The following is a 144,179-nucleotide window of genomic DNA, read 5'->3' on the forward strand; positions in this document are numbered from 1 at the left end:
ACTTACGGATGGCCAAATGGTCTCGGAATACGACGATTCCAGCCACGAATGAAAGAACACTATAGTACCCTTCAAATGACCAAAAATTGACCCAATCCATCATCAAAGAAGGAAGTTATGAGCATCCCCATTGGATCGCGTGATCTAGAAAGATTAACAATCCAAATTGTAAAATGATGATTGAAGAGTTCCAACGTGCTTTTAAGATATTGAACGGTATCAGAATTAGCCAATTCTTGTCCCATTTGAAAGCTTGTCAAGTACCATTCCAATGAGCTCAAAATAGTCTGAATTCAAGCACTGAAGAGAGAGTTATGAAGGTTACTATTGGACAAGGAGATGAAGGAAAAATTTAGGACTGGCGATAGCGATCTCATGTACAGATGCCCAAATAGTGTCGAAATACAACGATTCCAGCCACGAATGAAAGAACACTAAAATACCTTTAAATGACCAAAAATTGACTCAATCCATCTTCAAACAAGGGAGTTAATAGCATCTTTGTGGGATCACGTGATTTGGAAAGATTAACAATCCAAATTGCAAAATGACTTTTGAAGAGTTCCAACGTGCTTTTAAGATATCGAACGGTCTCAGAATTAGCCAATTCTTGTCCCATTTGAAAGCTTGTCAAGTTACCCTTCCAATGAGCTCAAAATAGTCTAAATTCGACCACTGAAGAGAGAGTTATGAGGTTACTATTTGGCAAGGAGGTGAAGGAAACATTCAGGACCGACGACTGAAATCCCACTTACGGATGCCCAAATGGTAATGGAATATGACGATTCGAGTCAAGAATTAAAGAGCACTAAAGTACCTTTCAGATGATCAAAAATCGACCCAATCCGACATCAAACGAGGGATTATGACCGTCTCCGTTGGATCACGCGATTTAAATAGATTAACAATCTAAATTGCAAAATGACAATCGAAGAGTTCCAACATGCTTTTGGGATATCGAACGGTCTCAGAATTAGCCAATTTTGGTCCCATTTGGAAGCTTGTCAAGTTACCATTCCAATGAGCTCAAAATAGTCCAAATTCGACCACTGAAGATAGAGTTATGAAGGTTACTATTGGACAAGGAGATGAGGGAAAAATTTAGGACCGACGACTGCAATTCCACTTATGGATGCCCAAATGGTCTCGGAATATGACAATTCCAGCAACAAATGAAAGAACACTATGGTACCTTTCAAATGACCAAAAATTGACCCAATCCATCATCAAACAAGGGAGTTATGAGCATCTCCATTGGATCACGCGATTTGGAAAGTTTAAAAATCCAAATTGCAAAATGACGATCGAAGTGTTCTAACATGCTTTTGGGATTCGAACGATCTCAGAAATAGCCAATTCTGGTCCCATTTGGAAGCTTGTCAATTTACCATAGCAGTTAGCTCAAAATAATCCATATTCGACAACTGAAGAGAGAGTTATGAAGGTTACTATTTGACAAGGAGATGATGGAAAAATTTAGTACCGACGACTGCGATCCCACTTACGGATGCCCAAATGGTCTCGGAATACAACGATTCCAGCCACGAATAAAATAACACTATAGTACCTTTCAAATGACCAAAAATTGACCCAATCCATCATCAAACAAGGGAGTTATGAGCATCCCCGTTGGATCGCGCGATTTAGAAAGATTAACAATCCAAATTGTAAAATGATGATCGAAGAGTTCCAACGTGCTTTTGAGATATCGAACGGTCTTAGAATTAGCCAATTCTTGTCCCATTTGAAAGCTTGCCAAGTTACCATTCCAATGAGCTCAAAATAGTCTGAATTCAACCACTAAAAAGATAGTTATGAAGGTAACTATTGGACAAGGAGATGAAGGAAAAATTTAGGACCGGCGACAACGATCCCATTTACGGATGCCAAAATGGTGTCGAAATACAACGATTCCAGCCACGAGTGAAAGAACACTAAAGTACCTTTCAAATGACCAAAAATTGACCCAATCCTTCTTCAAACAAGGGAGTCATGAGCATCTTCGTTGGATCTCGTGATTTGGAAACATTAACAGTTCAAATTGTAAAATGACTGTCGAAGAGTTCCAACATGCTTTTGAGATATCGAACGGTCTTAGAATTAGCCAATTCTTGTCCCATTTGGAAGCTTGTCAAGTTACCATTCCAATGTTCTCAAAATAGTCTAAATTCAACCCCTAACGGGAGAGCTATGAAGGTTATTATTGGACAAGGAAATGAAGGAAAATTTAGGACCGATGATTGCAATCTCACTTACGGACCCCGAAATGGTCTCGGAATAGGACAATTCCAGTTAGGAATGATAGAGCACTAAAGTACCTTTCAGATGATAAAAAGTTGACCCAATCCGACATCAAACGAGGGATTTATGAGCGTCTCCATGTACCGCATGATTTAAAAAGATTAATAATCTAAATTGTAAAATGACAATCGAAGAGTTCCAACGTGCTTTTGGGTTATTGAACGGTCTTAGAATTAGCCAATTCCGGTCCCATTTGGAAGCTTGTCAAGTTACCATTCCAATGAGCTCAAAATAGTCCAAATTCGACCATTGAAGATAGAGTTATGAGGGTTACTATTGGACAAGGAGATGAGGGAGAAATTTAGGTCCGACGACTGCGATTCCACTTACGGATGCCCAAATGGTGTCAGAATACGATGATTCCGGCCACGAATGAAAGAACACTAAAGTACCTTTCAAATGACCAAAAATTGACCCAATCCATCATCAAACAAGGGAGTTATGAGCATCTCCGTTGGATCGTGCAATTTGGAAAGTTTAAAAATCCAAATTGCAAAATGACAATCGAAGAGTTCTAACATGCTTTTGGGATATCGAACGGTCTCAGAAATAGCCAATTCTGGTCCCATTTGAAAGCTTGTCAAGTTACCATTCCAATGAGCTCAAAATAATCTAAATTCGACCACTGAAGAGAGTATTTTAAAGGTTACTTTTGGACAAGGAGATGAAGGAAACATTTAGGACCGGTGAGTGCGATCCCACTTACGGATGCCCAAATGGTCACTGAATACAACGATTCCAGTCATGAATGAAAGAGCACTAAAGTACCTTTCAGATGAACAAAAATCTGTCCAATCCAACATCAAACAAGGGAGTTATGAGCGTCTCCATTGGATTGCATGATTTGGAAAGATTACCAATCCAAATTGCAAAATGACGATTGAAGAGTTCCAACGTGCTTTTGGGATATCAAACGGTCTTAGAATTTGACAATTCTGGTCTTACTTGAAAGCTTGTCAAGTTACCATTCCAATGAGCTCAAAATAGTCTAAATTCAACCACTAAAGAGAGAGTTATGAAGGTTACTATTGGACAAGGAGATGAAGGAAAAATTTAGGACCGACGACAGTGATCCCATTTACGGATGCCCAAATGGTGTCGAAATACAACGATTCCACGTACGAATGACAGAACACTAAAGTACCTTTCAGATGACCAAAAATTGACCCAATCCGACGTCAAACGAGGGAGTTATGAGCGTGTTCGTTGGATCACGTGATTTGGAATGATTAACAATCCAAATTGCAAAATGACGATCGAAGGGTTCCAATGTGCTTTTGAGATATCGAACGGTCTCAGAATTAGCCAATTCTTGTCCCATTTGGAAGCTTGTCAAATTAGCATTCCAATGAGCTCAAAATAGTCTAAATTCAACCACTAAAGAGAGAGTTATGAAGGTTACTACTGGACAAGGAGATGAAGGAAAAAGTCAGGACTGGTGACTGTGATCCCACTTACGGATGCCCAAATGGTCTTGAAATATGACGATTATAGTCAGGAATGAAAGATCACTAAAGTACCTTTCAGATGACCAAAAATCGACCCAATCCGACATCAAACGAGGGATTTATGAGCATCTCCGTTGGATTGCATACTTTAGAAAGATTAGTAATCCAAAATGCAAAATGGCGATCGAAGAGTTCCAACGTGCTTTTAGAACATCGAACGGTCTCAAAATTAGCCAAACTGGTCCCATTTGGAAGCTTGTCAAGTTACCATTCTAATGAGCTCAAAATAGTCTAAATTTGACCACTGAAGAGAGAGTTATGTGGTTACTATTAGACAAGGAGATGAGGGAAAAATTTAGGACCGACGACTGCGATTCCACTTACGGATGCCCAAATGGTGTCAGAATACGACGATTCCGGCTATGAATGAAAGAACACTAAAGTAACTTTCAAATGACCAAAAATTGACCCAATCCATCATCAAACAAGGGAGTTATGAGCATCTCTGTTGGATCGTGCAATTTGGAAAGTTTAAAAATCCAAATTGCAAAATGACGATCGAAGAGTTCTAACATGCTTTTGGGATATCGAACGGTCTCAGAAATAGCCAATTTTGGTCCAATTTGAAAGCTTGTCAAGTTACCATTCCAATGAGCTCAAAAAATCTAAATTAGACCACTGAAGAGAGTTTTGAAGGTTAATTTTGGACAAGGAGATGAAGGAAACATTTAGGACCAGTGAATGCGATCCCACTTACAGATGCCCAAATGGTCACTGAATACAACGATTCCAGTCATGAATGAAAGAGCACTAAAGTACCTTTCAGATGACCAAAAATCTTACCAATCCGTCATCAAACAATGGAGTTATGAGCATCTCCATTGGATTGCATGATTTGGAAAGATTACCAATCCAAATTGCAAAATGACGATTGAAGAGTTCCAATGTGCTCTTGGGATATCGAACGGTCTAGAAATTAATTATATCCAGTCCCATTAGGAAGCTTATCAAGTTACCATTCCAATGAGCTCTAAATAGTCTAAATTTGACCACTATAGAGAGAGTTATGAAGGTTACTGTTGGACAAGGAGATCAGGTAAAAATTCAGGACCGACGACTACGATCCCACTTACGGATGCGCAAATGGTCTCAGAATACGACAATTTAACTTAGGAATGAAAGAGCACTAAAGTTATGAGCATCTCCGTTGGATCGCGCGATTTGGAAAAGTTAACAATCCAAATTGCAAAATGACGAACGAAAAGTTCCTACGGGCTTTTGGGATACCGAACGATCTCAGAATTAGGCAATTCTGGTCACATTTGGAAGCTTTTCGAGTTACCAATCTAATGGGCTCAAAATAGTCCAAATTCGACCACTGAAGAGAGAGTAATGAAGCTTACTATTCGACAAGGAGATGAAGGAAAAATACAGGACTGATGACTGCAATCCAACTTACGGATGCATAAATGGTCTCACAATAAGACAATTTTGGAATGAAAGAGCACTAAAGCACCTTTCAGATGACCAAAAATTGATGGAATCAGTCATCAAAGAAGGGAGTTATGAGTGCCTCTGTTGAATCGCGCGATTTGGAAAGATTAACAATCCAAATTGCAAAATGACAATCGAAGAGTTCCAACGTGCTTTTGGGATATCAAACGATCTTAGAATTAGCCAATTCTTGTCCCATTTGAAATCTTTTCAAGTTACCATTCCAATGAGCTCAAAATAGTATAAATTTGACCACTAAAGAGAGAGTTATGAAGGTTACTAATGGACAAGGAGGTGAAGGAAACATTCAGGACCGACGACTGCGATCCCACTTACGGATGCCCAAATGGTCATGGAATACGATGATTCCAATCAGGAATTAAAGAGCACTAAAGCATCTTTCAGATGACCAAAATTTGACCCAATCCGACATCAAACGAGGGAGTTATGAGCGTCTCTATTGGATCATGCAATTTGGAAAGATTAACAATCCAAATTGCATAATGATGATCGAAGTGTTCCAACGTGCTTTTGAGATATCGAACGGTCTCAGAATTAGCCAATTCTTGTCCCATTTGGAAGCTTGTCAAGTTACCATTCCAATAAGCTCAAAATAGTCCAAATTCGACCATTGAAGAGAGAGTTATGAAGGTTACATTGGACAAGAAGATGAAGGAAAAATTCAGGACTGATGACTGCGATCTCACTTACGGATGCCCAAATGGTTCAGAATACGACGATTCCAGTATGGAATGAAAGAGCACTAAAGTACCTTTTGGATGACAAAAGTCGATCCAATCCGACATCAAACGAGGGAGTTATGAGCGTCTCTGTTGGATCGCATGATTTGGAAAGATTAACAATCCAAATTGCAAAATGACGATCGAAGAGTCCCATTGTACTTTTGGGATATTGAACGGTCTCACAATTAGCCAATTCTTGTCCCATTTGAAAGCTTGTCAAGTTAACATTCCAATGAGCTCAAAATAGTCCAATTTCGACCACTAAAGAGAGTTATGAAGGTTACTATTCGACAAGGAGATGGAGGAAAAATTTAGGACCGATGACTGCGATCCCACTTATTGATGCCCAAATGGTCTCGGAATACGACAATTCCAGCCACGAATGAAAGAGCACTAAAGTAACTTTTAAATGACTAAAAATTGACACAATCCATCATCAAATAAGGGAGTTATGAGCGTCTCCATTGGATCGCATGATTTACAAAGATCAATAATCCAAATTGCAAAACGACGATCGAAGATCAGTTCCAACGTGCTTTTAGGATATCAAACAGTCTCAGAATTAGCTAATTTTGGTCCGATTTGAAAGCTTGTCAAGTTACCATTCCAATGAGCTCAATATAGTTTAAATTCAACCACTAAAGAGAGAGTTATAAAGAATTCTATTGAACAAGGTGATGAAGGAAAAATTCCAGATCTACGACTACGATCTAACTTACGGATGCCCAAATGGTCTCGGAATGCGACGATTCCAGCCACGAATGAAAGAGCACTAAAGTAACTTTCAATTGACCAAAAATTGACCAATCTGTTATCAAATAAGGAAGTTATGAGCATCTCCATTGGATCGTGCGATTTGAAAAGATTAACAATCCAAATTGCAAAATGACGATCGAAGAGTTCAAATGTACTTTTGGGATATCGAACGGTCTTAGAATTAGCCAATTCTGGTCCCATTTCAAAGCTTGTCAAGTTACCATTCAAATGAGCTCAAAATATTTCAAATTCAACCGCTGAAGAGAGAGTTATGAAGGTTACTTTTGGACAAGGAGATGAAGGAAAAATTTAGGACTGGTGACTGCGATCCCACTTACGGATGCCCAAATAGTGTCGAAATACAACGATTCTAGCCACGAATGAAAGAACACTAAAATACCCTTCAAATGACCTAATCCATCGTGAAACAAGGGAGTTATGAATGTCTCCGTTGGATCACGCGATTCGGAAAGATTAACAATCCAAATTGCAAAATGACGATCGAAGAGTTCCAACGTGCTTTTGGGAGATCAAACGGTCTTAGAATTAGCCAATTCGTGTTCCATTTGAAAGCTTGTCAAGTTACCATTCCAATGAGCTCAAAATAGTCTAAATTCGACCACTGATGAGAGAGTTATGAAGGTTACTATTGGACAAGGAGGTGAAGGAAACATTCGGGACCGACAACTGCAATCCCACTTGTGGATGCCCAAATGGTCATGAAATATGACGATTCCAGTGAGGAATTAAAGAGCACTAAAGTACCTTTCAGATGACCAAAAATTGACCCAATCCGACATTAAATGAGGGAGTTATGAGCGTCTTCGTTGGATCACATGATTTGAAAAGATTAACAATCCAAATTGCAAAATGACAATCGAAGAGTTCCAACGTGCTTTTGGGATATCGAACGGTCTCAGAATTAGCCAATTCTGGTCCCATATGGAAGCTTGTCATGTTACCATTCCAATGAGCTCTAAATAGTCCAAATTCGACAATTGAAGAGAGAGTTATGAAGGTTACTATTGGACAAGGAGATGAAGGAAAAATTTAGGACCGACGACTGCGATCCCACTTACGGATGCTCAAATGGTCTCGGAATAAGACGATTCTAGCCATGAATGAAAGAACACTATAGTTCCTTTCAAATGACCAAAAATTAACCCAATCCATCATCAAACAAGGGAGTTAGGAGCGTCTACATTGGATCCGCGATTTGGAAAGATTAAGGATACAAATTGCAAAATTACGATCGAAGAGTTCCAACGTGCTTTTGGGATATTGAACGGTCTCAGAAATAGCCAAGTCTGGTCCCATTTGAAAGCTTGTCAAGTAACCATTCCAATGAGCTCAAAATAGTCTAAATTTGACCACCGAAGAGAGAGTTATGAAGGTTACATTCGACAAGGAGATGAAGGAAAAGTTTAGGACCGACAACTGCGATCTCACTTACGGATGCCCAAATGGTTCAGAATACGACGATTCCAGTCAGGAATGAAAGAGCACTAAAGTACCTTTTGGATGACTAAAAATCAACCCAATCAGATATCAAATGAGGGAGTTATGAGCGTCTCCTTTGGATCATGCGATTTGAAAAGATTAACAATCCAAATTGCAAAATGACGATCGAAGAGTTCCAATGTACTTTTGGGATATCGAACGGTCTCAGAATTAGGCAATTCTGGTCCCATTTGAAAGCTTGTCAAGTAACCATTCCAATGAGCTCAAGATAGTCTAAATTCGACCACTGAAGAGAGAGTTATGAATTTTACTATTCGACTAGGAGATGAAGGAAGCATTCAGGACCGACGAATGCGATACCACTTACGGATGCCCAAATGGTCACAGAATACAAGGATTCCACTCAGGAATGAAAGAGCACTAAAGTACCTTTCAGATGACCAAAAATCTACCTAATCTGACATCAAACGAGGGAGTTATGAGCATGCATCTCCATTGGATCGCGTGATTTGGAAACTTTAACAATCCAAATTGTAAAATGACGATCGAAGCGTTCCAACGTGCTTTTGGGATATCGAACGGTCTCAAAATTAACCAATTCTGGTCCCATTTGGAAGCTTGTCAACTTACCATTATAATGAGCTCATGATAGTCTAAATTCCACCACTGAAGGGAGGGTTATGTGGGTTACTGTTGGTCAAGGATATGAAGGAAAAATTTAGGACCAATGATTGCGATCCCCCTTACGGATGCCCAAATGGACTCAGAATACGACAATTCCAGTCAGGAATGAAAGAACACTAAAGTTCCTTTCAGATGACCAAAAATTGACCCAATCCGACGGCAAATGAGGGAGTTATGAGCGTCTCTGTTGGATCGCGCGATGTGGAAAGATTTACAATCCATATTGCAATCCAACGTGCTTTTAGGATATCAAACGGTCTCAAAATTAGCCAATTCCGGTCCCACTTTGAGAGCTTGTCAAGTTACCATTCTAATGAGCTCAAAATAGTCTAAATTTGACTACTAAAGAGAGAGTTATGAAGGTGACCCTGGAGATAGGAGAGCTGACTACTGATATTGTATGCCACATTATAAACGTAGTGATGACATACAATCTTCTCATAGGAAGGCCATGGATACATGAGTACAACATTGTACCCTGTACTCTGCATCAATGCTTCAAATACTGTAAAGGTGGGATAAAGTATAAAGTAATGGCTGATGCGAAGCCCTATACAGAGGTCGAGTCCTTCTTCGCAGACGTCAGTTATTATAAAGGATTAGCTAAAGAAGAAAGAAAGAATGATGAAAGCAAAGTCCTAAAGGGCATTCAAGTAAAAGTGATGAAAGGAGAATAAAAAAGGGAGAATCATCCGGGACTACAGAAGTAAAGAAGAAATTCTATATTGTGCCAAAGCATCTGAGATAACCGGGGCAACCGCTACTAACCCTATTATCATCTAAACAATTGAAAATTTTGCAGTCCCAGTGTCATTACCGTATGTTGAAAGAAATAAGCCATTTTCGGCCGCTCCAGGAAGATTTCAGGTCAGGGCTAGCGCAAAATACCCGGAACCAATAGAATTTTATGCCTCAGTGGAAGCAAAGGTAGGAGAAGAGACTAAGAATAATGTATACCGCGGTAGGCTGAGACCGCAAGATCTCAAAAAATATAGCCCGACAAGCAAGAAAATCATGAGAAACATGAGTTTTGATTACGAAGAACCCACCGGCTTGAATCATGGGAGAGGAATTCAAATTCCTATTGGAGTTAGTCAGGAAAAGCGAGGAAAATTTCAAGGATTGGGGGTAGAATCATCAGTGAACATGGTTACAAACGAACAGTTATCAGAAGAGGATCCTAAAACAATCGAATATCCTAAAATGGCTCCAAAGCAAATGGAAGATGGGGGCAGTTAACGATAGACAGTTTGCGAGAGATAAACCTGGGTACAGAGGAAGAGCTGAGGAACACATTCGTTAGCACCGGTCTTTCTAAACAGGAGTCTGAGAAATACGTTCAACTTCTCAAAGAAAATAAAGACGTCTTCGCTTGGACATATGTAGAGATGCCGGGTTTGGAGCCTTCCGTAGCAATGCACCGATTAAATATCTCTAAAGAGAAAAGGCCGGTTAAGTAAGCGCAAAGGCGATTTCATCCGGACTTTGTTCCCCTGATAGAAGAAGAAGTGAATAAGTTGATAAAAGTTGGGTTTATCAGGGAGGTCAAATATCTAAAGTGGATATCAAACATTGTCCCCGTGAAGAAGAAAAACGGACAACTTAGGGTGTGCATTGATTTCAAAGATCTGAACGAAGCCTGTCCGAAAGATGATTTTCCTCTCCTAATAACTGAATTGTTGATTGATAGTACGACTCAGTATGCTATCATGTCCTTCATGGATGGTTATGTAGGGTATAATCAGATTAGAATGACACCTGAAGATGAAGAAGCAACAGCGTTCAGAACTTCACTGGGTATTTATTATTATAAAGTTATGCCATTTGGTCTCAAAAATGTGGGGCGACATATCAGAGGGCAATGCAAAATATCTTTCAAGACATGATGCACAAGCATGTTGAGTGTTATGTCGACGACTTGGTAGTCAGGTTAAGAGATCATTAGGAGCATCGCGAACATTTGGCATCGGTTTTTCGTCGACTCAGAAAGAAACAGCTAAAGATGAATCCAGCTAAATGAGCATTCGTGGTGTCTTCAGGTAAATTTCTCAATTTTGTTGTCTGACATAGGGGCATTGAGATCAATCTAGGAAAAGTTAGAGCCATTCAAAATATGCTGCCACCAAAGACATTAAAAGAATTGAAAAGTTTACAAGGAAAGTTGGCGTACATTCGCCGTTTCATTTCAAATATGGCAGGGAGATGTCAACCATTTTTCCATTTGATGAAGAAAGGCATAGAGTTTGTATGGGATCAAGGCTATTAGAATGCGTTTGATTCGATAAAGGAATTACTGAAACAGCCCCCAGTACTGACATCTCCGATAAAAGGGAAGCCGCTTATTTTGTATATATCTGCAGCCAAGAATTCTTTAGGAACTTTATTGGCACAGGTAAATGAATCCGGGAAAGAAACCGCTCCTTATTATTTAAGCAGAACTCTGATGGGCGCGGAATGCAACTACTCTCCAATCGAGAAAGAATGTCTGGCGCTGATATTCACGGTTCAGAAATTGAGATATTATTGTCTCTCCCATGATATCACTTTGATCTCAAGAGTAGATCCAATAAATTTTTTGATGACAAGACCGATGTTGTCTAGGAGATTGGCCATATGGATGCTTCTACTTTCGGAATATACTATTACGTATGAGCCGGCAAAAGCGGTAAAAGGACAAGCAGTGGCAGACTTCCTTACAACGCACCCTATAGCAGAATGTAAAACCGTCAGTGATGATTTTCTAGATGAGTAAGTTATGTTGGCTGAGTCACAGAGCCCATGGCAGATGTATTTTGACGGTACTTCTAGAGCATTAGGAGCAGGGGCAGGAGTGATATTCATTACTCCTCAAGGTGACTTGTTACCTTACTTCTTCACATTAGGTACTACATGCATAAACAATGAGGCCGAATACAGAGCCCTCATCATCGAAATGGAAATAGTTTAAGAAATGAAGATAAAAATGCTGCATATCTTCGGGGATTCTAACTTGATCATAAATCAATTGACGACTGAATTTGAGATAAGAAAGCAAGAACTTTTGCCATACTGCCGAAAAGCATAGCAGTTGTTAGAGCAGTTCTGTCATGTCGAAATCAAGCACATACCACGATCTGAAAACGTGAGAGCAGATGCTTTGGCCAACCTGGCAGCGACTCTGTCCTGCCCAAATCGAAGCCCTCTCCCAGTAACTATAGAAGAAAGAAGATTTTTGCCATCTTCAGAGGTCATCGATGAAATTGTGGAGACACTTCCTATATCGTGTTTAGAGGTAACGACAGATGATTGGCGTTAGCCTTTCATAGATTATCTCAAATATGATATCTTACCAGAAGATCCAGTGCAGAGACAGCAATCAAGCAAAGGTCAAGCAGATTAATCATATGCAACGAAGTGTTGTATAGAAAATCTTACAATTGAATGCTGCTACGTTGTTTAGACGAACAAGAAGCAGGCCAGACATTGAGAGAAGCACACTTTGGAGAATGTGGGGCACATCAAGCTGGCTGAAATTTATTCCATAGAATACATCGAATGAGGTATTATTGGCCTACCATGTTCAAAGACGCAATAGATTATGCGAAGCGATGTCACGAATGCCAGATTCATGGAGATGTTATACACATTACTCCAGAAGACTTGCATCAGTCAGTCGCCTCTTGGCCCTTCTCTGCTAGGGGACTTGACGTCATTGGTTTTATAAATCCGCCTTCTTCCAAAGGAAAGCAGTATATCTTGGCAGCAATAGATTATTTCTCCAAATGGGCAAAGCAATTGCACTGTGTAGTGTCAAAAAGAAAGATGTGGTTAATTTCATCCGGCACGCAATAATATAACACCATGGTATTCCTAAGAAAATTGTTACAGATAATGGCACTCCCTTCAAAAATAGAGGCATGGAAAAGCTATGTCAGAAATTCAGCATTCGTCATTCATTTTCTACACCTTACTATCCATCGGCCAATGGATTAGCAGAGGCGTTTAATAAAATGATAGTCAAGATATTGAAGAAAACAGTGACAAGAAACAAGCGTGATTGGGATGTGAGGTTACAAGAAGCATTGTGGGCATACAGAACTACCCACCGGACAGCAACAAAAGCAACACCATACTCGCTGGTCTATAGTGTAGAAGCAGTGATCCCTATTAAAATACAAGTAGCGTCACTTAGAGTGGTAGTACATCAGTCCATTACAGATGATGAAAATGCAAAAATAAGACTGAAGGAGCTGGATTTGCTTGATGAGAAACCCCTGGCAACCTAACAGAGATTGTAATAGTATCAGGCAAGGATATCGGCCACCTTTTATAAACAAGTCAAATATCGCTCTTTCAAAAAAGGGGATATGGTGCTGATGTTGAAAAGACCTATAGTGTCACCCATCGAACAGGGGACAAATTCAAGCTTAAATGGGACGGGTCGTATATAATAAAAGAAGTGTACTCCAATGGAGCATACAGAGTCGTGGATCAAGATGGACAAGGTATCAGTATACCGGTCAATGCTCGCTTCATCAAAAGATATCATCCCTGAAGATACTACTGATTTTAATCCAGAATATTATCAGAATAATGATTCTATATAAAAAGGGGGCAAGAATAAACAAGACCATGGCTATGTACTGTCAGATGAATGAATAAAGAAGAAATTTATGAGCACATCAGGACTATGTACCAACAAGTGTTACGAAAAGAAAGTTACCATCATTATCATCATCAAGCGAGCTCGCTACAAAATTTTGTTAAAATTGATATCGTCACAGAAGTGGTGACATATCAATCTTAGGCAGAGATGTCCATCATCCTCGCGACAACGATGACCACCTACTATAATCTTTTAAGGCCGCCTAGCCAAGCCCTAAAATGGCCAACTACGATTAAGGCCTATCAATTTCGCCATTCGGGCAGCAGTGAGAAGCCAGTGGCCCTAAAAAGCCCGTGAATGCCATCATATGCATACCCATGTGGGCAGCGGACGGAGCCAATGACTAAAAGCCTAAAAGGCCAAAAAGTCCTCAACGACCAGTCACGTGTGAGACGAATGCCGTCTATATAGCTTTTCGACAATGTCACGGGGAATGGAGGAAATGCCCTCCCTTAAATGGGTCCGACCTTGCAAACAAAGAAAACGCAGGCTGCAGTGTGAGCTCTTTCGCCATGTCCATAGATAGGCCAACCATGCGTAAGATCCCTCAGATCTCTGGCTTGATTTTAGTATTAATTCATGAGGAAGGGCTTAAACTTACTCATTGATGGACTAGCGGCCGTAGATTTGGTATCCCAAAGGTCACCTTGTGAGCCCGTGAACTCTAGAGAGTTACTGTGGCCAACCCTGTGCGTAAATCCAACCGAGTTCACGGCCCCGGTAGCTTCACTGGGCCCCTTTGATGGATCGTGGTTTGTAAACTCACTAGGCTGTGAAAAGTCCAGTGAACTCTTAAGAGTTACAGAGACTATCACGTGAGACCCGACTCTATTACTCAAGAGTCTAAAAAACTGCATGGGCTCCACTACTTAAGAGCTTAAACTGTGTGTGTTTATCTGACTAAACTAAAACTTAGCACAACCAATTAAGACAAGAATCATATAGGAAATCTATTACTAACAAGTCATAAAAGGATATTAAAAAATAAAAAAAGGGAGAAGAAGCATAATACATCAATCATAACGCATCAATCAAAACATCACGTAAATAAGACAAGAGCATCATTATCAAGAATATCATGAGATATTTGTATAACTTGCAATTCTGAAAGCATTTATAGTAGCAAAAAGAGAAAATATCAAAGTTATACATCTCATAGTTCTCCTGTAATGTCTAACGCTACTAAGTATTGTTGTAAATTTTCTTGAAGATTAACTTGAGCAGCTGCATGTTCCAGTCTGGCATTCGAAATAATTCTTCAGAATAGGCAATTAGTTCTCCATTCATAGGCAGTTCAGATCTTTCAGAGTCCATAGAATGAAGGCTACACTGCATCTTTTCTTGTACTATTTCAATGTTCAGAACTTCCTCTAGACTTTTCTTCTCTAACTGAGCGATTTCTTGCTTCAAAAGAGTAATACGATCCTGAATAGTTGTCTTGTTATCAGCAAAAGTCTTCAATTTCTCTCGCAAAGATAATTGTTCTTGATCGTGGCGAGAGACAATGAGAGCAATCTGAGAAACTTTCTCCTTAGAGTACGCAAGCTGCTTCCTGTACTCCAAAATTTCAGGCGAGACAATCCCAGTTTAACTGATGATAGAACGGTTATCGAATTATGGAATCTTATAAGAGCATCGCGTACGGAAGAAACATCAGCCATCCGTGCAGCACTGTCCAGGACATCTAAAGCGACAACCAGATCTAACCATTGACCAGGATCTTTGAACATCTCAACGATAGCTAATATGGAATTCCTAATCAGTGCCAATTTGTACGCAGAAACCTTCTTAAAGGACAACACATTTGATGAAGTCCCAATAGAGCCAGAATTTGCTGTACCACTTTGAGGTAAGTTCCCTATTAAGAACTAAGAAATATAAAGTTATCGTAAAACTGTATGTGCAGGCAATATAGAAAGTGTAAATGAGGAAAAGGATATACCTTCTGCTGGTACTGAAACAACGAGTAGTTGCGTCTCTCTAGCAAGAGAAGGATCAGGTTCTACCGTCTCAGCAAAAGATGGAGCCTTAGCTTCAGTACTTGAAGTGACAGTGGTGGGAGTTGGTAAATCAATTGACTCCACTGAAAAAGCAATTTCGCATACCACCACTCGTGGAGGCATCGAGAATCTTGGTGAAGCTGTCGATGCAACAGGAGGTAAATCTAGGGGAGAAGTATTATCTACCTCTGTATTTGCAACATGATTGCCTGAAATAGAATATGCAAGACAAGAAAGAAGAAAAGAAAAAAAAGTAAACAAAGACAATAAGATTTTCTTATATGGCGAATAACCATATTCCCCATAGTCTAGGGTTCATCTTCTTCCCCTGCAATGGGTGAAGTTTTTACAGGAACAGCCTCAAAGGTTGGGAGGATATGTCCTTCATCGGCAGGAACATCTTCTGCAATTATATCATCTTCACCGCTAATATCGACTTCTCCCTCCTCATAATCATCATCTTGATTTTCTCCTTCTGTCTTGTTCTCATCAGAAATATTATGTCCAGACGAAGAAGTTGAACTTTCACCGTCCGAATCTCCTTCGCTAAACTCTTCAACAACAACTTGTTTCCCTTTAAAAGGAAGAGACTAGTGGCTCTCCGGTTGAGGATCTGCAGTAGCCAAAACCGGAGAAGCAGTAGTAGTGGTCCCTTCTTGGGAAGAAGCTTGGGCGCGCGCTCGACACCTTGTCATTGGAGAAGAAGTCGGCTGTTGTTGAGGATGGACAGTCCTAGAGGCAGGAGAAGAAGTGGGCTGTTGTTGAGGATGAACAGTCCTGGAGGCAGGAGAAGAAGTCGGTTGTTGTTGAGGATGGATAGTCTTAGGGACAGGAGAAGAAGTCGGCTGTTGTTGAGGATGGGTAGAAGAGGTTGGATAATCTTGAAGATTGGTGATATTCTCTGGCAGAGGCGAAGCATCTTCTGTAATTTCTTCTCTTCGTGGATGATGGAGAGGAATTTGTTCAAACTTATGAATGTCATCATAGGTTATCCATCCTTCGAACAAGAAATAAATGCATTTGATTTGGGGAAATTATCTTATTCGAACATAACAAAGAGAATAAATATAGAACAATCATCATATTATTAATACTGAGTTCTTTTACATCCCTTAATATCCCTTGATTTTAAGATAGATAATTTGAAATACATAAATTGAAATTAACAAAATCCAAATGTCGAATCTCGAATTCGGCAGCATTTCGACATGCACTTCAGTCATTAGTCATCTCCTTAGGAGGAATGTTGTGTTGATTAACTTCTCCCCTTTTGAGCTTGTCCTTTATGTAAAGGAGGGCTTGAAGCAATGAAGGCCGAACTGGACAATTTTAATAGCATCTTGACTCCTTTTATGACTGACCACATAGTGACCTGGTTGCGTGACCCGCGCACCAGTTTGTTGGTTGCGCGGTCCACGCAACCAATTAGTGGGTTGCATGGCCCGCCAACCGATCCCCTTCTTTACTCCTCACTTCAATCTTCTCTCAGAGCTCTGCTCCTCTTCCAGAATTCTTCTCTCTTTCAAATGAGAGGGGGAGTGGGGTATTTATAGGCCTTCACACGTGCGAACCCTCGATCTTTGTGCCATGTGACCCACCTTATACCAGATCTGGCCATTCAAAATAAACCCTCTGATCTTGGTTGCGTGACCTGCGAAATGGATGAAATCAGTTACGCGACCCACACAACAGAGGAATCATTTGCGCGACCCGCGCAATAGAGGAATCAGTTGGGTGATCCGCACAACAAACTTATTGGTTGCGCGACCCACGCAACAATTGACTAAAACACTTGATCTTCTCTTTTGCTTTCTCATTTCTTCATTTCATGTTTAATTTCTAATCTTTGATCTTTCATGATTTTTATGCTCCAACAATGACCGTTAATCTGACGCGGGTCTTTCACGGCTGATTGGCCTATCCAATCGCGCCAAAATCACAATCCTGGCATAGATCCATTGTCAGGGAACTTCCCCTACAACTTAAGTGAATAGTGGGCCTTCCTACGAGCCCGGTTTGTCAAAAAACAGGCACCCTTAGGTTATAAATTAAGTATACCATGGCCCTGGGGCATTTGCATCAGTTCTGGGCCTATATAAAGCCCTTAAACCACCCCATTTCTATTCCATACAAATTTGCTCCAAACCCTAGGAGAGAGAAGAGAGAAAAGAAGAGAAAAGAGGAAGGAGAGGAGAGAGACTTTGGGAGATCGTTGCTGGGATTCTCTCCCACTACTCCACGCACTGAATCGCCTTTCCATTTAGCTAACCGATCTATTTCGGTTATGATTTGGGTAAGAAATCCTAACCCTACTCTTGATTTAGGGATCCAAATAGAGTAATCGATGAAATAGCTAACCTATTTCATTGCTTAGGTGTTCGACGTTCTATTTTCGGGAACGTAGGATTCGAACCGAGTCCAAATCGAGTATTCCGGCGAAAAGGTGCGGACTATAAACATTTAGGTTATGGTTTTCAATGCTTTCAATGTCAGTTAATGATTTATGTCTGACTTGATTACTACCATATGATCTTAGTTACGACTTTTCGATGTATTATACATGTGTGAATTATGTTGAATACTAGTTGCATTCCATGTGTTTGTTGAAATGTTTGAATGAACATGAAATTGAGATTTGCACTTGTCATGACTGTAAATCTAGGATTCATGTTTGTCGTATGTATGATGATCTATTTGTGTAAGGATTCGCCATAATATATGGGCCATTTCAATGGATCGAAACCTTTGATGTGCTTGGGCCATTTCGACATATTTGAGCTTCTTATATGATTTGGCCCATTCAGCGATCCAAATGCATCATATGATTAGTGCCACTGTTAGTGATCTAAACTGATCATATGATTAAAGCCTCTTTCCATGACCCATTCCAATGGATATGTTAAGTTCGATCCATCTATTCGTAATATTTGATGTTGCTTCTCAGTGATCCACATTGTTAATTTTGTAAGACCCTCTTCAGCTCTACACACAATTCAAACAATCATGTTTCTTTTTATAACGATCCAAATTCATATGATTTGCCCCATTTCTAGTGATCTAAACCTTTGACATGGGCCATTTCGATGAATAAAATATATTGACATTTTTAGGTTGTTCAGTGGATATAAATTATTCATATGATTCGGCTCATTCGGTGATCCAAACTCATCATACGATAAAGCTCCTATTCATGATCCAAACTTATCATATGATTAAAGTTGCTTTTCATGATACATGGTAATGGATGTGTAATGTTGATCCATGTGCTATATTTTGCAAGACCCTCTTTAGCTTTACAAATGATCTAAACTGTTCATATGATTTGACCCATTTCAATTGATCAAAACCTTTAACATGCTTAGGCCATTTCAGCTGATTTGAACTTCTTATATGATTCGATCCATTCAGTGATCCAAATGCATCATATGCTTAGTGCCGCTGTTAGTGATCTAAACTCATCAAATGATTGAAGCCTCTTTGCATGATCCATCCCAATGGATATGTTCAGTTAGATCCACCTATTCATATTATTGACGTTGGTTCTTAGTGATCCAAACCATTAATTTTTTACGACCCTCTTCTATTTTACAAACGATTCAAATGATATGGTTTCATTTTACAATGATCCAAACTGTTCATATGGTTTGGCGCATTTCTAGTGATGCAAACCTTTAACATGCTTGCGCCATTTCAATGGATCAAAACCTTTGACGTGTTTGGGTCATTTCGGTGGATCCGAACTATTCATATGATTCAGCTCATTCGGTGACCCAAATACCTCATATGAGTCGTGCTACTTTTTGTGATCTAAACTCATCATATGATTGAAGCTGCTTTCCATGGCACATGTTACTGGATATGCTAAGTTGATCCATCTTATTTATATTGCTGAGGTTGTATCTTAATGATCCATACTATTAATTTTATAGGACTTCTTCAGTTTACAAACCATTCAAGGATTGGGCCTATTTTCACGGACCCAAACCACTCATACTAATGCTACGCTAATATTGTTGAGTTTGTTTATAGTGATCCAAGCTTTTCACATGATTTGGCCTGTTCTGGAGATCCAAACCTTTGACATGCTTGGGCCATTTCATTGGATCTGGGCTGTTCATATGATTAGGCTTATTTGACAATTGAAATGCTTCAAATGATTGGAGTTGCTTTTAATGATCCGAAGTAGTTTACATGATGATGCCAGTTTTAGTGACCCAAGCCAATTGATATTCTAAGTTGATCCATATCATTCATATGATTGAGCCGTCTTTTAGTGATCCATTTAATTATTATTGTGTGGCCCTATGGCGACTCCCGAAGCCTAGGAGCTACTCCTAGACCAGCAGAATTACATGAATGACTTAGCATTTCCAGTCAAAACCTTCAGCCCGAACTTTAATTTATAGATCTCTTTTTTCTTCAAAGTGGATCTATTAGGGGCCAGACCAGCCCAAACCCCCGAAGGAGCTTATCATCTGGTGTTGGTTGACTAACTCTGATTGCCTATAAGTTGTTCGCTACACCAAAAAGTACATCTACATCCCCTATTTGAATTAGAAATCCTGCCTTGCCTCCTATCACTTCACTCCTTCCCGTGATCATTTTCAAGTTTTGGTTTGTCCTAGAAGATGGGGTTAGGTCCCATGAATGTGCACACGACTTACTTTTTATTGGACTATCTTCAATAGGCAAAATCACACACCACTTTAGACAAGGGTTGATTAGCCATGGAATCAAAGTAATAACCGTTGATCTTTAATTAGGATCAAGACAAATAAGAACAGTCAAACTCTTACCTACAGATGAAGTTAGGCTTGGATAAGGACACTAGTTGGATTAGGAAATCACTCATAACAAAATGTTTTTTTTAGCTGAAAATGCTTGGGCATCATTTAAAATAGACAAATTTTTTGCATCGTATTCAAAAGGATTCAGCAGCAAAATAAAAAAACTAGGAAAATTTTAATGATTAAGAAATAAATTGATAGGAAGAATACCAAAGGAAGATCTACTCTAAAATAACGTAGGCAATTTTATTTTTCTCTCCTTCATTTGTAGTGTATTTTGCATGGATGACTCTTCTAACTTGTTTATATGTTGATTATTTTCAGAAAAGTAAGCCTTCATCGAAAATAAGCGATCATGATATAAATTGTAAGGAAACTTTTACTTAGCGGGGATGTGGGCAATTGATGATGTTGGTTCTTTATTATTATTATTTTTTTCTATGGAAATACTTGGGGATGCAATGGCATTACGCTATTAAAGCCATTGAGATATACCGGAAATCAGGGCAACAGGTAGTTGTTCTCCTTATCCAATTTGTCCATATGCCCTTTATCACTCACTACATGCTGATTTAAGTTGAAAATTTTTGCCTATTCGCCATGCCTCAAGCTACTTCCCTGTTGCAGGCTGAAACATTGTCTAAGTTTTATAAAGTATGTAAAATCTTTGATCGGGGGTGTGTAGAAAAGTTTATCAAGATTGAGCAGGTTTCAATTTTTATAATGATGCCTCTTATAATAAATATTTCTTTCTTTGTATTCTGAAACACTTCTTACCAAGACTATGATAACACTTGTAACTTCATTGGATTATCACCGTGTCTCAACCTTAAGATCATGGGCTGGATCCTAGCTTATCTACTGAAGCACACGATTGCACGAAATTGGTAAAGAAAACTGACAAGTGAGGTGTCTTTATTTGTTTTTTTTTTCTTTTCTTTTTAAATGACTGGTTCTCTTGGTCTTAATTTTGCCTAGATTTACATTACAAAATCCATAAGGGCTCTTCCATTTACCATAAACCTTTGGAACCTCATTGCCATATATTGAAACCTCCCAAATCTTTGACTGAATTATGAATGGAGCATAACCCAAAAGTAAAAGTAAGCAGATATTGGAACCATCTAATTTTTTTAGTTGGAACTAGGGCCACTCACTGTTTTATTCTTAACCATACATTTTTGAAGTACCATTAATTGGATGGTTTGGATTGCTTGATCAATACTTACTGTTTTATTCTTAACCATACATTTTTGAAGTACCATTAATTGGATGGTTTGGATTGCTTGATCAGTATGGTATTTGAGATATGCTCCATCCATAATGTGCCCCACAATTTGGATGATTGGATGGTCTGGATGGTCTGGGTAGTACATGGGCACCACATTTGAGGAGGATGAGTCACCACCATTATCAAAGTGTTGGTGAACTATCATATGGGTGTAACCATCTGATTTTTTTTCCTCCTATTTGGAAGGGATTCTTGGATGATCAATACATTACACACAACTGCAGCAGCTGCAAGATGAGAGCAACCTAGATTTTGTTTTTGAAGTGGTGTCTCTCTTCTTTGATGATTCTGAGAAGCTTCGTAATGATTTGAGCAGAGCTCTGTGAGGAATCTGCTTCTCTCTCTCTCTCTTGTTGGATATTGAATAACTCACTTTTTCTATGTTTTTCTTTTCTTGAAGAGATCAGTAGCCTGTAGATTTCAAAAAGGTTGATGCCCATGTTCATTAGTTGAAGGGCAGCAGCTCCAGGTATTTCACTCCATCCAAATATCCAATACATCATTCTTTTGTTTCCATCTCTCTCAAGAAACCCAACTTCCCAATTCTATGACAAACCTACTTCTTTGATTATTATTATTATTATTATTATTATTATTATTTCTGCTTGTTACAGTGTTTTTTTATTTTCTTCATAGGAAGCTATTGTTTTTGTTAGGATAAATACCTGGTTCATGAACTGTGTGATGTTAAATTTTAATCTGGAGTGTAGATTAGGAAAATAGAGAAAGATCTGTTGTTTTTTAGGAGCATGCACTTCCTGCATCCCACTCCCTCTACTAGCAGAAACCGATCCTCATTGGAGATGGATGTGATTCATCTTCAATTCGGAGATTTTTACATTTAGTAGGGGTTATGGATAGCTAGCTATAGCATGACAGGAGTGGTCTATTTTTAATTAACCTTGTAGATCTTAGATTTATCTGGCTTCCCAGCTATTTTTTTCCTAATTTTCTTCCTAGAGTTGTGCCAACTTTCTAGTTGTTGTGTTGCTCTACAAATTTAAATCTTCCATTTCCTTACTGTTTTGACTCTGTTATCTACGTCAAATTCTTTCTAGAATATGATAAGCAGATGAGCTCTTGTTGCAAATTGTACTGTATAGGAGAAGGAGCGCTTGTGCTTCTTGTCAAGTTTCAGATACATTTTGTAATTGTATGAGTTCATCATCGTTCATTTCAATATGAATTTGATACATTCCGATGTTATTAACATTGAAATGATGTTGAATTCAATTAATATTATCTAGGACTTCATTTCTATGGAACGTATCAACGATACAAACCGATACAAATGATCCAAACCTTTGACATGCTTGGGCCATTTCAGTTGATTTGAATTTCTTATATGTATTGGACCATTCAGCGATCCAAATGCATCTTATGATTCATGCTAATATTAGTGATCTAAACTCATCATATGATTGAAACCTCTTTCCTTGACCCATCCCAATGAATATGTTACGTTGATCCATCTATTTGTAATATTTGAGGTTGGTTCTCAATGATCCACATCGTTAATTTTCTAGGACCCTCTTCATTTCTATACACAATTCAGGCAATTAGGTTTCTTTTTATAACAATCCAAATTCATATCATTTGGCCCATTTCTAGTGATCCAAACCTTTGAAATGGGCCATTTCGATGGATAAAAAACATTGAGATGCTTGGGCCATTCAGTGGATCCGAATTGTTGATATGATTCGGCTTATTCGGCGATCTAATCTCATTATACAATTGATGCTACTTATAATGATCCAAACTCATCAAATGATTGAAGCTGCTTTTCATGATCCATGGCAATGGATATGCTAAGTGGATCCATTTGCTAAATTTTGTAGGACCCTCTTAAGCTTTACAAACAATCCAAACTGTTCATATGATTTGGCCCATTTGTAGTGATCCAAACCTTTGACATGCTTGGGCCATTTCAATTGATTTGAATTTCTCATATGTTTTGGACCATTCAGCGATCCAAATGCATCTTATGATTCGCACTAATATTAGTGATCTAAACTCATCATATGATTGAAACCTCTTTCCTTGACCCATCCCAATGGATATGTTAAGTTGATCCATCTATTCATAATATTTGAGGTTCGTTCTCAGTGATACAAATCATTAATTTTGTAGGACCCTCTTCAGTTCTTTAAACAATTCAAACTATCAGGTTTCTTTTTACAACGATCTAAGTTCATATGATTTGGCACATTTCTAATTATCCAAACCTTTGAAGTGGGCCACTTCGATGGATAAAAAACATTGAAATTCTTGGGCCATTTAGTGGATCAAAATTGTTTATACGATTTGGCTCATTCGCGATCCAAACTAATCATACGATTGAAGCTACTTTTCATGATCCAAACTCATTATTTGATTGAAGCCGCTTTTCATTATCCATGTCAATGCTTAGTTTAAGTTGATCCTTGCCCTAAATTTTGGTAGGACCCGCTTCAACTTTACATCTGATCCAAACTGTTCATATGATTTGGTCAATTTCTAGTGGTCGAAACCTTTTACATGCGTGGGCCATTTTAATGGATCAAAACCTTTGACGTACTTGGGCAATTTCAGTAGATTTGAACTTCTCGTATGATTCGTCCCATTCAACGTTCCAAACGCATCATATGATTTGGGTTACTATTAGTGATCTAAACTCATCATATGATTGAAGCCTCTTTCCATGACCCATCCCAATGTTTATGTTAAGTTGATCCATCTATTCGTAATGTTTGAGGTTGGTTCTCAGTGATCCACATCATTAATTTTGTAGGACCCTCTTCAGTTCTATACACAATTCAAACAATCAATTTTCTTTTTACAACGATCCAAATTCATATGATTTGGCCCATTTCTAGTCATCCAAACCTTTGAAATGGGCCATTTTGATGGATAGAAACATTGATATGCTTTGTCCATTTAGTGGATCCAAATTGTTCATATGATTCGGCTCATTCGCTATCCAAACTCATCATACGATTGGAGTTGCTTTTCATGATCCAAACTGATCATATGATTGAAACTACTTTTCATGATCCATGGCAATTGATATGCTAAGTTGATCCATTCCCTAAATTTTGTAGGACCCTCTTCAACTTTTCAAAAGATCGAAACTGTCCATATGATTTCGCCCATTTCTAATGATCCAAACCTTTGACATGCTTAGGCCTTTTTAACGGATTTGAACTTCTTCTATGATTCACCCCATTCAGTGATCCAAATGCATCATATGATTCGTGTTGGTGTTAGTGATCTAAAGTCATCATATGATTGAACCTCTTTCCATGACCCATCCCAATGGATATGTTAAGTTGATCCATCTATTCATAATATTTGAGGTTGTTTCTCAATGATCCACATCGTTAATTTTATAGGAACCTCTTCAGTTCTAAACACAATTCAATTTCGTAGGACCCTTAACGTAATTTGGCCCATTTTAGTGATCCACACCCTTTATATAATTTGGGCCTTTTTAGTGATCCACACCCTTTATATAATTTGGCCCATTTTAGTGATCCACACCCTTTATATAATTTGGGCCATTTTAGTGATCCACACCCTTTATATAATTTGGCCCATTTTAGTGATCCATACGCTTCATATTATTGAGGTTGTTTTCAGTGATCCAAATCAATTGATATGCAAAGGCCCATGTTTAAACAACCAAGCATAGTGATTGAGGTTGTTTTCAGTGATCCAAATCAATTGATATGCAAAGGCCCATGTTTAAACAACCACGCATAGTGATGCAAACCTTTCATGTAATTTGGGCCATTTTAGTAATCCACACCCTTTATATAATTTGGTCCATTTTAGTAATCCACCTGCTTCATATTATTGAGGTTGTTTTCAGTGATCCAAATCATTTGATATGCAAAGGCCCATGTTTAAACAACCAAGCAAAGTGATCCAAACGCTTCACGTAATTTGGGCTATTTTACTGATACAAACCCTCTCGTATTATTGAGGTTGTTTTTAGCTTGTGTTTGTAGGATTGATATGCCACTACTGTCAAACCATGAATATACTAAGGCCCTTGTTAGTGATCCAAATAGTCGGTGTGATACAACCCTTAGTGGAACTGTGACTGTATTTTCACCCATTTGTGATAATTAAGTACATAGGTCAGTACATTGGTCACCCATATCTCTTCGTATGGTCATATAGAGCTCCACAAAGGGTGGTAGCATTCACTTGACTTGTGAGAAGAAAGAGGGTGTGACAATCAATAATTTGCAAATAAGATCCCTTATCCTTCCTAACATACGTATAATGTGTATGGGAGATGCGAAGTCAATTGATCACCTCTTCATTGACTGCATAATTGCTTGAAAGGTGTGGAACTACTTTCTCAATGCTCTCCATACAAGCTTAGGTGAAGAAGAACAAAAGAAAAAGAAGAAGAAGAAAAGTAAAAAAAGAAAGAAGAATCTAAACAAAAGATGGTTCTTGAGCAAGATTTCCAAGTAGGTGAAAACCAAATAATGCCTCAAATTTTTGGTTGGAATGACCTTTTATCAATCAATGAAAGTCCATATATAGATTTACTTATGATCTCTTAAAAATAGATTATTTGAAAATACCACTTATGAATGGTATTTTTGTTCGAGGCAAACTAATCTTCATGCTAAGGGTCTTTCTTATTTTAGGAAACTCTTAATCTTAGTAAGGTTTGACAGTTTACACATATAGCTAATTACACCCTAAACACACAATACACAACTTCACTAAATGCAATATCATTCGCCTCCAATAGAAGGATAGTCAAACTATACTCGAGGATGAGCATATCCTAATCCTTTTTTTTTCACCTTTTACTTAGATCTAAGGATACAAAAGATGTGAGGTTTTACTTCCCAAAACCCGTCACAAGTTTGGGCGAATGACTTTGGTAGTGGGTTTGTTCCCCATAAACACGAGTTCGATTTTCTCCTCCCCCGGTGGATTACCTGTCATGAGTTTGGGCAAATGACTTTGGTCATAAGTTTGCTCTCCACAGACACCAGTTCGATTCCGCTCCCTGTGGGGATTACCTATCACGAGTTTGGGCAAACGGCTTTGATCATGGGTTTGCTCCCCACAGACACTAGTTCAATTCCCCTCGTTGTGTGGATTACCTGTCAAGATTTTGGGCAAACAACTTTGGTTGTGGGTTTGCTCCTCAAACTTGAGTTCGATTCCCCTCCCATGGATTACTTGTCACAAATTTGGGTGAACAACTTTGGTCGTGTGTTTGCTCCCCACAGACACGAGTTCGATTCCCCTCCTCATGGATTACCCATCATGAGTTTTGGTGAACGAATTTGGTCGTGGGTTTTCTCCCCATCGACATGAGTTTGATTCTCCTCCTCGTGGATTATCTGTCACGAGTTTTGGCTAACTGTCATGGGTTTGCTCTCCACAGATACGAGTTCGATTCCCCTCCTCGTGGATTACCCGTCAGGGCGAACGACTTTGGTCATGGGTTTGCCCCCCACAGACATGAGTTTGATTCCCCTCCCCGTGGATTACCCAATGCACGTAGTTGGCGGGTGATTGCGTGCATCTGCAAGGAATAGTCTTGCCTTAAAGAAAGTTTTATTCTTTTATATATATATATATATATATATATATATATATATATATATATATATATGTATGTATAAATATATATATATATATATATATATATATATATATATATATATATATATATATATATATATATATATATATATATATATATATATATATATATATATATCCTCACATCTAGAGACTCTTGAAATCTTAACACTTGATTTCATTATCTATCTTCATTGACGAAAGGATCAGGATAAGTTCCCATAAGTGTGCACACGACTTCCCTTTTATTAGACTATCTTCAATAAGCAAAATCACATACCACTTTGCACAAGGGTTGATTAGCCATGAAATCAAAGTAATAATGGTCGATCCTTAATTAGGATTAAGACAAATAAGAGCGGTCAGACTCTTATCCGAAGATGAAGTTAGGCTTAGATAAGGACACTACTTAGATTAGGAAGTTACTTATAACAAAATGTTTCTCTAGCTGAAAATATTGAGGCATCATTTAAAGTAGACAAATTTTATGCATCATCGACAAAAGGATTCTGCACTAGAATCAAACACTAGAAAATTTTGAACAATTAAGAAATAAATTGATAAGAAGAATACCATAAGACTATATGCTCTAAAATAAAATCAATACATCAAAGTCTTTGCTCCTTAAATTCCAATCTAAACTTGTATTCTCAAAGTGACTGGCTAACACACACACACACACACACACACACACACACACACACACACATATATATATATATATATATATATATATTGTTTGGGTCTAGTTGTTAAACAACAACGGGATTCTTAAATGGGTCTAGTATGGGTGCCCCTAAACCTAACCCAACCTAACCATATGCACTCCTTATTTCATTAATAGGCGATTGTCTCACTGTACTGATCTGAAGAGTTCAGGAATGTTTAAACCTTTTTCAAAATAGCACATTTTGGTAATGTTTCAATTCCTAAATGGATTTGAAAGGAATCCCAAGTTCCGAAAATGTGAGACGTGAACCTAACCTGATTTAGTAATCTGCCCAATAAACAAGACCTATACCCATTAAAATCGGGTCAGATTTACTAGGTAAACCCAAATACCCTGGGGGAACCTACTATTTAAAATTTAGTGAGAGTATCTTGACAATTGGACATAAATGATGGACAACTTTTATATCCCATTGGTCTACACATGTGATACCTAGTAGACAACATTGCCTTACACATGCTTGGCCTTAACAAACCTCTTGGAAAAGTTAGTTGATATGGCTGCAGATGGGTTGGGTTTGGGTCAGTTCCTAGTCCCCATACCTGGGCTTAGCTAACCGGGTTTGGTTCTCCCAGAGCTGCTATAGCATTGAAGACTTGGATCCACTCGAGTTTTGGTACCCATTAAGTCTTTGGATCTAGTTATTGAGTTGAGTACAGGATTGGACAATGGCTGAACAATGAGTCAGTTGAGTTTTCAGATTTCTGAACTATGCTACAACATAAGAAGTTTTCTAATAGTTGTTGCAAGGTTTTTAGGATGAGGTGGTGTCGGAAAATAAGGCGGTTGGTGGGATTCTCGAGGAAAAGGTGAAATTGGTGTGGGTGCTGCCTTTAAACCATGCTTGTTTGTATCGCTGAATCCAAATGCTTCCAAGTCTTGCCATAAATCCTCTGTTTCTCTGTGCATAATAATATGGTGCACATACGATAAGGGGAATTTTGTATTGCCATAAAGGTTTTATCTCATAAGGATGATGTATCTGATACTAGGAATTTGTTTTGCCTCAATCGGAATTGCATAATGAAATTTATTATAGTAGTATGAATTGTTTAAGCTCTTAGCTGTATGAATTGTGGTGATCTAATATACTGATTCTGTTCTCACACAATGATGGTAACTAATGTATATTCTGTTTTAGGTAAATTGATTTTATTTTCAGTTTATGGTCGGTCTACTTAAATTGAAACTTTTAAGATTAACCTAAGTAGTGGATTTTTATGCAACTTTTATGATCTTGCCCTACTGAGTAGTTTATTTTGTCCAAAATGTACAAGGACAGTGAAGATGTTCTCTGTCAAGTAGACATGGATAGATTTTCTTTTCACAAGTCTTGTTGACTACCTCGAACTTGCAAATACTAGTGGAGGATTATGTTTTCAGATCTTAGCTAATAAGTTTGCCAAATCTAAATTTTAGACCTAATTTTATTAGACCTGATTTCAGATTACCCAAATCTAAATTTCAAAATTCAGATTTTAAGCCTAATAGCAAGTTCCTGAAATCCATGTAGGACATGGATTTTGCCAAATCCCAACTTACACTGCTAAGCCACAAAATATCTTGCCAATCATTAGATACTGTTTTCATAAAAGCATAAATGGCAATGCATATTCTACTCTTTTCATGGGCTTGGTTGGCTACTCAAATTTAGTACAATTTGTGTGGAAAAATCTGTCTTACATCCGATCTGAATATTCTGTTAGTTGTGCCTATGACAATCGGTTTTCTGTAGGATTCTGAAGAATTTGAATTTTAATAGTCCCGATTTCAATGTAATCTTATTCAGATTCCCCAAATCTAAATTTCAAAACTCAGATTTTAAGCCTAAAAGCAGGTTCCAGAAATCCCTGTAGGACTTGGATTTCACCAAAATCCAACTTACACTGCTAAGCCAGCCAATGTGGCTTTGATGCATAAAAACACTTTATACGTTCTGTTCTTTCATCTTCCATTTTTGTTGATATTTTAGTCTTGATCATCAATCTTGGACCAGTTGTATCCTATCACAAATCCCAATTGCTTCTAAGCTTTAGCTAGGTGGGTGTTCACATCCTAAGTATAGGGTTGTGATGTAGTACTAAACTCGGTGAGACTGAGGTCGAATCCCAAGGGACAGAAACCTGTACGTAATCTGAAACTAAGTAGTACTAGAACTAGACTAAGATGAAATTTAAATCAATTGTGATTTAAGGAATAATGGTGAAATATTAATCTAAATCTTAAGGAATTCAGAGAAAGGAAACTAGGGATTCAGAGGATCCACTTGTAGAGACCAGGGAGATCTTATGTCTACTTCAAGAACTCAATTGGACTTAGAGTCCCATCTTCATCCAGTTGAAGAGTGTAACCATGGAAATCAAGACTAACTTCCTTTGATATAGTTTTTAAGAGATGAAAGGTATATGAATTAGAATGGATTCCATCACCAAACCATGCCCAGGAGACAAAGAAAACAACAGAATTAAACTAATTAACAACTAATCATAAGATGTATGAAGGTTAGGAAGGGTACCGTCATCCGACCATGCCCAGGAGATGATGGTGAACAACAGGGCTTCCTGATGTCATAAACATAAAAAGGAAATGAACATGCTCAAAGCTATCGCAGACCCATTGTAATTTTAGTCACAATAGACCATTAAAAACTAAAAACATTCCCTTAATTAAACTAAAATCAACATCAGTTCAGTCTAAACAAAAGGCACAAGCAAAAAGTTTCCCATCACACTACAAGCTTCACCCCTTAGCCCTAGCTAAGAGGTTTAGCCTAGAATAGACATTATTAGGCTAAAAATAAAAAGAAACAACAAACAAAATAAATATTACTCATATTACTCTCTATCTCTCTCTCTCTCTGCTCCACGTCCTCCCTCCTGTCTAGCTTCCTGGATGCCCCTCCTCTCTCTCACGTCTCTTTCTTTTATAGCTGATGGAGGTCAGTGGCTGCATGTAAAGCAGAGTCATTGGAGAATTTTCGCACAAGAGACGTGCGTAGACAGCTGGAGTCGGTGGAGAAAACCGTGGTGACTTCCTTACGCAGCAACTATCAAAAACAAGAAACCGGAAGTCCTTTCCGAAATCTGATCCGGACAGGCATCTTGGGAGTGGTTGGTCGTCCCATGGGCATAATTTAGATGGTCCGGATTCCCAGGACGATTCTGACCATGCTCCTCAAACGGCCCACAATACAGATCAGCATCCGCAACTCCCTGTTGCGAAACAGAGTCACCCCTGTTGCAAAACAGAGTCGACTTGCTGCAAGTCGACTTTGTTTCGTGCGTTGGCCTATTTATTGAAGCTGAGTGGAAAATCCACTCCTTCGATTGGTTTCAGGATGAAAAACCATCCAGAATTGGAGTATTTTAGCTTGGATTAGGTGTGGCCCACCGCATTTTTCATTTCACCGTCAATCTTTTGTTCGGCTGAGATCTTTCCACGTTTGCTTGCATGAAATTATACAGACACCTAGGCGAAGGTCTTGGCCACCTCCTGCGACAAGTGAACAGTTCGGATCATCGAACCGGGCAATAAGTGAGGCCCACTATTCAAATCAGCATCCAGTTCTTACGGACGCTGTTTCTTCTGCGGAGATGAGGCGTAGAGTCAGTCAACCTTCGCTGACCGACTTTGGCTGACATAGTGCACGGCCGATGCATTATAATTTGTGCACATGCCGATCCAATGTGGGGTCCAATTTGTTGTATATGAGGAATCCTCTCCGTCCATCCATTTTTTCAAGTCATTTAAGGCGTTGAGAACAAAATTGAAGTATATCCAGATACCAGGTGGGCCCCAATTCGCTGATTTATGGGATGATCTGTCTGTTGGGCCTCTTCTAGAGAGATCCAATGGCTGAAAATTAATGTGTATGGTTAATTTATGGTCCTCAGGCCATGCATGAAGTTTCAAGCCGAATGGATGGTGGAAACCCTGTGATCTTGCATTCTGGACCAATCTCGGGCCCGTTTAACGTGAATGGCATGATTTTCTTAGATCTCTGGCATGTAAATTCTTTGATCTCAGTCTCCTGGAATCCGTCCCTTGCCTTGGTGATTTTAGAGCATCAATTCCATGCATTTAACATCTTTTTCAGTCCATGCTTATAAATCCACCTTGCAACATAAACATGATTAAAACAGGCCGTTAAACAGTATCATATTCATAAACTCAGGTACTTATTGGGGTCTAATATGCAATATTTGACCCTCAATAGAAGGCTGGTGTGGTGATAGGCCAAACTAGGGCCATGCTCTATTGGCCCTAGCCCTGCCTTGATTCCCTGAGCCTTGGTGCTGGTTTGGCACTATCCTTAACTAGGCAGGCTGAAAAATGTGAGAAATTATATCTACAATGGATAAGCAACTTGATTGATCTGCGTACACCCACTTTCCATTTTGGGAATTGAAATAGCACATTTTGGTAATGTTTCAATTCCTAAATGGATTTGAAAGTAATCCCAGGTTCCGAAAATGTTAGACTTGAACCTGACCTGATTTAGTAATCTGCCCAATAAACGAGACCTATACCCATTAAAATCTGGTCAGATTTACTAGGTAAACCCAAATACCCTGGGGGAACCTACTATTTAAATTGTAGTGAGAGTATCATGACAATCAGATATAAATGATGGACAACTTTTATATCCCATTGGTCTACACATGCGATGCCCAGTAGACAACATTGCCTCACTACGCCAAAACTGTGAAAAAAGGACGGTCCAAAACCGTCTCAAATGACCAAAAAGGACGGTCCTGGACCGTCGCAAGGGCCGTCAAATTTTGACGTGTCGTATTACTTAAAGGACGGTTGAAAACCGTCATTTTTATTGACGAAAAAAGGACGATCATGGACCGTCCCAAAAAAGGACGGTCGTGAACCATCCTTAAAAAGGACGGTCTGGGACAGTCTCTTATGAGCCTTTAAAGGACGGCCACAGACCGTCCTTTAAAAGGACTGTCATGGTCCGTCTCTTATGGGCCTTCAAAGGACGGCTACAGACCGTCCTTTAAAAGGACGGTTATGGACCGTCCTTAAAAAGGACTGTCATGGTCCGTCTCTTATGGGCCTTCAAAGGACGGCTACAGACCGTCCTTTAAAAGGACTGTCATGGTCCGTCTCTTATGGGCCTTCAATGGACAGCCACAAACCGTCCTTTAAAAGGACGGTCATGGACCATCCTTAAAAAGGCCTGTCATGGACCGTCCCTTATAAGAGGGTCAATATACACCTGTTACATCATCATATTTTTCCTGATATACACCTGTTATATAATATATTTCATCATATTCACATTCACATCCATCTAAAACCTAAACTACGTAAATCCAGCATAAACTACATTCATCCAAACATAAACTACATCCATCTAAACCCAAACTATGTAAATCCAACATAAACTACATTCATCCAAACATAAACTACATCCATCCAAACACAAGCAATCTTATCCACATTACATTCATCCACACATAAATACATATAAGTTTAACATCATAAATTAAAAAAGAAAAAATCAGCAACAATTTTCTTTTTGTCTTTCACCTGAAAAAAAAAATTTAAACCAACAAAACATTATAATTCAGAATCATGAAGAATTGCATAAACTCCTTCCAAAAAAATGAGCACTTATTAAAAATAAAACTGATCATTAAAATAGGTTTAGGTTTAGGTTTTAGGTTTTAGGTGTTAGGTTTTAGGTTTAGGTTTAGGTTTAGGTTTAGGATTAGGTTTTAGGTCATAGGTTATAAATTTAGGTTATAGGTTATAGGTTAAGGTTTAGGTTATAGGTTTTGGTTTAGGTTTAGGTTAAGGTTTAGGCTTAGATTATAGGTTTAGGTTAAGGTTTAGGTTTTAGTATATAGGTTATAGCTTTAGGGAATTGAGAATAGGTTAAGGTTAAGGTTTAGGTTTAGGAAATCGGGTCCGAGTTCGGGATCGGGTTTAGGTTTGGGTTATCAAGTTTAGGTTTAAGTTTAGGTTAGGGAGTTGAGATTAGGATTAGGTGTAGGTTTAGGTTCAAGGATTTAAAAATACATTTTGATTTTAGGTTTAGGTTTAGGTTTTAGGCTTATGTTTAGGTTATAGGTTTAGGTTATAAGTGCAGTTAATAGGTTTAGATTTATGTTAGGTTATAGGTTAAGGTTTAGGTTTAGGAAATTGGGTTCGGGTTCGGGATCGGGTTGAGGTTTGGATTAGGGAGTTGAGATTAGGATTAGGTGTAGGTTTAGGTTTAGGGATTTGAGAATACATTTAGGTTTAGGTTAAGGTTTAGGTTTAGGTTTAGGTTTAGCTTATAAGCAATAGGTTTTAGGTTTAGGTTTAAGTTATAGGTTATAGGTTTAGGTATAGCTTTAGGCTTAGGTTTAGGTTACAAGATAAAAGGTTTAGGGAATTATTGAGAATAGGTTAAGTTTTAGGTTTAGGAAATCGGGTTCGGGTTCGAGATCGGGTTTAGGTTTGGGTTTTCAAGTTTAGGTTTAGGTTTAGGTTAGGGAGTCGAGATTAGGATTAGGTGTAGGTTTATGTTTAAGGATTCGAGAATACATTTAGGTTTTATGTTTAGGTTAGGTTTAGGTTTAGGAAATTGAGAATAGGTTAAGGTTTAGGTTTAGGAAATCGGGTTCGGGTTCGGGATCGGGTTTAGGTTTTGGTTTTCAAGTTTAGGTTTAGGTTTAGGTTAGGGAGTTGAGATTAGGATTAGGTGTAGGTTTAATTTTAGGGATTTGAGAATACATTAAGGTTTAGGTTTAGGAAATCGGGTTCGGGTTCGGGATCAGGTTTAGGTTTGAGTTTTTAAGTTTAGGTTTAGGTTTAGGTTAGGGAGTTGAGATTAGGATTAGGTGTAGGTTTAGGTTTAGGGATTTGAGAATACATTTAGGTTTTAGGTTTATGTTTGGGTTATAGGTTATAGATTTAGGTTTAGGTATAGGTTTAGGTTTCGGTTTAGGTTATAAGCAATGGGTTTAGGGAATTGAGAATAGGTTAAGGTTTAGGTTTAGGAAATCGGGTTCGGGTTCGGGATCAGGTTTAGGTTTGAATTTTCAAGTTTAGGTTTAGGTTTAGGTTAGGGAGTTGAGATTAGGATTAGGTATAGGTTTAGGTCTAGGGATTTGAGAATACATTTAGGTTTTAGGTTTAGGTTTAGGTTATAGGTTACATGTTTAGGTTAAGGCTATAGGTTATATAGGTTTAGGTTAAGGTTTAGGTTTAGGTTTAAGGATTTGAGAATACATTTAGGTTTTAGGTTTAGGTTTAGGTTATAGGTTACAAGTTTAGGTCTAGGTTTAGGTTTATGCTATAGGTTATAGGTTTAGGTTAAGGTTTAGGTTTAGGAAATCGGGTTTGGGTTCGGGATCGGGTTTAGGTTTTAGTTTTCAAGTTTAGGTTTAGGTTTAGGTTAGGGAGTTGAGATTAGGATTAGGTGTAGGTTTAAGTTTAGGGATTTGAGAATACATTTAGGTTTTAGGTTTATATTTAGGTTATAGGTTACAGGTTTAGGTTAAGGCTATAGGTTATAGGTTTAGGTTAAGGTTTATGTTTAGGTTTAAGTTTAGGTTATAAGCTATAGGTTTAGGGAATTGAGAATAGGTTAAGGTTTAGGTTTAGGAAATCAGGTTCGGGCTCGGGATCAGGTTTAGGTTTTGGTTTTCAAGTTTAGGTTTAGGTTTAGATTAGGGAGTTGAGATTAGGACTAGGTGTAGGTTTAGGTTTAGGGATTTGAGAATACATTTAGATTTTAGATTTATATTTAGGTTATAGGTTACAGGTTTAGGTTAAGGCTATAGGTTATAGGTTTAGGTTAAGGTTTAGATTTAGGTCTAAGGATTTGAGAATACATTTAGGTTTTGGGTTTTGGTTTAGGTTATAGGTTACAGGTTTAGGTTTATGCTATAGGTTATAGGTTTAGGTTTAAGTTTAGGTTTTAAGCTATAGGTTTAGGGAATTGAGAATAGGTTAAGGTTTAGGTTTAGGAAATCGGGTTGGGGTTCGGGATCGGGTTTAAGTTTGAGTTTTCAAGTTTAGGTTTAGGTTTAGGTTAGGGAGTTGAGATTAGGATTAGGTGTAGGTTTAGGTTTAGGGATTTGAGAATACATTTAGGTTTTAGGTTTTTATTTAGGTTATAGGTTACAAGTTTAGGTTAAGGCTATAGGTTATAGGTTTAGGTTAAGGTTTAGGTTAAGGTTTAGATTTAGGTTTAAGGATTTGAGAATACATTTAGGTTTTGGGTTTAGGTTTAGGTTATAGGTTACAGGTTTAGGTTTAGGTGTATGTTTATGCTATAGGTTATAGGTTTAGGTTAAGGTTTAGGTTTAAGTTTAGGTTATAAGCTATAGGTTTAGGGAATTGAGAATAAGTTAAAGTTTAGGTTTAGGAAATCGGGTTTAGATTTGAGTTTTCAAGTTTAGGTTTAGGTTTAGGTTAGGGAGTTGAGATTAGGATTAGGTGTAGGTTTAAGTTTGGGGATTTGAGAATACATTTAGGTTTTAGGTTTATGTTTAGGTTATAGGTTATAGGTTAAGGTCAAGGCTATAGGTTATAGGTTTAGGTTAAGGTTTAGGTTAAGGTTTAGATTTAGGTTTAAGGATTTGAGAATACATTTAGGTTTTAGGCTTAGGTTTAGGTTATAGGTTACAGGTTTAGGTTTAGGTTTATATTTAGGTTATAGGTTATAGGTTTAGGTTAAGGTTTAAGTTAAGGTTTAGGTTTAGGTTTAAGTTTAGGTTATAAGCTATAGGTTTAGGGAATTGAGAATAGGTTAAGGTTTAGGTTTAGGAAATCGGGTTCGGTTTCGAGTTCGGGATCGGGTTTAGGTTTGAGTTTTCAAGTTTAGGTTTAGGTTTAGGTTAGGGAGTTGAGATTAGGATTCGGTATAGGTTTAGGTTTAGGGATTTGAGAATACATTTAGGTTTTAGGTTTAGGTTTAGGTTATAGGTTACATGTTTAGGTTAAGGCTATAGGTTATAGGTTTAGGTTAAGTTTTAGGTTAAGGTCTGGGTTTAGGTTTAAAGATTCGAGAATACATTTAGGTTTTAGGTTTAGGTTTAAGTTATAGGTTACGGGTTAGAGGTTTAGGTTTAGGTTTAGGTTTATACTATAGATTATAGGTTTAGGTTAAGTTTTAGGTTTAGGTTTAAGTTTAGGTTATAAGCTATAGGTTTAGAGAATTGAGAATAGGTTAAGGTTTAGGTTTAGGAAATCGGGTTCGGGTTCGGGATCGGTTTTAGGTTTGAGTTTTCAAGTTTAGGTTTAGGTTTAGGTTTAGGGATTTGAGAATACATTTAGGTTTTAGGTTTAGGTTTAGGTTATAGGTTACATGTTTAGGTTAAGGCTATAGGTTATAGGTTTAGGTTAAGGTTTGGGTTTAGGTTTAAGGATTTGAGAATACATTTAGGTTTTAGGTTTAGGTTTAGGTTATAGGTTACAGGTTAGAGGTTTAGGTTTAGGTTTAGATTTATGCTATAGGTTATAGCTTTAGGTTAAGGTTGAGGTTAAGTTTTAGGTTTAGGTTTAAGCTATAGGTTTAGAGAATTGAAAATAGGTTAAGGTTTAGGTTTAGGAAATCGGGTTCGGGTTCGGGATCGGGTTTAGGTTTGAGTTTTCAAGTTTAGGTTTAGGTTTAGGTTAGGGAGTCGATATTAGGATTAGGTGTAGGTTTAGGTTTAGGGATTTGAGAATACATTTAGGTTTTAGGTTATGTTTAGGTTATAAGTTATAGGTTTAGGTTAATGTATAAGTTTAGCTTTCGGTTTAGGTTATAAGCAATTGGTTTAGGGAATTGAGAATAGGTTAAGGTTTAGGTTTAGGAAATCGGGTTCGGGTTCGGTATCGGGTTTAGGTTAGGGAGTTGAGATTAGGATTAGGTGTAGGTTTAGTTTTAGGGATTTGAGAATACATCTAGGTTTTAGGTTTATGTTTAGGTTATAGGTTATAGGTTTAGGTTTAGGTTTAGGTTAAGGTATAAGTTTTGGTTTCGGTTTAGGGAATTGAGAATAGGTTAAGGTTTAGGTTTAGGAAATCGGGTTTGGGTTCAGGATCGGGTTTAGGTTTGGGTTATCAAGTTTAGGTTTAGGTTTAGGTTAGGGAGTTTAGATTAGGATTAGGTGTAGGTTTAGGTTTGGGGATTTGGGAATACATTAAGTTTTAGGTTTAGGTTTAGGTTTGGTTTTGGTTTTGATTTAAGTTATAGGTTTTGGGTTTAGGTTTAGGTTTAGGGAAAGGTGGTTTTGATTTAGGTTATAGGTTATAGGTTTAGGTTAAGGTATAAGTTTAGCTTTCAGTTTAGGTTATAAGCAATTGGTTTAGGGAATTGAGAATAGGCTAAGGCTTAGGTTTAGGAAATCGGGTTCGGGTTCGGGATCGGGTTTAGGTTTTGGTTTTCAAGTTTAGGTTTAGGTTTAGGTGAGGGAGTTGATATTAGGATTAGGTATAGGTTTAGGTTTAGGGATTTGAGAATACTTTTAGGTTTTAGGTTTAGGTTAAGATTATAGGTTACAGGTTTAGGTTAAGGCTATAGGTTATAGGTCTAGGTTAAGGTTTAGGTTCAGGTTCAGGTTCAGATTTAGGTTTAATGATTTGAGAATACATTTAGGTTTTAGGTTTATGTTTAGGCTATAGGTTATAGGTTTAGGTTTAGGTTTAGGTTTTGGTTTCGGTTTAGGTTATAAGCAATAGGTTTAGGGAATTGAGAATAGGTTAAGATTTAGGTTTAGGAAATCGAGTTTGGGTTCAGGATCGGGTTTAGGTTTGGGTTATCAAGTTTAAGTTTAGGTTTAGGTTAGGGAGTTTAGATTAGGATTAGGTGTAGGTTTAGGTTTGGGGATTTGGGAATACATTAGGTTTTAGGTTTAAGTTTAGGTTATAGGTTATAGGTTTAGGTTTAGGTTTAGGTTTGGTTTTGGTTTTGATTTAAGTTATAGGTTATAGGTTTAGGTTTAGGGAAACGTGGTTTTGATTTAGGTTCTAGGTTATAGGTTTAGGTTAAGGTATAAGTTTAGCTTTCGGTTTAGGTTATAAGCAATTGGTTTAGGGAATTGAGAATAGGTTAAGGTTTAGGTTTAGGAAATCGGGTTCGGGTTTAGGTTTTGGTTTTTAAGTTTTGGTTTAGGTTTAGGTGAGGGAGTTGAGATTAGGATTAGGTGTAGGTTTAGGTTTAGGGATTTGAGAATACATTTAGGTTTTAAGTTTAGGTTAAGGCTATAGGTTACAGGTTTAGGTTAAGGCTATAGGTTATAGGTCTAGGTTAAGGTTTAGGTTTAGGTTTAGGTTTAGGTTAAGGTTGAGGTTTAGGTTATAGGTTAAGGTTTTAGGTCATAGGTTTTGGTTTAGGTTAGGGGTATGGTCCCTGCAAATACAGATATAAACACGGCCATCCATAAAAAATGGACAGCTTCATCATGGTCATAATAGCGGTTCCCTCTTTCCAGGGAACCCCGCTCTTCCAGATAGCTCCGACGCACATCCAGGTCTGCTCCATTAATTTCGAGTTAATACATAAACATGACCTGTCCAAATGATCAGGCCACTCCAATGCTGTCCATAGGAAATGGACAGCTTCATCATGGTCATAACAGTGGTTCCCACCTTCTAGGGACCCCCGCTAAACATCCGGATAGCTCCGACGCACATCCGGGTCTACTCCATCAATTTCCAGCTAATACATTTAAAAACAACATAATTATATCTAAAAGCATCTGGATACCTGGAGAAGGCCTCCCATATTCGTATTGTTGGTTACTCATCCCTTTGTCTATAAGCCACAATCGACCAATACTTTCTATTGCTACCTGTACTCTGAAACCAACACAAATATAACTGGGAAACAATATAAGGAATAAGAAAAAATCAAGAAAACATTTACTAAATAAAAATTTTCCAATTTATCAATAAGGTTCAATTTATTAGTCAGATACATCCAGCTAGACCAAATATTCCAGGACCTAAATCGGGTTTCACTGTGATGACCCATTCTCCATGGTTGCTTTTGAACTCATACCTATGATTCAAAATTTTTGAGGCATCAGCACCGAAAAAAAAAAAATCACATTCAATTTTTATAAGGGAGTCATGATAATAAATAATAATACCACATTGCCACTACTGTGTATATTTCATGAAACAAAATAGATACACCTAGATAGGGGATGGCCCTAACTAACCCCTCAATACAAAGCTATATAATGAAAAAAAACAGACCTCTATGCACAACCGCAACACTTGGATCCCTAAAAAATCAAACATCAAAGGATCAAGAGAATTGTAGCTTCACATGTACAACATGCAAGCACAGTAGCTCTCAAAGATCCCCATAACTTTCCAGCTATTTTTCTTGGGATCCAGGCCGGGTTAAACATTTCATTTAAAGCAAACAAGGGCCTTTTTTGTTCAGGTCCTAACAGTGTTCCAGACAGAATGTACAGCAAAGCTAAAGAACTTGAAAATAAAGACACTTGACCAAGATCTCCATGAACCAGTCTCTCTCTCTCTCTCTCTCAGATTGCATTGAAACAATGTCGCGAAACTCACTGCCACTTCTGCTTCAATGAATTTCCAGCAAATAGTATACCCTGTTCGTCATGTATGATTTCAATGTATTGCTCCCAGCATTGCCAAGAACAGGCAGGAGGAATACAATCTTGGAACAGTCAGCTCAAAGATACTATGCATGAGCACATATCAGACAAATTTCTGCAGAAGTGCTTGTACAAGTTCTGCATCTCTATTAATGTCAGATCCGAAATGTGAATTACATAAACTGAATTTTAGAGTGTAATCCAAGTTCATGTAATTATAAGATATGAATTAGAGATCGACTAAAAAGATATGAATTCATTTTAAAGTGGAACCCAAACAGGTCCTTAGAATTTACATTCAAAAAATCCTCCAGTCTTTTTCCTATTGTGCAGGAGAACCATCTATGCACATAAAATTGCTGGCAACTATTTTTTTTTTTTTTTGGTGTATTAAAATCCTCTCATCCCAAACAGGTGACTTTCCTCCCCCAAACGCCAACTGTAACTACGTCACCTGTAACTTACTTACATTTTAGAAAAGTTACAGGCATCCAAACAGGCCCTTAGTTGCATTCTGCTTCAACTGATCAAAAGCACCAGCTCTAATTTTTGGGATAAAGCCCTAAAATGATCTGTAAAAATGGATGAATGGCATGAATACAATATATACATCATGGTGGGGCCATAGATCATGGTGGTGCTGCAGACGAAATCGGATTGCATACTGAGTTACTCAGTACGCTCTTATTGTACTGAGTAAACTCAGTAGGGCCCACCTTAATCCCAAAATCCCTAAATCCCCATATCCCAAAATCCCTAAGGGCCCGTTTGGCCGGTCAGATTGGAAGGGATTGGATGGTATTGGAAAGGATTAGAAGTTAAATCCCGGGATTGGCCTGGCGTGCCAAACAGAGTCATGATCTAATCCTAATCCCATGGGTCTTAAGACAATCCACTGACAAAATCATTATTACCTTTAAATCCCATCCAATCCACCCTAATCCGTTCAAATTTGCCAGGGACGTGTTTGGCTCCAGGGATTGGAAGGGATGGGAAGGTTTAATCCCGGGATTGGCCGGGCGTGCCAAACAGACTGGATATAGCAATCCAGTGATATAGCAATCCCATGGATCTCAAGACAATCCACTGACAACACCATCATCACCATGCCATCCACCCTAATACCATTCAATCCCTTCTAATCCACCCGGCCAAACGGGCCCTAAATCCCCAATCCCCAAATCCCTAAATCACCAAATAGTTTCAATCGGTCTTGAGATTGAGAGAGAGAGAGAGAGAGAGAGAGAGAGAGATACCTCATGTGGATGTACGAGAGAGAGCACCGAGAGAGGGAGCGGTGGAGAGCGGACCGAGAGAGAGAGAGGGCGCGGTGGAGAGCGGACCGAGAGAGAGAGAGGATGCACGTGAGTGAGAGAGGGCGGCGAGGAAGGGAGGGCGGCGAGAGAGAGAGAGAGAGAGAGAGAGAGAGAGAGAGAGAGAGAGAGAGCCCTCGCCGAGGGAGGGCAGGGGTGAGAGAGAGAGAGAGAGACAGAGAGAGAGAGAGATGAGGGAATGTGGGCGCGCGGCTCTTTTGAGCGCGCGCCCAAATTTGGGCGAGATTGGACGGTGCTCTGTGGGCCCCACCATGATGTATGATTTTCATCCATGCCGTCCATCCAATTTTACAAATCATATTAGGCTCTATGCCGAAAATTAAAGGGAAATAAATCTCAGGTGGTCCACACCACATGAGAACAATAGTAATTGGATATCCACCATTAAAATCCTCCTAAGGCCCACTGTACTGTTTATTTGACATCAAATCTGTTGATTTGGTCATCCAGGACCAGATGAAGGGAAAAAATAAAAATAAGCTTGATCCAAAACTTTTATGCCTATTGATCATATTTTTAATGGTCGACGCTCATTCAATACGTTTCCTGTAATGTGGTCCACTTGAGATTTGCATATATCTCATTTTTGGTCTCATAATGTAAAATTATCTGTAAAAATATATGGACAGCATGGATGAAACACATACATCGTGGTGGGAGCCATAGAGCACTGAACACTAGTCATTGGTTAGTGTCAGGGGAGTAGTCAATCGTTCTCAAGCGTACAGAGTAAATCCTATGGGGGCCACCATAATTTATTTATTTTATCCACTCCATCTATCCATTTTAACATATAATTTTATTACATAAGTTCAAAAATGAAGCCTATAAAAATCTGAAGTGGACCACATCATAGGAAATAGTATAAACTGAACATCTACCATTAAAATAATTTGTAAGGCCACCGAAGTTTTGGATCAAGTTGATACTTTAGTTTTCCCTTCATCCATGTATTTGTGATCTATTGAACAGGTTGGATGACAAATAAAAATCATTGTAGGCCATAGGAAGATTTCAATGGTGGAAATCATTATTCCTAATGTGTTCCTGTGGTATGGTCCATTATGTCCACGTCATCCATCTGAGAGAGAGAGAGAGAGAGACTGTGTGAGAGGACAGAGAGTGAGTCTCTCTTACGAGCGGTCATGGATCACATGGTCTGTGCTCTGTGGGCCCCACCATGATGTATGTGCATGTTTCATCCTTGTCATCCATCTATTTTTCATTTTATTTTATGATATGAGACAAAAAATGAGGTATATCCCAATCTCAACTGGACCACATTATAAGAAACAGTGTTGAATGAGCGTCGACCATTAAAAACCTTTTGGGGGCCATATAAAGTTATGGATCAATCTGATATTTTTTTCCCCTTCATCTGGGCCTGTATGACCTAATCAACAGATAGGATGTCAAATAAAAGGTACAGTGGGCCTTAGGAGGGTTTTAATGGTGGATATCCAATCACTATTGTTTTCATGTGGTGTGGTCCACCTGAGATTTATATCCCTTTCATTTTTAGTATTTTGCCCTAATATGATTTGTAAAAATGGATGGACAGCATGGATGAAACACATACATCATGGTGGGACCCATAGAGCACCGACCAACATCCAAAAACGGTTACTCGCCTCGAACATATTTCGTATGAGAAAGATATTGGGCAAACAAGATTGATTAACAATTTGAGTGAATTTTGATTTAAACATCTGAAGTTATTTACTTTTCATGTTTGGACTGATCAGATTGTCCAAAAACAGTTAAAGGTTGTTCATAATATCAAAAATATATAAATGAATAGAAAACACAAACATCAGCTTGATCCAAAACTTCTATAGCCACCAAGAAATTTTAAATGGTAGAGGTTCAATCACACTATTTCCTGTGGTGTGGTCCACTTGAGCTTTGGATATGCTTCCTATTTGTTCTTTAGACCTCAAATTATCTGTTAACATGGATGAATGGAGTGGATAAAATAAATAAACAACGGTGAACCCCACAGAGTTTACTTTGATAAAGGTAACGAGTAATTCACTTAAGTGTAGTGGACAAAGGTTTCCTTAAAACATTCATAATCATATATTGGGCCTGCCTAAATGTGATTCACATATCCAACCCACTCATTATGTGTGTCCCACTTGGATGAGGGGTCAGACCAAGTTTCAACCGCATCCAAAACTCATGTGGGCCCCACCAAGTGCTTTTATATTTTTTAGGATGTCTTCACATAGTTTTAAATGGTATGGCCCACTCGAGTTTCGTTTACCGATGATTTTTGAGATATCTCATAACTATAAATGGGACACATCAAATCCACGATGTTGATGTTCGACACACATCATGATGAGGCCCACAAAACTTACTAACATCAATTCTTAGGTTCTCACAAGGTCAGTTATAAGTTGGGTCACAATTTTAACCAGAATATTTGGCCCATTTCACATGTCTAGTTCATTCACTCTATTTTACTAATTAATTCTCAATTTGACTAGTTACTCGCCTCAATCAGGCTAGATATATATGAGAAAGATATTGGGCATACAAGATTGACCAACAATTTCAGTGAAATTTGATTTAAACATCTGAAGTTATTTACTCTTCAATTTGAACTGATTAGATTGTCTAAAAACGATTAAAGGTTCAATTAGTGGATGTGCCTAATAATTTAGTAATTTTATTTTTCACAAATGAATTTAACATTTTTTTTTCAAAATGTATATATTTTTTCTCTTTTAACTAAATATCATTTTTATTATAAATAAATTTAACATTTTTTTTTTTACAAAATTTAGTTTTCTTTTTTAAAAAATATATATTTTTTTACAATTTGTCAATTTTTTCACAAATTTGTTTAATTTTTTAAAATTTATTTTTCAAAATATCATTTTTTAAATCTCACTTTTGTTATAACTTTTTAATTTTTCTTGTCAAAATACAAAATCTGATTGGTGGACTTGGTATGATTTGATGGATGCCGGTTGTCTTTTTTTTTCCTTTTTCTTTTTAGATTCCATTTGGCTTAAACTATATTCCAATTCCTTTTTAATTAACAAGCAGCTTAAACTATATCTAAGCTGTGCAAGTTTACATCTCATTGCTTTGGAGACGAGTTAATAGCCGAAAAATGATAACATGAGAATGGCCTATACTAATGTATGCATTTGGTACCAATTCTTAATGTTGGCAACACCTGACATACCTGTACCTCTCCAAAGGTCACACTGATTGAATGATCTTAACTGTCTGAAATTGCCGTTGGATTAATTTGGACCATTTTCTTTTTGACTATCCTGAAGAACATTGACTTGTACTATTCTTTTTAAACATCTATATGCTTCAATCTCCTTTGGTCTGCACTTATGTTGAAGGGCACATCTATTATGTTGGGTAGAACACTTATTTTAATATCACAATGACTGGATAATCTCAACCATCTGATATTACCGTTGAATTTAGACCATTTTCTTTTTTACCAAGGTATTAAGGAACTTTGATTTGCACTCCTCTTTCTTAAACGTGTATATTTTTTTTTAACCTCGAGTTAACACTCTTCTTCTTCTTCTTTTTCTTTTTTCTTTTCACGTTTACATGTTTTTAATCCCACTTTGTGTATTGTAGGCCACATCCATTTAATTTGGTATAGATCCTTTTTTTTATTCAATTTTTCTTGTCAAAATACAAAATCTAGTTTTCTTTTTTAAAATATATATTTTTTTACATTTTTTCAATTTTTTCACAATTTTGTTTAATTTCTTATTTTTTTTTTTCAAAATATCATTTTTTTAATCTTATTTTGTTATATAACTTTTTAATTTTTGTTGTCAAAATACAAAATCTAGTTTTCTTTTAAAAAAAAAAATTTATTTTTTTACAATTTGTTAATTTTTTCACAATTTCATTTAATTTTTTAAATTTTCTTTTTCAAAATATCATTTTTTTTATCGAAATCTTGTTATATAACTTTTTAATTTTTCTTTTCAAAATATAAAATCTAGTTTTCTTTTTTAATATATATATATATATATATATATATATATATATATATATATATATAATTTACAATTTGTCAAAATTTTCACAATTTTGTTTAATTTTTTAAATTTTCTTTTTCAAAATATAATTTTTTCAATATCACTTTTGTTATATAACTTTTTAATTTTTCTTATCAAAATACAAAATCTAGTTTTCTTTTTTAAAATATATATTTTTTTACAATTTGTCAATTTTTTCACAATTTTGTTTAATTTTTTAAATTTTCTTTTTCTAAATATCAATTTTTAAATATCATTTTTGTTATATAACTTTTTAATTTTTCTTTTCAAAATACAAAATCTAGTTTTCTTTTTAAAAATATATATATTTTTTACAATTTGTCAATTTGTTCACAATTTTGTTTAATTTTTAAAATTTTCTTTTTCAGAATATCATTTTTTAAATATCACTTTTGTTATACAACTTTTTAAATTTTCTTTTCAAAATACAAAATCTAGTTTTCTTTTTTAAAAAATATATTTTTTTACAATTTGACAATTTTTTTACAATTTTGTTTATTTTTTAAAATTTTCTTTTTCAAAATATCATTTTCTTATCGAAATTTTTTTTTCAAAATTATCAACTTTATTAAAAGTTCTTAATTTTTATTTCAAAATCTAAATTTTTTTCTTAAACATTGTTAGTTATTTTTATAAGCTTTTTAACGTTTTTTTTTTTCGAAATTCATAAATTTTTTTTTTGTTTTTAATGTTTGAGTTGAGCATTAGTCTAATGTAGACGGTCGTTGACAGTCTCAAATAACCACAATAAGACGGCTAAGGACCGTCTCTAATAGAGACGGTCATTGACAGTCTCAAATAGGGACTGTTAAGGACCGTCCCTAATGCAGGTTCTTTTTCCCTACCTTCCAAAAGCAGTAAAAGACGGCTGTTGACCGTCTATAATTGAGACGGTCCATGACAGTCTCAGATTACCAATACGAGACGGTCAATGACCGTCTCTAATAGAGACGGTCCTTGACAGTCTCAAACAGAGACAGCTAAGAACCGTCCCTAATCCAGACTCTTTTTAACAGTCCTAAATTACAGGAAAAGACGGCCAACGACCGTCTCTAATTGAGACGGTCCTTGACAGTCTCAAATTCCAGCATATAAGACGGTCATGGACCGTCTCTTATTCCAGACGGTCAATGGCCGTCTTTTATCTGCAGTTAACGACGGTTTTCGACCGTCTCAAATGATTTGTGGACGTTCAAATTTTCAAGACAATAATAAGGACGGTCAAGGGCCGTTTAAAAGTTTAGAGACGGTTTATGGCCGTCTCTAAAGTGTCTTTAAACCAAGCAATTTTAGAGACGGTCTAGAACCGTCTCTAAATCCGTCATTTTTTCCCATTTTTCACGTAGTGCCTTGCACGTGCTTGCCCTTAGCAAACCTCTTGAAAAAGTTTGTTGATATGGCTGCAGATGGGTTGGGTTTGGGTCAGTTCCTAGTGCCCATACCTGGGCTTAGATAACCGGGTTTGGTTTTCCCGGATCTGCTATAGCATTGAAGACTTGGATCCACTTGAGTTTTGGTACCCATTAGGTCTTTGGACAATGGCCGAACATTAAATCAATTGAGTTTTCAGATTTTTGAACTATGCTGCAACATGAGAGGTTTTCTAACAGTTGTTGCAAGGTTTTCAGGATGAGGTGGTGTTGGAAAATAAGGCGATTGGTGGGATTCTCGAGGAAAAGGTGAAATTGGTGTGGGTGCTGCTTTTAAACCATGGTTGTTTGTATCCCTAAATCCAAATGCATCCAAGTCTTGACATAAATCTTTTGTTTCTCTGTGCATAATAATATGGTGCTCATACGATACAGGGCATTTTGTATTGCCATAAAGGTTTTATCTCATAAGGATGATGTATCTGATACTAGGAATTTATTTTGCCTCAATCGGAATTGTGTAATGAAATTTATTATAGTAGTATGAATTGTTTAAGCTCTTAACTGTATGAATTGTGGTTATCTAATATGTTGATTCTGTTCTCACATAATGATGGTAACTAATGTATATTTTGTTTTAGGTAAATTGATTTTATTTTCAGTTTATGGTCGGTCTGCTCGAATTGAAACTTTTAAGATTAACCTAAGTGGCTGATTTTTATGCAACTTTTATTATCCTGCCTTATTGAGTAGTTTATTTTGTCCATAACACACAAGGACAGTGAAGATGTTCTCTGTCAAGTAGACATGGATAGATTTTCTTTTCATTAGTCTTGTTGACTACCTCGAACTTGCAAATACTTAAAATATTTTCATCTTGAATCTCAAGTATACATAAAAAGGGCCAAATATGGTTACCAGTTAGTGGAGGATTACGTTTTCAGATCTTAGCTAATAAGTTGTTTTGATATTTACAACCAATGTGGATGTTTCCAAGACAATGAAAATGGCCATTTGGTAATATTCTGCAAATCCGATGCAGTTTGGCTATATTCCCCTGTCATCTTTGTATTTGACAGTATTTCCTTCGTTTCATTTGTTGAACCTCTTCTTTTACAGGAGAGGCTTATCTGAATCAAAAATACATTTTCTTGAGGAACTATTCAGCTTACTTTTTGGCTACGAGTTCCTTTATACATTTTTTTGTAGCATCTTTTTAAGTTTAGAGTCATGAATTCATTATTAGAATATGGGATAACTGTTTCAGTTTTCCAGAATTCTGATGAAAAGTTTCTGTATGTTGATTAATTTGTGCCATATCTTCAGATTAACCTAGAGACAAAATTGTATTATTCTTTTATAGCAAAAATTAAATTTCTCAGATTCCTAACCTAGTCATCTTTTTGGCTGCCACATGACTGATAAATTGAGTGGAAGTTTTCTCAAGTATAATTCTTTTATAGCAAAAATTAAATTTCTCAGATTCCTAAGCTAGTCATCTTTATTGACTGTCGCATGACTGAAAAATATGAGCAGAAGTTTTCTCGAGGTATTTTTCTTGACCCCATCTTTTCTTTCATTCTTCTACCTTTTGAGGGGTGGCCTCCCCACTTAAGTTTTGGAATATCCTTGATTTTTGGACATGCATTCATCCTTGTAAAATGCACTTTATGAACATACAATACATAGCGGACCCTGGCATCACCATCCCAACTGTTTTAACCTGTTTCTTTGTTCACCCACGTATTAAAAAAAATTTAGGAATTTTGCATACCTCACTCACTAGGGAGGTCCACCACAATTTGAACGCTTCAGATCGGGGAGCAATTGGCCCCACTTTGTACAAACTGAAATCCCATGCATTATTGTACAATCTCTTAGGCCATGCATATGATTGTACCATACCTTGATTTTATAAGGTATATGCCCAGTTTCAATTAGGATTGAATGGGCCAAGGCTAGGCTAGGTTTAAAATTTTGAATGAGCCTGCCTGTTAAGCCTGGCCCAAACAGCTGACATTTTTGTTGGGCCTAATGAGGTGGTCCCCCGCTTGGAAAGTGTGCAAAGGCACTTCCATGCAGTGTTGCACACTCATATGGCCTCCACAGGTTTTTGGATCAACTTGACATTTCTGTTCTCCCTTCCACCAGGTCTACGAGACTTGTCGGTAGGTCAGATGGCAAATAAACACCAAGGTGGGTCTCATGAAAGTTTCAATGTTGGACGTCATGTCCTCACTGTTTTTTGTGGTGTGGTCCACCTAAGATCTGGACCGGCCTCATTTATGGTCCCATGATCTAAAATAAGCTGGAGAAACAGATGGACAGTGTCAATTCATCACAATTTAATTGACGAGAAACACTACAGAAACTACTGCAAATCATTCGAGCATTGCTATAGAATCTAGCATCGGCGATCTAGCAGCTCTAGAATTTATAGTTGGTTCCTTGGTATCTAAGGGGGATATTTCTATAAGCACGGTATGTTTATTTGATTGTCATAATTTCAGGTGCGGCTTCCATCAATATGATTCACTCACTTTACTATAAAAGTTATGCATTGGTGTTCTTTTGGCATTCTTTGACATACATAGCTAGACACTTAGACTAACAACTAAGAGTGCTGATTTTTGCACACTTAAGGGCCTATTTTTTTCACCATTTACCATGGTAATGTAAAGAAAATGTGCAATAATTACAAATTGCTTTACCTGCCTCCTGACAACATCTGCATTTGACCACTAATTGCTGTGGTAAATTGAAATGATGGCATTTTTACATTGCCTGAATGTCAAATCGCCACCAAAATACATTGATGTTACTATATGGATTCAAAATTTTTACAGTAATTACATATTGATTGGGATCATTTCAATGGATAGAAACCTTTGACATGATTGGGCCATTTCAGTGGATCTGAACCGATCATATGATTTGGTCATTTGGTGATCCAAATGCTTGAGTTGTGCTTTTTTAGTGATCTAAACTCATCATATGATTAAGGCTACTTTCAATGACCGATGTCGATGGATATGTTAAGTTAATCTATATTATTCATATTATTGAGATCAATTCTCAGTGATCGACATTGCTAATTTTGTAGAGCCCTCTTTAACTTTACAAACAATTTTAATGATCAGGCCTATTTTTGCTAATCCTTCATTATTCCTTCTAGTTTAGTTAATTAAGGTGATTTGGTCCATTATCTTATTTTTGCTTCTTTATTGATCCAAACTCATCATATGATTGAGGCTATTTTCAATGACCCATGCCAATAGATATGTATCTTATTTTCACTTCTTTATTGATCCAAACTTATCATATGATTGAGGCTATTTTCAATGACCCATGCCAATAGATATGTATCTTATTTTCACTTCTTTATTGATCCAAACTCATTATATGATTGAGGCTATTTTCAATGACCCATGCCAATAGATATGTATCTTATTTTCACTTCTTTATTGATCTAAACTCATCATATGATTGAGGCTATTTTCAATGACCCATGCCAATAGATATGTTAAGTTGATCTATATTAATATATTATAAATATTATAGAGATCAATTCTCAGTGATTCATACCATTAATGTTATAGAGCCCTCTTTAACTTTATAAACAATTTAAATGATCGGGCCTGATTTCATCAATCCTTCATCCTAGTGGATCCAATTTAGTTGGTTGAGGTGATTCGACTCTTGAGGGATGTACACTAATGAATTTTCCATTTTCAGAGACTTTGGTTCAAGAGTCGGCCATAGTTGGTCCATTTTATAATTCAAGCTATTTTAGTGATCCACACCATTCGTATTAAGGCATACACTTAATGAATCAATCAGTGAATGTCGCATGAACCAAAAGTTATTAATGATTCAAATTTTGCTAATGATTGGACTCATTTTCAGTGGCACGAACCTTTGATGTGCTTGAACAATTTCAAGCGATCTCAACTGTTCATATGCTTAGTCTTGTTTTATGTGATCCACACCCTTCATATGATTAGAGTTGTTTCGGTGATGTAAACCCTTCATTAGTTGAAGCCTTTTTTAGTGATCCAAACCAGTAGGTATACTTATGCATCTTTTCACTAATCCATTAAGTTCATCTTTTGATACTTAGGCCTCTATTCATTAATACAGCACTTAATATTTTGGGATTGTTTTGAGTGATCTACACCCTTCATTTGATTGGATCTAGATCGATTTGATATAATCAGACCTTCATTTACCTATCTTATCACTTAATGTTATATACTCATTGGATTGCATGAGTGTAGAAAAATGTTAAGAGAGGAAGTATCTTGTCTCAGAATTATGCTCATTTTCATTAATCCAAACTGGTTACATGATTGATCAGTATTTAGTGATTCAAATTATTAATGGGTAGAGTTTGTTTCCAATAATATGAACCACTCATATGATTTGGTGCGTTTCCAATAATATGAACCATCATCATCATCTAATACTTATCGCAACTAATTAGGGTTTAGGGTTTAGGTGGGTTTGCTCCCTATAGACGCGAGTGTGATTCCCCTCCCCATGGATTAACAATCATGGGTTGGGGCGAACAACTTTTGTCGTGGGTTTGCTCCCCACATACATGAGTTTTATTCCCCTCCCCGTGGATTATCTGTTATGAGTTTGGGTGAACGACTTTGGTCGTGGGTTTGCTCCCTAGAGATACGAGTTCGATTCCCCTCCCCATGGATTATCAATGCACGTGGTGTAAAATTGGATTTTTTTTTTTAATCCTCACATCTGGAGACTCGCAACACCCGACCTGACTTGGTGCTAACTTGACCTAATTCGCTACTTGTGATCAGGTTGGACTCAGTCTAGGTTATTCCAGGCCAAACCCGAACTTAGATCGGGTCAGGCATGCTAGACTTGGTACCGAGTTGGGTCAAGTTTGAGTCAGGTCTATTTCAAAACCGGGTCGAGTCGGTTTAGCCCTAACTTTGTCCGACTCGACTCATTACCTTGTTCTGCATGCTGTGTATTAGGGAAAGTTTTTGTTTTTAATCCTCACATTTGGATATTCCTGAAATTTTAACCTTCAATTTCTGTATTTGTTATTAAGCCTACGCATGTCCATTACTTTCAAGCTTGATCTAGCTCGTATAGGTGTATGCTCATGACGCTTAACGACTGAGTTCGATTTCCTCCATGTGGATTTTCTGATGCACATGGTTGGCGGGTGATTGGGTGCATCTGGAGGGAATGGTCTCAACTTAAAGGGACGGGGACACCCTGTATTTAAAAAAAAAAATCCCAAAACCCGTCATGAGTTTGGGCGAATGGCGCTTTGGTCTTGGGTTTGCTCCCCACAAACACAAGTTCGTTCCCCCTCTCTGTGGGTTACCGGTCACGAGTTCGGGAGAGCGACTTTAGTCATAGGTTTGCTCCCCACAGACACGAGTTTTAGAGAATGGCTTTGGTCATGGGTTTGCTCCCCACAGACACGAGTTTGATTCCCCTTCTCGCGGATTACCCGTCATGAGTTTGGGCGAACGACTTTGGTCGTGGGTTTGCTCCCCACAGCCAGGAGTTCGAATCCCCTCCCTCTGAATTACTCGATGCACGTGGTGTAATAAGGAAATTTTTTTTACTCCTGAAACCCTCAATTATGCGTTCACTATTAAGCTTATGCCCGTCTATTCCTTTCAAGCTTCATCCCGCCCTTATTCGTCTGTCGATGAATAACGGATTGACTCTGTTGTTGTCATTGCTTTGTTTTTCTCTCCTTTCCTATTAGTGAGTTCCGATGCATGCTATCACTAATAGGGGGACGTCATATCTGCTGAAAAACGGAGCCCCTATCTTGTAAGGCACACTATAGCGCACTCCGGGCGGCCCTGGCTTCTAGCTCTCTTGATTAGATCGTCGTATTTTATAGTAGTGACTCCCGAAGCATGGGAGCTACTCTTAGACCAGCAGAATTACATGAACGACATGACATTTCCAATAAAAGCCTTTGGCCCCCAAATTCAATATATAGATCTCTTTTTCTTTAGAGTAGATCTATTGAGGGCTAGGCTAGCCCGAACCCCCGAAGGGGCTTATCATCAGGTGTTGGTTGACCGACTCTGATTGCCTATAAGTTGTTCGCTCAACCGAAAAGTCCATCTACATCCCCTATTCGAATTAGAAATCCCGCCTTGCCTCGTATCACTTCACTCCTTCCTCGTGATTATTTTCAGGTTTTGGTTTGTCCTATACGATGGGGTAAGGTCCCATGAATTCCTGACAACTAGTAAATGAATTTTTCAACTGTAAAGAAGTTTTCTTCCCACTACACCAAAACTTTGGTTTAGGAATGGGTATGTCCATGGTTTAGAAATAGCTTAGGGCCGTTAATAATTAAAAACGGTTCCTAAAACTGCCCCGCAAACCCTATTCTCTCTCGTTTTTTCTTCTCATTTCATCCATGGTCAATTTCTTCTCTCTCTTTCTCTCTCTCGATTTTCTTCTCATTTCTTCCGGTTAGTGTCCACCAACCTCCCACCCAGCCCCTTTCAAAACTCCCATCTCCTTCCCATTTCCTTCTGAAATCTCAAACCCATTCCTGTCAAAACCCTTGTCAATGTCGCACCTAGCCCCTTTCAAAACCCTAAACCCCTATAGATCGAAACCCATCGTAGCACGTTCGGCATCCTCCCACCCAGCTCCTATTAAAACCCTCATCGCTTTTTCTATTTTCAAAAATTCTCAAATCTTAGACGATTCCAATCCATCTCTTAATCGATTCATCGGGGATATGATCCTATTTTCTCGTGAATTTGTTTATTTATTTTTTTTTTCAATTTTCTTTGGTTCAGACAGTGAATGTGTAAGAACGTCTAAATTTTCTCTTCGGATCGTTTCCTTTAATTTCTCCCCATTTTCATCCTTCGATTGATCGTCTCCGTATCAATCACAACTAAAAACTGCAATCGAATTCAAAGTCTTGAAGAAAATGCGAAGATTTTATGCTAGGATTTAGAGATCCACCTTCTAAATGGATTTGTTGATCGTTCATCGAATTCAATTCTTGCAATCTTGATGGGTCAAATAGGCTTCGAATTGAGCGATTGTGTAGCGATCGAATGGATCTTAACATTACAAACCCTAACAAATGTAAGAAGAAGCTAGCGAACAATGCCGTTTCTCAGAAGGAGGTCGATTTTTGTAGGGAAGAAAATGAGGAATTGAAGTCATTGTTGCCACCTCAAAGGGGCAGAATGTCAACAAGACCGAAGAATCTGTGGTGGAAAGTGCAATGGAATGATAGGAATGGCAACAAGCTTGCAGAAGTTTTTGAATTCCAGCCAAGGTAATATCCATCGACTTAGATTTAATTCAATTATCTCATTTAAATTTTATTTATTTTCATTGCTTGAGAACAGTTTTCAGAATTTTGCAGCATTACCGTTAGTTTGGTACATTTCTCTTTCCTACCCATGGTCTTGTGAGGAAACTTGTGGTTGAGGAATGCTCATTTACTTACTACGTGCATTTTGGAACCCAAATTCATGGGGATATGCAACACTAGATGTGTGCAAGATCTGGACCATACATCTAGCAGGACGCACCATATAAGAGCCATGACTCAAAAATCAGATCGATCGGATGATCCTAAGTGTTATGTCGGAACAGGACCGAAAGATGGCATTTTTCTCAAATCGAGCTTAGGATCTCCCAACCACTCTGATTTTGGGCCATGGCCCACGTACATTAGAACTTGCTGGAAGAGTGGTGTTCCAATGGGAACTCGTATATGCAAAAAACCTATACAATTAGTTTGCCTCGTTGCGGCTATTCTATGAAGAAAACATTTGTTCATGTAGTCATTTGAAGCCAAACAAAAATCCATTTAATGGGGCTCTTCAACACCAACAGTAAATGGGAACCAAGCCATCTTACAAAATTCTAAACACAACCTATACATGAATTGGATTGGCCAAAAAAAGAAAAAAGAAACAGCTCATAAAAACAAAATGCCTAACCATTATTTAGAACCTTAAGGGACTGAATATACCGTTCATATCTGCATTTGTTGCCCACAAAAAGAAAAAAAGAAAAAAAGCTCATAAAAAGAAAATGCCTAACCATTATTTAGAACCTTAAGGGACTGAATATACCGTTCATATCTGCATTTGCTGCCCACACTCCTATATAAATTTGTCTAAAATTAGCAAAAGATAGTTTGACCCGGGAGAATCTGTAAATTCTTCACTATCTCAGATACTTTCCTTTTTCTTTTCTTTTCTTTAAGGTTAACTGCATTAGTAAAACAAGGGGATTAGAGGATCTTAGATGCATTATATTTACCAAAAATGGACTGTGATGATGTAATCAGGTATTTTCTTGCCATGCGGTGTTACTGTTTTATGGAAAATTCCAAAGCGTCTATTCCTTGGAGGATGATGCCAAATTGCTCTCTAAGTCTTGGACTCATTTCCAAAAATGGACTGTGTGATGATGTAATCGGGTTTGTTTTATGGTTGTTTGTATCTTGGTAGATCAGGTTGAATGTTGGAATTCATGTTCAACCTACGAGATCAGGTTTAAGAATGCATGTGTATGTCCAATCTGTAAAAGGGTCAGTGGAGCCTGGCACTAAATGAGTCAGGTTAGACTTGATGAATTTTTAACTGAGCTTGTTGGGCGAGAGAGTAATGGATTCTGGGTTAGGTTTTGGTGGGAATTTTTAACTGAGCTATCAGCATTTATCTTGTGCAGATACCTTGGCATAGTTTCTGTAAGGACAGATGTTTATTCATTTGGAATTGTTCTGTTGCAACTGATATCAGGATGCAATGTGATCAATGAAAATCAAGAAGAGCAAAGCCAGTCTCTACTTCGATGGGTATGAAATTTGTGTATATCTGTTGGTCACAAACTCTGTTGTTCCACTTAGAGTTTGTGTCCTGTCCTAAAAATCAGGCCAATTGAATCAACAAGTGGCAAAATGTATGTTGAATGTAGGTTGTTGGTTCTGTTTTTCTAACTGCCCATTTCATGTACTTTTGGCCCATCTGATGAATGGACCAACTGATTCTTGGGCTATGGAACAGACTTTTTGGGATCATCCTATGAACAATATGGTTCTTGCATGTGCCATGTCAGCACATGTGGGGGCGTTTGTGTTGTTTGCTTCAAGATGGGTGTCCAGAGACAGCATTCCTCATTCTCAATCTCTCTTTTACTATGGAATGCATTGCAGATGTTGGTTATATATAGATGTCAGATATTGGTAAATTAATTGGGCCTTATGAAATTCTCAGTCCTGATTTCAACAAATATATCTACGCTTTTACTTATATTTTAGGCAGAAGTGTTGATTAAAAAGGTTACATTACATGAACTGATTAATCCTTGTATTGGAGAATCCTATGACACATACGAACTGTACCATATGGCTAGGACAACGTACTTGAGTGTTAGTAGAAGGCTGGAAATGCGCCCATCCATGGAAGAGGTAGCTGATTGAAACTTGGTACTCTGATTTTTTATTTTTTTTGTGATTTTTAGTTGCAAAATGTCAAATGTTAGTTTCTTGTTTGTAAACAATGGTTTTCATCTAATCTAACAGTGAGGTGTATCAGAAGACATTCATGTAAAGCCTTATTAATCTTTTATATTAGAGATTAATAAGGCTTTACATGAATGTAGTACAACATGCATGGGAAATATAGTGATTGGGGTAGTAGATCTTGTGGGTCACCATATGGTTTAGCACTAGGCCAAAAACATTTACATTCATGAGTTTTCCCTGTTGAATGTGGCCTGTTACTCATCATTCTCGTTTAGTGTCCTCCTCTTTAAGGCTGGTGATAAAATCCTTCCCAGATTCCAATCAATGTAGTTTTCAGAACATGGCCCATCCGAGGCACACAAAATCATTGACAGGATAGGTAATGAGCTTCCAAGATAATGGTTTTAACTCTTGGTCCATGATCCTTATGAAGTTGATCCTTTCAGGTGGGGAGAAGTCAAGCTATAGGACCAGTTAAGGTTAGAAGGGATGCCACAGCTCTTGCTATGCGGGGTTGGCACTCTCAACGTCTTCTTAGCAATGGTTATGTTGGCGACTCACTTATCAAGGTTTATGGAGATTATCAAATGTTATGTTTATGCATTTGGTTTTGTGCTCATACCATGTTGTAAAATTTCTTCCATGTGAATAAATATGCTGGATCAGGTCTAATCAGAAGGCCTTCATTGTTTCTAGTCATCACATTGTCTACACTATTAAAATAGAGAATTGGGACAAACCACTCCATCTGGTCAAACTGTGCTGTAAAATTGTCAACATCTATATATTGGTTAGTATTATGCAGCTAATTTACCTATGGCATTTTGATTTCTATGCATTAGTTGTAACAGGCTCATATCAGAAGCACTTTCCCTGTACATTATCTTCCCTTAACACTGCATTTTAGAAACATCTGAAACTATATGCAAGTAGAATTGCTGGCGAATTATGTATTGTAGAACATCTGAAACTTCATCTCACAATAGATAATGAAGTAAAATGAAATACCCAAAACCACCAAGAACATTAACAAAGTTTGTATTCTTCTCTCTGATACAAGAATATAGAACAACAGATATAAGAAAAGGGAGAAGTATTTCTGAAAACACCACTGACAAATGGTCCGTTTGTGGGACATTATTAAGTGGGCATGAAAATATTAAAATGCTTACCTTGGAATAGAGACCACTTGTGTTGGACATGCACACGCTTTTCAAGCTCTGTGTTTTGACATGCTTCCTTTATCATGGCGATTGACCTAGCTAGAATATGTTTAAGAAGGTTTTATCGTATTGGGTCCCATCTTCAATTTCCCATCCCTCTCAAAAAACTTGATTTGGGCTCTTATTATTTTTTTTTTCCAAAAACAGATATTGTCATTTGTGATTTTGCAACCCAACTTTAGGTTTTCTTATTCTTTTCTTGATATTTGTAAGATGCTAATATCATCTCTACATTCTGATTATTTTATTTGGGCTCATGTAGAACCGCATTGTTCTATGGGAGTTTTGTGCTCTCTCTTCATCAAATTGCATTGTTGTTTGTTGTATGTTGTGGTATCATAAGGTACACAAACACCATCTTTTCTTTTCCTTTTTTTCCCCTCTATAAGGGCATATTTGTAAGTGCTGGGAATCGTCATGATTACTTTTGAGATCCAGTCTCTGTCCATAAGTTGGGTCCAACTGTGAAGATTCCCTTGGCTACATATGTTAGCAAAATTTCATGAAAGAAATGGATGGCTGGATCCCCTTTAAAAAAAAAACAAAAAAAAAAGGATGGCTTTAGAGCCTTATCAAAGTTTTGTTGTCTGTGCATGTTTCTTGCAGTGTGGGCCACTTGAAGTGGAAAGGCTTGATTTTTGCGATTAACTACATGGTCAGACCCATCTAATTTACTTCTTTGATCTCTCTTATGCCATCCCATAGCAAAGATCCAACGTTAGATCTTTAACAAATTCTATGTACCTCCCCTCGAGGTTGGTGCAATACTGTTGCAGAACTATTTTTGGTAGTGGATCAAATAGCTCGCAAAGCTGGAGTTGCTCCATTCATCAGCTATTAATATTCTCCAAATACAAAATTCGAGTTATATTTAACTTTGTATGCAATTTTGAGTTTCTTTTAAGTAATTTCGTATGTTTCATTTTCTTGATTTTTGTCATATACAGGTTATTTTGGACTGGGACATGGTGATGAGTTGCTATTTTAAGAGGTTTTCAGGGATTAAAAGCATATCCAACACTCAAATGGATCACACAACAGGAAACAATGTAGATTGAATATCTACCGTTGAAAAATTCTTGAGGCCACGTAAGTTTTGGATCAAGCTTATTTTTGTTTTCCATTCATCCATGTCTGTATGATCTTATGAACAGGTTGGATGACAAATAAACATCACTATGGGGCCTAGTAAGGTTTCAACGGTGGAAATCATTATTCCCACTGTTACCTATGGTATGATCTGCTTGATCTTTGGATACGCTTCAATTTTGGGATCAACCCCTTAAATTATTTGGAAAAACAGATGGACGGTGTGGATAGACTATATACATTCAGGGTGGGCCCAACAGAGTTTACTCAGTACACAATCCGATTTCAAAAATCACGGTTGCCCACCTACTTGGTTATTAAGTAATCTTGCTTAATACGCAACCTGTAACGGTCGTCTCTCCACCGATTACATTCCACTTTCATTTTTTGTTCTCCCGACTCGATCCCAAGAAGCATCTCTCTCTCTCTCTCTCTCTCTCTCTCTCTCTCTCTCTCTCTCTCTCTCTCTGGTTTTTCTAGGGTTTCAGAGCTCTTTCTCGATCGATATCGGTCGATGGCCCACCTCTCACCTTCCCATCTAACCTTCGCGACCTCGAATTCAACAAATGTGATAACATCATCCACCTCTCTGTCGAATCCCCAATTTCCATCTCCTTCTCCCTAAATGATGCAATGCACCTAATCCACAAATTCGATTTTGTTTCAACTCATGTTGCTAACCCAACCCCCCTCCTCCCTCTCTCACCCCACGAAACCCTCGATCTCTCTCTTATCTATAATGGTGATGATGGTGAGAAGATGATGATATGATCTGGTCCGTTAGTCTGCATTTTCATGGCCGCCAAACCCCGGCAACAACCACTAGGTCATCTCTCTCTCTCTCTCTCTCTCTCTCTCTCTCTCTCTGGTCGAATGTCCTTTAATCTTCTGTTCTTTGATGTGCGATTCAAGGATTTTCTAGGGCAGATAGATGTATTTTGTCTCTATTCTTTTTGATTTAACCTATTGATTGGCCTCTGGGAAATCGATTCTCCATCTGTATTCTCCACCAGGTCATCTCTCCATCTGTATTCTCCATCTATTCTTGGGGTTTTAGGGAAGTTGGTTTTAATGGCATTTTAAGGATGTAGATGGTGATTCGAGTGCCAGGTCCATCCGATTGCGCAGCAAGCAAGCTATGCTGGACATCTTGCTAGAGCGGTGTCGGGATGTTTCAGCCTATTCGAGGAGTAAGGTTCTTTAGGTGTGGGCAGAACTATGCGAAGACCATGCTGTTTCAATTGGTTTATGGAACGAGGTTGCTTCGGTTGCTTCTGGGAGATTGGAGTATAAGAGCGCATTCGTGAGGAAAGCGGTATTGAATCTACTCATCACGATGTTGCAGCATAACCCGTTTGGTCCACAACTTCGCATTGCATCATTTGAAGTGCCCTTGGAGAAATACAAGGAGAAACTGGAAGAGATGGAACACAATGCACCTTCAAACAATGAGACGTGTGAAGCAGATGGAAAGGTTTATCAGGCTGAAGTCAGAGCAGCAAGATAGTGTTACTGATAGCGGTTTGCCTAGTGTGGAAGATGGGATCAACGAGGATTCTTCCACGCTGGATTTTGAGAACCTAGAGCAGACCAGGGCCTTGGTTGCATCACTTGAGACATGTTTAAGGTTCTCAAAGTGCATATCCTCCACAATGCCGACTCTGGTCCAACTGTTGTCTTCATCTTCTGCCACTGATGTTGAGAACACAATTCTTTTATTGATGAGGCGCAGACAATTCCAAATTGATAACTTTGAGGCCTGTCTCCGAAAAATGTTGTCACTCATAAGCATCTTCTTTGATTTGTGTTACAATTCTTCAAGACTTCCAAAGGAATCTTGGCAACCATTTAAGGGTGTGTTTGCATTGGATTTCTGTAGGTATTTTCGCAGGACAAGTCTATCCATCAATATTTCGAAGGGGGTTATTTCTACAAGCACGGTATGTTTATTTGATTGTCATAATTTCAGGTGCTGCTTCCATCAATATGATTCACTCACTTTGCTGTAGAAGCTATGCATTGGTGTTCTTTTGGCATTCTTTGACATGCATAGTTAGACACTTAGACTAAGGACTAAGAGTGTTGATTTCTACACACTTAAGGGCCTGTTTTTTTTCACCAATTACCATGGTAATGTAAAGAAAATGTGCAATAATTACAAATTGCTTTACCTGCCTCCTGAAAACATCTGCTTTGACCACTGATTGCGGTGGTAAATTGAAATGATGGCATTTTTACATTGCCTGAATGTCAAATCGCCACCAAAATACACTGATGTTGCTGTTTGGATTTGAAATTTTTACGGTAATTACATATTGATTGGGATCATTTTAATGGATAGAAACCTTTGACATGATTGGGCCATTTCAGTGGATATGAACCATTCATATGATTTGGCTCATTTAGTGATCCAAATGCCTGAGTTGTGCTTTTAAGTGATCTAAACTCATCATATGATTAAGGCTACTTTCAATGACTGATGCCGATGGATATGTTAAGTTAATCTATATTTTTCATATTATTGAGATCAATTCTCAGTGATCAACATTGCTAATTTTGTAGAGCCCTCTTTAACTTTACAAACAATTTTAATGAATGGGCCTATTTTTGCTGATCCTTCATTATGGCTTCTAGTTTCGTTAATTGAGGTGATTCGGTCCTTTATCTTATTTTCGCTTCTTTATTGATCCAAACTCCTTACATGATTGAGGCTATTTTCAATGACCCATGCCAATAGATATGTTAAGTTGATCTATATTAATATATTATACATATTATAGACATCAGTTCTCAATGATCCATACCGTTAATGTTGTAGAGCCCTCTTTAACTTTACAAACAATTTAAATGATCAGGCCTGATTTCATCAATCCTTCATCTTATTGGATCCAATTTAGTTGGTTGAGGTGATTCGACTCTTGGGGGATGTACACTGATGGATTTTCCATTTTTAGAGACTTTGGTTCAAGAGTTGGCTATAGTTGGTCCATTTTATAATTCAAGCTATTTTAGTGATCCACACCATTCGTATCAAGGCATGCACTTAACAAATCAATCAGTGAATGTCACCTGAACCAAAAGTTATTAATGATTCAAATTTTACCAATGATTGGGCTCATTTTCAGTGGCACAAACCTTTGATGTGCTTGAACCATTTCCTGTGATCTCAACGGTTCATATGCTTAGTCTTGTTTTATGTGATCCATACCCTTCATATGATTAGAGTTGTTTCGGTGATGTAAACCCTTCATTAGTTGAGGCCTTTTTTAGTGATCCAAACCAGTTGGTATACTAATGCATCTTTTCACCGATCCATTAAGTTTATCTTTTGATACTTAGGCCTCTATTCATTAATACAACACTTAATATTTTGGGGTTGTTTTCAGTGATCTAAACCCTTCATTTGATTGGATCTAGATCAGTTTGATATAATCAGATATGTTGATTGGATCTAGAAGCCATTTTTAGTAAGTTGGACAAATTGAGATATTGAGATACGTGCTTGACAATCAAATATGTTGATGTTTTGTAGCTGCAATTGGATGCAAAATGTGCCAAAATTCACTGAGGTAAGAGGAATCTAGATGTTGAATATTGAATGCCATACTATTGATATGTTTAATTATGTATTCAATGGTCAAATTAGTTAGAGGTGATTTGACCCTTGGGGGATGTACAATGGTGATTTTTTTTTCTTTTTCTTTTTAGAGACATCGATACAAGAGTCGGCTACAATGGGTCCTTTTTTTGTGATCCAAAATTGTGTCACAGGGACCATTTTAGTGGATATGAACCGTTCATATGAGTTAGTGATCCCGGCTCATCTTATGATTAAGGCCATTTTTGGTGACCAAGACAATCGATTTATTAAGTTGATCCATGTTATTCATATGATTGAGGTTGGTTCTCAATGATCTACGTTATTAACATTTCAAGGCCCTATCAATTTTATAAACCATTCAAATGATTGCACCTATTTTCTATTATCCAAACCATTGATAAGATTGCTTCGTTACCATGATCCAAACCATTGACAAGATTGCTTCGTTACCATGATCCAAACCATTGATATAATGAGGCATGTGCTTAGCAAATCAATTAGTGCATTGCATGCCCCAAAGTCGTTAGTGATTCAAGTAGTACTAATGGTTGGGCTCATTTTCACTTTTAGTGAGAAAAGCCATTGATGTTCCCGAGCCATTTTAAGTGATCCTAGTTGTTCATATGTGTGGATTGTTTTGAATGACCCATACCCTTTGGGTTGGAGGAATATAGCATTTCAATTTTTTTATGCCAAACCATCAATATGTTTAGGCCCATATTCATTAATCTAGTTAGTTAAACTGATTTGGCCCTTGGGAGGTACAATGGCAACTTTTCTCTTTTTAGAGACTTTGGTACAAGAGTTGGCTACAGTGGTTTTTTTTCTTGTTGTCTAAAACATAAAGTATCAGGAGGACCATTTCTAGTGATCCCATCTATTTTTATAATTTGGTCTAATTTGAAATTGTCAATGTGTGGGCTCATTTTATTAAATTCAAACTGTTTCAAATGTTTAAACCGTATTTAGTAAGCTAAATTCTTGATATGGTTGGGTTTCTTTTTTCAATGATCTAAACTCTTCATATGATTTGGCCCATTTCTAGTGATCCAAATCTTTGACATGCTTGGGCCATTTCAATGGATCAAAACCTTTGACGTGCTTGGGCCATTTCAACGGATTTGAACTTCTTATATGATTCGGGCCATTCAGCGATCCAAATGCATCAGATGATTTGTGCTGCTGTTAGTGATCTAAACTAATCACATGATTGAAGCCTCTTTCCATGACCCATCCCAATGGATATGTTAAGTTGATCCATCTATTCATAATATATGAGGTTGGTTCTCTGTTATTCACATCGTTAATTTTGTAGGACCCTCTTCAGTTCTATACACAATTCAAACAATCATGTTTCTTTTTTCCACGATCCAGATTCATATGATTTGGTCCACTTCTAGTGATCCAAACCTTTGACCTGGGCCATTTCGATGGATAAAAAACATTGCCATGCTTGGGCCATTAAGTGGATCCAAATTGTTCATATGATTCGGCTCATTCGATGATCCAAACTCATCATACGATTGAAGCTGCTTTTCATGATCCATGGCAATGTATATGTTAAGTTGATCCATGCCCTAAAATTTGTAGGACCCTCTTCAGCTTTACAAATAATCCAAATTGTTCATATGATTTGGCCCATTTCTATCGATCCAAACCTTTGACATGCTTGGGCCATTTCAATGGATAAAAACCTTTGACGTGCTTAGGCCATTTCAACGGATTTGAACTTATTATATGATTCGTTCCATTCAGTGATGGAAATGCATCATATGATTAGTGCTGCTGTTAGTGATCTAAACTAATCATATGATTGAAGCCTCTTTCCATGACCCATCCCAATGGATATGTTAAGTTAGATCCATTTATTCATAATATTTGATGTTGGTTCTCAGTGTTCCACATTGTTAATTTTGTAGGACCCTCTTCATCTCTACACACAATTTAAACAATCTTGATTCTTTTTACAACGATCCAAATTCATATGATTTTTCATTCCCTACCTAATCTAATTACCTCCGCTGAGATACCTCTTAAGGATTTTACATTCTGGTACCTTCCATTAGATTGTTGTAATGAATGCTAGTTGAAATGGCTGTGTGTGTGTGTGTCTTTTTCTTTTCTTTTTTTTGTAAATGACAAAAATTCTTCTCTACAAGGACAAACTTGGGTAATTCGATACGCTGCATATCCATTAATCGAGTAGTTAATGTGCGCCTATTTATCACACTATGCCACAACTATTCCAGGGCCTGGGAATCAAAAAATGTTGACCTGCTTCAAGACATAACCTATTCTCAATCTCTCTCATGGGTATCAACTAGTTCCAACTTGTAAGAGGTTGTACAGAAAAACTGTACTTGCTTGACTTCATTTAGCATTCTTTTTGGTTACGACATAATGTGGTGGGGTGGATGCTAGTGAAACTACATCAACTCCCTCCTACAACTAGCTACCATGACATTTATGCAACCAATTAATGTTTTTTTTTTTAATCTTTTATTATGCATGCTCTAAGGAAATCTATGTAAAACTGTAGAGGCAATGAGAACTCTGCTTACTCTATGTGATTTAGAGGTGAACTCTTACCTAGAGGTCGGCCTCGGCCTCCCCCCCGCCCTCCCCTCTCATGTGTGGAAAGGATTCCCTTCCCGAGAACTTCACTGAGGATCACGCTGAGATAAACGCCATATATCTGGGGGGAAATCCCTTTTGGGATACATATCTACATAATAGATTCATTGCCATACACGGAAGAGGTATCAAAGAGTTATAAGTAAGGACCCTACCCACAGACTACTACCCTCACTTGACTAGACTCATTGTGTGCTTATTCTAACTTAGGCATCGACGGGGTCCCCGGCTACAACCAGGGCCCCCATTGTCACTTGGTTTTGCAGGTACAGAATGGGCTAACAGGGACAACCAGATCTTAGCATCAAATGATGTGTTAGTATGTGACTTTAGACTGGAATAAATCACCTCTACAGCAGCTATTGCTGGGAGCTGTCATCCATGGATCAAATTAAATATCTAGAGATTCTGTTCTTCAATCTCTTAAGAAGTTGGCTAGAAAACCAGCTGAACAATTATTTGTAAATAGTCTTGTGGTGTTTCTGCATCTTTTTTCAGCATGCATAAATTGGTTCAGATTAATTGGTACAAACAATAAGGTTCTAATCCTCATGGTAGATCCTCAATTTACTTGCATTTCTAGATGCTTCTTTCAGATGACTGCTTTCACACTATACTTATTTGTATGCATGTTGCATTAGATATTCATGAAAGTGTGTATGGATGCAAATGCATGATGTATAGGTGTGAGTAAAATGCACACGTTGCAGGAATTAGTGCATATATTGGTACAGATTCACTGTTGGCAAATCCTTGCATGTGCACGATCACACCTACACATAGACACATGTTGACCTACCTTTGTATATGTGAAAATTGTTTGTTTTCATGTATATATGCACATTGACAACCATCCTGTAAGTGGCCAAGGCATACGGTGAACTTTCGCTGCATAGTATGTAAGCCATCATCTCTATATTAGAGCCAATGCACATGCATTCAAAAGGACTGGAGTTATACATAGAAGCTCATTTATAGTGAATCTATATCAGGCATCAAGGCCCAATTGTTTACTGCATCGTTCTTGCTTGTGTTGTTTGGTTGAATTTCCTCGCGACCTATTCCAGCATATGAGAATTACTATGACTACATATGGTAGAGTCATGCTGATTGAGACCATTAAAATCACGTGCTCGATGGACAGTCGTGAGTTCGCTATCACTTTTTCAAGCTAGGGGAGTTATTTGATACTATGGCAGTGTATGATGCTTAATACTCAAGCACTTAGAAATTGTTGATGCGGTTTATTAAATGGACTAAATTATTGATCATTAATTCATACTTTCTTATTCGTTTGTATACTCTCGTTATTTATTGACGGAAAGCTTTATAGAGACATTGCTACCAATTTAAATGAAACTTTATGACATGATCTTTATTCTTAGTAATATCACTTCACTTCCATCCCTCAGTCTCGTGCTACAATTAGTCGATGTATCCATAAAATAACCTACTTTGTTTATATGGTAATTTTCTTACTCGAAGATGAAGTTAAGCTCGAATAAGGACACTACTTGGATTAGAAAGTTACTTATAGAAAAATGTTTTTCTAGCTAAATTAATCTAGGATGTCAAAACAAAGAAGAAAATGCTAAATGCCCAAAAAGATAGGAAAAAAACATAGTTTAAATAGAAAAGAGAGAGAGAGAGAGAGAGAGAGAGAGAGAGAGAGAGAGAGAGATATGAAAAAAATGCTAAGAGGGATTGAAATATTGTTCAAAGAAAATCAGTAATATAGGTCTAGGTTATTGAGAATGACAAAATGTTTGCTGAGCAAATGATTAAACTCCCCACAAGCTACCATATTCAAATATGATTGATAATTTATGGTTATAACAATCGTGTAACCCTTACCATTTCCCCATCTCAAAACCACTCCCTAATGATCTCCATTGTAGATGAGGAAGATGTTCATGCAACAATCGGTTCCATCTGAAGGAGCAACACCCCTCTACTACCCCAAATTCTCTAATCCAACTTGTCATTTCTTCTTCTTCTTCATCTTATTTTTATTTCCCATCTTTTTTAAACCCTCAATCAAGGGCACTAGAAAGCTTCTGTGGGCCCCACCATGATATTTGGATCTACATCCTTTCCCTTCTTTTTTAAACCCTCAATCAAGGGCGCTAGAAAGCTTCTGTGCGCCCACCATGATGTATGTATTTTATCCATGCCATACATCATTTTTCCATATCATTTCCAATATGAGCCAAAAAAAGGATGTAGATCCAAATATCAAGTGGACCACATCACAGGAAAAAAAGTTGATTGAAAGCTCGCCATTAAAATCTTATTGAAAGCCACTGAAGTTTTGATAGTGGGCATTCAATCACTATCGTTTTCCTGAGGTGTGGTTCACCTGCGATTTAGATCTGCCTCATTTTTTAATCATGCTCTAAAATAATATGAAAAAATAGATAGATGGCGTGGATAAAACAAGTACATCGTGATGGGGCCCACATAGCACTGACCACTAGCCAACGTCATAGTTAAACGGATGTGGATTGCGTACTGACAGTGTTAGTAGTGAGGTGGCTACTGAGTGAGTGCTCTATAGGCTCCATCATGATGTATGTGTCCTATCCACGCCATCCATTTTTCCAGACTATTTTATGGCATGAGCCCAACCAAATCTCATATGGATCATGCCATAGGAAAGAGTGGTGATGGAACACTCACCATTAAAAGCTTCTCAGGGGTGACAAAAGTAATCCAGGTGTGCATGACCTAATTAACAGGTTGGTTAACAAATAAACATCATAGTGAGTGAGCCCTAGGAAGTTTTTAATAGTGAGCATTTAATCGCCACTATTTTCTTGTGGTATGGTCCACTCGAGATTTGGATCTCCCTCATTTTTGGGCTCATGCTCTATAATGATCTGGAAAAATAGATGGACGTCTTGGATAAAACACATATATATCATGTAGGGCCAACAATAGCCACCTCGCTCTGTCAGTAAGCAATCCGCGTCAGCCAAACCGCGTCCAATCCGTCTCGGGGAGCGAATTAGGTGGTGTTACCTGGAAAACAACTTAGTGGGTATTACCCTTACCATATGGCCAACCTTGATAATGTGTTGTATATCCACACCAAATTCGATGGTTAGAATCATCCTTAGATATGTTCCTCCCACAACGAATCCAACAACTTGGACAGTCTAATCTATGCACATTTTATGCCATGTGTACTGAGGATGAGTCATCACCATTTAAGAAATGATGGAAGAACATAGGAGTCTAGACACAAAGTACTAAAAATAGTAACTAACAAATAATGACAATAATGAAAGAGAAGGTACCATTGGACCAAGCTTCTTGGCATTGAAGATGCAATGGTTGGAGTTATGCGAATGGGTGGTGGAGGGTGAGGTAAATGAGGATGTGGAAGCAGCAGCAAATGTGATGGGGGGTTGCTTTTGCACCATGATTGGATGTAGAAGTAGTAAAGAGACCATTTGTTGTGGAAGTGCAGGTTGTTATTGTGGTGGTTGAAATGGCTGAGGAATTTGTTGATATGCTTGTTGTCCAGAAGTGGGCAAAATAGATGGATGTGGTCCCAGTGGGAGACAGGCAACCCCAATAAGTACTGGGAATTTGCTGCTCTTGCTCTCCTTGATCAAATGTGTCAAAAGATGGGTGCGATAACGTCATTGCAACTTCAACACCTTCAAGTACTGTCAATCTAGCAGCAAATGGATCTAGAGTTGTTAGGGCTTCGGGTAATGCGAAAGCAGTATTGGGGACATTAGCAACATCCCTACGCCTTTTGCCAATGTCCCCACCTTCATGGGGATGTTAGCAACATCCCTAGACCTTTTGAATGCCATGTAGGATGCCCAATCACGATTGGGATAGTTCATTCAATAGTACCAATTGGAGCAAGTCATCATGTCAATCAGTAGATCCTAACCCTTTGAATGGAACCAATTTGTTACCACCATCCATTGTTTACTAGCAATGGATCACATGGTTAGAACAATCAAACCAAAGTGCTACTTTGGAATTATAAGCAATACAAATTGGGATCTATCTAATAGATGTTTCAATGCTATTTTCTTTGCTCAGTCTTGACTGTCCATTTTCCATGCTATTGTTCAGATGCTTAGGATCATTTTCCTCATTTTCTAGATCCTTTCCTCATTCGGACCCCATGTTGGGATTACATGTGACCAGGTAATCTCATTTGGACCTCATTTTCTAAGTGTGCATAACTTGGTCATCTGGAGTCGACTTGAGTTGGTTCAAGGCTTGTTTGAAAGACAAAATATAAAAAATAAAAAGAGGCACTACAAGAAAATGGGGCTTTAGCCTCAGTTCAAAATTATGGCTAAAAAGGTTAACAACTGAGGCTAAAGCCTTTAGCCTCAATTTTGCCTCAATTGTTCAAACCGAGGTTGAAACCCCCATGGCTAAAGGCTTTAGCCTTAGTTTTAGCAACCGAGGCTAAAGTGACTTTTATAGCCTCAGTTCTTCAAGTGAGGCTAAAAGAACCTTTTTAGCTTCAGTTTTCTTGAAATGAGGCTAAATCAAAATTATGTATCATGAACTAAAAATTATGCTTATGTTATTATCTGATAATTGAATTGGTGGATATTTATTAGACGGTTCAAAATAAAAAATCCAACGGTCCAATTTTTATAAGTGTGCACATGCGACATGTGCCAGGATCCATTGAACATTTGCTGGACATGAGCAGACTCTGTGTGGCCCCGACCACACCCAAGACGGTATGTTCCTTACTGTTGGGCCCATCCACACTAGGTCTAGACCAATGAACGATCTAGATATCATACACGTATGATATATGTACTAAGATGGTGTGATTGATAACTATGGTTTAGATGGTAGACTTTTAGCCTCGGTTCTATACAACTAAGGCTAAAAGTTAACTTTTGGCCTCGGTTCCTATGCAACTGAGGCTAAAAAGTAGACTTTTGGCCTTAGTTCCTATGCAACTGAGGCTAAAAAGTAGACTTTTAGCCTCGGTTCCCATGTAACTGAGGCAAAATAGTAGACTTTTGGCCTCGGTTCCTATGCAACTAAGGCAAAAAAGTAGACTTTTGGCCTCGGTTCCTATGCAACTGAGGCTAAAAAGTAGACTTTTTACCTTTTCACCTCGGTTCCTATGCAACCGAGGCTAAAAAGTAGACTTTTCGCCTCGATTCCTATGCAACTGAGGGTAAAAGTAGACTTTCGCCTTGGTTCCTATGCAACTAAAGGCTAAAAAGTAGACTTTTTGCCTCGGTTCCTATGCAACTGAGGCTAAAAAGTAGACTTTTTGCCTCAGTTCCTTAGCAACTAAGGTGAAAAATGAACTTTTAGCCTCAGTTCCTTAACAACCGAGGCTAAAAAACACATTTAGCCTCCTTTTTTTCAACTGAGGCTAAAAAATTGTGGCTAAAGGCCTATTTTCTTGTAGTGAGGAGAAAAAATTACACTGAAGTTAATAGAGTAATGTTTTAAGGGCACTTTTCTTATTTCCATTTACATTACTGTGTAACCTTTTTTTCCCTGAAAGATGGTTTACCTATTGTTTTCAAGCTATTTACAGCCCTTTTTGGGTGCATGACTCTTAGATGGTGATGTTTTGAAGAATAGTTTTTTAGAGAAAACTTTACTCCATGTTACGAAGAATAATTTTTTAGAGAAAAGTAGCCTAAGTTCCTTTGTGGAATCTTTTGCGTATGATCTAAGCATGTGTTGCTAGATCCCTCATTCATTATCTTTTCTTTTTCTCTTCCATTCAATCATTTTTATAGCTTCTTAGGTAGAATACACCTACTCACCCAGGCTTCGGTATACACCTAGTGTTGCTCGAGTGTTGGGCACCTCTTAGGTAGCTTGTCTAATCTGATAGCATTGTATTTCTTGGATCCTTCAAATATCTAGAGTTCCACATATACAACTGGTGTTGCTCAAGTGTTGGACTGCCTGTCTAATATGATAGCATTTGTATTACTTGGATCCTTCAAATATCTAGGGTTCCACATATTGATCATGGCAAGACACGAGCATGTTTATGGGAATCTTTGTTGTCTATGGCTTAGCGATAACTTAATATAAAAAGGAAATCAAAACTAGAAAAAAAAGGAACTTAATGAATCATCCGTTCTTCTACCCTTAAACTTTTGTGTATAAGAGAAGCTATTGATATGAAGGCAGAGTGTGATGATCCATGATAATGTGCACAACCACCACAATCTAGACCATTCAAAACGTGTGCCTTATTCATCCAAAAGTGAGTCTGAACATGGTCCAAGTTTAACAAATAGTTCTATGAGGTTTTGCATGTCTAGTTAATCTGATTTTGGGGTATGTTTCATTTAAAGTGAGGTCCATGACTTGGGCCTTTTGAATTGATGTATAGTGGGTATAAAATTGGTAGAGTTTTTGGAAATCCTCCAATCTAGGGTCACTAAGTGTATGGCCTTGGTTTTTGGGCTGGGTGCATTAAGTGATACCACACACATTATGGCAAATTAGACTTTGCAAGTGCAATATACCTCCTAGAAAGGTTATTCTTTCAAATCATTGCATGTTATGCTGAAGCCCAGCAGGCTGAATTCTTTGCCAGGGTCTACGGTGGATGCTTCCAAACACTAGAGAAAGTTGGAATGGTAAACCTATGAAAACAAGTGGGCCATCTCCTTTGGCACAAAGACATCCGACATTGTTCAAAAAAAAGGTATGCGTCTTTATATCAATGGCTGCTCTTCTTTTTGATGTTGGAGGTTTTAAATTAGAAGTGACTTGACAAAACTAGAAGTAAAGACTCCATTTTCATGACAAATTATCTTGCTAATCATTTAGAGACTCCGTTTCATGAAAGCATAAGTGGTAGTGCATGTTCTGCTCTTTCCGCGGAATAGGTTGGCTGCTCAAATTTAGTACAATTTGTGTGGAAAAATCTATCTTACACTCGATCTGAATATTCTGTTGGCTGTCTCTGACAATCTATTTTCTATAGGATTTTGAAGAATTCAAATTTTATTAGACCTGATTTCAATGTAATCCTATTCAGATTACCCAAATCTAAATTTCAAAATTCAGATTTTAAGCCTAATAGCAGGTTCCTGAAATCCCTGTAGGACATGGATTTTGCCAAATCTTTTCGTGACCCAAATCTCGAGGTGTTTTTCTTGACCCATCTTTTCTTTCATTCTCCTACCTTTGGAGGGTGGCCTCCACACTCCACAGTATTTGGAAAGCAATACTTAATATACAGCTGCAAAAGGGCACAAATACAAGATAGTCAAACCATCCTTGATCTTGGCTATAGACAAGGACCATTTACTTCACATGTTGCTCTGAAGCATAAAAATTGTCGTTTTACAGCTGTTACTGACTTGATCTCTCAGAAGGGCTTCATAAAGGAGTAATGCAAGTAAGACTTTAAATCGTGTTAAAGTGGATTAGTTTGTAGATGTGCTTCCTTGGATTGTATATGTAAATCTCATACTGTTATGCATGGTTTGCATCTTAGAATTGTCCTTGAATGATACTAGTAGCAATTGCAGCTACTGGTAGCATTACGAAGATCTTAGTTGGACAACTCTGTCACTATAAAATCAACTCTCTTAGTCGGACAATATATCCCTTTAATGTTGCGGACAGACAAATCCGGCACTCTAACTGTTAAAGAATTCCGAGATGTTATTGATGATATTTGTGTGAGGTACCCTCAAGTGGAGCAGTATTTGAAAAATAACCGAATGCACAATGTTGTTGATCTGTTGAATGATTCCAAAGGAAATGAGAGAAAAAAATCTATTGAGTTAGATATTGAAGGGTTCAAGTCAGCTTTGTCTCATGTGGATTTGCAGATGAAGAATCTTCTTGCAACTGCTTAGGTGATTTTCTGATCAACTTCTTATTGAAATGATGGGTTTAGTGATGAAGCTTTTTTTATATGTTGCTTCCGGATAAGACGCATCAACATGTCGCATGTATTTCTTTGTGAGGGCCATCCATCAAATAGACCCACCAAGCGTGTTTCTTAGCCTCACTAAACTGGTTGGCATTCCTGTATGGAGAAGATGGACTGTTAGAATTATTGAGCAGCAGTTCACCTTGAAATAACAAGTGAGGTCCACCCAATTAGTGGATTGGCTTTATTTTTTGGTCAGAGAACATACATGGTGGGATTTTATTCTCTCATGTATGTTCTGTGTTGGCATGTGTCCCTGTGTGTAGCCTTCACATTTTCTATTGCATCTGATAAATGTGGAGTGGTAGTTATTCATAAATGGCATCTTTTGAAGAACCATCTCTTGGCATTTTCTTTTCCTTGCATTTTCATTGTTGATAAAGAAGAAGAGAGGAGAGATTCACTAAATATAAATATACAAAATAAACTCTCTGACAATCACGAAATACTAGGTTGCTACTCAATAAGGTGCATACCTTGCTAGGTGCTTTAACCACATGAAGGACTCTGAAGATAATCCTAAAGGTCCTCTTAGGTTTAGAGAATCAGGTCGCCATCAATTTCAGCCATTTCGGTACAAATCAAACTTCCATAACTTTTCTATTGATTATGCTTCTTACTTATTAGGGCGTTTGCTTTGATTGAATTGCGAATCAAATTCTGAAGATCTAGGTCTTAGTTTTCCCTATTAAAAAATATTTATGGAAATTAATGCATACTTTATTTTGTTTTTGCTTGTCTGTTGTTTCACTTGTTCATATGGCCCCTTTTCAAAACTCATTAATTGCAACCAATTTCTTTAATCAACCTATGTAATATACTATTAGATAACACTTGATTGTAATCAACATATGTAATTATCTTTTACATTGTGCCTGTGGGAGTTTTATGGTCTCATTACTGGTCCCTAGGTGGGATAAAGTGGGAGGGTTACGTCAGATAAACTTGTGCCATAACTTCCAACATGATCATGATGATGATATGGTCCCTTTTTAAGGCGTGCAGTGGGTTGGCTAGGCCAGGCACAATTGTATTTTGAATAGGCTTGGCCTGGTATACATGGCTTGACTAGTTCCAAAACTAGAGAAAGCATATGGGTATCCAAGGAGGTAATGTGGTAGGTTATGAATAGGAATCGTGTACCCAAGAAGGCATATTGTCATTTTTAAGGACATGGATGAGGGTGTTTCTGTTGGGGTATTTCAAAAAAATAAAGAACAACAAAAGAAAAAAAATGAAAAAGTGGTCTTTCATCTTTATTGTGCAAAAGTTTAATACCGTGTCGAATAAGAAGAAGGGTTGTGGAGGGTTTATAAAGCTTTCTTCACCTTAGTGTTTCGAATTGGTGTATTACTATGCACTGGCCCACATGCACACCCAAGGATGGCCCAGTGGGAAAACTGGCATGGAAACCAGTTATAGCCGAGTGTGGATGTGGCCCACTTTCTTGACGTGTCTCCGCATGTAGGACGTGACTCCACATGCATGAACTATCTCTCCATAGGCCGTCTCTCCGTACACATGGTGTATATGCATGTTGTAGTTGGATAAGCTCTCTGTACACATGGTGTATATGCATGTTGTAGTTGGATAAGCTCTCTCTCTCTCTCCAAAAAATCTTCTCTCCAAAAATTCTCCTGTTTTTCTCTCTCTGGATGTGCGAAGAAAGTGGGTTGGTGGTTTTGATGTTGGGTTTTACATAATGTGTGCACACTATCAAGACTGTACATTGGGCAATTGTATCCTGGGGATAGCTGTAAGTGCTATAGTTTCTATCCCTCTTTGTTGTCAAATTTGTAGTGCCAAAATCACTATTATACTCTGTTATATATAACTTGCATAAGTGAAGCTTTCTCAAGGATCAACATTCATGAATAAGCTAAGCTCACAACAAGCACTGCTCACAAGACAAGACTCAAGATCTTGAATACAAGCACTGCTCACAAAACAAGACTCAAGCTGAAAAGAAAGTACAAGGCAAGACTCAAGCTGAACTCAAGACTCAAGTTGAAAGTCAAGCTGAACTCAAGACTCAAGCTGAAAGTCAAGCTGAACTCAAGACTCAAGCTGAAACTCAAGCCACTTTCAAGATTGAGTTACATGAAGAGTTCAACTACATCAAGACTTCAAGACTGATACTTCAAGGTCACTTGTTCCTAATGCTTCAATGTCCATACTTCATGATTGAGGTTTGTTTGACCATAGGATGACCTTAGAAGTAGGTCATTTCGGATACATAAGCCGAATGTTATTTTACATGTGATTGGTCTGTTCTTCGACTAGTCCTAGGCCTTCTTCGACTAGTCCTAGACTTGCTTCGACCAGTCTAAGAAATTCCTCGACCAGTCGTAAGTTTGTTACAAATTTCGGATAAAATCTGTTAGCCTTCGACTAGTCCTGGAATCTGTTCGACCAGTCGTAGGAACAGTGTTTCTGCATCTTCGACCAGTCGTAGAATCTACGACTCGAAGTCCAGCGAAGATATTCAGGACCTACGACCAGTCGAAGGAAACCTACGACCAGTCGTAGGTGACCTACGACCAGTCGTAGGAGAGCTTCGACCAGTCGTAGAACGGTCAAAGCAAATCCCGCCGGATTTTTCAAATATCTGTTAGAGCTTCGACTAGTCGAAGAGCACTCTAGACCAGTCGAAGACCCGATCTTCTCACCTATAAATAGTGCACGAATCTCAGAAGAAATCATCGATTTAATTAAAGTATTCAAGCCAATCTTCGTCGAACTTCTGAGAGATAATTCTGTGCTCCATCTAAGCTAAGTGTGCTTATTTAATATTCTCTTTCCTTAGCTTTATTTTAATTGATTTTGTTTCTTATATTCCAATCTGATTTGATAAAGAGGAATTATTATTCCCTTTCTTTGGAATCAAAATCAATTAAGGCAAGCCCTATTTGGTTTAATTTAAAATCTATTAGAATTAGAACCATTGTAATCAAGTACTGGACATTGAACTTGGACATTCAATCATCTACTTTGATTTGGTTCTACCGGGCTGCTACAACGAAGGAGATATTCAGGTATTTTACATATTGTAAATTCCTTTCTATTATTTTGGTTTCTTTCAAGATTTGCCAGAAAAATCTTGTTATATTGGTTATCTGAGGAAAGCCAGGAAAACTCAGAAGTGGGGTTTTTTTAATTGTGTAAGCCCACATACAAAGACACAATTGTAAGGGTTTTGGGTGAACCTGGGAAAACCTATTTTTAGTGAACGCTAATATCCCCTGTGTGAGGATATTAGGAGTGGAGTAGCCTTTTTGTGTGGCTGTTGTATAACAGTTGGTGAACACACAGGCGAACCACTATAAACCTTTGAGTTGTGGTTGATTGATTTATTCTTTTAATATTTTAATTAATTTTTGTGGGATGTATGTATGGTGGTGAATGTTGTAATTATTTCAAGCTTTGTGAGAATGTTGTAATAGCTTAGAATTTACTTTCTGCTATTCCTTTATAAGCTTGTTTTTCAATTTCATTTGAAAGTTGTTCCAGCAAGGTTGCCCTGCCATTTTTATGGTGTATGGCTGTCCCTAGAACAATACATTTTTAATTACAAGTTATTTCATTTCAGTTTGTATTTACTTTTGTATTCCTCTTCGATTTGAGACTTGATACAAAGACCTTTCTAGAAATAAGGTTGTCCTACCATAAACTCTGTTTTTGGTGTAAGGTTGTCCTTAGAATAACATTTGTATCAACCTCTCAAGATCTGAATTTTGAGGTTGTTTTACTTTCCTGCATTGTTATTTAATTTGGCTATCATTTTCTTTATTATTCCGCTGTTATAAGTTTTTATTTGGCATTGTCCTATTCACCCCCCCTCTAGGACATATAGCTTGGCCTTTTCAATAGCGCACTACAAACAGACTACATTAGAGAAAATCTATTGAGGGGCTTGAACTATCTCAAAGAGCACCACTGAGTCTGTGCCTCATCCAATAAGAAGACAACTTCTTCATCAACTGGGATTACTGCTTTTGCATTTGTCTAAACTAGTGTGTCATCTTATATTTTACTGATTTATTCTAGTTTGAATATTTCTCATACCATTGATTTCAACAGTTGCTACAAGAGTGAGAAGGGTTTGTGGTGAGACATGCATTCTTATTAGCAATATATCTTCATTAGGAATTTACATAAAGCCCTTACCTATTATGGTATGCTGTTTGCCAAAGATGTTCCTTGAGCTGACCGTAATTACTGCACATGAGGGCACTGAAAATCTAAGACCCCTCATGTGCCAACACAATCATGCCCAACTCTGCAATTAAGCCTAACCATCTCTTCTGGCCCCCAATTTTTGTTCTTGATTAGTAAAAGCATCTGTAAATGGCAAATGCTTTTACAATGGTTCTTTTTCATAAATTCAAGAATTCCACATCTAACTATGAGAGATAAATGCTCTGTCCCCCACAGGATAAGTAAAATAACATTCAATAGCTTCATGTACTCATTTTGTGCATTTGCATAAGCTAAATAACTTCACATATTCTTTTATGGGTTCCTGACGATTTTTAGTCTTAGGTACAAGCATTTTGGGCAGTTTGCTCCATTAGGAGGAGAGCAAATAGCTGCAGAACTCACACTCCCTGGAGACTGGATTTCTATTGGTCACAGCACCCAATGGCTTTGGTATTCCGTTTATGCAAGGTATTGTCTGTTTCTCATAGCTACACATCTTTGTGGAATGCACACAGTATGCTTGCAAATGGACGTGTGTGCTCTGCATTCTGTTTCCTTGATTGTTTAATGCGTATGGGCATATGGTTTTTTCTGCTGCTCTTTGTAATGACCCAGAAAATTTTGTGCCAAGACCCGAGTACTACCTCTATTTTCCTTAGAAGTTATTTGTGGGTTACTTAGCGCTAAACTCGATTGCTTGTGAAATTAGCATCAATCATTTTAAATTTGATCTGCATGACTTAAAACTTGTAGAATCATTAGCGCTAGGTTACTCTAAAATCTGGGATTCATCGCTAAATCTAGTTGCTCATAGGAATTTTTGGAAGTTCTGGATCGGACCTGGACCGTGCATCGAAAGTCCGATAGCGATGATCTTAGGCAGTTATGGTCACCATGTTGGGCTTGACCATCACCTCAAAAATCAAGTTCAGATGATGTCCTGGGTCGATTTGATTGAGTTCGGAGTGAAGAGTGTGAGAACGGTGAGAAATTAAATGTGATTTTATGAAATCTAAGTCGTGTCGCTTGCGCGACAATTTTAAGCAATCTGACCATTGGATTCTGACCCAATTTCACCCTCTGATCAAGGAAGATGGCCCAGGCAGGTCATGATGCTTGTGGACCTGATCGAGTTTCGATGACCGTTGAATTGAGTGTGGTCCGCCACGGCTGATCTGAAGATCCGATCGGTACGAAAACTCAGCTTGACCTAGATCCATGGTTAGTGAGCTTAAGTCCGACCGCACGTGGAAAAAGGCCCACCAGAAGTGTTCTGTTGGATTGAGAGAGGCCTGATTTGGTTATAACCTAAATATACCTTGGCCCTGGGGTTATTTTCATCAATATTAGGCCTATATATAGACCTTAAAACCCTCATTCTCTTTTCCATACGAATTTCCTAACCCTAGCTAAGAAAGAGAGAGGAAAAGAGAGAAAGTGAGAGAGAAGTTGGTGAATCATCCTTAGATTCTTTCCTGTTACTCTACATCCTTTAACCATCGCTTTTGAATCGTTATTCCGGCGATTCTAAGTTCCTTCTTGGGTAAGTTAACCTAACCCTAATCTATTTTAGAGCTTAGAATAGTTTATGCGTTGTTGTAGCTCATTTCTATTCTTGTCTTAGGTTATCTAGTCGCCGTTGACGAAGACATATCGTCTGAATCAGTTCGATGCTCTATTTCTGGTTTAAGGTGCGGACTTTAATCGTTTAGGTTATGGTTTTCAAGGCTTTCAATGCCAGTGAATGGTTTATTCTTGTTATGGATGAGATTTCACATGCTAAATGCTATGTTTATTTTGCGTTCCTGATATGCATGTGTTATATTGAGATTTATGTATTCTATGTGTATGTAGGAAGTACCGTATACGTATAAAATATGAACATGTACTTGCCATGATTATTTGTCATATACTTGTGCTAATTGTATGTATGTCAACTCCTTGGCAAAAGGAATTGTCCAAAGGCGTGTATTCCAACATACGTCATGTTTGTTGACCTATGTAGTCTAAGTGTTTGAAGAAATGTCTGAATGATCTAAAGTGTAATATATTATCCTATTGCGGGCATTGAGAAGCGATTCTCAACTCTCTTCTTGGTGTGTATGATTTCCTACACGCAAGTCACATTCTTTGTTGTTTAATTTCAAGCATTACTTATGTGAAAATCCATGTTAAGTTGATATTCTGCAAATGCTCATAACTACAAGATTGGAGTTGTTGTTCCATTACTATTCTAAATCTTATATGAATATCTGTTGTAGTGGAATGTGTTTGCGACTATGAATAGTCCAGGAAATCGGTAATTGGCCTTGAGTTCGTGGCTGAGGTTGCTTTCGCCACGTAGGATGTGATTTGACAAACCTGAGTCGTATTAGAGTTGTCGGCAGTGGTTTGGCCACACGGAGTGTTTGCGCACTCTATGTCGTTCAACCCAACGTGCGCTCGTGCTAGTCGAGTTCGTCAAGTAACTCGATTGTCTGATGTATGTTCACCATGTATGGACGCTTTGCTTGAATCTAAGGTACCAAACTTACCAGTGCAAATCCTGTTAACCATTGTACCTTGATCCGCTAAGACTCATGAGCCGGACATGGTGGTATGGGACACCATGGTTGAGCTGTCGGCCTACGCTGGGGTGATGAGCCTCCCCGTAGTGACCAGTGAGCAACCAAACTCGTGAGTCGATTATGGTGGTATGGGACACTATATTCGTGCTGTCGGCCTACATTAATTGGTGACGAGCCCTTTGTAGTGACCTCGAGCATACCTGGATACCGCATTGAGATGACGAGCCTTATTGTAGTAACGAAGGTATGATAGGCGTGCATTGATTGGTGATGAGTCCTTTGCAGCGACCTAAAACCATATGATCGTATGAGATGATCTAGGACTGACGACCCTAGAATGGATCACTGTTTGGATAGTGACATGAGGAAGGTACCTTAGCTTCCCAATCCTGCTGTATGAAAAGGACTAATAACAACTTGGTAATCATGTTCATGCACCGCATTGCATGTGCCTGGAAGAGGTGGAGCACTTGAGGTGGTGTCATGTGTAACGTAAGATGAAGACGCTAAGGGTGTACGTGTGAGGGCACGCATCATTCTACATACATCCTCGCACTAACAAGAGTACTTAGGACATGTTTGATTGTTCTGCTTTATCATTACTGCTTGATTGAATTGATAAAATGTTAACCTTTGCTTTATTGTTCCACTGAGTTGATCACTCACTCCCACATTCTGGGATGGTGTTTAAACACCCACCAGACTCTGACTTAGTTGCAAATGTTAATGCGACCCCTGAGGCAGAGCCGGAGTTCAAGGATGATGAGGCTGCATTTTCTTTCATGCAGTTTTCAGGCGGGTTCTTGTGAGCCTTGTTCTGTTGCGTGGGATTCTGGGATTTCTTTTTGGGAATAGATGATGTCATTTGATACTTGTAATTTTGATAGTAACACTTGCAAGTATGACCTGGTATGTATATGTATTTCAGGGATTTGCACATGTGCACATATATTTCTTTAAGTCTTCCGCTTGCGTCCATCACTTATCCTTGAATTATGTTTGCAGTTTGGCTTAATCTATTTCATGGTTTATGTACTCTTACAGACAACATACATCCATCATTCAATATGTTGCATAAGTGATATTTTGAAACTTGGGAGCTGAGTTATGCTCGACCCTCGAATTTCAGGGCGTTATAAGTTGGTATCAGAGCATGAATTAGATTAAACCGGACCTGGGTTATGGTCACACACCGCACGCTGTCGCCACCTTAGTGTATTTAGGTGCGAGTTTATTGTAGAATTTGTGTTTGTGTCCCGTTGCTTCTATCGACGAAAGTTTACTGAAAATGATCATCGAGATCGAGTCTGTGCGTACTCCTAATCACACACAGCGACCCGAAATCTCTTCTAGACTATCTATTAATGAGTGTAGATGGTTTATCTTCCCATCTCAACCCTTTAAATGTCAGTAAACCTCTGTTTGTATCAGATTTTAACCCGAATGGCCCGATAGGCATCGAATCGGACAAAGAGGCCGATCGGGGCATTTTCAGGGGGACCCAGGGGGGACCCACATCATTTTAGAGCTAAGGGGCCAGGAGGACCTCGCCCAAATGGCGAGCTATCGCCGGACGGTCCAGAGACCGACGATGACCTCGCCGGTTCGGCGAGCCCTCACCGCCCAGCGGGCCAGCTCGGGCCGACGACTTTGGGGCCTAGTGTGGCCTACCTCTCCATAGTTGCTCGGTTAAAACCCTTCCTAAACCCTACTTCCTTCACAAAACACCCTCCCAAGCTTTCCTTTCTCCAAGTTTCTCTCAAAACTTCACCAAACTCTCTCCCCAATCTCCTTCTTCTTCCATTTTCGTGCATACCCAACCAACCCATCTCAAACCCTCATCCCCATTGCTGATTTCACTCCTTTTTCTTCTCATTTGAGCTCTCAAATCCTTCTTTGGGATCTCAAGTGTGTGGAAGCTTCACCATTCTTCCCATTTCTCCATTTTCTCTCATTTTCCATGGCCCTCTTTGAGTTTATCACGGCCATCTTTTCCATCTCTACCCTTCTTTCTTTGATGGGGAAGAAGAGAGCGCCCGTGGATGAAGCCGGGCCTAGCCGCCCAACCAGTGCATAGAGGCCGAGAGGTGCCGCCGCGAGTACGACCGCCGCCCGTGAGTTTCAGACCAAGCGGGACCTTGATCCTCAAGCTCCCATTGGAAGAACCTTATTGGCGGAGTTATCTCATGGAGTTTATGAAGGCCGTAGGGTCCTTTTTAAGGCTCATGTAGATCCGCGGCTATTTGGCGAGTTTCTGCTGTTGGAGCGCTGGAAGGGCTAGTTGGTGTCCCTTGTTTGAGGGCGAGTATCGCGCCAATGCAAGCACTGTTTGAACTTTTTATGCCAACATTCGTGATCCTTCGCTAGAGCCTCTGCAGTTCACGATTCCTTGTGGTAGCGGTCGAGAGGCCACGGTCAACGTCGCTTTAATATCCCGACTCCTGAATGTGCCACTTGGTGAGGTGCATGCTAGTGAGAAGAATTTGAACAGTATGCGCGAGAGGCATCGTCGCACCCGGCTCTTGTGTGGTCGTCTGGTCGAATGGTAGCCTAATAGAAGCCTTCTAGCTACCAACATGACAGACGACTTCTGCTTGCTTCACCAAATGTGTACGTTCAATGTATATCCAAGGTGGAGCAACCGCAACGAGTGTACGCGCCTGATGGTAGATTTTCTGTATCAGGTAGGGCAATGAGCGAAGTTATATGTGCTGACGTACATCTTGCATCAGATTATCTTTATCACTCATTCGACTAGTAAGACCGAATTGCTCCTATTTGGCCGACTTATCTGCAAGCTTGCACATGAGTTTGGCTATAAGCTTGGGGTGAAAAAGCCGGTTCCTATTCGCCACATTAATCTGATGACCCTTAAGCAGATGGAGATTAGTCCTTGTCGACAAGCTTCAGAAAGTGAGGATGAGTCAGAGAGTGATGAGGATGAGAGTTATGCTGAGGGTGGAGCTGAGATTGAAGAAGAAACAGAGCAGGACAAGGAAGAGATTGAGGCACAGGATACGAGTGAGAGTTCTCCTCCTGTGGCACTAGAGCAGAGCGCAGATCAGACTACCAGGGATGCCCGTATCGCTCGGCTTGAGGAAGGGCAGGCTGTTTTATGCCAGGATATCATGGATCTTCGAGGCCTTGTGAAGCATAAGTTCAAGAAGGTGACTCGAACTCTAAAATCTATCCTGTGTTGTTTGCAGTATAAGGGTGCCCCGCCTCCATCTCCTGATTTCGAAAAATAGTTATAGTTGTAGTAGTCCTTTGCTTTGTTTGGTTGTTTGCTCTTATGTGTTGCCGTTGTTGGCATTAGTAGTTGGAAGTGGTTTGTTGTTGTTTGAAGTTTTAGATGTTTTGATTCACATACTTTCCCTGTCGTGATTCATGTAATGCTGCACTACTTATATTGCGACAAATTTTGTTAAATGGAATGCATGTTGCTTATCGTTGAAGTTGTGCTGTGATTGCTATATGGGTGGATTATGTGGATGTTGAATCATACAGGTTACATCCTCTATTGAATGTAGGGTATGCCTCCTAAGGGTTCGAAGACTTCAGCCCGTCTCTCCTTGGTTGAGTCGCTTGCCAGGGTTCCTCCCCTGAGCGATAGCCAGACGGATCCACAGTCAGGCCCGTCTCATGCTGGTGTTGGGCTGACACTTGTGATTCCACCTATGGCTCCTCCAGTCACGCCTTCGGTTCCTGAGCCGAACCGTGCATCTTCGTCTGCTCCGCCTTCTGATAGGTTTGAGCAAATGATGCTGTTGATGTAGCAGCAGCAGATTCAGTAGCAGCAGCAGCAGCAGTTTCTGTCATCCATGGCTGGCATCTTTGCTCAGTCAGTGGGGGTGACTCCACCTGCTTCACCTATGCCCTCATCTGGGAGCGCTAGTGCGAGCGGCACATTTGAGCGATTCTAGCGCTTACGACCTCCCACATTTGCGGGTTCTCATAGACCCGAGAAGGCCGAGTACTGGATTGATCGCATCTCTAAGATGTTGAGACCGCTGCACTGTTCAGAGGTTGAGCAGGTCGAGCTTGCCTCCTTCATGTATGAGAAGGAGGCCAGTTTATGGTGGGACAGTGTTCTCCGCACTGTTGAGGAAGGGTTTGAGTAGTCGTGGCAGGCGTTTGAGGCACGCTTCCACGAGAAGTATTTCCCAGTTACGTACTGACATGAGAAGGAGAGTGAGTTCCTTCGCCTCCACCAGGGAGGGATGTCGGTGACGGAATATGAGAACCGGTTCACTGAGCTAGGTCACTATGCTCCCTTGATTCTGAGCGATCAGCCGATGAGGATGCGGCATTTTTCTGAGGGATTGAGGCCTGAGATCCGATCGAAGATGTGTTGTGCTAGCATATCTTCCTATGCGAAGTTGGTGAGCATGTCCTTGCGAGCAGAGCAGGACGGGGACAGGTCGTCCCATATGCGAGCACCTATGGTTCCTAGGCCGCGACCTGACTTTCAGAGTGCACCTTTTCTCGGCAAGAGGCCGCGGGCAGATTCTCCTCCGAGGCATTCAGCGCCGCCCGCTCAGCAGGTGCGAGCTGATCTTCGCTGTTCGTACTGTGGGAAGATGGGGCATTTGGATCGTTCTTGCTTTTTGCGTATGCGGGATAGTGGATTTACTCCACCGCAGAGGATCAGCCGTCCGATGCCTTAGGTTATATCACCTCCACCTCTTGTTCAGCGCCAGCTCATCCATCCTTTAGACCTTCTGTACCTAGCTTCAGGCCACCTCAGCGGCCCATGGTTCCTCCGTTGAATCGCCAGCAGCAGGTTCGAGTTCATGCGCTCTCAGCTGAAGCGCCTGTGTCTGACTTGGTGTCAAGATCCTTCGAGGTTACAGTGCACATTGAAGGTATTCGCATTTTTATGTTGGTGGATATGGGGTCCACTACCTCTCTTATATCGTATGCGGCAGTTAGGCGTCTGAGTTTGAGCACTATTTCTATGCAAAGAGTGACACTCACTACCGCTACGGGGATCTCCTCTGCTATGAACAAGCATTGTTTGGATTGTTTGATTGATCTAGGGAGTGGATCGATTCGTGTTGACTTTTTCGTCGTACCTCTTTTCCATTACGATGTTATTATGGGTATGGATTGGCTCACGAGGATGCGAGCAGAGATTGATTGTGAAGCAATGTCGGTGACAATTCATGGACCTGAGGGCGAGACAGTTACTTTCCCAGTTCAGGTCAGTTACCCTTTTCGTCTTGGTTATTATACTTCTCTGTTGGAAAGTATGGCTGAATTGGCGTTTGAAAGCACGCCTGTAGTTCGGGAGTTTGAAGATGTGTTTGAGTCGATTCCTGGATTACTTCCTCAGCGTGAGATTGACTTTACTATCGATCTGATGCCTGGTGCGGCGCTCATTTCTTTGCCCACCTATCGTATGCCTCCAAGTGAAATGGAGGAATTGAGGAAGCAGATAGATGGTTTGTTGAATTTGGACTTTATTCGGCCTAGTGTGTCTCCTTGGGGAACACCTGTCCTGTTTGTGAAGAAGAAAGATGGTTCCTTACGATTATGTATTGATTATCGTAGGTTAAATTTGGTAACTGTGAAGAACAAGTACCCTTTGCCTAGGATCGATGATTTATTTGATCAGTTAAAGGGGGCACGGTACTTTTCAAAGGTTGATCTGCAGTCAGGGTATCACCAGTTGCGCGTCAAGAATGAGGACGTGCAGAAGACGCTTTCAGGACTAGCTTCGGTCACTATGAGTTTCTTGTGATGTCGTTAGGTCTTACGAATGCACCAGATTGTTCATGGATCTGATGAACAGGGTGTTTCGGCCATTCTTGTTCCGATTCGTCATTGTCTTTATCGATGACATTTTGATTTATTCTGCGAGTCGGGAAGAGCATGAGGAGCACTTAAGAGCAGTCTTGGATACTCTTAGGAAGAATCAGCTTTTTGCGCAGTTCAAGAAATGCGATTTCTGGAAAGAGGAAGTCAAGTTCCTGGGACATGTGGTGTCCAAGGAAGTGATAGCTGTTGATCTTGCTAAGGTAGCTGCAGTTCAAGACTGGAAGTAGCCTGGTTCAGTTACTGAGGTGAAGAGCTTTCTGGGTCTAGCAGGCTATTATCGACGCTTCATACGAGACTTCTCGAAGATAGCCAGACTGTTGTCTTAGTTGACACGGAAAGATTTGAAGTTTGCTTGGAATGAGAGGGCGGAGGTAGCTTTTCAATAGCTGAAGGACAAGTTGACGTCCGCCCCTGTGCTAGTATTGCCAGAGCAAGGGGTTAAGTATACGATATATACTGACGCCTCTCGCGTTGGCCTGGGTTGTGTCCTTATGTAGAAGGACAGGGTGATTGCTTATGCTTCGAGACAGTTGAGGAAACACGAAGAGAATTACCCTATACATGACCTGGAGTTGGCAGCTATCATTTTTGCATTAAAGCTCTGGAGACATTACCTCTATGGAGAGGAGTTCGAGCTCTTTTGTGACCACAAGAGCCTTAAGTATATTTTCACGCAGCGTGACTTGAATATGAGGTAGCGCCGATGGATGGAAACATTGAAATATTTTAAGTTTGATGTTTCTTACCATCCGGACAAGGCGAACCTTGTGACAGACGCGTTGAGTCGCAAGAAGGCTATAGAGTTTGCGGCTCCGCTGATGATAGCAGAATGGGACATGTTGGATTTTGTACAAGACTTTGAGCAGAAACTTACGGTGGAAGAGCCGTATGAGGTTATCGTACACATTCGTGTACAGCCCCTCATTGACGAGAAGATCGTTGCAGCTCAGGCAGACGATGAGTTTTTGGCAAAGATGAGAAAGCGGGTTGGTACAGATGAGAACTCCGAGTGGAGTGTTAGTTCTGATGGGGGCCTACGATTTCGTGGCCGGTTATGTATCCCAGACATTCCTGACTTGAGACGGGAGGTTCTCGAGTTAGCCCATAACTCTAAGCTTGCGATGCATCCAGGTAGTACGAAGATGTATCAAGATATGAGAAGATCTTATTGGTGGGACAACATGAAGGTTCACATTGCTGAGTATGTATCTCATTGTCTCACGTGCCAGTAGGTCAAGGCAGAGCATCGCCGACCTCCTGGGTTGCTTCAGCCCATGCCCATAGCAAAATGGAAGTGGAACTTCATCTCTATGGACTTTATTTCTGGGTTACCGAGAACGAGGAAGGGACATGACTCTATTTGGGTGATCGTCGACCGATTGACGAAGTCTGCTCATTTCTTACCGATCAGAGTTACAAACTCTGCAGACGAGTTGGCTAGGTTGTATATCAAGGACATTGTACGTCTGCATGGAGTTCCCTTGGAGATTGTGTCTGACAGAGACACGCGTTTCACATCTATCTTCTAGACTCGTATACAAGAAATGATGGGTGTGAAATTGAAGTTCAGCACCGCGTTTCATCCGCAGACAGATGGGCAGACGGAACGTGTGAATCAGATCCTGGAAGACATGTTGCGAGCTTATGTCTTGGATTTCAAGGACAGTTGGGATGATTGTCTCCAGTATGCAGAGTTCACGTATAATAACAGTTTCCAGGCGAGTATTGGCATGGCTCCCTATGAGGCATTGTATGGTCACTCGTGCAGAACACCGCATTGCTGGGCAGAAGTTGGCGAGCGTAGTTTGATTGGCCTGGAGTTGATGCAGGCGACTTCAGAGAAAGTTGACATTATTCGACGTCGACTTCTGACAGTTCAAAGTAAGCAGAAGAGTTACGCTGATACGAGGCGGCGACCGCTTGAGTTTGAGGTTGGAGACCATGTATTTCTTAAGGTCTCTCCTATGAAGGGAGTTCTGCAGTTCGGTAAGAAGGAAAAGCTCACGCCGAGATTTATTGTTCCATTTCAAATTCTGAATCGAGTGGGAGCGGTAGCATACCGCCTTACTTTGCCCACACCTCTTGCAGGTGTGCATAACGTATTTCATGTTTCTATACTGAAGAAGTACGTTCCTGATATTATCAGTTAGGAGCAGGTGCAGTTGAGCGAGGATGCCACATATGTACTGCGACCGACGCATATTCTAGACAGGAAGGAGCCGGTATTGCATAGCAAGGTCATCCCTCTTGTGAAAGTTCTATGGACGCATCATAGTGAGGAAGAGGCTACTTGGGAGTCTGAAGCTGAGTTTAGAAAGAGCTACCCTCAGATCCTTGAGGAATATGAGAATGTACGAATTTCGATGATGAAATTTTCTTTAAGGGGGGTAGATTGTAAGGACCCGAAAAATTTTGTGCCATGACCCTAGTACTACCTCTATTTTCCTTAGAAGTTATTTGTGGGTTACTTAGCGCTAAACTCGATTGCTTGTGAAATTAACATCAATCACTTTAAATTTGATCTGCATGACTTAAAACTTGTAGAATCATTAGCGCTAGGTTACTCTGAAATTTGGGATTCATCGCTAAATCCAGTTGCTCTTGGAAATTTTTGGAAGTTCTGGATCGGACCTGGACCGCGCGTCGAAAGTCCGATAGCGATGATCTTAGGCAGTTATGGTCACCATGTTGGGCTTGACCATCACCTCAAAAATCAAGTCCAAATGATGTCGTGGGTCGATTTAACTGAGTCCGGAGTGAAGAGTGTGAGAACGGTGAGAAATTAAATGTGATTTTATGAAATCTGAGTCGTGTCGCTTGCGCGACGATTTTAAGCAATTTGACCATTGGATTCTGACCCAATTTCACTCTCTGATCAAGGAAGATGGCCTAGGCAGGTCATGATGCTTGTGGACCTGATCGAGTTTCGGTGACCGTTGAATTGAGTGTGGTCCGCCACGGCTGATCTGAAGATCCGATCGGTACGAAAACTCAGCCTGACCTAGATCCATGGTTAGTGAGCTTAAGTCCGACCGCACGTGGAAAAAGGCCCACCAGAAGTGTTCCGTTGGATCGAGAGAGGCCTGATTTGATTATAACCTAAGTATACCTTGGCCCTGGGGTTATTTTCATCAATATTAGGCCTATATATAGACCTTAAAACCCTCATTCTCTTTTCCATACGAATTTCCTAACCCTAGCTAAGAAAGAGAGAGGAAAAGAGAGAGAAAGTGAGAGAGAAGTTGGTGAATCATCCTTAGATTCTTTCCTGTTACTCTACATCCTTTAGCTATCGCTTTTGAATCGTTATTTCGGCGATTTTAAGTTCCTTCTTGGGTAAGTTAACCTAACCCTAATCTGTTTTAGAGCTTAGAATAGTTTATGTGTTGTTGTAGCTCATTTCTATTCTTATCTTAGGTTATCTAGTCGCCGTTGACGAAGACATATCGTCTGAATCAGTTCGGTGCTCTATTTCTGGTTTAAGGTGCGGACTTTAATCGTATAGGTTATGGTTTTCAAGGCTTTTAATGCCAGTGAATGGTTTATTCTTGTTATGGATGAGATTTCACATGCTAAATGTTGTGTTTATTTTGCGTTCCTGATATGCATGTGTTATATTAAGATTTATGTATTTTATGTGTATGTAGGAAGTACCGTATACGTATAAAATATGAACATGTACTTGCCATGATTATTTGTCGTGTACTTGTGCTAATTGTATGTATGTCAACTCCTTGGCAAAAGGAATTGTCCAAAGGCGTGTATTCCAACATACGTCATGTATGTTGACATATGTTTGTAGAAATGTCTGAATGATCTAAAGTGTAATATATTATCCTATTTGCGGGCGTTGAGAAGTGATTCTCAACTCTTTTCTTGGTGTGTATGATTTCCTACATGCAAGTCACATTCTTTGTTGTTTAATTTCAAGCATTACTTATGTGAAAATCCATGTTAAGTTGATATTCTGCAAATGCTCATATACTATATGATTTGAGTTATTGTTCCATTACTATTCTAAATCCTATATGAATATCTGTTGTAGTGGAATGTGTTTGCGACTATGAATAGTCCAGGAAATCGGTAATCGGCCTTGAGTTCGTGGCTGAGGTTGCTTTCGCCACGTAGGACGTGATTTTACAAACTTGAGTCGATTAGAGTTGTCGGCAGTGGTTTGGCCACATGGAGTGTTTACGCACTCTATGTCGTTCAACCCAACGTGCACTCGTGCTAGTCGAGTTCGTCAAGTAACTCGATTGTCTGATGTATGTTCGCCATGTATGGACGCTATTGCTTGAATCTAAGGTACCAAACTTACCAGTGCAAATCCTGTTAACCATTGTATCTTGATCCGCTAAGACTCATGAGCCGGACATGGTGGTATGGGACACCGTGGTCGAGCTGTCGGCCTACGCTGGGGTAATGAGCCTCCCCGTAGTGACCAGTGAGCAACCAAACTCGTGAGCTGATTATGGTGGTATGGGACACTATATTCGTGCTGTCGGCCTAATTGATTGGTGACGAGCCCTTTGTAGTGACCTCGAGCATACCTGGATACCGCATTGAGGTGACGAGCCTTATTGTAGTCACGCAGGTATGATAGGCGTGCATTGATTGGTGATGAGCCCTTTGCAGCGACCTAAAACCATATGATCGTATGAGATGATCTAGGACTGACGACCCTAGAATGGATCACTGTTTGGATAGTGACATGAGGAAGGTACCTTAGCTTCCCAATCCTGCTGTATTAAAAGGACTAATAACAACTTGGTAATCATGTTCATGCACTGCATTGCATGTGCCTAAAAGAGGTGGAGCACTTGAGGTGGTGTCATGCGTAACGTAAGATGAAGACGCTGAGGGTGTACGTGCGAGGGCACGCATCATTCTACATACATCCTCGCACTAACAAGAGTACTTAGGACATGTTTGATTGTTCTGCTTTATCATTACTGCTTGATTGAATTGATAACATGTTAACCTTTGCTTTATTGTTCCACTGAGTTGATCACTCACTCCCACGTTTTGAGACGGTGTTTAAACACTCACTAGACTCTGTCTTAGTTGCAGATGTTGATGCGACCCCTAAGGTAAAGCCGGAGTTCGAGGATGATGAGGCTGCATTTTCTTTCATGCAGTTTTCAGGCGGGTTCTTGTGAGCCTTGTTCTGTTGCGTGAGATTCTGGGATTTCTTTTTAGGAATAGATGATATCATTTGATACTTGTAATTTTGATAGTAACACTTGCAAGTATGACCTGGCACATGTGCACATATATTTCTTTAAGTCTTCCGCTTGCGTCTATCACTTATCCCTGAATTATGTTTGCAGTTTGGCTTAATCTATTCCAAGGTTTATGTACTCTTACAGACAACATACATCCATCATTCAATATGTTGCATAAGTGATGTTTTGAAACTCGGGAGCTGAGTTATGCTCGACCCCCGAATTTCCAGGCGTTACACTCTTGCTCATGATGCTTGTTCATGATATCAAGCATTTGTACTTGTACGAGGAAAATATTGGGATTACTCTCAAGTCTTGTTAATCTTGTTTTGGTGAATTTGGCGAACATTCCATACAGGTGGGACCCACATTCAGTGAACCATGACATCCTTCTGATGGGCCCCAATTGATGGATTGCACTACATGAAGCACCCTTCCCCTTCAGAAATTCCTGTTCATTGGATTTTTTGGTTTGAAAATGGATAGTAAATATATGATATAGCCAAAAACTCTTAACAAGGAAAAAAAGTCCACTAGGATTGTCCAATTGAGGTTGTTATTGGTTGATCACACATCCATGGCTCCCTCTCCAAAAGAATGATTTCATCACCATCACCGAAGGGTGGGCCCCACCATTTTGAAATACCGACCTGCTGCTGATCACCGTTTTATGTCTCATACATGTAAAGTATGTGCATTTAGGAGTCATTGATCCTAATTTGCTTACTGTTTTTCCAATTCAGCAAACAAGTTAGTTGGCGCACAAGAGCATTGGTGGTATCAGACTGGACGAGGAGATCCATATTTGGAAGGGATTCAAGCCGCATATGAGGGGGTAATAGGTTCCAGATTTCATGCCTCAGCAACCATTCATCCTTGTCTTGTTTGTATGTTTTTGTTTTTTCTTCTCTTTGTTTCTCCTTCTTAACTCCATTCTGGAAAATGACAGTTCTATATTATCAATGCAACTTCATTGTTCATTTGATTTTTAATTATGTCACCTGGTCTGGTGTTGGAACGAATAGTCAAACTCGCCATTCTTAAACCTCATCAGTGTCCCACCCATATCAGATGGTGATATGAAAACATAGCCCTACTTCATCAGGTCACCTCCTCAGAAGTCAAAGCAGGTGGATCTTGCATCTTATGTAGAATGGCCAGTGATAGGTTCCCTAGTGGAACTCATCATGTAAGTGTTTGGTTTAGTTTTGAATTTGAGTTAAATTTGGGATGGCTTATTGGACAAGGTTGTGGTGAAAGCTCATGTCCTCTTTTTAAGTTGTGGTGTGCCACCCACGGTACCCATGTCATACATCCATGCCAATCTAGACCGGTGTAACCTAAAAAGTGAAACCGCCCATGTTTTAAATTCCAGATCGAGCATTCTAGATTATGGGTCACTTGCTACTCAGATTGTTATTTTTAGCGACCCGAATTAGTGCTCTTTGTTCTTACTATTAATTAAGTTAATGCAAATTTATATTTACTATATAGAGATTTCTCTCTTTATTTTTTTAGTTATAGTATAACACTAAATATGCGGGGTCTATAACGATACGAGTTCTTTTATAAAACTATATTGCATATCATATAGTATTTGATGTGGGATGGGTAGAGGATATCTTAATGGATGGCCAGGATTACACAAATTTGGGCCAGAGGGGCCCTGATTGTGTAGAAATGACCTAAATACGCACTATAGCTTCCGACGGCCATAACTTTACAACCAGTTATCTGTTTTGCACGAATAGTAAACCATATTAAAGCTATCAACAAGCTGTACGCTCTGGCCAACAACCCAGAGTTTGTTGGCCCCTAAACAGCTTAGCATATTTCAAGTCAAAATAGAGTTTTAAGTTATAACTTGCTATTTTTAGTATTTTTTTTTCTCTTCCATTTTTAGGGTTTTGAGAGTTCGGTTATGGTCCAAAGTCTTTTAGTCATCTAAGGCTTGTTTATGCATTTTGGTATGATTGGATAATTTATTACTATTTTGGAAAAGTGTCCTATGTTTGAGTGGTTTTTTTTTTTTTTTTACTTATATAAGGTCATCATATACATATTATGCAACACTTTTATGTAATAATACCAAAATTAATTTCCCATTTTTAGAGATTTTCTCTTCACTTACAGATTCAAGGGCTACTCTTGAGAAGCAGACGATGATCTCTTCTTTTTATCCACGCACCTGATGATGATCTCCTCTTAATCCACTCACTCACTACATTAGTATTAGAATGATGCACATGACCTTACCCATGGCGTACCACATATTGGAGGAAGTAGCATACCACGTACCCATTCCTATAGCACGTGCCAAAGTGACCCATGATTTAGGTAAGCTTGATCTAGACAATTTTAGATGGAAAGTGGCCTAAAAATCACACTGATTGGACAATTTTAACCATCCAGTTGGTAGTTTGAATGCTTAGCATATAATAGTCAATGGCACAGATTCAACTAACGTAGATGATTAAGACTGCCCAATCAATGTGAATTTTTGTTATTGCTCGGTTCATAATGAGGCCATTGATTTGGTAAACCTTATCACAACCGGTCTATATCATCGTGCATGCCGGATAAGACACCACAATGTAAAATACTTTAGTAATGGCTGAACTATTACCTGTATGCATGGTACTAATTTTCTAAACATGCTGCCTGTTGGCATGATCAAAAGCCCCATGAATTCTCTTCGGGGGTTCTTCCGAGACCATCTTTATGATATATAAAGTAACTAGCTTTTGGATATTTTTGCCCCTTAAATGGATTTTTAAGATAGGAAACTTTTGAATATTGAAAGGACAAGCGAAGGCATTTTTAATATAATAGGGGTATTTTGGTAACTAAAAATTTTGGTTGTTGTTCGTCAGTTCACATCTCACCCACAACGAGTCTTTAGATGCTTGAATTTTATTTACAAAAAGAAACTAATCATTTTTCTCAAATAGTATTTTCTCTTCTTGTAGTCATAGCACTGGAAAAAAGTGGGGATTGGTTGCCATTATGAAAAAACATACCTCACTTCCTCTATATATTTTGTAGCCGGACCCTTTTCCTCCGTGTCTCTTCAGTTGCTTTCTCTCCCCTATTCTCCCTCCACATGCATTGTTGCACTTGTCGTAACTGTACCTGTAGTGTCTTTATATACAAACAAATGGGTGGTATAGAGTTCTTGAAGGACCACTGCTACTGAGCTTTAGCAGTTCTCCTAAGTGTCTTTCTTTTTTAGCTGCCGACGGATTTCTAAGTGCCAGCGTATGATCCATCACACTCAACCAGAGTAGCAAAGCTTTTCTCTTGGAATTTATCATGGCCCTGTGGACCATACACTGAATGGGATGCAGTGCTTTACACCCCTAACTAGAAGCAATGTCACATGGAAGTGGATTATGTGCGGCCCGGCCTCACCCAAGACAATGTGGTCCTGCCGTGGGGCCCACCTTGATGTATTTATTCTATATCCACACTGGCTAGTTTTTCCATATCATTTTAGGGCGTGAGCCCAAAATTGAAGAAGCTCCAAATCTCAAGTGTACCATACTATAGGAAACAGTGGTGATGAACACCCTATCATTAAAAACTTCATAGGGCCCTCCATAATGTTTCCCTAATGTTTATTTGCCTATTGATAAGGTCACATAAACCTATATGAAGGGGGGAAAAAGATCAATATCAGCTTGATCGAAAACTTTTATGATCCATTAATGGTCAATATTCACTACTGTTTCCTATGATATGGTCCACTTGAGAATTGCATCTACTTCATGTTTAGGGTCATGTCCTCAAATGATATGGCAGAAAGGATGGACAACGTGGATATAGAATACACACATCAAGTTAGGCCCACGGTAAGGGTGGAACCTAATCTGCTCCTAGAAGAGCACATAAGCGCATTTAGTAAACTCTATGGGCCCACCATGTATGTATGTGTCTTATCCACATAGTCCATTTGTTTTTCATATCATTTTGGGGTATGATCTCAAAATTGAAGCATATCTAAAGCTCAACTAGACTACTTTATAGGAAACAGTGTGAATTGAATGACTATTGTTGAAAAAATTTTGGGGGCCATAAAAGTTTTGGATCAATCTAATATTTGTGTTTTCCCTTCATCTATGTTTCTATGATCTTATGAAGAGGGATGAAAAATAAATATATCACCATGTGCCTTAAGAAAGTTTCAACGATGAATTCACTTGAGTTTTGGATATACTTTAATTTTGAGCTCATGCTGAAAAAACAAATGAAAGCCATGGAGAAGATGCATACATCCATAGTGGGCCCCATAGAGTTTACTAAGGGCGTGTTTGATTTTTCAGTGACCATGTAAATACTCTTGAAATGGGTAATTATTACCATTTCACCCGTTTGAAAATCGTTTTAAAATCCACTGTACTTTTTACCTCAGGAACCGGTTTAAAAGATTTATTTTAAATTTGTGGACCCCAGGGTGATGTATATGATAAATCCGTTCCATCCAGTTGCTTTAACATGATATTTTAAAGCATTAGCCGAAAAATGAGCAGATTGAACACTCAAATGGGCCACACAAAAAGAAACAGTGAGCTTGAGAGGTTTTCAATGGTAAGTGTTCGATTCCCTTTTTCTAGTGGTGTGGTCCACTTGAGCTTTTGACATGCCTCATTTTTTGGCTCATGCCATAAATTCATCAGTCATAATAGATTAACGGTGTAGATAAGAGATACACATCATGGTGGGACCCACAAATATGTTGTGGCGTTCTAGATTTTTGTGTCAAAAATGCAAGTCATCAAATCAAACATCGAAAAAAGTGAGATAAATACGGGGGAAAATAATTATTATATATTTCCACTGAATGGAAAAAACAAACAGGCCCTAAGTGTGCTCTACATCCTAGCAACATTTCCTTTTTAACACACCTTGATGGTGTGTTAATATCACCAAGTGGACTCCATAATTACGATCGTGTTGTCCCCACCGGGGTCATTTTAGTGCATGGGTCCAGAAATGAGGTAGATCCAGGGTAAGAGTGGACCACATTATAGAAGGTAGTGTGGATTGAATGGCTACTATTGAAAATTTCTTGGGGGCCACAACTTTTGGATCAAACTGATATTTTGATTTGGAGTCACTAGGCTTGCCCATTGACATCCGCCATCTGTGATGTTAAACTCTACTATTTTATTTTAAAAACTAATAAAGAATTATTGAGCAACTACTCTTAGTAAAATCTCCTAACTTTTGGCGAGTCCCTCTGGATGATGGACAACGTGTCTGTAAGATAAGTATTCTTATCCTTTATTAATGGCCTATCAGTGCCTCCGGATTCCATGATAGGGAAAACACCAACTTCGGCTACAATGTAGGGCACACCTTGGTATATATTGTATATCCATGTCAACTTTTAGGGCATGATCCAAAATTAAATTAGATCCAGATCTTTGGTGTGGACCACACCACATGAAATAATAGTGATTGAACACCCACCATTAAAAAGTTCTCAAGGCTCACCGTGATTATTGTTTGTGGTCCAACCTTCTGTTGGATTACAGGAAAACATAAATATCAACCTGATCAAGAGGTATAGCCTATGATGTACATTCAATCACAATGTTCCCGTGGTGTGGTGCTAAAATTTGAATCTGCTTAATTTTAGGCTTATGCCTAATATGCCCCACGGTCACATCCTCATCCAATGCAGAATTTCCGGGGAGCGGATTAGATGAGGGCCCAGACACCCAAGATGGTGCAACCCTTGCGATGGGCCCACTTTAATACATGTGTTTTATATATCCACATTCTCCATTTGTTTTTGGAATTTTAGGACATTATCAAAAAATTAAAAAAAAATTCAAATATTATGTGGACCCTATTCTAAATAGGTGTGACTGAATGTCCTAGAGTAAATTACCACTATAGATGCTATACCTTCTACCAGCGATTTTTACGAAGGATACAAATCTTAGCTTACCAAGTTAGACTTTGCACGTACATCAAAGCACTTGAGGACGAAAATACCCCTGATCTTTAAGTAGACCTATCGCTACAAATTATAATTGTAGCCATAGATAACATAATTCGTAGCTGTAGATTCGAATCGAGGCGGGCTCACCCAACTGGCTATGCCCCTGCCACTTGCTGCCATGTCCAGTGAGGCCACGCTGATCTGGCGGGGTCCTATGGCTACGGATTAAAATCGTAGCTATAGGTACCTTGCTATGCAATTATTTATTTATTTATTTATTTATTATTTTTTTGTGTTAGCTTTTTAGTACACACCCACGTCAATACACACACTCCATGTTAGCCACCCCCGCTAGGGATCGATGCCAAGACCTCAAGTGTTGAAACGAAGTATCTCCACTCAATCTGCCAATTAAGCTATGGATCTGGGTGTAACAAAAAAAACAAAACAAACAGTCACATCAAAGGAATCTATTTTCTTTTTCTATTATTTGGCAATGAATCCATGGTTTCCAAACATGGCCTAATGGAAAGAAGGTAAAAATAATAATTAATAAAATAAAAAGATGCAGTTCTTTAAGATGAGACAGTGTTGTTGGCTTTACAAAACAGCCGAATGACCTTCATTTTCATGGCTGGCCAGATATTAAGGCACCAACTTTCATTTGAAGATGGTTTTTATTGCCTGATTTTCCACAGAAGAGAATTCAACTCGTGAGAATCTCTTGTATTTGAGAAAATGGCTGATGTGTTACCATTTGGATTAGTGTCAAAACAAGAATGTATGGTTATCTTGCCAATATTCTGAATCCTTTTTTCTGCCAGCTACCGTGTCTGTCAGAAAGATTTGGCTATATGATGAAAACATGTCTTAGTGAATAGTGATTATTACTTCTAATTTAGAATGTCTTTTGGAATTGAGCGAGGCAACCTAGGACTTGAGCAAGACAACTTATGAATTGAGCGAGGGAACCTTGAATTGAGCAAAACAAAATACAAATTGAGCAAGGCAACCTAGGAATTGAGCGAGGCAAACTACAAATTGAGTGAGGCAATGTAGAAATTCAGCGGGACAAACTAGGAATTGAGCAAAGCAACTTAGGAATTGAGCGATGCAAACTACAAATTAAGCGAGGGAACCTAGAAATTCAGCAAAGGAACCTACAAATTCAGTGAGGCAACCTAGGAATTGAGCGAGGCAACTTAGGTGTCACACCCCAAACCCTGAAATCAGATTCACAGGAATCCCGATCACCGAATCCGGTGCCGACGACCTCCATAGTACCCCATTCTCGGCTCTCAGTGCCCAAATACCAGGTTCCAATCCTAGGATCCTACAAGGAGGATTTTCCAACGTACATTTATCTCGTAAGAAGCATAACCATAAGTTTACCCAAATCACAAAGGCAACATCATTATCACATATCCACTAATATAAACATTTGAATACAGTACTGAAAGGAAAATACATATATATCAAAAATCAAATCTCCTGAAAACCGCCACACGCTCCAAGCTTAACACTGCTGTGACCTAACGCCACCTGCACGCATCTATCCTGCATAAGCTTATAGAAAGCTTAGAGGGTGGTGAAAGTGTGTGCACAAGATAAGTGCCAAGTAAGCAATATCAAAGTAATCAGAGTAAGCGGAAATACTGACAAGATCATGAATCACACGATATCAGAGTAAGCGGAAATATACTGGTAAGTCCATGAGTCATATAATATTAGGGTACGTAATGCAGATCATAATGAGCCAAATTTCATATACTACTTATGCAATGCAATATGCAAATTTTGACAAGTCCGTGTAAGCCGTAAAGTGCAAACATGTAGCAATCCAAAATGCCATATGTCGTGGATGACATGCAATATGTGATGCGAATGAAATGACCAAGCTGGAGTGAAGTTGGGATGATAGTACGTAATATCGCAGGCTATGGGGTCCATCACAAGGGAATTCGATCCAAACCAGTTCCATACCTAAATTTGGATAGTCAAACACAATGTGGTAAACTCCTGATCTCAGGTTAGTGGCGCGCCCTAACCAAAATCCTGGCCATTGCGAAGGTACACGTAACAAATAGTTGTGCACCACCAGCCCGAGTGGATAGTGAATGGATGAATGAATGAGTATGTAACTCCTGCTCAGTTACCTACCAGCACAGTAGCCTACCAACCACTGGTAGCTCGCCCAAGCCTCAGCCCCGCCCACATCAGCGGCCGCCCACGTGCGCCCGCCCACATGTGTAACAGTGACGAGGTGTCATAATATCGTGTCAGTCCTCATATCGAGTCCACATATCAGTACTGTTCCTCTCTGGGGAATCACCGGGGTCTATTACACTCCACACTGACTGCCGTCTTCCTAGCCACACAGCCCAGCAAGTGGAAGAGACCACACTATCCGCCTGACCAGTAGTCTGTCAATACCTACCTGGCTCGTCGATAGCGGACTCATTTACGAGCTGGTCAAACTCAGCTGAGCTTACAACCCCCTCACTCGGGCGGATAAGGCCACACCCCCTCCCAACCGACCACGACACAGTGGGAAATGCGGCCTACTGGTATTCGGCACTCGGGCGCTCATGTTCCACTCGGTCTAAACGTTGGGGCATCTCCTGGCCTTGGAGGTTTTGGGACTTTCACCTAAGGACATCCTAAGTGCCCACAGTGCTAGAACCAAGTATTTTCGGTGTCTCATCTGGCCATCCACGATGTGCCTGTGGAGGCCACGGCCCTGATTTCGCTAGGGCGTACAATGATCATGTCACACATATGCGAGATGCATGAGTCACACCGTCCAGTCATGCAACAATCCTGTGCGTATCACACCTCATGTGGGTAACTCCTATCAGTGAGTCCCATGAATAGTCTGCCTAATGGCATATGCTATGATCAGTCACTACTCATATCAAGCATACATATGATGCGTATGGGCATGAATCATGGAGTTACACTAAACATGTTATAAGGTGATGAACTATCCTCACAACGAAGATGGGCCTAGATGGCCTACACATAACAAGTATGAGCCTATCAATGGGCCCTAGAGAGAGTTATAATGCGGACATTTAACCAACATTATTCTTACAATGTGGACGTCAAACCATCATTGCTCCCAAGGCACAGCCTCCATAAACATCATTACATAAACCATGGTGGATGCAATAGACCTTGTGAACATCCCATTGGGCCTCAACCCATGGGCCTCAAATATATCAAATGGGCCGCAACACATGGACCTCATATATATCAAGGTGGGCCTCAACAACGGGCCTCATACATCACATCCAGGTGGGCCTCAACAACGAGCCTCATATATTACATCGGGCCTAATCAAATGGGCCGAATCAATGGGCCGAGTCGAATGGGCCGAATACAATTCATCTAATTTTAGAAATTAATATAGAGTATTATATAAAAATGAACCATATCAAAAGATTAACTGGACCGCATTCCAAATAACAGTGGTGACAATGATTTCCACCATTAAAATTCTCAAGGCCCACCATAACATTTATTTTCTATCCAATCTGATCATAAGGTCACACAAACCTGAATTAAAAGGAAAACAATTTCCCTATTGGTCCAAGACTTTTGGAATCCAAGGGTTTCAATGGTAGATGTTTAATCCCACTGTTTCTATAGTGTGGTCCACGTGGTACTAGATCTGTCTTATTTTTTTATCTCAAGCCTTAAAATGCTCTTTCAAAATGGTTGGACGGCTTGGATGCAACACATGCATCATGGTGGTTCTCATAGATGGACGGCGTGGATGAAGCAGGTGGGTCCCACAGAACTTGGTGATGCCACTACAACAGCTACGTAGCTGGAGTGAGGTGCACCAGCCGTCCCACTCATGAGGACGGTGTGGGTTTAACACAACATCAGTGGGTCCCACGTGGGGCCCACCATAATGTTTATCTACCATCCAATCTGTTGGTAAGGTCACACAGACCCGGATAGAGAGGAAAAACAAATTTCAAAATGATCCAAAACTTCTGTCAACCCAAAAAGGGTTTCAATGGCAGATGTTTAATCCTCACTGTTTCCTATCGTGTGGGCCACCTGAGTCCCACACGCGGCTAATTTTAGGGGTGGCCCACTGCCTAAAGGGGCCCACCAATATGCACGACGTGGATGTTCAACACACATCACAGTGGGGCCACACGGCTGGGACACATGGTCCCTGCCCATCGTCCACAGCGCAGAGGACGCTGCGGCGCCATCCTCTGAACGTGTAGCAGCAACAGCGTCAGCTGCTGTTTTGATATTTAAATTTTTTTATATGGTTTTTCCTAGATGGGGCCCACATCAGGTGAATCCAACCCAACCACTAGATTCTAGGAATCAAGACGGACCAAACAAGCCCAATATGTGATGTGTTTTGGCGTATAGAAATATCAGAGTGAATTTTAACGGTAAAATCACTGTTTTCTATGAAATGGCCTGCCAGAAAATCGGATTGCCTTCATTTTTCGGCGCAACGCCTAAAATAAGCTGAGGAATAAGATGGACGGCGTGGATCAGCCCCATACATCAAGGTGGGGCCTGCATGAGTGGTCCACCCAAAAGTTTGGAATCAAGTTAATATTTTTGTGTTTCACACAGCACGTCCAGACGCTGTGCATCCCACTGGCTGTTCACACTTCACTGGACAACGTCCAACATCCAGGGACGCTGGACGGACGGTTGAACATATTATCAAGGTGGGTCCCACACGGACGTGGCCCACTTGATTTGGATCAACCCGATATGTGTGTTTTCCCATCATCCAGATCCTCCAAGAGGGGTAGCAAAGTGGGTTGGTCCCCATGTTTGGACAGCCATGGGGTCCATTTGATGGACAGTTTGGACACCACATACATTCATTAAATGGGCCACAAAATAAAGGAAGGAGAGAGAGAGAGAGAGAGAGAGAGAGACATGTGATGATGGAGGGCTCCGCCACTATGAGCCCTCCCTTTCCATGCATTCAATCATACATCAAGTGGGTCCCAATACATGTGGGCCCACCAAAACAAAAATCAATGGTGGAGATTTTCTCTCCACCAAAATGGAAGGTCTAGATGACCCCTTTCAAACTAGAAAGTAAATATCATGATAGGGTCCATGGAGAATGGCCCCATCATGGGATGATCATGAGAATCAAGGTGGGCCATCAGCCATATCTAGGGTCCAAAGTGAGATCCATACCATCAATCGGTAGGTCCCACTGGGCCCATCATAAAAACATGAAATCTATGACTATGAAACACCCACCTTCGATCTCTTCTTCCTTCTTCCGCCAATGCATGCTATAGCTCCATAGGAACAATTTCAACTGTTGAGATGAAACTTGGATGGTGGAGATGGGAGATAGAAAGTGGGCCACATAAAGCTCTCTCATGGAGCTTGGACGTTGGATGCTCTCATGGGGTTTGCTTGAAAAAAATGAAGAAATGAGAGAGAGAGGATGGGATGTAAAGAGAGAGGGATGGGTGAGTGAGTGATGGGTGATGGGTGAGTGATGTGTACTTGACATGTATGGGTGTGTAAGAGAGAGAGAGAGAGGGAGAGAGTTGACTTTGGGGTTGCTCTTGTACTTGACATGAGGTGATTGATTGATTGATTGATGGGACATGTTGTAGAGATTCTCTTAGGATTGCAAACGCGCGATGTTTTCTTCAAACTGAATGCGGGCCCACATCTTCTGACCGAGGTATCGGATCGGTATGCAAGATGCGGCGTCGAAATCGCAGCAACAGTGCGGTCGCAATGGTACAAGTCTCGGATTGAGCCGACTTAGATCTACGGGATACGACTTAGGATCGCGCGCAACTGCTGTCTATGCATCGCAGGTCGCCAAAATTTGACCGGAAGGACCGTGGAAGCCTACGGAACAGTACAAGCTAAGATATGGGCCTCACACTATGTATTGAGCGAGGCAACGTAGAAATTTAGCGAGGCAAACTACAAATGGAGTGAGGCAACTTAGGAATTGAGCAAGGAAAACTACAAATTGAGCGAGGCAATCTAAAAATTCAACGAGGGAACCTAGAAATTCAGCGAGGCAACCTAGGAATTTAGCAAGGAAACCTAGGAATTGAGCTAGGCAAACTACAAATTTAGCGAGGCAACCTAGGAATTGAGCGAGGCAAACTAGGAATTGAGTGAGGCAACATAGGAATTAAGTGAGGTAAGCTACAAATTGAGCGAGGCGACCTAGAAATTGATCGAGTCAAACTACAAATTGAGTGAGGCAACCTAGAATTTCAGAAATTCAGCGGGGCAAACATGAAATTCAGCGAGGTAAACATGAAATTTAGCGGGGCAACCTAGAAATTCAGCGGGTGAAACTTGAAATTCAGTGAGGCAACCTAGAAATTGAGCGAGGCAACCTAAAAATTCAGCGAGACAAACATGAAATTCAGTGGGGCAAACATGAAATTCGACGGGGGAAACACAAAATTCAGTGGGGGAAACATGAATTTCAGTGGGGCAAACATGAAATTAAGCGGGGCAAATATGAAATTGAGCGGGGCAAACATGAAATCTTCATGCTCTTCAATCTACCAGCTAAAGGACCACACGCGGTATCCCATTGGATAACCAAACTTTCTTGCATCACTAATGAAGTTCAAAACAAGATCAATCGAACCTCAAATAGGATTTTAGGACATTTACTTGTAGTTATATTGGTCCGTAGAAGTCTAAAAGGATGGAAATTAGCTAATCAACTTTAGTATATGAAAATTTTCAAATTTCTTTGTTAATCAATGTAGGTTAATATCATTCCTTGCCTCTGCAACTAAACCATAAAACTAATAGGCAAAACTTAGGAAAATCCCACTATTTGGCAGTTTGGAATTAAGGTAGTTACCATGGATATGCATAGTTCCGACATTGGGCTCATCTTCGAAACGCAGAATACAATGACAGTCTTTGATTCTTGGTGAATAGATATCTAGAAGAGATTCTGGTTATTGGAAGTCCCAGATAATTGATGTGGAAAGCAGATGAGGCTGAAAAATGTATAGTAGTTGGACATTGAATTATTAAAAGCATTAACCACCTCTGTTGCTTTTCTACATATACACAAGATTCATAGACTGAGTGATTAAAAGCATTAACTAGTTATACGAGATTAGTAGAGAAGGACAAGCTCTTTATATCAGATGACCTGCAGCTGAAGAAAATTTCCAAGTAAATTGTATGAGGTTTATAGTAATCTTTTAGTGCAGGAAATTTTCAAGTATGTGCATTTCAGTCCGAACTCTTTCTCTAATCACGATAGCCTTAAGAGGGTTAATCTGAGGGAAGGATTGATTGCAAAAGGGCCGATTAAAACTATATTGGTTTATCTTGTTGGGATAATGATTTCAGGACCAACAAGATAACCCAATATAGTTTTAATCAGCTCTTTGGCAGTCAACCCATCACTCGGATTAACCCTCCCAAGGCTATCTTGATTAGATAAGGAACTCGGACTGAAATGCACAGACTTGGAAATTTTCTGAACTCCAAAATTACTATAAACCTTTACTTAAATCAATGGTCAGTAAGATGGACTGTGGGCACCAAACAAATAGACTACCATCTTCGCTAGCTTCCATAAACATTTTCTTCGGTTGAGTGGGGCAAGCATGAAATTAAGTGGGGCAAACATGAACTTCAGTGGGGCAAACTGAAAATTGAGCGGGGCAAGCATGAAATTCAGTAGGGCAAACATGAAATTGAGCGGGGAAAACTGAAAGTTGAGCGGGGCAAGCATGAAATTGAGCGGGGCAAACTGAAATTTGAGCGGGGCAAATATGAAATTCTGCAGGGCAAACTAGAAACTGTATGTGTAAACTTGCCATAATAAAGAACTCGATTAAGTAATAGAGGACCGAGTACTCACGTTCCATAATAGATGAGAATGATATTGTTCTTTAGGAAATAAAGAGTAAGCAATGAATTAAGCTTATATGGATTAGAGCTTCAAAGATACGAATGACTTCATGTGGTGCTTGCTAAATTCAGCGACGTTGTCTATCATGGAATTGCGTAAGGCAAGCATGAAAATTGAGCAAGACAAGCATGAAAGTTCAGTGAGGCAAGCTAAAAATTGAACGAGGCAATCATGAAAATTGAGCAAGATAAACTATAAATGGTGCGAGGGAAGCATGAAAATTCAGCGAGGCAAGTTAGAAATTGAGGGAGGGAACCTAGACATTGAGCGGGACAAACATTAAATTGAGCAGGGGAAACATGAAATTGAGCGAGGGAAATATGAAATTGATCGGGGCAAACTTGATTTTCAGCGGGGGAAACATGAAATTCAGTAGGGCAAATCATGAAATTCAATGGGGCAAACATGAAATTCAGCGGGAAAAACTGAAAATTGAGCGGAGCAAACATGAAATTCAGCGGGGGAAACATGAAATTCAACGAGGCAAACTAGAAAATTAACGGGGCAAACATGAAATTAAGCAGGGTAAACTAGTAAATCAGCGGGGTAAACATGAAATTCAGCGGGGCAAATTAGAAAATCAGCAGGGAAACATCAAATTCAGCAGGGCAAACTAGAAAATCAGCCGGGGAAACATGAAATTCAGCGGGGCAAATGAGAAAATCAGCGGGGCAAACTTAATAGAAAATTTCATGGCTTGAGTCCAAAAATCTAAATGTATTCAATGTTCAAATGGACTACACCACATGAAAATTTTGAATTGAATTTCTACTGTCGATCATTTCTTAAGGCCACAGAAGTTTTGGATCAAGCTTATAATTGTGTTTTCTATTAATCCATGTCTGTATGATCTTATGAACAGGTTTGATAACAAACAAACATCACTGATGGGACCTACTATGGTTTCAACGGTGGAAATCATTATCCCCACTATTTCCCGTGGTATGATCCACTTGATCTTTTGATATGCTTCAATTTGGGGCTCAACCCCTTAAATTAGATGGAAAAATGGATGGATGGCATGGATATACTACATACATTCAATGTGGGCCCAACTAAGTTTAAAATATACCTGTGGTGTGTGCTTTCTTCACTAGACTGACCATTTTCAGAAGAAGACAAAATGCTGATAAGAAGAGGGCCCCAAAAAATGGGTTTTTTATCTTCATTACTGGAAACGGAACGAGGAAAGGGCAGTGAAAGCAGCGCGGTTGAAAAGGGCGGTTTTTTCGTCCTCAAATTGGGTCTCCGCACGTGCAGGTCTAAGTTGGTATGTTAAGTTTGGTTTACTTCATAAAAACCACTGGATAAAAGTTGGGGTCAACAGTGGTAAATTTCTCAATGTCCTACCATTAAAAGCTTCTCACACATTAATGTTCCTGTGGTGTTTATTCGCCATCCAATCTGTTGATAAGGTCACGTAAGCCCAAATAAAGGGAAAAATAAATATAAGCTTGATCCAAAACTTGTGTGGCCCATTAATGGTCAATCACCACTATTTCCTATGTTATAGTCCACTCGATAATTGGATCTGCTTCATTTTTTGGGATAATGCCCTAAAATAATCTGGAAAATGGATGGACGGCGTGGATACAAAATACATATATCAAGGTGGCCCTACAGCAAGGGCCGCACCGTCTTGTGTGAGCCCGGGGTCTCACTGAATCCGCTCCGGTTTACCCCGGCCTCAACGAATCCGCTCTCTGAGGCGCACGTGCAATGAATTCAAAATGGGAAAGTGTAACTAGTGTCTTTCTCGCCCCACGCCAATTGTCGAAATCTTCTAACCATTGCACGACTCGAAATCTTTTAATCATTATACGACACGTGTAGGTAAAAGAAGTGGAATGACAGATACGTATTACCTGGGGGGAAATCGGATTGCGTACTAAGTTACTCAGTATGCTCTTATCGTACTGAGTAAACTCTGTTGGGCCCACTGTGAATGCATGTAGTTTATCCACACCGTCCATTCATTTTTCTAGATAATTTTAGGGGTTCAACCTAAAATTTATGCATGTACAAAGCTCAAGTGGACCATACCACAGGAAAAAGTGGAAGTATTGATTTCCACCATTGAAAACTTTCTAAGGCCCCCCAGTGATGTTTATTTGTCATCCAACCTGTTCATAAGATCAGAAAGACATAGATGAAAGGAAAACACAAATATCAGCTTGATCTAAAACTTCGGTTGGCCCCAAGAATTTTTCAACGGTAGATGTTCAATTCACACTGTTTCTAGTGGTGTGGTCCACTTAGGGCATGTTTGGACGGGCCCATCCCATGGGATTAGATTGTATTAGGGTGGATGGCAGGTAATGATGGCTACGTCAGTGGATTGCTGGCAATCCCATAGGATTGCGATATCCAGGGAAGCTACCACCAAGTATGTTTGACCCACCTGGCCAATCTCAGGATTATGCCCGGCCAATCCCTTCCAATCCCGTCCACCCAAACATGTCCCAGGCAAAATACGTGGGATTAGGATGGATTGGGTGGATTTCAAGGTAATGATGGTGATGATAGTGGATTGCTGCCAATCCCATGAGATTGCTCCAATCCAGGCAAAATTTCAACGTGCCTGTTTGGTACGCCCGGCCAATCTCGAGATTTCTCCTTCCAATCCCTTCCAATACAATCTAATCCCATCCAGCGTGCCCGTCCAAACACGCCCTTAAGGTTTAGATATGCTCCATTTTTGGAATAAAGCCTTAAAATTATGTGGTAAAAGAGATGGACAGAGTGGATACAATGCATGAATGACAGTGGGGCCCATAGAGTTTACTCAGTACGCTAAGCATACTGAGTTACTCAGTACGTAATCCTCTTCCGACCTGGGGTTGCAGAAAAAGACTGCTACTCAGCAGGAGCATCGATATCGGTAGCCTGCATGCAGCCTGGGTAAGCATGACACATCGAATGAATGAACCCACCGTGAAAAAATGCTAACCCAAGATAGCACGTCATCTGATCTGGTGGACCACAAGTGCAAATTCAATCCGCAACATTGGTCTTTTTATGTTAAAACCCCTTTTATTGCTATTTGTCTGTCGCCTGACAATCAGACCGATCTGATCCCGCCAAACTCATCTTCATTATAAGCACACGTAATGAGCGGCATGGATCTCTACACTTGCGTCAATAACACGTGTGAGTGATCACGTTCCAAGAAAGAGCCCGTCACACGTTCAGGTATGTAAAACGGTCGACAGTGGTTTTCACTTTCCTAATTACTCATTTTTTTCTTAAATGACCAAATAACCCTTCAACGATCGGGGGTCTTCATTTATATATATATGAAGAGTGAATTATCCTGATTTTTGGCACCAGGTCATCTCCATAGTGAGACCTATGGCCCAAAAGTACACCATTTGGCATACTGTCCTATGCATGGCCTTGTTTGGATTGTCAATATATCTAGAGAAATGTTCCTCAAATTTGTTTACGGATTGAATGTGTTGAAACACCAATTTACTACATTTTTCGAGAAACAGACCATCCGTAAGGTTGAATAAGAATTGGTCAGTCCAACAGTCTAATGTACATGTATGTATTAGGGCACATTAAGTTTTGTATTAGGCTAATTTTCTTGTATTTTTAGTTCATCCTATTCATAACGTCATTATATTACGTAGAATGGATGGTATATAAACATAACTATGGATCCTTCCATTTTGTTGCCCACTTTTTTTTTGGATATGCTTTAATTTTTGGGCCATGTGACCTCAAAAAGGGATGAACAGGGAGGATTCACAAAAAGGGGGCAGATTAGATACTGACAAGGTCAGTAGCCAAATCGCTACTGAAGTGATGTCACCAAGCTTTGTGGACCCCACCAAGATACATGTGTTATATCCATACCATCCAGCCATTTGGAGAGATTGTTTTATGGCATGAGAAAAATAATGAGATAGATCTAAAGTTCAAGTGGACCCCACCATAGAAAACAGTGGGGACAGTGACATCCATCGTTCAAAACTTCTTACGGGTTACAAAAGTTTCGGATCAAACTTATATTTTTGTTTTCACTTCATTTGTCTCTATGTTAACTTATAAATAGGTTGGATATAAAAAATACATCATCGTGGGCCCTATAAATGTTTCAACGGTGGCTATGACTGACCCCACGGTTTTTTGTGGTGGGTCCACTTGAACTTTAGATCTATCTCATTCTTTTTCTCACGCCATAAAACGATCTTTACAAATGGTTGGACGGTATGGATACAACACATGCATCATGGTTGGGTCCACAGAGCTTGGTGACGTCACTTCAATAGCGATTTGGCCACTGACCTCGTCTATATCTAATCCGCGCCTTCACAAAAATTGCGGTGGCCCACCTATTCTTACTTAATAGTTAAGAAAGACAGCTTAATAGTTAAGAAAGAGGCTTATATCGGTAGTATCTCTCTTCTTACTCCACGTGTCATGAAGGGAGACAACGTGGTCGATCCCACCTATAAGAAATAAGCTTATAACGGTAGGATTCACAAAAAATCACTTTCCTTATTCATTTTCTCGTTTAAACATATTGCATCCGACTCCGTTGTCCCGAGAAAGGAGCGACTCTCTCTCATTTTTCTACGGTTTCAGAGCTCTCTCAATCAATCAATGGCCCACCATTCATCTCCCCATCTAACCTCCAAGACCTCCTACGGATGTGACGACATCATCCGACTCTTTATCGAATCCCCAGCAGATGAAGAGAGTTCAGTAGTTCTGGAGAAGATGGACGGCCGCACGATGACCTCATCAGAGAGATCCGACCTTGAATGAATCTGATATTCCTTTTAAAAAAGGGCGTCCATGGCTGCTAATCAGGATGTGACTATGTGAGGGTTTCGAAAAATCTTCTTCCTTCTTTTTTTTTTTTTTTTTGTTGCTCTGTATGGATTTTGGGGAACTGTTACAACCGCGACGCGATAATGGCAATTCTCGCTAACCCTGCTGGATGCCGAAAAGTGAGGAAGACATAGGGGGAAAGTCAACCTCGTGGGGTCACCCTTCATGGGGTTTAACCCCATGTCAATTTTCTGGAATCCGGCAACCACTCAAAAAACCAATGGCGTAGCTGTTAGTCAAGGTTGCTGGCAGCAGTAGGGTCTTCTCCCTTCCCCTTTACGAACTGTAATAAACTCTTTCATTAATTCATGGGCTGGCAACAATGGCAATCTATGCCGCCATCATCCCTAGATGGAATCTAGATGTGGAATCGCACCCAGTGGCCCTGATCTGGAACTGGATGTCCATGAATGGGCGGTCAAGATCTGCCCCTGAATAGGTCCATGGACGGTGGGTCTGAACAGTAATAAAATCCTCAAATGTATTCCAAATAGATCTTCCATAGCCGATGCATAGTGGCTCTGTAAACCAAGTCTTTAGTGGACCACACCACAAGAAATAATAGTGATTGAATGAATACCCACCATTAAAAAGTTCTCAAGGCTCACCTTAATTTTTGTTTGTAATTCAACCTTCTGTTTACCTGGATGATGGGAAAACATAAATATATGCCTGATCAAAAGGTATAACTTATAAGAAATTATTTTAATGGTGTACAATCACCATGGTTCCCGTGGTGTGGTGCTGAAATTTGAATCTGTTTAATTTTATGCTTATGCCTAATATGCCCCCACGGTCACGTGATCACGTCATCACCCTTACCATGGGGCCCACTTTAATATATGTGTTTTATATATCCACATTGTCCATCTTTTAAAAAAAATCAATTTTTTTATATATAAAAAATAATTCAAATCTTAGGTGTGACTGAATGTCCTACCATTAAAAACTTCTCGGGGCGCACCTTAATGTTTCTGTGGTGTTTATTTGCCATCCAATCTGTTGATAAGGTCACATAAGCCTAGATGAAGGGGAAAATAAATATCAGCTTGATCCAAAACTTTTGTGGCCCATTAACGGTCAATCACCACTGTTTCCTATGTAGAAACTTTATTATTCGCATCAATAAAAACTTTATTGAAGAAAGGAAAGAAAAATTTGAGATAAGAGAATACAAGACGAACAACAAAAGGGAGTGAAATTCCCAACTACTAATCTATCACCACCATCTTCACAAGAACATCTGCTTCTTTGTTTGAATCCAAAACAACATGACTCATTTTGGTAACTATGATGCCATGAGCCCTGATCTCTTCTTAAGAATGTCCTTAGACTATTGCTATAACGCTCCATGGTGTTTATATCCTCTGTCATCTGTCCGCTAAAATGGTATCTCAAGTCCTGGTTCCTTTTTGAGACTGAGGAATCTTATCAATATATCAAAATTGATGGGTGATTTAGTTAGGTATTGCATTAGCTGTTTCAGTAATCCTACATTAACCCCAATAGTGTAAGTTGTAATAATGCCTTTTCCTGCTTGGTATTGATGTTCTTCTAACTAGATGTACTTTGGTTGTACTTATTTCTTGCCCTTTTGATTCATGTTATTATGTGTGGCTGAACTTTTGAATGTTGTGTATCCAATGCATTTGGATTGTACCGATGAAACATAACCTGCGAAATGAAAATTCAATTAAGGCGGTAGTAGCAAAGGCTAATGTTATTCTTGAATATGACTGTTTTATATTCTTTACTTATAGTCCACTATTTTATGTCGTGGGATTTGCGTGGCCATGTGTGGAAGTGCGTGTGGGATAAGTAGCATATCCACTCAACCAATTGTTTAAGTTGTAATTGTGGAATGCTATGATGCACGACTTAGATCTCTGACAATAGCAAAGGCTAATTTTATTCTTGAATATAATTGTTTTGTATTCTTTACTAATAGTCTACAATTTTCTGCTGTGGGATTTGTGTGGCCATGTGTGGAAGTGTGTGTGGGATAAGCAGATCCACTCAACCACTAGTTTAAGTTGTAAATGTGGAACCCTGTGATGCATGGCTTGGATGTCTCACAAATGGTCCAAGTTAGGATGCGTGGCCATGTGTGGAAGTCCATGTAGGATAAGAAGATCCAAATGGGTGTTTTCTTTACGAGCTTGATTAATAAACAAGTTGGGCATGGGTATACCCATACCCAAACCTAGTCCAAACTCGATGATGTATGTATGGAATTCTCATGTGTGTTTGCATCTCCAATCTAGATGTATGTTTACTTGTGAGTAGTATCCAAATGATCTAAGGGTAAGAGTTGAGATTAAGAGAGACTTCCATTTTGGGATATTTTTGGGGCAACCCATTCATCAACTGTCTCGATCAAAGAACTATGGGCTTCACATTCAAACTCTCAGCCGAGGAACATATTGAAGAATGAAAGAACCAAAGAGGAGGAATGTGAGAGAGATGGGAGAAAAATGTGAGAGAGAGGGTTCAGAGAAAGAGAGAGAGAACATCGGATCTCTCTATTATCTTATTCAATATATGTAGGGTTTTTTCCTTTGTTACATCATAACAGCCCACTTTATACAATATTTGCAAATAAGCCCGTCCGCTAATATCATATTTATAGGAATGACTCTACTAACTTAATATTCCAACACTCCCCCTCAAGTTGGTGCATGAATGTCCATCATACCCAACTTGTTAGAGATTTCTTGTAACATGGGAGAGCTGAGAGCCTTTGTTAACATGTTTGCCAGTTGTTCTGTAGATTTGACAAATGGAGTAGCCAGTAATCCAGAGGATATATGTGAGAGAGATGGGAGAAAAATGTGAGAGATGAGGAGGATCCAATGTATGTTGGTCTTACACAGAGGTTGGATCAATCAAGGCTCTGATACCATGAAGAATGAAAGAACCAAAAAGGAGGAATGCGAGAGAGATGGGAGAAAAATGTGAGAGAGGGTTTGAAGAAAGAGAGAGAGAATGTGGGATCTCTCGATTATCTTATTAAATATATATGTAGGTTTTTTTTTTCCTTTATTACATCATAACGGCCCACTTTATACAATATTTTCAAATAAGCCCTGCAAATATCATATTTACAAAAATGACCTTACTCACTTAATATTCCAATACATATAAGCATGTGTCAAAAAGTGAACATTATCGGCTAGTCCCAACCAATCAGTTGGTGGCAATCATACTTCTCGAGTGCACACACATGCTGAGAATCACCCATTAGAATTTTTCTAAACCTTCTATTTTTGTGCATTTACTGTCTAACGATGAGTTTATAGGCCTTTTGGGAAATGTCATCTAAATGTGGAACCCTATGATGCACAGCTTAGATCTTTGACAATATGCATAGCTTGGATGTCTCACAAATGGTCCAAGTTAGGATGCATGGTCATGTGTGGAAGTGCTTGTGGGATAAGCAGATCTGTTCAACCTAATTGAGTTTGGTTAAATTTCAAACTAACTATGGTTAGATTCTAATAAAACCTATGTGGAAGTGTGTGGAATAAGCAAACCTGATCGAGTTTGGTTAGGTGTCTGCCTTATTGCGGTTAGATTCTAAAAACACATTTTTTTTAATATATTTTATTTTTATGCTTTAAAATCTAAGCTTTTAAATTAATGGTGTGATTTCTTTTTCTTTTTCTTTTTTCCCTTGTTTCTTTTTGTTTTTGAAAATTTTCAAATCATAAATGGGTATGTGATATTCTAATGGGTACCTAGTACCCTACAATGGGTATGGGTATAGGTGCCCATTTTGGGCCTGACAATAGGGGTCTGGGTATGGGGGCATTACCCATTAGTAGGAATGTGTATGGGTATCCTTGTACCCGACCCAAAGCTGGCTGACAGTCCTATGCTGGATGGATGGTTTGGATCTTTACATGTGCCACATTGGCACATGAGGAAGTGGGTAGATGGGTTGGTATATATGTCTGTGGAGTTTGCAAATCCCATTTTACTATTCTCTTGCTTTCTTGGCTATGGTGGACAGTTTACTTTCATCATAGGCTAACTGCTATTTATTTGTGGATTCTCTTTACAGGTGTGCACATCTAAGATGAACTTGGGTGATGAGGTTGACTTGGAAGACTGTTTCTCGACTGAATAAAATTAGCGCTGTAGAGATACGTGGATCTTACATTTCTTTACCGCTTTAAATCAAAATTTTGTTTTGTCACAGTTATTCAGTGTTGTTTCCATTTAATGTTTGATGCCATCTGAATATTCTTAACAATAAGAGTAGGCTAACTTTACATATCAGTGATCTGCAGTGATTGGTTGTCCAATGTTCTGTGTCGTGTGGATCATTAGGATGTTGATGATTGATCATCTGATTGCCAGTTATATGCCTAGACCCATGTTTAGTGATCCAAGTCATTATTATGGTTGGGCTAATTTTCAGTGATTCGACCTGTATAAATGGTTGAGCCTATTTTTAGTGATCCAAATAGTTCATATGACTTGTCCCATTTACTGAATACTAAATTGTTTTGTTTGTATGGGCCTATATTAATTATCCAAACCATTGATATGACAAGGCCTGTAATAAATGATTCAAATCGTAATTTGGAGGGCTAGTTTTCAGTGATCCATACCATTCATATGATTTGGGGACTTTCTAGTGATCCTAATTGTTCGTATGACTTGACCCGTTTTTCTATGATCAGACTATTCATATGAATCCGCTCATTTTAATTATCAACACATTCATATGATTATGCCCTCTCATTTTAATCATCAAAACATTCATATGATCAGGTTCGTATTAAGTGGTCGAAATCGTTAATATGGTTGGGCGTGTCTTCCATCATCTATAGGCATATGTAAATTGGGCCAATCATACACTCAACCTATTCCCATTGTTAGGCCTATTTTTAATGATTCATGTTGTTGAATTGAATTGACCCATTTTATGAATTCTAAACTGTTTTGTTTGGATGAGCTCATTGTTAGTGATCTGAACCATTCATATGACTAGGCCCATACTTGGTGATAATGTGAAGAGCTAGTTTTTGGTGATCCACACCACCATTCATATGATTGGGGGACTATATCTAGTTATCCTAATTATTAGTGTGACTAAGCCCATTTTCTATGATCAAACTGCTAATACGACTATCCTCTTTTTGATGATCTAAACACTTATTACTAGGTCCGTACTAATTTGATCCAAATCTTAAATGTGGTTGGGCTAGTCTTCCATTGTTTAAGCTGTTCATATGATTGTGCAAATCATCTACGATGCACACATGTATTTAACAATCCAAGGTGTGAATATAGTTGGGTGAATTTGTAGTGATCCAACCTGACCACATAGATTAGCCTATTTTTATTGATCCGTGCTATGTAGATGAATTGGCCTGTTTTCTGCATTTGAAACTATTATGTTTGGGTGAGCTAATCTTGAATGATCCAAACAATTGATATTATTAGGCCGGTAATCAGTGATTGAAATCGTTAATATGGAGGGCTATTTTTCAATGTTGTAGACAATTCATCCCATACTCAATGATCCAAATCAGTAATTTAGAGGGCTAGTCTTCAATTATTCATACCATTCATATGATTGGGACTATTTTTTAGTTACCTAAATTGTTCGTATAATTCAAGCCATTTTTTAATGGCTGAACAATTCATATAAATGAGCTATTTTTTAATGATCCAAACCATTCTTATGATTGGGGCCATAATAATTGTTCCAATTGTTCATATATTTGACCAATCTTTGGTTATCGGAGTTGTTTATATGATCAGGTCAACTATATGTCCATACTTGTGTTTAGCTAGGTTGTTATTATGGTTGGGCCAATTTCCTGTGATTCAACCCATATAGATGGTTGGGCATATTTTTTGTGACTCGAACTGTTCATATGATTTGTCCCAATGGTTCAAATTGTTAGTATGGAGGGCTAGATTTTAGTGATCCACAACATTCATATGATTGGGTGACTTTCTACTGATCTGAATTGTTTGCATGACTCAATCCATTTTGAATGATGAAACTGTTCATATGACTAAGCTCATTTTAATCATCCAAACATCATATGACTTGGCTCGTATTAACCGAATCAAATTGTTAATATGGTTGGACGATGATGAGTCTTCCATCATCTAAGGGGGTGTTTGGCGCATGGTATTGGGAAGGATTAGGTGGGATGGGATAAAAAAACGTAATTATTACATATGGCGGGGATTGTCCCCTGGTACCAAGGGGATAAGCTTAATTCCATGCTATGTTTGTAATACGGTGGTACATTGAATGGATATACCCACCATCATTTGAAACTATTGAGAATAACACGTATGTGTTATATCCAAACCGTTCATCTGTTTTGTAACTTTATTTTATGGCATGGGCCTAAAAATGAGGCGGATCCAAAACTTATGTGGCCCCAAAGAAGTTTTCAATGGTAGGTATTTAATCTCGGTTGCTTTCTATGGTGGGGTCCACTTGAGCTTTAGATCTACCTGATTTTTTGGCCCATGCTCTACAATGATCTCAAAAAATGGGTGGATGGTGTGGATATAGCCCACACATCATGGCGGGACCTACACAACTTGCTAACATTGACTGGAATTGGCACGGGACCCAATGCAATTCCATTTAATCTAATTCCAAGCTTTTCCATTCTTCCCAAACAGTGAGTGGAATTGGCACAGGACCAAATGCAATTCCATCCCACCTAATCCCATCTAATACCATGCGCCAAACGCCCCCTAAGTTGTTCAACTATTGGGCCAATCGTATTCTCAAGCTTGTTTTTTGCGGTCCAAGTTGAGAATATTTTCAGGTCAATTTCTAATGAGCCCACTTGACTGGTAGTATCCATATTGTTCAAATGAGTTGACTCATTTTTTGAATTCCAAACTATTTTGTTTTTGATGAGTTCGTTATCAATGATCTGAACCATTCATATGACTTGGCTTATACTCGGTCATCCCATTTTTTTAATGATCAAACTGTTCATACAACTGAGCTCAATTTATTGATCCAAACACTCTTATTACTCAGCCCATATTGAGTGATCCCAATTGTAAATACGGTTGGGCCAGTCTCTTGTTTTCTTAATTCTGAATTGTTTTGTTGTGGTGATAGCTTGTTTTCTTAATTCTGAATTGTTTTTTTGTGGTGAGCTCATTATCAAATGATTTGAACCTTTCATATGAAGGGCTAGCTCATGCTCAATGATCCAAATCGGCAATGTGAATGGCTAGTTTTCGGTAATCCCTACCATCCATATGATTAGGGGACTATTTCTAGTGATCCTAATTGTTCATATGATTCAACCCATTTTCTTTGATAAAACTGTTCATATGACTGAGCTCATATTAATGATGATTTGGACCTTTCATATGAAGAGCTAGCTCATACTCAGTGATCTAAATCGGCAATGTTAATGACTAGTTTTTGGTAATCCATACCATTCATATGATTAGGGGACTATTTTTAGGTCGAAAAGGGGTAAACAGGCCCACACACAATTGCCCAAATCCTTAACTTGGAGTGCTATTAGTGATCCAAACCATCAGAGGGAGGGGGGGACTGGATCCGTATGTGTGTGACTAATTCTAAAAATCATACTTGTTTTAATGAATTGGCCAATTTCAAGTCGGAGGGCTACTTTTTTGTGATCCAAACCATTTATGTTCGGGTGGAAGGCCCATATATGTATGACTAATTCTAAAAATCTTATTTGTTTGAATGACTCGGCCGACTTTTAATACCAAACTTTGCATATGGCTAAGGGGTAATCTGGCCTTCACTCAATTGTCCAAATCCTTAATATGGAGGGCTACTTTCCAATGATCCATTTGACTAGGCTCGTATGTGTATGACTAGTTTTAGAAGTCCTACTTGTTTGAATGACTCGACTGATTTCTAGTCGGAGGGCTATTCTTCAGTGATCCAAACAATTTGTGTTTGGGGGAAAGGGTCATATGTGTATGACTAGTTCTAAAAATCCTATTTATTTGAACGACTTGGCTGACTTTTAAGACCAAACTTTGCATATGGCTAAGTTTATTTCAAGTCGAAAAATGGGTAATCCGGCCTGCACTCAATTGTGCAAATCCTTAATATGGAGGGCTACTTTCTAGTGATCCACCCATGTGTATGATTAGTTCTAAAAATCATACTTGTTTGGACAACTAGACTAATTTCAAGTTGAATAACTACTTTTTAGTGATCCAAACCATTCATATGTTTGGGAGGAAGGCCCGTATGTGTATGATTGCTTCTAAAAATCTTACTTATTTGAATGACTAGGTTGATTTCATGTCAGAGGGCTACTATTCAATGATCCAAACAATTATTTGGCAAAACGGATGGATGGTGCGCGTATGACTAGTTCTAAAAATCCTATTCGTTTGAACGACTCCACTGACTTTTAAGACTAAACTTTGCATATGGCTAAGTTTATTTCAAGTCAAAAAAGGGATAACCCAGCCTGTACTTAATTGTTCAAATACTTAATATGGAGTGCTACTTTCCAGCGATCCACCCATGTGTATGAATAGTTCTAAAAATCATACTTGTTTGAACGACTCGGCAAGTTTCAAGTCGAATGGCTACTTTTCAGTGTTCCAAACCATTCATATGTTTGGGAGGAAGGCACGTATGTATATGACTACTTCTAAAAATTTTACTTATTTGAATGCCTCAGCTTATTTCATATCGGAGGGCTACTATATAGTGATCCAAATAATTCTCATTTGTTTGGGGGCAAGACCCATATGTGAATGACTTTTAGTGCGCCGCCTGACTTTGGCCAACCATAGGCCACCTATTCGGCCTAGCTGCACCTCAAGCGGCCCCAACCATGATATGATGGGGTAAATGTTGCTCCAAATGCAACAATAACAACAATAACAACAAAAATAGACCCTGACCCACATGTGGGAGCTATTACTCACAACTTGAATATGGCCCCACCAGTACAGCCCGCACATACTCCCATCATGGCCATGACGAGTGGTCTATTTGAGCGTTTCCAGAGGCTTAAACCATTGGGTGCCCACAAAAGTGGGTGGCCTAAACCTCTGGAAACGCTCAAATAGACCACTCGTCGTGGCCATGACGGGAGTATGTGCAGGCTGTACTAGTGGGGCCATATTCAGGTTGTCAGTAATAGCTCCCACAAGTGGGTCAGGGTCTATTGTTATTGTTATTGCTATTATTGCTGCATTTGGAGCAGCATTTACCCCATCATATCATGGTTGGGGCCGCTTGAGGTGCAGCTGGGCCGAAGAGGTGGCCTATGGTTGGCCGAAGTCAGGCGGTGGCGCACTAAAAATTTTACTTATTTAAATAGCTCGGCCTATTTAATGCCGGAAGGCTATTATTTAGTGATACAAACAATTCCTGAATTTGGGTGGAAGACCTGTATTTGAATGACCTAAAATTCCTAGTTGTTTGAATGACTCGATCAATTTTTAACACCAAATTTTTGTTATGACCAAGTTTATTTCAAGTCGAAACGGGATATAAGTATGCCTGTACTCAATTGGTCGTATTCTTAATATGGAGGGCTACTTTTCAATGATTCAAATCAATCGGGGGAGGTGGGACTAGGCTCGTATGTGTGTGACCAAGTTTATTTCAATTCTAAAAATTATACTTGTTTCAATGATATGATCGATTTTAAGTTGGAGGTCTCTTTTTCATTGATCCAAACCATTCATATGTTTTGGGGAAGGCCCATATGTGTATGATTTGTTCTAAAAGTCCTATTTGTTTGAACGACTTGCCAACTTTTAAGACCAAACTTTCTATATGGCTAAGTTTATATCATGTAGAAGAAGGGGTAACCCGGCCCGTTCTCAATTGTCAAATTCCTTAAAATGGAGGGCTACTTTCCAGTGATCTAGCCATGTGTATATGACGAGTTCTAAAAATCATACTTGTTTGAACAACTCGGCCAATTTCTAGTCGAAGGTCCATATTTGTATGACTATACAATGATAGTGCCTTTTAATTGTTCATTGTGATGAATGTTTTTAAATGGCTGTTAATTTCAATGAGCGAGATGTATGAAGGTATACATGAATATATTTATGAGGTCTACCAAAAATTCCAATAGCTGATACAGTATGTACAATGATAATGCCCTTTAATTGTTAATGGGGACGAAACTATGGGGAAGATAATTACCACGTCTATTCTTTTTTGTATGGTCATACAAAGCTCCAACATGGGCGACAATGTTCGCTTGACTTGTGGGAAGAAATAGTGTATTGGCAATCAATAATTTGCAAAGAAGATCCCTTACCCTCCCTAACATATGTATAATGTGTATACGAGATGCTGAGTCAATTAATCACCTCTTCATTCATTGCATGTTTGCTTGAAAGATGTGGGACTACTTTCTCAATGCTCTCCATACAAGCTTAGTGAAGCTGAATTCTATTGCGGACCTTCTGTGGTCATGGCATTCAAGAGGGGTGGGAAAAGGGGGGAAAGCTTTGTGGAGATTGCTTTCATATAGGAGATGTTTTCAGAATTGTAGTTCTTCGCATGTTGTGGTCGTTAGGGAAAATAAATGTATTTTTTGGGTTGGGCTTCTTATGTAAAGCCAGTTAATCCTGCTAATCTCTCACATGTTTTTCAATTGGGTAGGTGGGTTGTTGTTTTCTTTTGCGCATTTCGTGGGCTTTTTAATGAAGCTCTCTCAAAAAGAAAAAGAAAAAAAAAAGGCAATTTGAAATGAGCCATAGCTAAATTCTTTTGTCAGTTTTAGGTTTTACTTAGACAAAAAATACAAAATGAAAAACAAATAGGAAGGACATAAATAAAGAAGAAATGTAAAAAAAAAAGTAAAAAAGTATGAAGAATCTAAACTAAAAATGCTTTTCAAGCAAGATTTCCTAGTAGGTGAAAACTAAATGCCCCAAATTTGTTTTTGGAATGACCTTTTATCAATAAATGAAACTCCATATACAGATTAACTTATTGATCTCTAAAAAATAGATTATTTGAAAATACCACTTATGAAAGACATTTTTGTTCGAGGCAAACTAATCTTCATGCTAAGTGTCTTTCCTATTTTAGGGTACTCTTGATCTTAGTAGAGTTTGACAGTTTACACATATAGTTATACCCTAAGCACACAATACACAACTTCACTAAATGTTGAATATCATTCACCTCCAACAGAAGGATAGTCAAATACATAATCAAGGATGAGCCTACCCCAATCATTTTTTCTCATTTTACTTAGATCTTCGAAAGATGTGAGGTTTCACTTATCAAAAGGAACGGGGAAGGGGACACCCTGTTGTTATTAAAACAAAAAAAAAATCCCAAAACCCGTCACGAGTTTGGGTGAATGGCTTTGGTCATGGTTTTGCTCCCCATTGACACGAGTGTGATTCCCCTCCCCGTGGATTAGCTATCACAAGTTGGGGCGAACGACTTTGGTCGTGGGTTTACTTCTCACAAACATGAGTTTGATTCCCCTCCCCGTGGATTACCTGTTATGAGTTTGGGCAAACGACTTTAGTCGTGGGTTTGCTCCCCATAGACACAAGTTCGATTCCCCTCCCTGTGGATTACTCAATGTACATGGTGTAATTGGGGAAGGTTTTTTTTTTCTAATCCCCACATCTGGAGACCCGCCACACCCGACCTGACTCGGTGCCGACTGGAGTTAACTTGGTACTTGTGACTGGGTCGGACTCAGTCTGGATTAGTCCAGGCCAGACCTGGACTCAATACACAACTTCACTAAATGTTGAATATCATTCACCTCCAACAGAAGGATAGTCAAATACATAATCAAGGATGAGCCTACCCCAATCATTTTTTCTCATTTTACTTAGATCTTCGAAAGATGTGAGGTTTCACTTCTCAAAAGGAACAGGGATAGGGACACCCTGTCGTTATAAAAAAAAAAAACCCTTCCCAAAACCCGTTACGAGTTTGGGTGAATGGCTTTGGTCATGGGTTTGCTCCCCATAGACACGAGCGTGATTCCCCTCTCCGTGGATTAGCTATCACGAGTTGGGGCGAACGACTTTGGTCGTGGGTTTGCTCCTCACAGACATGAGTTTGATTCCCCTCCCCGTGGATTACCTGTTATGAGTTTGGGCTAACGACTTTGGTCATGGGTTTGCTCCCCACAGACACGAGTTCGATTCCCCTCCCTGTGGATTAGTCGATGTACGTGGTGTAATTGGGGAAGGTTTTTTTTTTCTAATCCCCACATCTGGAGAACCGTCACACCCGACCCGACTCAGTGCCGACTTGAGTCGACTTGGTACCTGTGACCGGGTCGGACTCAGTCTGGATTAGTCCAGGCCAGACCTGGACTCAGATCGGGTCAAGCATGCTGGACTTGCTTACCGAGTTGGGTCGAGTTCGGATCAAGTCTATTTCAAAACTGGGTTGAGTCGGGTCAGCCCTAACTTGGTCCAACTCAACTCGTTGCTCTATTCGACACGTTGTGTATCAGGGAATCCCCGATACATTCAATACGTGTATGAGGAAAATATAGCGATTGCTCTCAAGTCCTGCTACTAATAACATTCAATACCCACCCTTCCCGTTCAGAAAATCATGTTCATTGGATTTTTTGGTTTGAAAATGGATAGTTAAATATATGATGTAGCCAAAAAATTTTGACATGGAAAAAAGTCCACTAGGATTGTCCAATTGAGGTTGTTATTGGCTGATCACACATCCATGGCTCCCTCTCCAAAAGAATGATTTCATCACCATCACCCGAGGTTGGGCCCCACCATTTTGAAATACCGACCTGCTGCTGATCACCGTTTTATGTCTCATACATGTAAAGGTATGTGCATTTGGGTGTCACTGATCCTAATTTTGCTTACTATTTTTCCAATTCAGAAAACAAGTTAGTTGGCGCACAAGAGCATTGGTGGTATCAGACTGGACGAGGAGATCCGTATTTGGAAGAGATTCAAGCCGCATATGAGGGGGTAATAGGTTCCAGAACACATGCCCCAACAACCATTCATCCTTGTCTTGCGTGTATGTTTCTGTTTTCTTCTCTCTTTGTTTCTCATTCTTAATTTCGTTCTGTAAAATGACTGTTCTATATTATCAATGCAGCTTCATTGTCCATATGATTTTTAATTATGTCACCTGGTCTAGTGTTGGAAACCAACAGTCAAACTTGCTATTCTAGTGTCCCACCCATATCAGATGGTGATATGAAAAGATGGCCCCACTTCATCAGGTCACCTCCTCAGAAGTCAAAGCAAGTTGATCTTGCATCTTATGTAGAATGGCCAGTGATAGGTTCCCTAGTGGAACTCATCATGTAAGTGTTTGGTTTAGTTTTGAATTTGAGTTAAATTTGGGATGGTTTATTGGACAAGGCTGTGGTGAAAGCTCATGACCTCTTTTTAAGTTGTGGTGTGCCACCCACAGTACCCATGTCATACATCCATGCCAATCTAGACCGGTGTAACCTAAAAAGTGAAACCCCCCATGTTTTACATTCCAGATCGAGCATTCTAGATTATGGGTCACTTGCTACTCAGATCGTTATTTTTAGCGACCCGAATTAGTGCTCTTTGTTCTTACTATTGATTAAGTTAATGCAAATTTATATTTACTATATAGAGATTTCTCTCTTTATTTTTTTAGTTATAGTATAACACTAAATATGTGGGGTCTATAACAATACGAGTTCTTTTATAAAACTATTTGTATATCAAATAGTACTTGATGTAGGATGGGTAGAGGATAACTCAATGGATGGCCAAGACTGCACATATTTGGGCTAGAGGGGCCCTGATTGGGTAGAAATGACCTAAATATGCACTATAGCTTCTGATGGCCGTAACTTTATGACCAGTTATCTGTTTTGCATGAATAGTATACCGTAAGAAAGCTATCAACGAGTTGTATGCCTTGGCCAACAACCTAGAGTTTGCCGCCCCCTAAACAGCTTAGCATATTTCAAGTTAAAATAAAGTTTTAAGTTGTTACTTGCTAGTTTCAGTAATTTCTATTTTTTCTTCTTCTATTTTTAGGGTTTTGAGAGTTCGGTTGTGGTCCAAAGTCTTTGTTTTAGTCATCTAAGGCTTGTTTATGCTTTTTGGTATGATTAGATAACTTATTACAATTTTGGAAAAGTGTCCTATTTTGAGTGGTTTTTTTAAAAATAAAAAATAAATTATATAAGGCCATCAGATACGTTGTATGCAACACTTTTACGCAACACTTTTACATAATAATATTAACTTTAATAAGGCCATCAGATACGTTGTATAACACTTTTCTAGTTAAGGCTCACATGATTTAACAAAGGATCCACTTGGTTATCCAATGGACCGATCTTATGGTTTGGATTATTCATCAAATATTTAAAACGTTGGCCAATGCTTCAAAAGTTTTTTTTTTTTGGTTAATTGAGGTTTTTTTTAGTTCTAACCAACCAAAGGTATATATTCTAAAGAGAATCCAATGGGATCGATCTACCTCTCGATTACATCGAAGTGCACGTTGATAGAATTGACAAGTGATCAATAAAATCGAGCAGAAACTGTTCTACACAAAAATGAATATATATGTGTAGGAAGTCGATACAATCGAGTATGTCTCGATAACATAGAAATTCAAATTTCAATGAAATCGAAGACTACTCAATAGTATCGACAATGACAGATTTCTGCCCATTTTTTTACCGTTGGGATTCTTCCTTTGTAAATACCTAAGGTTGCTTCTTAGTAAATTAAGCTAGAATCCAAGAGAATTTGAGACTGTTGCTTCAAGATCTACATACCTTCTTCCTCATTCTCTCTTTCCCATTAGAGTTCATCATTCAATCCTTGTGGCACAAGCATCTTCTTTGCTTGGATTGAATTATGAACTAGCATTCATTGAGTTTCCAACTGACCTCATCATAGGTATATCCTAGTGTTGGAACTCTTGAATGCATCGCTCATGGAAACCTTTTTTTTAAAATTTATTTTTATTTTTTTTATTTTTTATGTATTTAAATCATATCATTTAAATAGAGAAGATCAAAACCCTAAACCTCACAACCTCGGAGCATTGATCGAAAGATTCAGAAGCAGGTTGTGGTTTAAAGGGAGTTGAAGATCCTTCATCAACTTAAAGACCCTTAGATTGTGTGAGAAAGGGACTCACTCTCTTACTTGTAAGTACATCGGGTCTATTGAGTCTGAAGCCCTTTCCTTGTGTAGGATTGGGATTCAGAGTTTGAGTGACAAGCTCGTTAAGTCCCTAGTTGTAGGCCTCTGACGAGAGAATACATTGTGTTCTTATATAAGACGTGTTGTCCTTGTGTAGGACACGTAGTCCTTGTGTAGGATGTATTGCCTTGTGTAGGCTTAGGTTACCTTGTATAGGCTCCTAGTTGTGTCCTTTTGTAGGACTCGCCAAGTCCTAGTTGTAGGCCTCTGACGGGAGAATACGTTGTGTTCTTGTATAGGACGTGTTGTCCTTGTGTAGGACACGTAGTCCTCGTGTAGGACGTATTGCCTTGTGTAGGCTTAGGTTGCTTTGTATAGGCTCCTAGTTGTGTCCTTGCATAGGACTCGTTGCCTTGTGTAGGCACCTAGGGGAACCTTGTGTAGGTCTCCTAATTAACCTTGTGTATATTGTAAAGGTTTATGGTTAACCTGATTTAAAACCATTGGATAGTGAAATCCGGTACGCTATAGGGGAGAGTGCATCCGCTGCGAGTGGAGTAGGCTAGTAGCCGAACCACTATATATGACTGTGTCTGGGATTGCCTTGAGTACATTAATCTAGTTATGCTTATGTCTATCATATGATCATTATGATGCATGATTTAGTTAATGTATAAGTATTGATAAAAATCACATCCCACACACTATTACATACACTATCCTTGTAGGCTTGTTCTCTACATGTAAATCTTGTGTAAGCCTATGTGAATTGGACCCTCTATCGACTTGGAATCCATAGAGTTACCTTGCCTACTCTTTCATTAAAAGTTAGTCATTGTTTGTTTTTATTAGAAAATAATTTTGAAAAGTATTATTCACCCTCCTCTAGGACATTTGGACATACTTCATACTTCAGTATTAGCGGTTCTATCGCAATTTCACTACTCAATTAGGCAGTGATGAGGCTAGATTGCCATGGTTTAACTGGCCCAACATGCTTTTGAGGTAGGTTTCGACCGTGCTGATTGAGTAGTAGGTCAGGTGTAGGCTAGAATATAGCCATTTGAGTAAATGGATCAGGCCCTACCAAAAATCTGAAACAAAATAAAGAAAAGTATGGATACCCATTGTCTAGACCCAAACCCAACTTGATTTCTAAACAGGTCCAATTTATTGGACCTGAACTTGTTAAAATCGGGTTCGGGTACCCTTGACTTCAGGTGCCCATTGACAATCCTGCCAACCCTAATGTGACTCTTGTGATAAACATGTTTGATTTGGGTTAGGATGCTAGTATCATCGTCTGCTTTTGATTTTGACCCAACCTAGACTGGACCCAAATTTTAATGGATCGGGTCTAGGTCCAAAACTCTAACTGGAATTTTTCAATCTGTTGGGTAAGGGGAGCCCCTTACCCAACCCAACCTAACCCAGTCTAACCCATTTGCAACATATGTCAAACCCATGCCCAAATATCAAAAGGTCACAATCACCCATTCCAAATTTATTTTTGGGACTTACCCATTATTAGATCAATGGTCAGTCACACATAAGGGTTGGTGGGGCTTTGGTCCCAATAACCCAATACAAGTCTGGCTTGCCCATGGATCTTATCAGGAGAATCACCCATCCATTATGTGTGCTGCTTAATGTTCATCCTGAGGCATAAAAATCAGGTCAATCCAACACATATATAAGCCATATCTTAGGGAACAGTTGGGTTCCATCTTAGTTCTATGGGGCTATGGGGCTCATTGCAGCAGTTATATGCCATCCAATCCATTCATCTGATGCACCTCATCCACTAGGATGTAGGAACACCCCAAAGATTTCGCTTTTCCAAAACTCAAGTGGGCCATGATTATAGTGGTTTTTGGGATGACACACATCTAGATGTGCAGTTGGAAATAGCACTTTTCGTGTAGGAAGGGATAGACGATAGAGATTGATTGGGAAGATATTGGGGTCATCATGCATTACGGTTGCACGGGTCCCCATACCCACTGGACCTAACCCAATTCTAATGGTCCTAGAATCATTTATTAGACCTAGGATATCAGGTCGTATACCCGAGTTCATGTGGGGTCACATTGGTAGACCTGGTTAAAGTGGGTCAGGTCTAGTCAGGTAAATTTAATAGCAAAATTGTATATATTGACCATTCTAATAAAAGAACTAAGGGGTTTTAAGCCACATGCATATATGAGAGGCCATTTAAGAGCCTGTTTGCACATCACGTGTCTCAATAGTGACAGATGTGCAATCTAATCCATCCATTGGGTGGGCCCAACCATTTAAATGCTCTTAGAAACTAACTTGAGCCTATAACCGGGTTCAAAATCAGATTAACTAATTTGCTGCATGGTATTATATCTTGAAATTTTTTTTTGACTTTGACACATCATTTTACTTTTATTCAGTTATTGGAATGGTCATTCGATTGGAAATGCATGGTCAGGGGTCTGGTTCTTGACAAGGACAGAGGCAACATCTTAAAGGTTAGGCTTGGTCATCTTTGTCTCTCAAATCTCCTATTGTAGCTAACTTTCTTTCTAGAGCAGTTAAAACCAATTACAAAGCCTTTCGTATTATTTGATTTATTGGTCATTGGAAAAAGAATTTTGGACATGGCTTAATCTAAAATACACATGTTCTTAAAGTTGAGTGATTGCTACTATCCAGCCCCCTCTTCCTTTAGTACACACTTTGGTTATTTAGGCTAAGCATTCCACACATTTAAAACTGTAAGTACACACTTTGGTTATTTAGGCTTTGTTTAGCTCAGGTGAACCATAGTATAGGAAACAGTGGTAACTGAACACCCCACTACTTAAAACTTCCACTTAAGGATCACGGCAATGTTTCTCTAATATTTATTTGCCATCCAACCTGTTGATAAGGTTGCACAAACCTGGATGTAGGTAAAAAACAAATATCAACTTGATCCAAACTATCATGTCCCATTAAAGATCAATCACCACTGTTTCCAATGATATGGTCCACCAAAAGTTGGATCTGCTTCATTTTTTGGTTCAAGCCCTAAAATGATATGGCATAACGGATGAACGACCTGGATATAAAATACATATATAAATGAGGGCCCCATGGTAAGGGCCACACTGTCTTGGGTGACACCTCCCCACACCTAATCCACTCCTTGTAACACAAGGGATTATGAAATGCACGGGTACATTGGTAGTGGGCCCCAACCTATTGGACGAGATGATTTTTGCCTAATGTGATTGGTTGGATCGAAACTCATGATCTAATGGGTTAGACATGACATATCTTTAGTATATATCCTTCATTTTTGGTATTTTTGGAGGACGATGATTTTGCCTTCGGCTTGAAAATGATGTGAACCGAACCTCACCCCATCTAAATGGGATTTATTTAATACTCCAAGGGCATGACTTGGTGAGTTGGTGCAAGTGGCAGACAAACCCCACTGATCAGATGGTCCAATTTGATGGGCCCTACTACAAATGGCACTCAGTAGGGAAACCACATTTATCAGATCCTCCACTCTGTCAAATCTATGATCTTCAAAAGGGAGGAAGAAGATGAATAATGGTCCATATAACTAATGAAGTAGAACCACACCCCCAGTGTTCTCCTGACAAAAGGAGCACTCAGGAATTGAGCCTAGGGTTCTGAACAGATCCTAACGACTCATTTGGAAAAACCTGTTGAAATTCTATAATTTTAAACAACCATGGATTACATGGGCCTAGCACCCCTCCACATATGTATTTGCGTGTCATTTCTTTAGGAAACTCTGCAAAAACAGGAAGCATGAACTTTGTGCAGGACCATGGAAGTCTCAAGCTTTTTGCTGGAGTTTCCCAGGAAAAAAAAAGAAGCCCCTAATGGTTACAGGAAAGTTGGGATTTTCAAATGTTTGGTGTCCAACATAGCCTAGACTAAATGTGCGCGAGTTGCATCATAAAATCTGTAAACATGGAAAATATATGAAGTCATGTTTGCCTTATACCTACTCATACCCAAGTATTGAAGCATGGGGTCCTTACTCTTACCTGGGTGGTAGACTCCCGGAGTTTCAACACCGGGTCAAGGGTTCGAGTACCCACCAGTGGTGAAATCCCACGGGCGTGCGTGTGTGGGGTGTGTGTGTGTGTAAAAAAAAGAAAAAAAAGAAAAAAAAGAAAAAAAAGAGTATCAAAGCATGAAATTGATTTTCCTTAGCTGCTGCTGCTGCTTCTTCTTCCAGGCAAGCGTTCCTTTGTTTTATTACTCTGCTGAATTATCTGAACTGAAGCATTCCTTTGGGTTTGGGCCAGGTCCTGTAGTACCTATACCTGAGCGGCTAACTAGGTCAGGATCTTGTCAAGTATGCTAAGTTGATCCATGTGCTAAAATTTGTAGGACCCTCAGCTTTACGAATGATCTAAACTATTCATATGATTTGGCCCATTTTTAGTGATTCAAACCGTTGACATGCTTGGGCCATTTCAATGGATCAAAACATTTGACATGCTTGGGCCATTTCAATGGATTTGAACTTCTTATATGATTTGGCCTATTCATCGATCCTAATGCATCATATGATTCGTGCCGCGCTTAGTGATCTAAACTCACCATATTGTTGACGCCTCTTTCCATGACCCATCCCAATGGATATGTTAAGTTGATGCATCTATTCATAATATTTGAGGTTGGTTGTTAGTGATGCACATCATTAATTTTGTAGGACCCTCTTCAGTTCTATACACAATTCAAACAATCATGTTTCTTTTTACAACAATCCAAATTCATATGATTTGGCCCATTTCTAGTGATCCAAACCTTTGACATGCGCCATTTTGATGGATAAAAGACATTGACATGCTCGGGCCATTTAGTGGATCCAAATTGTTCATATGATTCGTCTCATTCGTCAATCCAAACTCATCATACGAAGCTGCTTTTCATGATTGAAACTCATCATATGATTGAAGCTGTTTTTCATGATCCATGGCAATGGATCTGGTAAGTTGATCCATGCCCTAAATTTTGTAGTAAGCTCATCAGCTTCACTAATGATCCAAACTTTTCATATGATTTGGCCCATTGCTAGTGATCCAAACCTTTGACATGCTTGGGCCATTTTAGTGGATTTGAACTTCTTATATGATTCGGCCCATTCATCGATCCAAATGCATTATATGATTCTTGCTACTGTTAGTGATGTAAACTCATCATATAATTGAAACCTCTTTCCATGAACCATACTAATGGATATGTTAAGTTGATCCATCTATTTATAATATTTGAGGTTGGTTCTTAGTCATCCACATTGTTAATTTTGTAGGTCCCTCTTCAGTTCTATACACAATTCAAACAATCAGGTTTCTTTTTACAACGATCCAAATTCATATGATTTAGCCCATTTCTAGTGATCCAAACCTTTGAAATGGGCCATTTCGATGGATAAAAAACATTGACATGCTTGGGCCATTCAGTGGATCTGAATTGTTGATATGATTCGGCTCATTTAGCGATCCAAACTCATTATACAATTGATGCTGCTTTTAATGATCCAAACTCATCCGATGATTGAAGCTGCTTTTCATGATCCATGGCAATGAATATGCTAAGTTGATCCATGCTCTAACTTTTGTAGGACCCTCATCAACTTTACAAATAATCCAAACTATTCATATGATTTGGCCCATTTTTAGTGATTCAAACCATTGACATGCTTGGGCCATTTCAATAGATCAAAACCTTTGACGTGCTTGGGCCATTTCAGCGGATTTGAACTTCTTATATGATTTGGCCTATTCAGCGATCCAAATGCATCATATGATTCATGCTGCCGTTAGTGATCTATACTCATCATATGATTGAACCCTCTTTCCATGACCCATCCCAATGGATATGTAAAGCTGATTCATCTATTCATAATATTGGAGGTTGGTTGTTAGTCATGCACATCATTAATTTTGTAGTATCCTCTTCAGTTCTATACACAATTCAAACAATCATGTTTCTTTTTACAATGATCCAAATTCATATGATTTGGCCCATTTCTAGTGATCCAAACCTTTGACATGGGCCATTTTGATGGATAAAAGACTGACATGCTTGGGCCATTTAGTGGATCCAAATTGTTCATATGATTTGGCTCATTCGGCGATACGAACTCATCATACGATTGAAGTTGCTTTTCATGATCGTAACTTATCGTATGATTGAAGCTGTTTTTCATGATCCATGGCAATGGTTCTGGTAAGTTGATCCATGCCCTAAATTTTGTTTCATCCTCACCAGCTTCACAAATGATCCAAACTTTTCATATGATTTGGCCCATTTCTAGTGATCCAAAACCTTTGACGTGCTTGGACCATTTCAATGGATCTAAACCATTGACGTGCTTGGGCCATTTTAGTGGATTTGAACTTCTTATCCGATTCGGTCCATTCAGCATTCCAAATGCATTATATGATTCGTGCTTCTGTTAGTGATGTAAACTCATCATATGATTGAAGCCTCTTTCCATGAACCATCCTAATGGATATGTTTCCATATATTCATAATATTTGAGGTTGGTTCTCAGTGATCCACATTGTTAATTTTGTATGTCCCTTTTTAGTTCTATACACAATTCAAACAATTATGTTTCTTTTTGCAACGATCCAAATTCATATGATTTGACCCATTTCTAATGATCCAAACCTTTGAAATGGGTCATTTCGATGGATAAAAAACATTGACATGCTTGGGTCATTCAGTAGATCCGAATTGTTGATATGATTCAGCTCATTCGGCGATCCAAACTCATTATACAATTGATGGTGCTTTTAATGATCTAAACTCATTAGATGATTGAAGCTGCTTTTCATGATCCATGGCAATGGATATGCTAAGTTGATCCATGCCCTAAATTTTGTAGGACCCTCTTAAGCTTTACAAACGATCCATACTGTTCATATGATTTGGCCAGTGATTCAAACCTTTGACATGCTTGGGCCATTTCAGTTGATTTGAATTTCTTGTATGTTTATGCGTCTTATGATTCGCACTAATATTAGTGATCTAAACTCTTCATATGATTGAAACCTCTTTCCTTCACCCATCCCAATGGATATGTTAAGTAGATCCATCTATTCATAATATTTGAGGTTGGTTCTCAATGATACACATCATTAATTTTGTAGGACCCTCTTCAATTCTTTACATAATTCAAACAATCAGGTTTCTTTTTACAACGATCCAAATTCATATGATTTATCCCATTTCTACTGATCCAAACCTTTGAAATGGATCATTTTGATGGATAAAAAATATTAACATGCTTGGGCCATTCAGTAGATCCATATTGTTCATATGATTTGACTCATTCGGCAATCTAAACTCATCATACGATTGATGCTGCTTTTAATGATCCAAACTCATCATATGATTGAAGATGCTTTTCATGATCCATGGTAATGGACTTCCCCCTCACTTACCGAAATGAAAAGGAGGGTGAATTTCTTCGCCTTCGACAAGGGGGAATGACTGTAGCTGAATACGAGAACCACTTCAAGGAGCTGGCCAGATATGCTCCATTGATCCTAGTAGACGAGCCGATGAGAATGCGGTGATTTTCAGAGGGTCTGCGGCCTGATATCCACATTAAGATGTGTTGCGCTAGCATTTCCAAATATGCTTAGCTAGCGAACATGTCCCTGCGAGCCGAGCAGGATGGAGACAGAGTGTCTCGGACACGTATACCAATGGGCCCAAGGCCTCGGCCTGAATTGTCGAACCGACCATTTCTCGCCAAGAGGCCGGGTGCAAATTCGCCTCCCAGGCTAATGGCTCCACCAACCCAACAGTGGTGATCAGATCTTTGGTGCGCCTACTGTAAGAAGATGGGCCATAACGAGCCCTTTTGCTTTACTAAGATGAGAGACAATGGTTTTACGCCACCACAAGTTATATCAGCTCCACCTATATGATCAACACCGCCATCATAGCCATTTTTCCGACCATCCGTACTTTGAAATAGGCTGCCTCAATGACCTATGACAGCACAACCTAATTGTTCTCAATAAGCGCGTGTACATGCACTTGCAGCTGAAGCATCTGAGTCAGCAACTGCAGTGCCTTTAGCCTTCGAAGTCACTGCCCACATCCAAGGTACACCAGTTTTTCTGTTGGTGGACACCGGGTCCACTATATCGATGATCATATACTCCACAGTCAAGCGATTAGGGCTGAACACTACCCCTATGGTTGGGGTGAGAGTCATCACAGCAACAGGAACTTTTACTGATGCCATGAAGCTTTGTAAAGGTTGCTTGATAGACTTAGGAAGCAGGGTGGTGTGCATCGACCTGATTGTCACCACGATATATCATTATGATGTCATCCTCGGCATGGATTGGCTCACTGAAATGAAGGCCGAGATCGACTCTGAAACAAGATTAGTGACGGCACATGGGCCCGATGGCAAAGCCTTCACTTTTCCAGTTTAGGTCAGTTGCCCCTTCCGCATTCGTTGTTACGCTTCCTTATTGAAAAATGTTGGGGGTCCGACACTTGGGAACACGCCAGTAATCCAACTTCACGGACGTGTTCAGAAAGATCCATGGGCTACCTCCTCAGCGCGAGATCGATTTTACCATCAACCTAGTGCCGTGTGCGACACCTATCTCTTTATCGACGTATCGCATGCCTCCATGTGAAATGGAGGAGTTGAGGAGACAAATTGATGATTTATTGAATTCAAGTTTCATACGACCGAACGTATCTCCTTGGGGAGCACCTATGTTATTTGTAAAGAAGAAAGACAGATCACTGCGATTGTGTATTGATTATCGCAAACTGAATCACATCACCGTCAAGAACAAGTATCCTCTGCCCAGAATAGATGACCTATTCGACCAGTTAAAAGAAGCACATTATTTCTCCAAAATCGACCTACAGTCCGAGTATCATCAGTTGCACGTCAGAAATGAAGACGTGCAGAAAACAGCATTCAGAAGTAGTTTTGGGCACTACGAGTTCCTCGTGATGCCATTTGGGCTTACAAATGCACCGGCCGTGTTCATGGACCTCATGAACCGAGTGTTTCGGTCGTATTTATACCAATTCGTCATCGTGTTTATAGATGACATTTTGATATACTCCGAGAGTCGGAAGGATCACGAAGAACACCTGCGAGCAGTTTTTGATACTCTTAGGAAGAATCAATTATTTGCACAATACCAGAAATGCGACTTCTGGAAAGAAGAAGTCAAGTTTCTGGGACACGTGATGTCTAAGGAAGGACTTGCCGTGGACCTTGCCAAGTTGGCCACGGTACAAGACTGGGAGCAGCCCGACTCCGTTACAAAAGTAAGGAGTTTCCTTGGACTTGCCGGCTATTATCGCCATTTTATTAAAGATTTTTCCAAGATAGTCAGACCGTTGTCTCAACTCACTCGAAAGGATCTTAAGTTTGCCTGGAACGAGAAAGCAGAAGCAACCTTTCAGGAATTAAAGGACAAGCTGACATCCGCACCCGTGCTAGTATTGCCAGAGCAAGGGGTCAGATATACTATATACACCAACGCGTCTCGTGTTGGTTTGGGTTGTGTACTTATGCAAAAGGATAGAGTGATTGCCTATGCATCACGACAATTGAGGAAACACGAAGAAAATTACCCCACGCACACCTGGAATTGGCGGTAGTCATCTTCGCATTAAAGCTTTGGAGACATTACCTCTACAGAGAGGAGTTCGAGCTCTTTTGCGATCACAAAAGCCTCAAGTACATCTTTACTCAGAGAGACCTAAACATGAGGCAACGACGTTGGATGGAAACCTTGAAAGACTTCAAGTTTGAGGTCTCCTACCATCCTGGCAAGGCCAACCTTGTGGCCGATGCGTTGAGCTGCAAGAAAACAATAGAATTTGCGACTCTGCTGATGATAGAAGGGTAGAATATGGTAGAGTTTGTGCGAGACTTCGAACAAAAGCTTACAGTAGAGGAACCGTTCGAGAGCATCGTACATATCCACGTACAATCGCTTATTGATGATCGAATCATTGTGGCTCAGAAAGAAGATGAACTGTTGGTGAAAATGAGAGATTGAGCAAGTGACAGCGAAAAATCCGAATGGAGAGTTGGCTCGGACAAAGTTTTACGATATCATGGCCGCTTATGCGTCCCGAATCTCCATGACTTGAGAAGAGAAGTCTTAGAAGTCACTCACAATTCAAGGATGGCGATGCATCCGGGCAGTACAAAGATGTATAAAGATATGAAACGTTCGTACTGGTGGGACAACATGAAGGCCCACATAGCAAACTTCATGTCCCGTTATCACACGTGCCAGCAGGTTAAGGCCGAACATCGCCGACCCCCTAGTTTACTTCAGCCCATGCCCATAGCTGAATGGAAATGAGATTTCATATCTATGGATTTCATTTCCAGGCTACCGAAGACAAGAAAGGGACATGACTCCATTTGGGTGATTGTGAACCAATTGACGAAATTGGCTCATTTCCTCCTGATTAGAGTTTTAAATTCAGCAAATGATTTAGCCAAGCTGTACATCAAGGAGATTGTACGACTGCATAGAGTTCCTATGGAGATTGTGTCGGATCGGGACATGTGATTCACGTCTATTTTCTGGACTCGAATCCAAGAAGCAATGAGAGTGCAACTGAAGTTCAGTACCGTGTTCCACCCACAGATCGATGGGCAAATGGAACAAGTAAATCAGATATTAGGAGATATGTTGCGGGCATGTGTGCTTGATTTCAAGGACAGTTGGGATGACTATCTCCCCTATGCCAAGTTTGCTTATAACAACAGCTTCCAAGCGAGCATTGGCATGGCTCCCTACGAAGCATTGTATGAGCGCCCATGTCGAGCTCCACATTGTTGGGCAGAAGTTGGCAAGAAGAGCTTGGTTGGCCCAAATTTGGTACAAGCAACCTCAGAGAAGATCGACATTATCAGGCGTCGACTTCTTGCAGCCCAAAGTAGACAGAAGAGTTACGCCGATATAAGACGACAACAGCTAGAATTTGAAGTTGGAGACCACGTATCCTAAAAGTTTCCCCAATAAAGGGAGAATGCTTCATTTTGGTAAGAAAGGAAAACTCATGCCGAGATTCATTAGCCCATTCCAGATTCTAGACCGAGTGGGTGTGGTACCATACTGCCTTGCTTTGCCCACACCACTCGCAGGCGTGCACAACGTGTTCCACATATCAATGTTGAAGAAATATGTTCCTGGCCTTTCCCATATTATCAAATGGGAGCAAGTACAGTTAAGTGAAGACGCTATCTAAGTATTGCGACCAACACGTGTTCTCGATAGGAAGGAACAAGTGCTACACAGCAAAGTGATCCCACTCGTGAAGGTATTATGGACACACCATACTGAGGAAGAGGCTACTTGGAAAACAAAAGCCGAAGTCCATAAGAACTACCCTTAGATCTTCAAAGAATATGAAAAAGTATTAATTTCGGGGATGAAATTTTTCTTTAAGGGGGGTAAATTATAACGTCTCGAAAAAATTCGTACAAAGGCCCGAGTACCACCTCAGGCAGAAATCCCTAAGGACCATATTATGTAGAAATTTAGGCAAAAATTAATTAAGTACTAAACTAAATTAATCAGTGGATTTAGCTCGAACCACCATTTACACAAATGGCAAGACCCAAAACCATCAAAATCGCTAGCTTAACAGTAATTAAGAACCTAGGAAAAATCCCACCAGCCTATCGCTCTCAAGAGTACATTGAAACTCCGTATCGGACATGGACCGAACGTCAAAAGTCCGATGACCGCAAAACTATAGGGTTATGACCGTCTTATTGGGCTTGACAACTATCGTGGGAATCGAACCCAAATAGTGTTCAGAAATGCACAACTTGAGCCCTGAGTAAAGAGTGTGAGAAATGCGAATATCTTTAGAAAACGAAGTTACACTTGAGTGAATCAGGCTGTTCGCTTACGCTTGAAATTGAGGATTTTGGACCGTCAGTTTCTGACCAAACTTCACCCAGGGGAAAAGAAAATTTCCTTACTCATATCCGTATACTCGTGGCCCCGATCGAGTAAGCATGACCGTTAATTTGACGCGGGTCTTTCACGGCTGATTAGCCTATCCAATTGCACTGAAATCACAATCCTGGCATATATCCATTGTCAGGGAACTTCCCCTTACGACGTAAGTGAATAGTGGGTCTTCCTATGAGCCCAGTTTGTCAAAAACAGGCACCCTTAGGTTATAAATTAAGTATATCATGGCCCTGGGGCCATTTGCATCAGTTCTGGGCCTATTTAAAGCCCTTAAACCACCCCATTTCTATTCCATACGAATTTACTCCAAACCCTAGGAGAGAGAAGAGAGAAAAGAAGAGAAAAGAGGAAGGAGAGGAGAGAGACTTTGGGAGATCGTTGCTGGGATTCTCTCCTACTACTCCACGCACTGAATCGCCTTTCCATTTAGCTAACCGATCTGTTTCAGTTACGATTTGGGTAAGAAATCCTAACCCTAATCTTGATTTAGGGATCCAAATAGAGTAATTAAAGAAATAGCTAACCTATTTCATTGCTTAGGTGCTTAACGTTCTGTTTTCGGGAACGTAGAATTCGAACCGATTCCGAATCAAGTATTCCAACGAAAGGTGTGGACTATAAATGTTTAGGTTATGGTTTTTAATGCTTTCAATGTCAGCTAATGATTTATGTCTGACTTGATTGCTGCCATATGATCTTAGTTACGATGTTTTCGATATATTATACATGTGTGAATTATGTTGAATACAAGTTGCATTCTATGTGTTTGTTGAAATGTTTGAATGAACATGAAATTGAGATTTGCACTTGTTATGACTGTAAATCTAGGATTCATGTTTGTCGTATGTATGATGATCTCTTTGTGTAAGGATTTGCCATAATATATGTCGTAACTAATCTAGTCTATGTATTTGGTAATGTGTAGTTTAAGTGTTTGATAAAATGTTTGAATGAGAAAATGTTAATGATTTGTATTTATTAAGTGTATTTAGATAGGTCCTTAATCATATGTATAGTTTCCTTTATGTAATCATATTTATTGCTACACAATTTATGGATAAAATGCAAGTGCTTGGTGACATGTTCAATGTATTTGATGAAATGCTCAAATGAGGCTTTTATATGATTGTTTGTTAAATGCTGATATGATTATCACATGTGTCTATCTATTGCACCTGAGTAAGATTGGGGCTACAACGTGGCCCAGGCCATCGGTAACAATCATTGTACAGGTGGCTGAATTAGTCTTGCCACATTGGGTAACTCGACGAATCCATGTAGCACGGCAATTGTTGACAGTGGTTAGGCCACAAGGGGTGCTTATGCGCTCCATGTCGATTAAGTCAACGTGTACTCATACCAATCGAACTTACCAAACAAACCAATTGACCTATTGTGTGTTTACCATGTATGGACATCATTGCTTGAATCTAAGGTACCACTTACCAATGTAAAAGCCCGTTTCAACCATGGTACCACGATCCGCTAAGACTCATGAGCCGGACATGGTGGTATGGGACACCGTGATCGAGCTATCAGCTTACGCTGGGGTGACGAGCCTCCCCGTAGTGACCAATGAGCAACTTAAACTCGTGAGCCGGACATGGTGGTATGGGACACCGTGTTCGAGCTGTCGATCTACGCTGAGGTGACGAGCCTCCCCGTAGTGACCGCGAGCATAAACATTTGAATTTTCCTATCCATTATTTTTCATTAGGGGTGATGTCCTATAACTTGCCTATCGTATGTGGTTAACTAGGATTGACGACCTTAAATGAATCTTCGTTTGGGTTAATGATATAAAGGGAGGTACCTTAACTTCTCAAATCTGCTATATGAATAAGCTTAATTAAGTACCCGGCTAACACGATCATGCACCGTATTGCATGTGCTTTGGCGAGGAAGTTGCACTTTAGGGAGGTTGTCATGCGCGAACTTGGTTGTCGGAGTCGCTTGTGAGGGAGCTTTGTGCGAGGGCATACATCATTACTGCATACCATCCCCGCATTAACAAGAGTAGTTAGAAAGTGATTGTTGTATTACTTTATCATTACTGCTTAATTGACTTGATAACATGTTAACCTTTGCCTTATAGTACCACTGAGTTGATCACTCACTCCCACCCTGGGACAGTGTTTTAAAACACCAATCAGACTCTGTTGTAGATGCAGGTGAGGACGAGGTCTATGCAACTGAGTTGGACTTCATAGATGAGGAGGAGGAATTCTCCTATGTCCAGCTATCAGGCGGGTCTACGTAGACCTTGTTCTGATTCGACGGGATTACAAGGATACATGGATTAGTTGTACACTTACATTTTGATATTTTCTCTATTTTGAAACAATTTATGTAAATATTCAGCCCAGTTACATCATCAAACTTCGAATTTTGTGAAACACTTACCTGTTCAAATATATATGTTTCAGTCTTCCGCTTGCTTAATTTAATTACATTTGGAGTAGGATGTGCTGTTTTGGTATAATCCTACTCATGTTTAACTCATTAATATGGATGAAATCTGAACATCATTATCCATGTTGCATAAGTGATGTGCTGGATCTCGGGAGTAGAGCTTTGCTCGAACCTCAAAATCTGGGGCGTTACAAGTTGGTATCAGAGCATGATTTGAATTTGTAGAGTCTTCACAGTTTGTGCTCGCAAGCTGTTAGAATCTACATAATTCATGCTAGCAAGATGTTGGAGTGTTAACAGTTTGTGCACAAAATGTTGAATTCTTCACAGTTTGTACTCGCAAGTTGTTGGGGTCTTCATAATTTTTTCTTGCAAGCTATTGGAGTCTTTACAGGCTGTGCACGCAGAGTGTTGGAGTCTTCACAGTATCTGCTTGCAAGTTGTCCGAGTCTTCACAGTTTGTGCATGCAAGCTGTTGGAGTCTTCACAGTTTGTGCACACAGGCTGTTGGAGTCTTCACAGTTTGTGCACATAAGTTGTTGGAGTCTTCACAACTTGTGCTCGCAAGTTATAGGAGTTCAAAGTTTTTGTGCAAAAATTGTTGAAGTCTTTACAGTTTGTACTCACATGGTGTTGGAGTCTGCACAATTTGTGCTCACAAGCTGTTGGAGTCTTCACAATTTGTGCTTGCAAGCTGTTGGAGTCTTCATTGTTTGTGCTCGCAAGTTGATGGTGTCTTCACAGTTTCTGCTCGCAACATGCTAGAGTCTTCACAGTTTGTGTGCCCAAAGTGTTTGAGTATTCACAGTTTGTGCTCGCAAGCTATTGGAGTCTTCACAGTTTGATCGCGCAAAGTGTTTGAGGCTTCATAGTGTTTGCTCGCAAGCTGTTGGATTGTTCACAGTTTGTGTGTGCTAGTTGTTGGAGTCTTCATAGTTTGTGCTCACCAATTGTTCGAGTCTTCACAGTTTATGCTCGCAAGCTGTTGAAGTCTTCACAATTTGTGCTCGCAAGTTGTTCGAGTCTTCACAGTTTATGTGCCCGTAGAGTGTTGGAGTCTTCACAGTATCTACTCACAAGCTGTCAGTGTCTTCACAGAGTATGCTCGCAAGCTGTTGGAGTCTTCACAGTTTGTGCTTGCAAGCTGTTGGAATTTTCACAGTTTGTGCTCGCAAGCTGTTGGAGTCCTCATTGTTTGTGCTCACAAGCTGATAGAGTCTTCACAGTTTCTGCTCGTAAGTTGTTGGAGTCTTTACAGTTTATTTGTGTAAAGTGTTTGAGTTTTCACAGTTTGTGCTCGCAAGCTGTTGGATTCTTCATGGTCTGTGCGGGCTAATTGTTGGCATCTTCACAGTTTGTACTCGCAAGCTGTTGCAATCTTCACAATCTATGATTGCAAGCTGTTGGAGTCTTCGTAGTTTGTGTGCGCAAAATGTTGAAGTCTCCATAGTTTGTGCTCGCAAGCTATTGGAATCTTCACAGTTTTTTCTCAAAAGCTGTTAGAGTCTTTACAGGTTGCGCGCAGAGTGTTGGAGTCTTCACAGTATCTGCTCGCAAGTTGTCAGAGTCGTCACAGTTTGTGCTCACAAGTTGTTGGAGTCTTCACAATTTATGCTTGCAAGCTGTTGGATTCTTCACGGTTTATGCTTGCAAGCTGTTGGAGCCTTCACAGTTTGAGCTCGCAAGCTGTTAGATTCTTCACAGTTTGAGCTCGCAAGCTGTTGGATTCTTCATAGTTTGTACGTGCCAATTGTTGGAGTCTTCACTGTTTATGCTCACAAGCTGTTGGAGTCTTCCTAGTTTGTGCACGCAAGTTGTTGGAGTCTGCACAGTTTTGCTAGACGTCTTCACAGTTTGTGTGCGCAAATTGTTGAAGTCTTCACAGTTTGTGCTCGCATGCTATTGGAGTTTGCACAATTTGTACTCGCAAGCTGTTGGAGTCTTCATCATTTGTGCTCACAAGTTGTTAGAGTCTTCATTGTTTGCGCGGTTAAAGTGTTTGAGTCTTCATAGTTTGTGCTCGCAAGCTGTTGGTGTCTTCACAATTTGTGCTTGCAAGATGTTGGAGTCTTCATAGTTTGTATGCGCAAAATGTTGAAGTCTCCACAGTTTGTGCTCGCAAGCTGTTGGAGTCCTCACAGTTTTTTCTCAAAAGCTATTGGAGTCTTCACAGGTTGTGCGCAAAGTGTTGGAATTTCATAGTATTTGCTCGCAAGCTATCATAGTCTTCACAGTTTGTGCTCGTAAGCTGTTAGGGTCTCCACAGTTTGTGCTCGCAAGCTGTTGGAGTCTTCACAATTTGTGCTTGCAAGTTGTTGGAGTCTTCACAGTTTGTGCTCACAAGCAGTTGGATTCTTCACAGTTTGTACACGCCAATTGTTGGAGTCTTCACAGTTTGTGCTTTCAAGCTGTTGGAGTCTTCATAGTTTGTGCACGCAAGTTGTTGGAGTCTGCACATTTTGTGCTCGCAAGCTGTAGGAGTCTTCACAATTTGTGCTCACAAGCTGTTGGATTCTTCATAGTTTGTACACGCCAATTGTTGGAGTCTTCACATTTTGTGGTTGCATGTTGTTGGAGTCTTCACAATTTGTGCTCACAAGATGTTGGAGTGTTCACAGTTTGTTAACGCAAAATGTTGAAGTCTTCATGGTTTGTATTCGCGAGTTGTTGGAGTCTTCAGAATTTTTTCTTGCAAGCTGTTGGAGTCTTCACAGGTTGTGCGCGCAGAGTGTTGGAGTCTTCACAGTATCTGCTCACAAGCTGTTGGAATCTTCACAGTTTGTGCAGGCAAGTTGTTGGAGTCTTGACAGTTTGTGCACGCAAGTTGTTGGAGTCTTCACAGTTTGTGCTCGCAAGCTGTAGGAGTCTTCACAGTTTGTGTGCGCAAATTGTTGAAGTCTTCACAGTTTGTGCTCACATGGTGTTGGAGTCTGCACGATTTGTGCTCGCAAGCTGTTAGAGTCTTCATAATTTGTGCTCGCAAGCTGTTGGAGTCTTCATAGTTTGTGTGCAGAAAATGTTGAAGTATTCACAGTTTGTGCTCGCAAGCTGTTGGAGTCTTCACAGTATTTTCAGTCTTTATAGGTTGTGCACATAGAGTGTTGGAGTCTTCACAGTATCTGCTCGCAAGCTATCGGAGTCTTCAGAGAGTGTGCTCGCAAGCTGTTGGGGTATTCAAAGTTTGTGCTCGCAAGCTGTTGGGGTCTTCAGTTTGTGTTCACAAGTTGTTGAAGTCTTCACAGTTTGTGCACGCATAGTGTTTGAGTCTTCACAGTTTGTGCTCACAAGCTGTTGGATTCTTTACAGTTTGTACACGCCAATTGTTGGAGTCTTCACAGTTTGTGCTCGCAAGCTATTGGAGTCTTCACAATTCTTGCTTGCAAGATGTTGGTGTGTTAACAGTTTGTGTGTGCAAAATGTTGAAGTCTTCATAGTTTGTACTCGCAAGTTGTTGGAGTCTTCACAATTTTTTCTTGTAAGCTGTTGGAGTCTTCACAGGTTGTGCGCATAGAGTGTTGGAGTCTTCACAGTATCTGCTCGAACGCTGTCGGAGTCTTCACAGTTTGTGCACGCAAGCTATTGCAGTCTTCACAGTTTGTGTACTCAAGTTGTTGGAGTCTTCACAGTTTGTGCTCGCAAGTTGTAGGAGTTGACAGTTTTTGTGCACAAATTGTTGAGGTCTTCACAGTTTGTGCTTGCATGGTGTTGGAGTCTGTACAATTTATGCTCGCAAGTTTTTGAAGTCTTCACAATTTGTGTGCACATAGAGTCTTGGAGTCTTCACAGTATCTGCTCACAAGCTGTCTAAGTCTTTTTAGAGTGTGCTCGCAAGCTGTTGGAGTCTTCATAGTTTGTGCCCACAAGTTGTTGGAGTCTTAAATAGTTCATGCTCGCATGCTGTTGTAGTCTTCATTATTTGTGCTCGCGAGATGGAGTCTTCACAGTTTCTTCTTATAAGTTGTTGGAGTCTTTACAGTCTATTCACGCAAAGTGTTTGAGTCTTCACAGTTTGTGCTCGCAAGCTGTTGGATTCTTCATGGTCTGTACACGCCAATTGTTGGCGTCTTCACAGTTTGTACTTGCAAGCTGTTGCAATCTTCACAATTTGTGATCGTAAGTTGTTGGAGTCTTCGTAGTTTGTGTGCGCAAAATGTTGAAGTGTCCATAGTGCTCGTAAGCTGTTGGAGTCTTCACAGTTTTTCTCAAAAGCTGTTGGAGTCTTCACAATTTTTTCTTGCAACCTGTTGAAGTCTTCACAGTATCTGCTCGCAATTTGATGGAGTCTTGATAGTTTATGCTCGCAAGCTGTTGGAGTCTTAACAGTTTGTGCCCGCAAGCTGTTGGAGTCTTCACAGTTTGTACACGCAAGTTGTTGGAGTCTTCACAGTTTGTGCTCATAAGCTATAGGCGTCTTCACAGTTTGTGTGCGTAAATTGTTGAAGTCTTTACAGCTTGTGCTCGCTTGCTGTTGGAGTCTACTCAATTTGTGCTTGCAAGCTGCTGGAGTCTTCACAATTTGTGCTCGTAAGCTATTGGAGTCTTCATTGTTTGTGCTTCCAAGTTAATGGAGTCTTTATATTTTGTGCATGCAAAGTGTTTGAGTCTTCATAGTTTGTACTTGTAAGCTATTGGAGTCTTCACAATTTGTGCTTGCAAGCTATTGGAGTCTTTATAGTTTGTATGCGTAAAATGTTGAAGTGTCCACAATTTGTGCTCGTAAGTTGTTGGAGCATTCACAGTTTTTTCTCAAAAGCTATTGGAGTCTTCATAGGTTGTGCTCAGAGTCTTAGAATTTCATAGTATCTGCTC

The 144,179-nt window shown here is 39.4% G+C and overlaps 2 protein-coding genes across 5 annotated transcripts; both read left to right on the top strand.

Moving 5' to 3' along the window:
* The first annotated feature begins 49,632 nt into the window (after positions 1–49,632).
* Positions 49,633–113,946, top strand: LOC131248801 (AT-rich interactive domain-containing protein 5-like). Of its 2 annotated transcripts, XM_058249258.1 has the most exons (3): positions 56,257–56,729; positions 57,233–57,355; positions 113,864–113,946. In XM_058249258.1, the coding sequence occupies exons 1-3, from the start codon at positions 56,667–56,669 to the stop codon at positions 113,927–113,929; spliced, it is 252 nt and encodes an 83-aa protein (XP_058105241.1). In that variant the 5' UTR covers positions 56,257–56,666; the 3' UTR covers positions 113,930–113,946. The 2 variants fall into 2 exon arrangements, 1 of the variants encoding a protein (XP_058105241.1); XR_009172464.1 differs by lacking the exons at positions 56,257–56,729; positions 113,864–113,946 and adding an exon at positions 49,633–49,779 and having other exon boundaries at positions 57,233–57,837.
* Positions 54,173–56,125, top strand: LOC131248799 (receptor-like cytosolic serine/threonine-protein kinase RBK2). 3 transcript variants are annotated; one of them, XM_058249257.1, is made up of 2 exons: positions 54,173–54,581; positions 55,524–56,125. In XM_058249257.1, exons 1-2 carry the CDS (start codon positions 54,355–54,357, stop codon positions 55,552–55,554), a joined length of 258 nt encoding a protein of 85 aa, XP_058105240.1. In that variant the 5' UTR covers positions 54,173–54,354; the 3' UTR covers positions 55,555–56,125. The 3 variants fall into 3 exon arrangements, with proteins under 3 accessions (XP_058105240.1, XP_058105239.1, XP_058105238.1); XM_058249256.1 differs by having other exon boundaries at positions 55,776–56,125; XM_058249255.1 differs by having other exon boundaries at positions 55,991–56,125.
* Positions 113,947–144,179: the final 30,233 nt, after the last annotated feature.

The sequence above is a fragment of the Magnolia sinica genome, chromosome 6 (genome assembly GCF_029962835.1).
Source record: "Magnolia sinica isolate HGM2019 chromosome 6, MsV1, whole genome shotgun sequence".
Lineage (NCBI taxonomy): Eukaryota > Viridiplantae > Streptophyta > Magnoliopsida > Magnoliales > Magnoliaceae > Magnolia > Magnolia sinica.

Coding starts and splice junctions, on each gene's coding strand:
- LOC131248799 (XM_058249255.1), top strand. CDS start 54,355: ATGGATCTTAACATTACAAACCCTAACAAATGTAAGAAGAAGCTAGCG. Junction 54,582..55,990: donor GTTTTTGAATTCCAGCCAAG/GTAATATCCATC, acceptor TATCTTGTGCAG/ATACCTTGGCATAGTTTCTG.
- LOC131248801 (XM_058249258.1), top strand. CDS start 56,667: ATGGCTAGGACAACGTACTTGAGTGTTAGTAGAAGGCTGGAAATGCGC. Junction 56,730..57,232: donor TGCGCCCATCCATGGAAGAG/GTAGCTGATTGA, acceptor TGATCCTTTCAG/GTGGGGAGAAGTCAAGCTAT. Junction 57,356..113,863: donor TTGGCGACTCACTTATCAAG/GTTTATGGAGAT, acceptor TTCTCTTTACAG/GTGTGCACATCTAAGATGAA.